Below are 144,179 nucleotides of genomic sequence, written 5' to 3' on the forward strand. Positions count from 1 at the left end.
AGCAAAAGAGCAGTTAGATCTCTTGATGCCGATGTACTGAAGAAATACTGGAGAGTTTTTTCTTATTATTAACAAGTTGAAATGCCTGTTTTGAGGCTTGGTTACTTGTTGCAAAAGATTTAAGATAAACATGGTGCTAGTCTAGATTAAACCTTTGGCCTCACCCACCACTGCCATGAAGTGGACTGAAACTTAATTCAGCTCTCAACCTGGAAGACGATCTTCACCCTTGATTCTTAGACCCTGCCCTTTTTCCCTCCCAGTTCCCTGTTGGCCGAATTCATAGGCATCTGAAATCTAGGACCACCAGTCATGGGCGTGTTGGAGCTACGGCTGCTGTGTATAGTGCTGCCATTTTGGAGTATCTCACAGCTGAGGTAAGAGCCTGGGAAGGGAAAGAAGTAACTCTAGTGTTTCAATTGTGGCACATCAGATTTATTTTTATTATTTATTTATTTATTTATGGTCTTTATGCCCCGCCCTTCAGCCTTAAAGATGAAATATGAGTTTTCCTTTCATGAATCCAATGAACTGTCCATAAATTTATACTACTTGCTGTGTGCTTTAAGTTGTTTCCAACTTAAGGTGATCCTAAGCAAACCTATCATGGGGTTTCCTTAGCAAGATTTGTTCAGAGAGGGTTTGTCTTGGTCTTCCTCTCAGGTTGAGCGTGTATGACTTCCCCAAGGTCATCCAGTGGGTTTCCATGGCTGAGCGGGGATTCAAATCCTGGTCTCCAGAGTAATAGTCCAGTGCTCAAACCATTACACCACAGTGGTTCACTTTAGGACTACTAGGCTATTAAATCTAAAAAATATGCAAAATCCCCAGAGATGATTGATCCTGATCAGTAAAGCCAGTCAAAATGGTCTTACGTGTTTCTAGGAAACAGACTCATATCTATCATAGTTGTACCTCCCCCCCCCCCCCTTAAACTTCAGTGAATTCACACAATACAAAAACATCAGTTAGCACAGTTCTGCTTGAATATTTGAAATCAAGTGTTTATTTAGAGACGGAGCATATGCTTTATACATACATGGTCCTAGTATCAATCGACAGTATTTTTAGGTAGGTGTAGAATTGTTTCTGTCCGAAACTCAGACGTCCTTTCTGCATAGATAATTGTGAGCTAAATGGACCAGTGGTCTGCTCTGTAAGCTCCCTCTTTTCTTATATCATTTCCAACCCCTGCATTAACAGGGAGCAGGTGATGGACTACAACTGCCATCCTGCCACTGGTCATGCTGGCTAGGGCTGTCCACTGACTTTTGCAGACCCCAGTTTTGCCACCCAGGTTGTTAAGTGCATATAATTTAAAAAAAAAAGCATGTACAGCAAAAACACAGCCTCTGTAGTGAAATAGCAGAATGTCCTAGGTATGCAGAAATACAGTGTCCAAAAACCATCTTTACAATTTCAGTTCTAAATACAATTGAAATTATAATTTCCACACACCCTGTAAACGTTTGTGAATCCTAGTGAGGGGATGAAGGAGGTATTTAAGTAATCTAAAACTAGAATTATGGATTGAAGTGGGAGAAACGTAGTTTAAAAACTCAGCTATCTGCCAGTCTCCTTTGGATTTGTGGTGGTGGTGATGATAGTGGAAGCTAGAGATGGGAAATTCTAAATAAACCAAAATTGGTGACAGCCATAACCTTTGTTGGCAGTGAACAACTTGAGATCCAGTGTGGTTTGAAAACGCCTTCTTCCCTGTCAGGGAATGGAGTGCAGAGAAGAACATTTCAAGCCTGCAACACCTTACAGAAAGTAGGAGGGTGGGGTTCCAAAACTGCATGCTGCTTTCCACTATCTCTTCCCCAAGGCCCAGACATCAGTTGGAAAAGAGAACTTGGCCAAGGAAGATTGGCTTGTCTGTGTTCTAAAGTTTATATAACCTAGAGGAGGGCAGGGCTTGCTAGCAACAGAATCTATATTGCAAAAATATTCTTCAGCATCTGATAGTTTGGTTTACTCACTTTACTGTTTGAAAAAATTGCAGGTTCTCGAACTAGCAGGAAATGCATCCAAAGACTTGAAAGTGAAGCGTATCACTCCCCGCCACTTGCAGCTTGCAATAAGAGGTGATGAAGAACTGGATTCCCTAATCAAAGCGACAATTGCTGGTGGAGGTATGTACCTACTTGAGCAATATAGTCTGTCAAAATCATACTTACTGGCAATAAATTATTTTTGAGTCTCTTATTTGAGCAGACTAATAAAATCCTTTTCTTCTTTCCTCAGGTGTAATTCCACACATCCATAAATCTCTCATTGGAAAGAAAGGGCAACAGAAAGTTTAAAAGTGTTCTTGTTAACTTAGGACTCTTTAAGTGCTCAGTTGTCTGGTGTTGGTGGATTTCCAGTGGACTGCATCTGTGAAACACAATTTTTGCCTTTCTGTAACCTTGAAGATGGAGCCCATTGAGATATATAACAAACCAAAATTCTACATTGAAGTCTTAACCTTATTTAAGTGTTACATGGCTTCAGAGAAGCTGTTGTCTGTAGTGGTTCTTGACTGTTTTTAGATTTGTTGGATTTTAATGAAATTCTTGACATTGTTGCTAATGTATAATTTTTTATGCTTCAAATTTTCTTTATTCAATTATACACTATACCATTTAACTACAAAAGTTCTGGACATTTTTTATTTTTAAGAAATTTTAAAAAAGCTTGAAGTGTGAGACTAATGTCAGTCTCTTGTAGTTAAATAAAAAATGTTTTAAGAAAAGCAAACAACTTTGGGGCTTTTGTACAGACCTTATTGCAAGTCTGAGGAATTCAATAAATGTTATAACGTGAACTGTCTGTTCTGGTTAAGCAGTAATCTTGTTGCTTCAGCCATGATGACCTTGCTGGCCAGATGAATAACTAGATGTGCTGTGTTCTTGGGTCAGAGTAAACAGGATATGAACTAATTATATTGGAAATATTTGGACCTAAATCAATTTGTGACTCAACTAAAGCAGACCTGTTGGATCAATGGGATTTACATAAGCATTGGCTTACCATCCAGTAATTAATTTAATGGGTCTACTTTAATTGGCAGTAACTACTGCATTTAGGCCTCTGACATTGGTTGTTGCTTTTTTGTTGTAGACTCAGCTATGTTGATGCTTCAAGATAGAACTGTTTTTAATGTAAAGAAATTAGCTCAACATAGGACAACACGGTTGAAAATACATTTGGATGATCACAGGGTCTCTGTGGGTTTCTCTACTATACCTTCCAAAGCATGCTTAATCTATTATTGCTTGGACTTTACTGTCTCAGAAGCTATTTTACTTTTTTGTCAGCTGCCTTGCCTGGAGATCCTAGGTGAAGTTAGCCATATTAGGAAGTGGGATTAAAGGGAATGAAGGCATACTGGGAAGCCTTCATCACCCTATGTGTATCATATCAGGAAAGAAGAGTCCAAATTGATACCAACAGGAAAAAAAAAACAAATCCTTAGCATGTTAATTTAAAACAAATTAGAATTCTTAAACATTCTTATTTGGTGGAAAAACATATTTGAGTAACTAACTTGCTCTAGGAAAAAAGGTACACATAGTACAGAAACTCAGTATGCTTGTTGTTAGAATGCCAGTTCTAAAAGAAGTCACTTGATTAAATGAAAGTTTATTGTATGAGTTAAGGATGTTGAAAGTAAACTTTGGAAGAAGAAAAATCATCTAAGTGATGTGTTGATTCCCAAAGATAGCTTTTTGAACCTTTTGCTATTGCAGCTTCTCATTAGCAACTGTGGTTAAAAAACTCAGTATTTTTTGAATGGCTGAAGATGAATATCTTTTTAGGTGATAACAGGATAACAGTTAAAAGGCCAGATGAAGTTGGCAGTGGCTGTGAAATACTTTCTGTTGTACAGTGCTCCCTCGGGTTACAAAATTAATTCGTTCCGCGGCTAATTTCGTAACCCGAAAAACCTTCGTAACCCGAATTGCCATAGGCGCTAATGGGAAAAAAGCCCATTTAAAACAGCGCCGGCGTTTTTTCGTAACCCGAAAAAACGTTCGTAACCCGAAACAATAAATCCCTATGGGATTTATTCGTATCCCGAAAAATTCGTAAGCTGGGTAATTCGTATCCCGAGGTACCACTGTATAAGGTATGGGAATGGGGTCACATTCATTCCTTGCCACTTACTGCTAGTTACATGTTCACATGCAAAATCACAGCATTGCTTAATTGGACCCGTCAGACTGTTTCTTGCCATCACCACAGAGTCATATTACGGCTGTACTGCAGATTTAAAAAGTTTTAAAGACAAATAAATTGCCATAAGTTTTTCCAGTTATGATTACTTCATGAGCAGCAAGATCTTAAGTTGCCACAGAAGGCTCAGAAGTTCAAGGTTAAGAGGGCTTTTTGGCAGTCGCATCACAATACCTGTTGGGCCATCCACACTTAACACCAATAAAAGCGAGCAAAGGATGATGGGTTGTGTGTGCATTTGGGTGGCTTGGAGCTTCTGTTGCAGAGGTAAGTAGCTTGAAACTTGCCACTAAGCAGCTAGCCATTTAGTTCACTTGGTTCACTTGGTATTGCTGAGCGTAATTCTGCTCTGGCATAGAGGTAATCGGAGAGGTTAGGTGCTTACTGAGAAGTACTTGCAAGCTAATGCTCATTCAGTTCCAGCAGGGATAGTGTTGAGCTATCAATTTTGCTGATACTTTCATCATGTATTTTGTATAATACGGTATAAAGTTAGAATAGCTTTTAAAACATTTCATTCATTTGCATCTTGGCATTTTAAGATTTTTCTTTTTAGCCTATTACTGTATTTTGAATAAACACAATTTCTACCTTTACCACTTCTATCATACTTTTTGCTATAAAAGTACTCGTTCCTCTTCCTAAGTCATCTTTTTGTTCTTGTTTCCTCTCAATTTTCTAATTTTGTTTATTTGTAATCTTCTTCACCTTGGTGCCCCTTGTTTTGTGGTACACATTGTAGTGTGCTATAATGGTTTGCACATTGGGCTGTGGAGGCCTGGGTTTGAATCCCCACTCGGCCACATAAACTCACTGGATGACCTTGGGCAAGTCACACTCTCTCAGCCTCGGGATGGCCATGGCAACTCCTCTCTGAAGGAACTTGCCAGGGCAACCCTATGATCAGTTTGCCTTTGGGTCGCCCTAAGTCAGAAATAGCCTGACAAGAAGCAACATCAAAAATCCAGGAACTGATACCTTGATGGGGCCAACCAAAATGTACAAAACATGTCACAAGCTTTCAAAGCTCTCCAGAAAAATGGTTTCTACAAGCAAGGCATTAAAAATAATACAGGAGGAAAAAATAAAGGGATGTTAGTTGCAAGCCTGCATTGCATGAAGATGCAACTGTTCTCATGAGGCAGCATGGCATAGTGGTTTGAGGTTGGACTAGGACTCTGAAGACCAGGGTTTAGTTCCCCGCTTGACCAGGAAACCCACTGGATGGCCTTGGGCAGGTCCTATTCACAGCCTCAGGGGAAGGCCATGGCCAACCTCCTCTGGGCAACCCTTGCCAAGAAACCCCCATGATAGTCTCCCTGGGGTCCCTGTAAGTCAGAATGTTCCCAGTCCAGATGGTATGAAAGGGCCATTGATGCAGGCGGGCTCCTCCTGGGTGCTCCATTAGCAAGACATGCACTTTGCTGGTTTGGGTCTGTAAGTATTGTGAGCCGTTGTGAAGTAGAGGCATCCCTTTCCTCCTGGTCTTCGGAGTCAAACGTGCCTGTCCAGGATACGATCACTGGCCCAAAGACAAAGGCAGGGCTCTCCCTGGAAGCCAAGAGGGCCCAGTGGGGAAGACGGTCACGCCGGGCAAGGGGGCGAGGGGAAGGCCGCCCGATGGAGCTCATGGGGATGAATTCACAAGGCTTGAACGGAGCAGTGGCAAAGGGAGCCTCTTCTCAGCTCTGGGCCCACAACAAACTCCAACTCCCAGAATTCCGTAGCCTCGGCCCAGGGAGCCCCCGCGCATGCGCAGTGAGAGCGCGGCGTCTGCCTATAGAACCCGGTCTTCTTCCTTCCTCCTCCTCCTCCTCCTCCGTCGCCAGGAATCATGAGGCAGCCCAGGGGCGCCGCCAGCAGCGGGCGGGAGGGCGCCGAGTGAGCCCCCCTCAGGCCCCGGACCCTTCTCTCAAGGAAGGAAGGAAGGAGAGCCCCCTCCCTCCCTCCCATGGAAGGGAACCGCGACGAGGCGGAGAAATGCGTCCAGATCGCGCGCCAGGCCCTGGAGGCCGGCAACCGGGAGAGGGCCCTGCGCTTCCTCCACAAGGCCCAGAAGCTCTACCCGACCCAGGCAGCCAAAGGTGGGAGAAGAGGGCCCAGGGAACCCCTGCTCCCCCTCCGTCCTCATTCTCTTTCCTCCTCCTCCTCCTCTTCTCCTTAACCCCTTTTCTCCCCTCAGAATTAGCTCATGCATAATCACCTCTCGCCCTGTAACTCCCCCTCGCAGACCTCTCAGGACGTTGTTGTTGTTAGCTGCCCCAAAATTGACCCCAGTTGATGGCGACCCCCTGCCCTCCACTGCTCTGCTCGTTCTTCTTCTTGTCGATGTGTGCCTTCAATAATAATAATAATAATAATAATAATAATAATAATAATAGTTTCATGTACTTATAGAATCCTAGAGTTGGAAGAGACCGCAAGGGCCATCCAGTCCAGCCCCATTCGCCATGCAGGAACTCTCAATCAAAGCATCCAGCCTCTGCTTAAAGACCTCCAAAGGAGGAGATTCCAGCACACTCTGTGTCAGTGTATTCCACTGTTAAACAGCCCTCAATGTCAGGAAGTTCCTCCTAATGTTGAGGTGGAATATCTTCTCCTGCAACTTGCATCCATTGCTCCATTGGGTCCTGTTCTCTGGAGCAGCAGAAAACAAGCTTGCTCCAGCCTCAATATGACACCCCTTCAAGTATTTAAACAAGGCTATCATATCACCTCTTAACCATCTCTTCGCCAGGCTAAACATATCCAGCTCGCTAAGTCTCTCCTCATAGGGCTTCATGGTTTCCAGGCCCTTCACCATTTTAGTCGCCCTCCTTTAAACACACTCCAGTTTCTCAACATCCTTTTTAAATGCACTATGTTTCTATTGATGCAGCAACAGAATTGCACCCCATCTTTCTCCAAATAGGGGGACTCAAGGCGGCGGACAACAAGTTCAAAACAATATAGTTTAAAAACAGTAGAAAGGCGTTAAAAGTTAAACAGTTACATTTTAAAGTTTAAAATGCATTTTAAAACAATATACAAACCTTTAAAACTTTATTGTTGTCGCCGTGTGCCTTCAGGTTGTTTCCGACTCATAGCAACCCTAAGGCAAACCCATCATGGGGTTTTCTTGGCAAGTTTCTTCAGAGGGGATTTGCCATTGCCATCCTCTGAGGCTGAGAGAGTGTGACATGCCCAAGGTCTCCAGAGTCATAGTTCAATGCTTAAAACCACTACACTATGCTGGCTCTGCTCTGGTCCTGTAAATGTAGGCCCATGGCCTCCCTGATTAACAGCCAAAACAGACCAGCTCAAAATGCCAGCTTCCCAGCGGCTTGGGGGTTTGGCATATGCACGATGCAAGCCCTGACGATGCCCCAAAGCTGCCAGGCTGCCCACACATGGGCAGGCTTCCTGGTGCTCCGGGTAAGCGGCATTTACGCATCACAAGCCACAGGAGCGCCATAAAGCTGCGATGGGGAGGGGAAAGCCGAATTTTTACCGGTTCAAAAAGTAGTATCATTTTGCCACTTCTTTTTGGGCTGGCAAAAAGCCGGATTAGGGCTGCAGCGTATGGTTGCCGCAGCCCAAGCCCAGCTCTCTTCAAACTGCCCCTTCCTGGCGGTCTGTTTCATCCCTAAGTCTATCCATCTGGTCTTCCTCTCCTACTGCCTTCCACCTTTCCTAGCATTGTTGTCTTTTCTAATTTGAAGATGTAGTAGTGCTAGTCTGGAAAATCAGTCTGCAGAGGACATCGTATGCATCTGAGGAAGTAGGCTAAAGTCTACAAAAGTTCATGCTCCCAGCTTCTTTTTCTCAATTAGTCTCAAAGGTGTTACAAGATCCCTTTGCAATACTGTCTTGTCTAGTGTTTCATTTTTTCTCATGATATGGCCAGTTTAGTCATCCTAGGTTTCAAGGGATGTTCAAGCTTGATCTGCTCCATTGATTTGTCTCCTTGGCCACAGTATTATTCTGCAAGGGAGAGTGGCAGGGTGCTTGTGCCTTGGAGGACTGGGCCCCGTGGCACTGCCCAGAGGAAGAAGAAAAGCACGAAGAGGAAGGAGGCAGTGGCTGCAACTGGCACAAGCTCATAGTATCTTCACAGGACCCAGTCCTCTCACAGTGCCCCCTTCCCCTGCTGCCTAGAGAAAGGAGAGCGTGTGTGTGCATAACATGGCTCCCCTCTCTGCTGACTTGTCCTCTCCTTTCACATACTGTATTTGTGAAACAAGTATTATTTATTTTTACTTGTTTTTTATGCCACCTTACTCCCAACATGGGATCCAAGGTGGCCCACAGAAGGAAATCAATTAAAATACAGTGCAATTATAAAAACAATTAAAACAATCAGAATATTATTTTAAAACATCCGAAAGTAATAAAACAAAACATGTGCCCTAATTTTTAACACACACACACACCTCTGCATGGTTAAATATTTAAAGCCTGCTGAAACATGAAGAGTTTTGTCCACTAATGAAAGGAAAGGGAGGGGGCAGCCTAGGCCCAAAACACACTGCAGAAATAGTCTAGTTTGAGACTGCTTTAACTGCCCTGGCTCTGTACTAGGGAATCCTGGGACTAGCAATTTATTGTGGCCCCAGAGCTCTCTAACAGAGAGAGCTAAATGTCTCACAAAACTACAAATATCTGAATTCTCTAGATTTGAGCCAGGACAGTTAAAGCAGTCTCAAACTAGACTATTTCTGCAGTGTATTTTGGACCCTAACCTCCCATGGAAGGGAATTCCAGAGGATGGGAGCAGCCACCTGATAAGGCTCTCTCTTGTGTCCTCACCAAGTGAGCCTATGTTGGTGAAGCATTCCCAGGAGGTCCATATGGAAATGCAGTCTTTGAGAGTGTTGGACCTAAGCCGTGTAGGGCTTTGTACATCATGATCATTGCTTTCAGTTGTGCCTAGAAATGAACTGGTAGCCAGTGAAGTTGTTTTAACAAGGGAATTATATGCTCCCTTTAACTGGTCCCAGTCAATATTCTGGCTGCAGCATTTTAGACCTGCCAAAGTCAGCCCCACATAGAGGAGAATGTGCATGTGGGAGAAGCAACACATTCTCCTGAAGAACTGGCTCTGCTACCTAGTATTGATGCAGATAGGCCCGAATTCTGTTGCTGGTTCCAAGTAGAGTAGACCCAGTCAGTGAATGGGAACTTCACAATATGTTGATTCACCATTCAACAACTGAGTCTGTGGATCTACTCTATTTTGGGCTAACTAATAAGATTCAAGCCAAAGGTTATGTTAGTACTTAGTGTTGCTGTAGAGTTGGAGGAAGGAATTTTGTGGCCCTCCAGATGATACTGGACTGTAGCTTCCTTCATGGCTCAAATGGTGAGGAATGCAGGGGCTTGTTCAGCAACATACAGAGAGCTGCATGATTCCTTCCTCTGATAGAGAAGATGTTGAAGACGTATCAATACTTTAGCATTGGGTAAAACATCTGTGTAAGCAGTGTCATCATTTCTCTGTAGTAAAAGAGACTTAGGCTCAAAATGGCTTGCCTTATACAGTAGTTCAATCCTCTTAGGTTCAGTGGGGAGTTATTCCTCAGCGTGACGTAGTAGTTTGAGTGTTGGACTACAACTCTGGAGGCCAGGGTTCAATTCCTGGCTTGTCCATGAAACCCACTGGGTGACCTTGGGCAAGTCACATGCTCTCAGCCTCAGGGGAAGGCAATGGCAAACCTCCTCTGAACAAATCTTGCCAAGAAAACCATAAGTAGGAAATGACTGGAAATCACACAACACACACTTGTGTATAAAGTTGGAGCCTAACACTACACAGTGAGTAGTTTTCAAAGAAGTAGCCATGTTAGTGTCTTGCAGCACAAAAAAGAAGTAAGTAAGGGGTATTTGAAATGGGTTTATGTCCATGCATGCTAATACTAAAATAAAAACCAGTTACTCTTAAAGGTACTGCTGCCACATTTTCTCCCACTCCCTTCCTCCTCCTTGTCTTACCCATTGCGTGGATGATAGAGGCAACATTTGAATTGGGTGCTCCCAGTTCAAGAGGTTTTGCCGTCATCTTGTTACCTAACATGTGGGATGATTAGAGAAAGTTCAGCCCAAAGTACTTACTGAACTTGGTAAGTCTTGCTTAATCATAAGCATGCTTAAAATGACTAGACTTCACAGTGAGTTTGTAGAGTGCCTGAGTAGGCTGACAGTTTTATCTCCCTGTAGTCCTGTTGTAGATGATACTGAACTGACTGAAGAATTTTCTCTTTTCAAAGCCCCCAACCCATATAATGTTGTAGGGAAAACATTTGGAAATCTGTGAGAAGTCTGTTTACATTTTAGAAATATGATCATATCTATACAACAAACAAACTGATTTTATACAGTGGAATCCCACACTGCAAGAAAGGTCAGCGGGACGTACTCCTAGGTGGGTACAGGTACAGTTCAATATAATAGCACTATGGGAGGTTGCTTTCATCGACAGCACTGATAAAATGTCATGAAAGCTTGAGTCTTCTCATGAGTCTGTAATTTTCTAAGAGAAGCAGTTTAGGTGTGATTGGCAAGTTTAAATTTCCAATATATCTATTCAGTTAAAGTGTATACTACTATAATTTGGGAGATGCAGGTCTTTAAAAATATACAGTAGAATAGCTTAAATGGGCATAGATTTTTCCCAAATCACCTATCTATATATTTTATATTATTATTTTTTTTAAAATCAACACTAGAAGGAAGGAGAAACAGGCAAGGACCACTGGGAATTCTGCTCATCTTCTATTTTAGCCCTTGACCATGTGCTTTAAACATATCATTTTATCCTTATGACTTACAAGCTTGCCTCTTTTAAAATGACAGCCTAAATTCTGAGCCTGGCAAATCTGACTAATATCTGAATCTTCCACATGATTGTAGAATGCCCTCCCAATTGCTATGCTAATTCCCTTTCCCAATTTCAGTTCACTTGCTTTGTCATATATCAATTTGTAATCCATATGTTATTTCCACTCAGCAAACAGTACTCACTTGTTTCCCTTTTTGTTTTAAGCTTCTTCTTAAAATGAACTCAAAATTTAGTTGGGCAGAATGTTTGAAATGCAGAAGTATGTGTGTATGTATGTATGGTCAGCTTTAGTGTCTCCACTCACAGGTTGCACTGCATCCAGATATAATTGAGTAGTGTATAATTATATTTACATTTCTTTCTGAAAGCATCTCTTCGAAGTCAACCAAAAGGCCTTATACTACAATTACTTTAGTCCACAGGGAATTTTTCTTGTTCAAACTGCCATAACAGCAATAACACAAGTTGCAATATGTAATATGCAGTGGAACTGGGTCTTTGCAATACACAGAGCATGGTTGTAGCACTGCTTCAGATTAATATCCAAAAGTCGACCAAGATTCTTTTAAGGCCTTTCCATTTTGTTACAAGATGATATAATGAATAGTTTGAGGTTAATGGGTTAGAATGTTATTTTAGCTTTGCAAGTAAAATGCCCAGAACACACTAATACCCAGAACACACTAATGTCAAACATTTAGTGTCCCCATATGTTTACCTTATCCAGTTGTGGTACACAGTTGTACGATTTGGCTGGAAATAGAGGAAAGAATCTACTGTAGTCTCTCCCCTTTTCCAAAAAGTTCTTGTTTCTAGTAAACTAGAAGTAAGTCTTAACTGTCACAAATGACCAGATTTACAGTTCATTGATCTGATAATGTAACCATGCTCACTGAGATTAAAATAATATATTTCCTGCATGATATGTTTTAATGTTTCTTCTTTAACAAAACAATTTTAACGAAGTTAAGAGATAGGACAGGAATCTGTGTGAATTCTCTCTAAGCATCTCACAATAAGATCCTTTTCATTCCTTCCTAGCAAAGAAATATGTCATCTGTGGGAATTGTACAGCCTTCTGGATTTTGTTGGATAGTTCCCAGCATTCTTCATCATTGAGTATACTGGACAGGGCTGCTGGGAGTTGCAGTTCAGCAACATCTGGAGGGCTGCACAGTTTCCACCCCTGAAGACAGAATTTTCAAGAAGGTCTGTTCTAAAGAGCATGGCCTACTTCTATCCATCTGTAATCTGAAATGTGTGACTCTCTCATCTTGCTTATTGGGTTGTTCTATATATAACATATTTAAAACTGGTTTTTTTTAAATAATAAAAAAGGGAATTTGCCTTCTTCTGAGTTTGCAAATTTTTAAAATTGAAAAAAATAATAATACTTGCAGTTGTAAATTTTTAGAAAGGACTCAAATTGGTCAAAATCTACAAGAATAAAGGGAAAATAAATGTACTTTATTAAATCTACAACCATCTTCCTGCACAGTATTAAGAATGTTTACAGTCGGCCCTTCTTTTACACGGACTTTTTATACACAGATTCAAGCATACATGGTTTGAAAATGTTCAAAAAAAGTATAAATTTCAAATATCAAACCTTGATTTTCCATTTTTTAAAAGGGACACCATTTTGCTATGTCATATTTAATGGGACTTGAGCATACATGGATTTTGTTATACTCGGGGGATCTTGGAACCAAAACCCAGAGTTTAACAAGGGTCCACTATATTTGGATTGCTGTATTAATTTGGACTTAGACAGTTGGCCCTCCGTATCCACGGATTCCTTACAGGCGGATTCAACTATCCATGGTTTGGAATATATATATATATATATAGAGAGAGAGAGAGAGGGGCAGACCTTGATTTTGCCATTTTATATAAGAGACACCATTTCACTGTGCCGTTGTATTTAATGGAACTTGAGCATCCACAAGTTTCGGTATCCATGGGGAATCCTGGAACTAAACCCAGGCAGATACCAAGGATCATGACCAGTGTTCTGTTATGGGATAGTTCCTTTCTCTTTTTGTTTAAAACACTGTATGTAGAGCCAGGAAAACAATTTTTTCTCAACAAATGAGGCTATTGCATCCACCTTTCTTTAGAAATGGTACATAACTATAGTGTAAAGGCCCTTTTATGGGTGACATCCCTGACATCATTACATAAATCCCTAATTGTCAATTTGAATTAACTCTTTCCATTCTTAAAAGAATGTTAACTCCTCTTTAGTTTCTTTAAAACACATTTGAATCTCTATGATTCATCTCTTTATATATTTTGAAAAAAACAGGCAATCTCCTATGCATCCTGGCAGTGAGATCTCATTCTGTTACATGAAGGATAGAGATATTGCTTGCTCTAGTTAGCAAGAAGAAGGTGTCAGTCCTATATATATGCTCCTCAGGAAGTTCTATTGATCTGAGCAGGACTTGCCTCTAAGTAGAGCTGTATAGGATTGCAGACTAAGTGGACATTTTGGTATGTCCTTATATTATTGAATGTGTGTACTTTGAAGGAAGGTATGCTTCCTTTTAGTCAAAAGATACTCGTTATCAGATTCTCTCTCTCTCTCTCTCTCTCTCTCTCACACACACACACACACACACACATTTGTCTTTTGGTTTCAGTAGTTTATTGATCAACTGGAAGGATAACATTCCCAATGACTGGGAGCAAGAGCTGCTTCACATCCTTTAAACTGAGTTGTGATCTCTCACTCTGTCTCTGGGAGAGGGGACAATTTTCCTCTTCTGTTTGCAGAAACAGTCCCCCCCCCCCTCCTTTAGACATAGGGAAATTGTTATGAGCAAAGTTGTCCTGTGAAATTTTATGCCAACAACTTAAGATACTTTTGTCGGAGCCTATATTTAATATATCTCTTCTGTCACAAATATCTATCTTTATATATTTTAATCACTTTTTTTTTCCTGTAGTGTTACTGGAAGCAATTATGAAGAATGGGAGTGCTGCTGGAAGTGGCACGTACTTTCGAAAGCCAGCAAATAGCAATGATCAAAGTAAACCTAACAATATGAAGGACAGAAGTGCATCTGCTGCAGGTGAAAGTGGGAAGGCATACACCAAAGATCAAGTTGAAGGAGTACAAAGGTATTGTTCTATAAACTGATCGTTTCTGTACCAACAGAGTTGGGCTTTATGTATCAGTACTAAGAGGTGTCTGTTCAGATTTGAATACGTAGTGTATTTGATTCTATACTTGAGAACATTGTGTTTGTCGAGGACCTAATGTGCTCCTTGTAGAGGTTTTAAGTAGATCATGTGGAATGGTATTGTTGCATACAGTTTGAATGTTCTCATGCATTTGTGGTTAACACATGAGTCACGTGTTTGTTTTTGCCATCTCTACCACCAGTGGCAGCAATAGCTAAATGGCTTCAGCTTTAGGATGGTCTCATGGACTGAGTGCACAGATACTATGTTAACAGAATCATGCTGCTTTCTGCTGAAGTCTGATGTGATTTGGAATAGTTTGAAACACAGTCATTGTGATGGCTAAGAAAATTCTGCATGTAAAGGCACTAGTTGTGTCAAGTTGTTGAATTCTTCTCTACATAGAAGATGTTTAACTTAATGAGACTACATATCCTGCTATAAAGTTATGGGTAAATATTTTCTGTTCAAGCTCTTCTGATTTCATGTACAGTGCACCCTTCTCTTACACAGGAATCTGTTCCGTGCGCCCCTGCCCCCCCCTCCGCCCCCGGTAAGGGGAAAAACACGTAAAGTCAAGCCCCATTAGAAGTAATGGGGCTTATGCCTGTGGGTGCGTGCCCTATTATCTCTTCCTGGTGCACCGAGGCTTTTTCCTGCGCAGGCTTCCAGTGTATGCTGGAAGCCACGTAAGCTGCACCTGCGTATAATGCGGGTGCACTGTATACATTAGTGACTTTTTGACCTTGCATCTGTTTACATCCAGCTCAGTAAATATTTATTTACAATTAGATTATGACATTATAATAATTTTTATAAGATAGGAAAATACTTAACTATGGATTGCCTTTGTCTTGTTCATTCCATGTATCCCTTTGGAGTCGATTATCACTATAGAATGTAAGAGGAAGAATATCTATTGTAAAGAGCATGTAATGAAAGTCCTGAAGATCAGGATAAGCATGAGTGGGGGACCCAAGGGCAAATGTTTGCCCTATGTCAGGCTGTGCTGAAAAGCACAATTGAAAGCCATTTTTGTTGAAAACTTCCTAGTGTGCCCTGGGTTGGTGTGTGAATGGGACATTGCTCTTGCAGGTCTCCTAGAAAAAAGCCTTCATATTTAATGGGAGCAGGGTTTTCTAGGGGCTCTGGCCAAGGCATGGAGTCCTGCATAAAAGTCCCCGAGGGCCACACACAGTTTACAGGCCACTTAATTCTCACCTCCACTAAGTGTTTATAGAGATAGGATTTCTGAAAATTAGTGAACATGGCTTAGTGACACATTTGGCTAGAGGTTTTTTATTCTATTGTTTTTATCCTGCCCTTAGGTATAAGTTCTGTGTGGATAAAAGTATTCCTGATTGCTGCCCACACGTAACAAAACAGCTCTCTGTGACTGAATTTGCTGTTATTTTGCTGCTATTATAAGTCTAATAATATGTCTTAATAGACAGAAATATAAACAAGTCCTTAAATATTTTGTATCTTTTGATATATTATACTCAGGAGAATATACACACAAACAATCTGTTGTAGCCCTTCAACAGTGTGTTGCTCAGTAACAGTTTTGCTCAACTGGGAACAGTGTAAGATGCAATAGTCCTTTACTGATTGCATAAGTACTGAGTGATCATGCAAATACATTAATTGCTGAGCAGAAGGTTTCTCATTTGGTTGCACAATTAAAGTCTGGTGAGATGAATTTCTTCTCAAAATGTTAATGAATATAGTTTTGTAATAAAGAGCAATTAGCAATGGCTGCATAGAAGCGAAATGGAGAACCATTTTGTTATAATGCTGGCATCCCTGGTGTACAGTGGGACCTCATAATCCATGGGGAATCTATTCCAGAACACACACACACATATACAGATAACAAAATCCGTGGGACTTCAAGTCCCATTGTCCCTAATGGTGGCAGGGCCACGTGCACATGCTTCCATTGGGGACAATGCGGGCTTGTCATACACGGATGCTTAAATCTGTGGATGGCAAGTTCATGGATAACGAGGCCCTGCTATATCTTTTATTGTTAGCCACTTTGATCTATCTGGAGAAGTGGGATAAAAATATTTTTATTATTATTAGTAGTAGTAGTAGTAGTAGTAGTAGTAGTAATTAAATTCCAATTGTGGAAGCCAACTAGTTCTGTCTGCCAATGGAAGGCTTCTTTCAATACAATGGGGCATGATACGATTTTTATTCATCCCCAACACAGACCCTCTTCTCAGATCTGTTCTGTGGGTCCTTCATCTCTGGCACAGATTGTGTGTGTGCTGTGCGCAGGGAGGTGCACACACATGTGCATGCACAAACAGAAGTGGTAGATGGGTGTAATTCATAACTGCCTATTGTGATGATGGAAGTCTTCTGTTGGTAGAGGGGATGAGTGAGATTCTTCTTCACCTTACATTGAAAAGGCATGGTGCCTTGCTGGTTTGTTGCTCTTGATGCAAGGAAGAGATTCAGTACTGCCTGTCCATCGCATACATGGATTTTGACCCTTCATAGAACCCCCCACTCCACAACATTTTAGAGCTTAAGAGTTTCAGCAGAATCATGCTCAAATGAGCTATTGCTCACTTCTGCTTCACACAGCCCAACAGTGGCATGTGAGTAGGACCTCTAACTTGAGCATATCCTGCCACTTGCAGCTTGTTCTTTTCTCTCTTCTCCACTTGGTCTATGTGTATGTCTTTTAATAGTTTATGTTGCCTTCTGCATTCTTCAGAGAGGGAGCCAAGGTGGGAAAGTTATTTTTTTGGTTTACAGTTCCCAGAATCCCTTGGATTGTCCAAGTTGTTGGCCAAAAAATCTCTTTATCAAGTTTTGGGTAGGAATCCACTTTCCTTTATGAAGAAGAATGTGCTATGAATCTTCCAGCCTTTCAGGTGCCATAGGGCTTCTTTCTGATTTGGTTATAAAATATTCAGATTTTCTTTCAGATGTTTATGTATTGTTTTTATATATGTTGCAAGCTGCCCTGAGTCCCATTATTGGAAGAAGGGCAGGATATAAATGAGTAAAATAATGTTAGGAAGTTATCGTAAAAATTTTAGCCTTTCAAATTGTCCAATAGAATTGTTTTAAATATTATAAAAGTGTAATGATGGTATATCCATCACGTGATAGTCATTCATATAGATATTCATTAAAATCATTTACATCTTAATACATATTTCAAAGTTGTTGTAGATGTTTTTGTTTGTTTTGTTAGTTTGTTTTTTGTTGTATTTTTTATTGGAGAATCCTACAATTTAATTTTTTGGTAATAGGAAATATATCCATTTCTAGGTTAAATGTGGTCAGCAAACTGAATTCCTGTAAAAGATATGACAGACTCACAGAAGATAATGCTACAGATAGCTGCTAGTCATAATGGCTATATATCTCCAATGCCAGAAAACTATGCCTTTGAATTCCAGTTTTTGGTGTCCCTGTCGAGTACTGCTGTATTCAAGTCTAGTTTAGATGATTCCAGTATGCATTTCATTGCCCACTGTGGGATTGAATGCTGGAGAAGACTGGCCTTTTATCTTATTAAAAATGTCTCTTTTCAATGAATATCTCAATAAATTCTAAATAATCAATAATTTAGTAGCACAGAGTTTTTGTAAGAGTTCTGCTGAAATCAGAAAGTTACTTCATGTATAAATGCAGGCACACATACAAACAGAGAGAGAGAGAGAGAGAGAGTTTTATATGCAGTTGTATGATGGGTAAAGTAACATGAAGACTGAAGCAAACATCTTATTCTTTGGTATAGAAGCATTATAAGATGAAACTAATTTTTAATCATGAATATCATAAAAATGAACTTTAATTCATGTTTGAGGCTTGGTTGTTTTGTTCTTGTATCTAAAGTTTTGTATTTGAACAATGAACTCTTGCTCTCCTACAGTATAAAGAAATGTAAAAATTATTATGAAGTCCTTGGAGTGTCCAAAGATGCTGGTGAGGAGGACCTGAAGAAAGCTTATCGAAAGCTTGCTCTGAAGTTCCATCCAGACAAAAATCATGCACCAGGAGCCACCGAAGCTTTTAAAAGTAATACTTCGTAATTTATTTTTATAGCTTGGAGAAAATACAGGGCAGAAATCACTCAACTTTTACCCTAGTCATTCATTTAATGCATTGTCCTTAGTGATCCATAAGGACCTTTCTGCATCTTGGTGGTGCCTTCTGCTTTCAAAGAGCTGTATTGTACCTTGTGCTAATTGCAGCTCTTCAGAGGTTGTTGCCAATGGGAGTTGTAGTCCTACAACATCTGGAGGGCTGCAGTTTGTCCTCCGTTGTACTAGAACATTGTGTGAAAAAATAAATAAAACTAAGTCCAACTATGTTCTACCAGTTGTGCTGAGAGAAGCATGAGGATTCCTAAAACTTGTCTATTCTAGCATACATAACCTTCTCCAGAAGCACTTACATAATAATTCTGGTAGCTATTTTGTTTCTGTTCTTCATTATTTGGTTGCAGTCCAGTGCATTCAGAGCCTTGCAACTGATGTGGCAAACTGAAACAATAATGCAGGCTAATTAACCCTTATTCGAAATACTTGAAACCAGAAGTGTTTTGAAGTTTGGATTTTTGGGGATTTTGGAATATTTGCATATACATAATGAGATGCCTCAGAGATGGGATCCGAATCTAAACACAAAATTCATTTGCTTAATATACACCATATAAACATAGCCTCAAGATAATGTTATATAACATTTTTAATTTTGTGCATGAAACAAAATTTATGTACATTGAAACACCAGAAAGCAAAAGTGTCAGTATCTCAGCCACCCATGAAAAATGTTTTGGCTTTTGGAGCATTTTGGATGTGTGATATTCAAGCTATAGACTGAAGGTGGTGTGGGGGGATTCAATTCTGAAATAAAGAAACCATATTATTGTTTGTGTGATAATATCAATATTTTGATACCTTTTAGAAATACAGGCTGGATTGTTATTTATTGATTTCATTTGAATTGAATCAGTTCAATTCTATTGATATCCCATCATTTTCCCAAAGAGGGACTCCAAACAGCAATTCTGCAGTTAGTTTATATGTCCAAAATATGTTATATTTTGTTGGTTTGGAAGCCAAAAATTACTCCTTCTATCCAGCAAGAATATGGAAGTGCTTGTGAATGAAGGTAGAGTGCGTTTTCACCAAGTGGATACAGCATGCTGTCACCTGCACTGAAAGTAGAAAGAATGGCAAAGGGCTGATACCGTATATTATTTTTTTCTCTTCTGAAGCAGCACCCCTTGTCATATTATTGTTTTTTGTTTGTTGCTTAAACAGTCTTTGTGAACAAAACAAATGAAGTTGGTGCAGAGGTTCTTGGCTGTTTCCCTCCAGTGTGGAATGTGGGATTGAGAGAGACTAGTGGCAAGAGGGACTGTAGAGGGACTGCAAAGGTGAAGAACAAGAGGGAAGGAAACAAGGACTTAAGTAACAGAAAGTAAGAGAGATTTTGAAATTGCCTGCTCTGTCAGTCAATTTGTGGGGTGAAAAACAACTTCCTTGTTCCTAAAATAAATCTACTTGTAGTTGGAATGAAGTGACACAGGAGCTTCTGGACTGGGAGGTATTTGCAAGGAATGTATTCTCAGTGTGAAGGGTGTGGCTTCAGTGGCTTCTGCTGAGTTTTAGGAAGAGGAGAGCAAAAGAGTCTGATCGTGGAAGCTGCTTTCCCTGTTCATGGAAATGGAAAAATGTAGAAATAGTGCACACCTCTCTCCTTAGCCCTCCAGTTTGACCTGTAGTCTTCCCTGAAAGGGAGTGATGGTGGGAAGTCTTCTCTGATGCCATTCAGAAATTGAGAACACAGACTTTCTCCCTAAAATCTACCAGCTTTTCAGTCAGTCAAATTTAGCTGTCTTTCTTCTTTTTTGAGCAAATTTGGTGCCAAAATCACAGATGAAGATAGATTTGTAAGTTTGTTCAAGGTTGAACATGCTTTCAGAGACAATGGACATATTAATCAGTATCTTTTGCAGCACAGTGCCTTTTGATCTTGTTACCATGGGGATATATTTATTTACATTTCCAGGTGTTTTCAAAGGGAAGAAATGGGGAACAAGATGTGATGGTTTTTAAATCATGTTGTGCATAGTAGCTTCCATACATTTTAATACTGTTCTTATGTCTGTGTGTAGTGTGGGAGTGTGCAGTGCAATTGAAGCATTCTGGTTGAGCACCTCACTTATGAGCAAATGCAACTGCTACTTAGCATTCATTTACTGCTTGTATAATTTATACAATATAAATTGTTACTGTTTTTTTAAACGTCTTCTCCTGCCCTCTGGTATTTTGCTTTTCAGAGATTGGAAATGCATATGCTGTGTTAAGCAATCCAGAAAAAAGAAAGCAGTATGACCTCACAGGTGGTGAAGAGCCATGCAGTCATCCTGGCAATGGTAGATTTAACTTCCACAGGGGCTGTGAAGCAGATATCACTCCTGAGGACCTTTTCAACATGTTCTTTGGAGGAGCATTCCCAACAGGTACTTTATCAACTGAAACAAGTGTATCATGTAGTGTCACTTTACCACTGCCATTTAATCCCAAATTTCTCCCCACCTTCTGCAGTAAAATTCCTTTTAGCATCTAGTCTGCTTGACATTCAGTAAACACTGTAGTTATAATTGCTTGCTACCATTGGATGATAATAGGGAGGTTCCCGTAGGATAGAACATAACTCCTATGAGTTACTTCATGTGGTCTGATAATGTTGCTTGGAACTTAGTTGGCCTTTCTCAGATCTGAGGAAGAGATTTGTGAAACCTGAAAGCTTATGTCACCTACCAAAAGCTAAATTTCAATAAAATATACACCCCCAAAAGGTATGTGCTTTTCTCGAAAGGGCAAAAGGATGCTTGCCCTGTTTTGTATTGCACTTTACATTGTAATGTCTTTCTATAGGATTATAGCAAAATCTCTTTCATTGTGTTCATGTTTTTTCAGTGTGGTATATTGCTTCCTTTGTAGGTAGTGTACATTCCTTTTCCAATGGACGGTCTGGATACAGTCATCATAATCAGCATCGTCACAGTGGACATGAAAGAGAAGAGGAGCGGGGTGATGTATGTTTGTCTTTAGTGAGCTTATCTTTTCTGGGATACTCTTTCTTAGGGTAAAATTAAAAAGCAGTATGCCAGCAGCTTGATAACTTAGGGCCTGAACAGACAGGCCAAAATAAAGCTGCTTCGGGTCACTTTGGAGGTATACTGTTTAAATGATGCATGTATCCTAAGAGGCTGTTAAAGCACAGCTTTGGCGCAGCTTCTGTCTTCTTAAGATCCATGTGTCATTTAAACAGCGTACCTCCAAAGTGACCTGAAGCAGCTTTATTTTGACCTGTCTGTTCAGGCTCGTAGTCAATATCTTCATATTAATCAGATACAAAAAGTTAAACACTTAATACTACTCATAGCTTATATTTTAAATAATATAATATAATAATAGAATCATATGCATACTGACTTATATCTAACTCCACTGTTTTCCTTGTCACTTACTCCCAGAAAAGTGTGAACTATTTTTAAGGAGGTGTTTTACATGAGAACTAGGAAACCTCCAGCCCATGGAGGATTTGACAAGCCCTCTCCCGGTGAGGAAGAGAGGGGAATTGTCAGTTGTGTCCATCTCTGATCAGAAATAATAACAGGGTTCAGCTGGTGCTTCAGCCAAGGACCCAATGTTGTCAAGTACAATCATGCCTCTGGCATCATTTTGCCTGCAAAAGGTTGGATCTAGCAACCTGCCCCCGGTGTTGGCTTAGGCGAATGAGGAACTGAGCAAACCTACTGAAATGCCTTCTTCTATTCAGCTCTTAATGGGAAAGAAGTCTTTGTCATCTTCCATTTCTGGTCTGCCTAATAGTACTGCAATGTCTTATGTACCAAAATAGTGGAATACTTGCCTACTTTTAAATACGAAGTTTACAGATCTTGCCACATTTGTAGTGTTGACATTTTAGAGTAGACTTAGCTGATCTTGAAAAAAATACTCTAAATTGTATGCCTTTTCAAAGCTACCGCTGCCAACGATGGATAATGGTAGGATCAGTTGCTTTTCACATCAGTTGTTATACAAGCTTTGTGATCCAGAAATAATGGAAGATATATAAATAGCTGTCAGGCAGTAGCAGAATACAGGGGCAAAGACAAAAGGTCTTAAATAAACAAGAAAACAAAAAGAGCCCAGTATATATTTCTAAGTATATTATACTCAAAATTGTGTTCAAACATGTGGAATGATAGTATTGTTTATTTCAGTTCATGAATCTTTATTAAGCCCATTTAATATAAATCTCAATACCTTGCAAGAATATCTTTTCTATTTAGCTACAAAATGAATGGAGTTCAGAGTTCAGAAAATGACCCTGGTCAATAGTAGTTTTGGAGCAGCTACTGAAACTTGAAAATGTATTGTCATCTCTAGATCAGTGGCTTATACTTTGTAATATTTTCAGATCATTTTCTTTTGTTAGTTGCTTGACAGGATAATTAAATACTTCAGGGCATCCACTGAAGAGACAACAAATCTGATGCATTTAATGACAGGAAGGGAGGTGAAGTATACAGATAAGGAACCAATCTTGCATTGCAAAAAAACAACAACAGATCATCAGTGAAACAAACTTAGTTAGCTTGCACAGCTACTTTCATAAGCTTTCATGTTATGTGGGACTTTGGTTTCAAATAGTTCTTGCCTAAGGACACAGAAGGGTGACAGCAGAATTATTTTCCTTTCAACGAAAAAAAACCAGCCCCACAGTGAATAATATTTTGTCCAACTTTTTCATTTTCCAGGGTGGCTTCTCTATGTTCATTCAGCTAATGCCAGTTATTGTGCTGATCCTTGTCTCTTTGCTGAGCCAGCTGATGGTTTCTAATCCTCCTTATTCCTTATATCCAAGATCGTAAGTAGAGATAATTGTATACTAAATATGGTCATTTTAAAATAGAGGGTTTTTTCCCCAATGGCTGAATAATGGAAATTGTGTCTTTCACATTTGCACTAAGTCAGAGTTAATATAATTGATAATTAACCCTGTTGTCCAGGTTTGTGAACATTAAAGGATTCAAAAGAGATAAATTCTATGTTTTCTGCTGTGTTGCTATTCTCTTCTAAACATCGGTTGGAATAGAAGCTCAGTATTGATGAATGATAAGCTTATTATGGGCCTGTGCTGCCTTTGTAATAGTTGACTTAGGGTTTGCTGAATCTTGCCTTCTCATCCCTTCCTATTGGTATAGTCCAGCTCTCCCACCCTACCCCCACCAAAAACATTGCTGTTACAGGAGATTGTTGCTGTGAAAAGTTCCTTTCAAGGTTTGCCCTTTACTTTGGAAACGGTTGCACTGTTTGAATCAGACTGTCTTCAGCAAAGTAGATTACTTAGGAGGTAAAGCAGAGCTTTTGGTGAAACTAATTACTTTAGTTGTGGTTCACTTCTTAACGTTAAGTTTTAGAGAAAACTGGCATTGCAACTTCATAAATAAAACAAAATCTAACAGAATGAAATGGGGTCCAGGACATCCCTAGTGATGCCCCTTATTGGGTGTTTAAGTCTTTTTAAAAATATATCTTAGGTTTTCGCATTTCACTTTGAGGTGCTTCAGGGGAATATTTTTGCCCAGTACTAGCTACATTAACATTTTGGATATGTCCACTGGTTTCTTTGACCAGCTTTCACTTGCATCTCTGGAACATTTTTGGAAATCTCAGTAGTTACGAAGAAATTACACTTGATTATCAGCTTTTTTTGGGTGGTCAGCTGAATGAAATCTGCTCCATGCCACTTGAGTCTTAATGTATGATCTAGGAGTCTCCTTTAAGACTCTCCCCCCCCCCCCCCCCCGGTTATTTTATGTATATGTAAACCTTATAGTTACCTTGAGTCTGTTGATAGTTCCCTCTTGTGTATGTGCAGTAGTGCATTGGCAAAATTGTTTGAATTTGGCAAGAACTGACTCACTAATTCAGGCAATAATTTAAATGCATGGCTGTGTTTGATTTTTAGAAATTCAAATGTGAGTGGCAGTTGTGGGGAAAGAATGATTTTATTTAAACTTCCTGTTTAGATTGTTTAAAACATATTACTACACTTTCCATTACATACGTCTATCAGATCTTCCAAGTAAAGTCTATTACTATAGTGGTGTTAGTGGCCAGCTAATTTCCAGTTGCATGAAACAGTAGTTTTTCAGAACTCAGTGACTGCTAGCTTGTCCTGAAGGCATGGAATAAGTTCACACTGCAGTTGTGGATTATTGGATTTCTAAGAGTGATGAATCAGCTTGGCTGTTTCCATTATCAAAAGGTTTGCTACCACCAAAGCTTTGTTCAGAAGATTAAACTGCAAAGATTAACCACTACTATGATCTGTACCTATCCCTTATTTCTTTGAATAGGAATGAATTTTCCCTGTTGTTTTACAGGTTATTTAATATATGCTGTCCTAATGAACAGGAGCAGTAAAACTTAGAAAATTGCTTGATTCATTGTCACAAGCTTCAAACAAATTTTGGCAAACCAGCCATGTAGAAGAGAAAAGGGATTGCGGAATATCAAACACCAAGGCAACAACGAGGAGTCCATTAGCTTTTGAAGTGGTTTCAGAAGCAGTTCATTGTACAGTGTGCCCTTGTTTTACGCAGGGATCTGTTCTGGACCCCCCGCATAAAACAAAATGTACATATACTCGAGCACCATTACAAGTAATGGGGCTCGTGGGCGGGGCGGGGCGCGTGTGCCATGGGCATGCACGCCATTGTTTCTTCCGGCTTTCAGTGTATGTTTCACTGTAGTTCTGTCTTGGTTGTTAATATTGATGATGCTTGCTAGCATTTCCTCCTCAAGCTTACCTATCTGTCCCAAAACTGGTGTTGGATTCCAACTTCTATAGCCCTCCATATAGCATGAAAGTTGTAATGTGATGCATATGAAGGATACTAAGCTAGGACAGCTGGTTCAGAGTTAGGTCCAAAACATACTGCAGAAATAATCCAGTTTGAGATTGTTTTGACTGTCCTGGCTCAATGCTAGGGAATTCTGGGGACTGTAGTTTTGTGAGACATGTAGCCTTCTGTGTGAGAGAGCTCTGGTGCCACAATAAACTACAGTTCCCAGAATGGAAAAATGACCAAGGCAGTTGACATGACACTCCTAAGCATTCAGTCTCACGGAGTGGTGCTAAAGCAGCCCTTTGGTTCTCTAAGGATCTGACAGCAACGAAGCAAACAAGACAGAGTTTAGAGTGCCAGTGGCAGAAAATTCAGATGAATTTGACCAAAAAACAGGCTAAAATTTACCTGAAGACATATGGTGATGCAATAAAGGCAGCAAAAAAAAAAAAAAAAGGCTTTTGGGGGGGCTGCACAAAATCGTTCAGCTGAGCTGTTTTGAGTGTTGAGGGATCAGTTACAATCTGGTCCTGAGGAAAATATGTGCCACTCATTAGTTCGCTGTGAAGAATTTGCTCACCATTTTGTTGATAAAATCGCTCAGATTCACTCTGACTTAGACACCAGAGCTGATACAGTTTCACTGGATGCAACCTTGGCTCCTGCTTGTCCAGTATTGATGGATACATTTTAATTTGTGCAGCCTGATGATGTGGACAGGATCCTTGGAGAGGTGAAAGCCACTACACGTATACTAGACCCTTACCCTTCCTGGCTTATTAAACAGGCCAGAGGAGGACTGGTGGAGTGGGTAAGGGAAGTGGTTAATGCTTCTTTACAGCAAGGCAGGGTCCCAACATGCCTGAAGGAGCCTGTGATAAAACCTCTTTTGGAAAAAAAAATTCTCTGGATCCTACTGTACTAAATAATTACAGACCAGTCTCCAATCTTCCATTTGTGGGCAAGGTGCTGGAGCATATGATGGCTTCCCAACTTCAGGGGTTCCTGGATGAAACAGATTATCTAGAGCTATGTCAGTCTGGTTTCAGACCTGGCTATGGGACAGAAACTGCTTTGGTCGCCTTGATGGATGACCTACACAGGGAACTGGGCAGGGGGAGTGTGTCCCTGTTGATTTTACTGGGCCTCCCAGTGGTTTTCAATACCATCGACCATGGTATCCTTCTGAATCACCTCTCTGGGATGGAACTTTGAGGCACTGTTCTACAGTGGCTCCATTCTTTTTTGGAGGGGCATTCTCAGAAGGTGGTGCTAGGCGATTCCTGTTCGACTCTTTGGCCATTGGCCTGTGGGGTCCCTCAGGGCTCAGTCCTGTCCCCTATGCTTTTAAACATCTACAGTATATGAAACTGCTGGGAAAGGTCATCTGGAGTTTTGGAGTAAGGTGTCACCTGTATGCAGATGATACCCAGCTCTATCACTCCTTTCCACCTAATTCCAAGGAAGCTGTAGTTTGAGGGTACTTCTGGATTCAGCGCTGAGCCTGGAAGCCCAGGTAGTGCTTTTGCACAGCTAAAACTTGTGCGCCAACTGTGCCCATTCCTGGAAAAGTCAGATCTGACCACGGTTGTAAATGCCTTGGTTACATCCCGTCTGGATTACTGTAATGCGTTCAATATGGGGCTGCCTTTGAAAAGTGCTCAGAAACTTCAGCTGGTCTAAAGAGCTGCAGCCAGGTTGTTAACTGGAGCTGGTTACAGGGAACATACAACTCCCTTGTTGTAACAGCTCCATTGGCTGCCAGTCCGTTTCCGGGCACAATTCAGAGTACAGTACTGGGTTTTTACCTATATAGCCTTATACAGCTTGGGTCCAGGCTATTTGAAGGAACATATCCCCTGTATAAGCCTACCATAGTATTGAAATCATCAGGAAAGGCCCTTCTCTCTGTCCACCACCCTCTCAGGCACATTTGGTGGGAACTAAAGAGAGGGCCTTCTCAGTGGTTGCTTCCAAGCTTTGGAACTCCCTAGAGAGGCCAGGATGGCACCATCCCTACTATCCTTCCAATGCCAGGCCTTTTAAACTGATGACTGTGTTTTAATGCTGTGCTATACAACTTTAATAATAAAATAATAATAATAATACAGACTAACAATCAGTATGGGGTCTCTTTACAGAGGATCAGGGCAGACCATTGAGATGAAGACAGAAAACTTGCGCATTCCTTATTATGTCAACAAAGACTTTAAAAATGAATATAAGGGTACAAATTTGCAGAAGATAGAAAAGAGTGTGGAAGAGGACTATGTGTCAAATATCCGAAATAATTGTTGGAAAGAGAGACAACAAAGTAAGTTGAACTGTCAGCTGGCATGTAATATTTTTCAAACAGAAGCATAATGTTAAAATGTTGTATTACTCCAGATATTAGGAGGTAACGGGCTTGAATTCTAAGAGAAATTAACTTAAGAGAGTTTCAGCCACCTGTATCCTGTGGAAGGTCTGTCAAGTTAGGGTTATTCTCACATCCCCACCAGTTTCACACTTACTTTTATATTGAGATCTGCAAAGGTGGAAGACATTAAAATGGTCCACTTGAACTTGTGAGAACAAATACCTGCCACATTAAGACTCAACACACACACACACACACACACACACACACACACACACAGCCAAGCCCCATGCGGGCGCACTATACACAGCTTCAAGCTTACACTGAAGCTGTGCAATGAATAAATAAATGGCACGCATACCCATGGCACATACACTGCATCGTGAGCACACACCCAGTTATTTACAATGGGGCGCACGCATATGCAGAATTTCCCTTACGTGGGGGGGATCTGGAGCTCAAGGGAAGGCCCCACTGTACCAATACACCCTGCTCCTGTCAGTTTATTTAATTTATGCAATTAGCTATCAATCACCCAAATCAGGTAAATTCAACCTAACATGTTTGCATCAGATCCAGATACTGCTCACAGATCTGCTTTCTCAGTTGCAGACCACTTTATCAGAAGGTACTGTTCCAGACACTAAGGTTACTTGATTTAGATTAAATTAGTACAGGTGTACAGATCATTATGTGGTTCTGTTTGTTAGATGACTGAGTTTTTACAGTTCAAGAATGTTTGGCCAAGTCCAGCCAACTACAAGTCATTCTTGGCTTACTATATCTATCAGGTAAAAGACAACCAGTTGGGTTCAGGATGTCATAAATTCCTTGCTAAGTTAGGCAGGATTGCAGCTTCTTTAATGGAGGTGGTAGCAGTTCTAGTGGCCAGTGACTAACATGCCCTTCCTGAGCAAGATGTTTGGTTGCTGAAACAACTTGATTGAAACTGATTTTCTAAATGCCTGTTTTGGTCCCAGAATTGACTTGTTCAGTCTCTGGGAATGATCTTTGCTGGTAGATAGACGAGGAGACTGCTGGTCTGTTGGATTATCCTAGGTCTTTCAGAGGCTTTCATTACCATCAAGCATGTTATCCTTCTGAAGAGATTGTGTGAATTGAATAGCAGCTCTTGCTATTTAGTGGTTTCACTCATACCAGGACAGTCTTTAGAAGATAGGACATGGTCTAAATTATTTTAATTTAATGTTGGTATAATACAGAAGAATTATGTAACAGTGCACAGCTGTTGTCTTTCTTACATTTGATTCTTGCTTGTATAGAAACAGATTTACTGTATGCAGCAAAAGTGTACCGGGATGAACGACTCCGAAGGAAAGCAGAAGCCATCTCTATGGATAACTGCAAAGAACTAGAACGATTGACCAGTATCTATCGAGGAGGATGAGTTTTGGCCCATACTGCACTGAAGTACACAATCTCTATATGATTAAAAAGAAAAAAAAATCTGTAAACTGAGAAAATACTGTTCTGTCATGACAGCTAAAAAGCGGGATGTAAAACTACTGTGTAGCTGTTTCCAAAAACCTTATCCTGAAGTTCCAATATCATTTAATAGCCTTTTAGTTTGAAATATATGACACAGTTTGTTTACATCATTGAATTGTCCTTTAAATTTTACTTCCCATGCTTCTGTGAACTCTTCTACAAGGAAGAAGTAGCTCAGATTGGCTGGCTACACTTGTAGAAATGTAGACATAGTGATTTTCCTTCTAAAATACTTGCCATGTAAATACATGTGGGAAAAGAACACTAGAGTGTATATAAATATGTTAAAGAAATATCAGAAAGCATATTTAGAGTCATTAAAACTTTTAATCTCATGGATGGAATAAATGATATGACTACATCATTCTTTACTGAGATAGCAAGTGCGTGGAATTGAAAGAAAAAAACAACTTTTTGCATAAAATTCTAGCTTGAAGAAATTTAGTATCTTTTTCTTAATAAGCCATTTTGATTTGTAATTAAAATGGTTGATTAAAGTAGTTTTCTACCAGAGTATCAGCATTCCTGTTGCAGATTTAACACTTCATATCTAAGCAGTGACAGTGTTAATAAATGTACCAGGCTATTTCTTGCTGAATGAAACATAATCGCCCTAAAAGATAAATGTACAAAAATGTCATTTAGTACTGAGTGCATTTAGCATTCTGTTCTTTGGTACTCTAAATAGTGTAATAAAGCCAGTACTGCTGCTGCATTCCTCCACTACCCTTTTTAAAATGTGAGTCACAGACAAATTCTTCCAACATGGGAGGCATGGAATGTCCTAGGTTGTGCTGTGATTCCAGAAGCAAGCTTGATATACATTGGTGTTTAAAAATAACAATTTGGCAGCCTGGCATTTTTGTTAACATACAGCACTGATTTTCCTGGACATTAGACTGATCAAGAAAGTTGTTCGTGAAGTTCAGCCGTGTGCCTTTGAACCATTTTGCTGATTCTCAGGTTGTCTTGAATTGCTGCTATCAGTTGTACCTGGAACTTCACATTTGCCCAGTGATGCCAACTAAGAAGACATATAGCAGGTGTTTCAGTCCAGATGTATGGAAGATATATTTTTATAAAGAGCATTGAGTAGCACTAAATAATGGAAGTGATCAGATTTTGAGGAAGCATATAGAAAACATGCATGTAATCACTTGCTAATCTAAATGCAGTTTTGGAGAACATGAACACTGCAGACCTGGTGCCTGTGAAATGAGGATTTTAGCTAATGTTTGTAAGCTATTGCACATCAAATTCTGCCACAAAAAATATTTAGTTTGTTTTTTTAACTTTCCATGATTTGTTGTACGGGCAGCAACTGTGGGTTGTCTTAGAAAATAGTAGGAATCTGCAAAATTATTTCAACTTATATCACCAAAAGATGTAGCGTACCATTTCCCCCCATAGTAAAGGAATTCAGTGAGATCTAATTCATATAAGTAAGTATTTAAAAAAAAATAGATTAAATGTTTCTAAAGAGGTTTGTAAATCCATTACCTTTGATTTAGAGGACTATTCGAACACAAAGTTTGGTTATTCATTTTGGAGCAAAAGTTCTACAAACACATGAGAGCCTTTCAATGGCTAACTATCTGGATGCATCAATCATGATTTCATAGCTGCTGTTCCAAATTATGGCTGTTTTTGTATAAACTTTTTGTAGCATGTATCTGAAATGCGTTACAGATGAAGAAGAATACCAGAACAGAATGGCTGTGAGTTGCGGAAGTAACAGCAATTGGGGAAAAATGTTTAAAAATAAGAGCTTCAATAACTGAGCAGAATAATTGTTCTTCCTTTCAATTTGTTTCACTTCCATATTCAAGGTGTGGGTCCAATATACAATAATGCTTGAGAATATGTATATAAGAGATTCTGTTTAGTTCTTGCCCCCTTCTTCACCAAAGTAGGTTTCCTTCTTCATCATCCATCTAATATATTTAAACTCCATTTGTTTAGTTTATTTTGTAGAATATACAGTATGTGTAAATTTGCAAAATTTGCTTAAATGTTATGTGCAATATCATATATAAGAGTCCCCCCTTTCATAATTTGCTTCTTTTAATTTACAGTAAGCTGTTGTAGTCCTGTGAGCCTTATGGGACATCCAGGGCCTTTTTTTCAATCTGCCCATAACTGATACACCTCCACCCCATGGTAGAATATGCCAGTATTTTCACTCCTGTAAGCATCCAGGAGCTATAGCTTTGCTTGTTCCCCACCCCAACCCCAAATGGAGGTTTTCAAAACTGAAAGTGGGACTTCCAGCTTTGTTTGTAGAATTCTTTGTATTTTGTGTGTGTTATCTGGTGCAATGCAACCTACAATGGATTTAAGGGCTGAAATTTGGCTGCTAGACTTCTTGCATTCCTATTTTATAAGGGCAATATGGCAGAGACAGAAGTCTTAAGTGGTTTCTTTCAGAATGGTTGGATTTGCGTGGATCGTAAATATGCCATTATGGGCAACTTCCGACCAAATATATATGAAAAGAGTAAGCAAGTTTGTTTTCCAGGGACCTGCCCCAGATCACACACTCTTTTGTGTGTTGTGTGTGTGTGGTATTCCCCCCCCCCCCCAACTGTAATGACTAAGTTCACTTCTATTATTTTTTTAACACTATCTCACCTCCTCCCAATAATGTAAAATTACTGTTCCTGGAGGCAAATCTATTATTATTATTATTATTATTATTATTATTATTATTATTTGCCAAAAAAATAAATAAATTGAGGTGTCCAAGAGGGATCTGGGGGCCATCCTTTCCATATTTCTGATGTATATAGCTGCATCACCAAATGGTTTTGAAGGAGGCCACAACTAAAGGACCTTATGTACAATGGGGTGAGATTCTTTGAATCTATAATTACTTCATTGTTTTACTGGGCCTACCTATACACCTGGGCATTTATTGACTGAAGTTTGAATTTCTCAAAGTGGCTTTTCATGAGCCAACAAAGCCATCTTCTAGCAATTGATAAACAAAGGCTAAATAATCCATTGGTAACCGACAGTTAAAATACTTTCAAGATCATTGCCGTGGTTTTGTGGAAACAGAATGGATTCACCTCAGAGAATTTAGTTGGTAGAAAAGCTAATCTGCTAACACTGTTCTCCCAAACTACAAGTAACAGCAATGATGATACTGGGGAACCTGTGGCTGAACTCATATTCATGGAGCATATGTTTAAAAGTTTATGATAGTAATACATGGAACTTATGTCACTTACAATGAAGGGGATCATGGAGTCTTATAGTGTTGGACTCCCAAGTCTCAGCAGCCTTAACTGATACAGAATAGTAGGAATGCAGTCAACAACATTGGGAGAGCTGCATGATTCCCACCCATTACTTGGAAGTTCATCTTAAATGGTGAACATTGCCATTGTAAACCTATGCCAGGGGTAGGGAAAAAACAGCAAATTTTTTCGCATGTCCTCCATTTTTTAAAAAAAGTGTCTTCCATTTGAAAATTTTGTCCTACATTTGTCCTGGTTTATTTATATATTTAATTTTTTTTAAAAAAAATAGTTAATTATTTATTTTTTGGCTTCGGCCCCCCAGTTGTCTGAGGGACAGCAACCCGGCCCCCGGCTCAAAAAGGTTGCCTACCCCTGACCTATGCTCTTCCCATAGAAGGCAATTCTCCTCTTACAGGTTGTCTTTCCTTCCCATCATTTCCTTTCTTTTGTTGCAGCTCACCATGTGACATCATGCACTGTCTGTAGTGGTCCCTCAACCCTTTCTGTAGGTGGAGGGCTGTATGGATAGGAGTGGTGAGGAAAGCCTTGTGCAAATAAGAGCCTGCCTGTTTGTCTTTCAGTCCAAATCATACAGTTGAAATAACACCTGTTGAAACTAGTGGAACTTGTTTCCAAATAATACATAAAGTTAAGCTACTTAAACACTTTTCCCTCCACATTTGATGGTGTTAGGAGCACAGGACCCCCATGAATGTGGGGGAAATGCAAATAACAAAAACACTGCTTTTACCTGAGAGAACACCTCTCTAGGAATTGCTAGGTCCTCCAGTGCCAGACATCTGCCAGACACTGACCATAGAATTGTGCTTTTATTCTTACTTGAAAGTAGCTGTAAGATTTTGATTACAGTTATGTTGTTGGGGAAGTGGATGGCAAACTCTTTCCATGAAAGCTATTTCCCCCTGTCTAAACCTGTTAGCAGTCAAATGTGGAACTAAAATCAGGATGGCCAACTGGTGTCCCTTATCGATAACAGGACTGCAACAACATCTAGATGGCTACATGTTGTCTATTCATGTTTCAGGAAAAAGGCAAAAATGCTTGCTAAGCCAGTCACAGATAGTTTACATGTAATTCAGCCCTTCCATACTCATTGTCCAGTTTACACCTAGTTAAGAGTGCAGCTTTTGGTGAAGCCCATTTTGGTGAAGCTGCATAAGGTTAAAAGTGTTTCTGTTCTGTTTAAATCAGGGGTGGGAAAAGTACAATCACAGGGGACCATTTTTGTAGCCTCCAAGGCTACACAATGTCCTTTAGGAGATGGGGAGGGCATTTTCACCAAGTTTGGAAGCCTTCTGGATCTCTCATAGGTAAAAAAAAATACTAACCAAGAAGTAAAAAATAATGTCAAAAATAATTAACCTTCAGATGAGTTTTGTTGTTGTTGTTGTTGAAAAAACAAATTAAACCATGACCCAGAGTGATGCCTGGAAATTATAGACAAAACGTATTTTGTTTGTTGTCATGTTTTGTTTGTATAATGCTGAATAAAATAATTTTTTAAAAGAAGTTAAAAATGCAAAATCTTCCAAAAAAAGTTTTTAATGAAGTTACTCTCTGGAGTGTGAAAAACTTTCCCAGCGAGGCTTTTTTTAAAAAAACAAAGTGATTTCTGTTCACTTTCTATTATTAAAATGCCCACTGCCGAGCCTAAAATAGCTGAGGAAGGCCCCAAAAGTAGGACCATGTCCCTTTGAGGGTGCTTGGAGGGAGGATTTTTTTAATGGGAGTAAGGTGGCCCACCAAAGTCTCCTTGGGAGCAATTGCAGCCCTCTAGCCTTCCATAGTTGCTCACCCCTGCTTTACATGGCTTATGGTCTGAACTAGCACTTACTTAATTCGCCTTCCAGATTACCATGATTTATAAAAGATCCCCTTGAAGCATGGGATTTGGGTTTGTTTTGGGGGGGGGGGGGTTAAGAATAGTCACCATTTTTGACATCTTTGTAAATACAGTGCACCTGCATCATATGCAGGCATGCTTTATGCAGCTTTCTGCATATGCTGAAAGCCGCACGGGGAGAAGGGGCAGCACGTCCCAGAGGGAACAATGGGGCACACGCTCATGGTGCATGCGCACCACCATGTGTATGAGCCCCATTCATTTAAATGGGACTCGAGTTAGGCAGAATTTGCTTTATGCGGGGGAATCCAGAACGGATCCCTCGCGTAAAGTAAAGGCACACTGTAAGCCAAATATGTATCCTGATAGTCTCGACTTAACTAATGTGCTACAAGCATAAGCCTAGTGACAAGGCTTGATGCCTTTTGCTGAGTTTACATGTTGCTGTTGCTGTGTTCCCAATCCTCTCCTTTTGGCACTGTGCCTATTTTTATCTTTTAAATCTGTGGTTAGTTATCAAATAATCACCAGCTTACAAAATACAAGAAAGATCTAATTATGAATCCATCAGTCATTCAATAAGTGGTAATATTCTCGTATCTGTCAGCATCTTAATTTCCCTGTTTTTTAAAGCCAAGTAGACCCAGTGTGATATAGTAGTTTGAAGACTGTACTATGACTCTAGAGACCAGGGCCTGAATCCCCCACTCAGCCATAGAAAGCCACCGGGTGACCTTGGGCAAGTCACACACTCTCAACCTCAAAGAAAGGTGAAAGCAAACCCCCTCTGAAAAATCTTGCCAAGAAAACCCCATTATTGGTTCGTCTTAGGGTAGCCATAGGATAGAAATGACTTAAATGTACAAGCATATCTCTAAATGACTAATCAGTTTGGGGACAATCTTATTTTTCAAATGTTCACTTTACTAAGGATTAGTTCAGTGTTTAATTGTTACTTTGACAAGCTGCTTAGTATGTGTATTTTGTCCCTCACTTCTTTGCACCAAATTCTTACTCCCAAGCTTTTACAGTACTGTGTGCACTGATGTATATATTTTCCAGCTTCATTTCAGCATCTGATTGTGTAATATTTTCCCACACTGTTTTCATATGGTCTGCATTTCTCCATTCCCTTTTTCACCAATTTATGGCCCAGTGCAAGTATAACAGTTAATTGCAAGTAACATTAACCATGGTTTATTGCAGAAACTTGGTTGAGATCCTACATACAATGAAATTCATGGCTTATCTTGCTAAACTATGCTTTGTTCACAGGACGTTTCTACAGGCAGTAGTTGCTTATCACTTTGAATTGGAGAGAAGAAGTAAATATCCTTAAAGCCTATCTACCCCCAGTGTAGAAGTAATACTTAACCATAGATTTGCAAACAAGATTGTAGTGGCTGATGCAGTCTGGGTTCACGTCCTCATGTTTAGCTAATTTTTAACCATAGTATATATTCTGAATAAAATGCGTTCCATCAAGGCAAGTGTGTGAGAGAAGACATTCTAGTTTTTACAGGAAAGGAAAGGAGACTCCATGTATGATGGGTATTCTCCAGCGACGTGAAGCTACACTGTGAAAAATAACCAATGTCCTACAGACAAATGATGTTTTCAGACCAGTTGCTGCCCATGGATTATGATCTGATAGTGACTATTGATTTGTTGGATTGGATTTCCTAAAACACGTCAGATTCTACAAGCTTAACGTGACAATGAGCTATACTGGCAACAAGAAGTGTTATTTTTAAGTAAAGGTGTTCAGGACTGAATGGTCAGACATCTACTGACAGCTTTAAAAACTTGAAGGGGCTTCAGTGTTACTTTTGGAAGTGCTGATAAAATGAGAGCTCTGTTTGTGAATCATGCTTTGGCAGCCTATAATGGAAGCCTTACAAATGAAAATCTGTGCAATTGAGGGTGGCATCTAAACAAAGGAGATGTTTATTTAACTGTAGATGTAATGGTTAGGTTTAAAAAAATAAAATTAATTTGTAATTTAACTAATGTAACATCAAACTTGTATCAAAATAAAATTATTTTCAGTGTGAATAAAACATTTCTATCTGATTATATAGCTCCATCTTATCCAGGTACTGGCATAGTAAAAGAAATAACTTATTCATATACCGATTATTCTTTTTCAACTACACTAAGTCTATATGAATATTAACCATTTTAATTACAGTCTTTAGGAGTCTGATCCATTCTTGTTCTACTGCTAATTGAAGTTTTTTACTACTCATAGAAAGAATTTGGATTCAGTGGAAGGAAGGGAGGGAGGGAGATGAATTTCCCCTTCCCTTGTAGTCATTTGCTAGCATTATAGAAGGTTCTCCAGTCTTCTAGAGACGTTGGGGAAGGAGATGTTAATGAAATTCACCTCCACTTTGGACAGGATTTAGTTAACAGAGTCCAGGATAGGCAAATCTGGAAACAGTTCTGATAATTCCTCTCTTAATAAATGGGTTCAACATAGTCACTAAGTGACACAAAGGACACATCCACACTTGGAGTATAAGGATGAAAATGGCTCCGGGGAAGGGGAGCACTGAGGTGAAATACAAAATAACCTCTTAAAATGTAATAAAATGTTTATATATGTGTGTGTGTGTGTGATATGTATTGTATATTTTCAGAATATTAATTAAAAGTTTTTTTTAAAGGATGCATCCTCACTACAGAAATAATCCAGTTTGACACCGCTTTAATTTGCATTGCTCAGTGCTACGGAATTGTGGATATGAAGTTTGTTGTGGCACCAGAACTCTCTGACAGAGAAGGCTAAAAGTTTCACAAAACTACAATTCCCAGAAATCCGTAGCATTGAGCCATGGCAGTTAAAGCAGTGTCAAACTGGATTGTTTCTGTAGTGTGGATGCAGCCTAAGTGAGGACCAGTATGATACAGTGGTTTGAGCAGTGGGCTAGAACTCTGGAGCTCATGGTTAAATGCCCCACTCAGCCATGGAAACTCACTGGGTGACCTTGGGCGAGTCACACATTCTCAACCCCAGAAAACCTCGTGATAGAGTCACATACCATACATTGGAAAAGACATGAAGGCACACAACAATAGTCACTAAAGCAGAATTTACAGATAACAGGACAGAGAAGGAAAAAGTCACAGGTAGAGGTGAGCATGGCAAAATGGCTGAAGCTTTCATGGCAGGTAGATCAGGAGGCTACCTGTGATGCCTTCTAGGATACCAAATATCAGGCTGCAGTATTGTAGGGAAATGAACTGATGCTCATCCACTGTTATCCAAAATATGAAATATCCAAAGAGTCTCCAAATCCAAGCTATTTTCTTGTACATACTCGTAAGCATTTGGAACTGTAGCTATTAAAACAGCTGTGTTAGTAGAATCTATGTAGAGAGATTTTGTAGCACTTTTGAAACCTGAAAGAAAGAAGTTGGCAGCATGAGCTTTCATAGACTTAAGTCAACTTCCTCAGATGCATTTGATCAAATGCATCTGAGGAAGTAGACTCAAGTCTACAAAACTCATGCTGCCAACTTCTTTCTTTCAGTTAGTCTCAAAAAGATGCCACAAGACCTCGCTCTACATACTATTAAAAACAGGTTCCACTAAAGGAGGATAGGCAGTCATAGCAGATAAGACTTGCTTCTGTAAATGAGAATATTTTTGGCTTGGCTCCCAAAACACTGGGATTCAATGAAAGAGAACATCTGGGCATATATGGAGTGCTTCTCAATCAGTGGCAGTTTCCATACATTTTTAAGGTTTGAAAGGCTTATCAAATCAAAACAGAGCTTGGAAAAATCCCTTCTTGAAGATCAATTCCCAGAATCCAACCAGGATGTTTACTGAGACTGACCATACTGACCAAGGGACTTTGAGAAGTAGCATGCCAAAAAGGAGCCCCCTCCAAGCTCTAGACAAGAGACCATCATTCATGGAGCATCCTGCCCAAGCCCTACAATATTTTTTTGGAATTAAGGCATTCACAAGCTGCCTGGGCCTTAGCTGAAAAGCAGAAGAAGCCCCAGCCTTGGATGTTCTTCGGTTTACTGTACCCTGGAGGAGAGGCATGAATGTAGTCCATTCTACTGCTTGGTGTGGAGAAGCTATGACCAAGCTACAAAAGACATTTATTGTGCAAACATGCAGAAGGTGGTTCTTGAGATCTGCACCCTGGAGGGAAGCTTTCTAGGCTGCATCCGCATTGCAGAAATAATCCCGGTTGACACCACTTGAACAGCCATGGCTCAATGCTGTGGAAGTCTGGGAATTGTTTGTTGTATCACCACAGCTCTCTGATAGAGAAGGTGAAATGCCTCCCAAAACTAAAATCCCCAGAACATGTCCTCTATTTCAACCTTCTGTCCAAGAGAAATTTCAAAATGTCCTCTAGTGTCTAGATTGAGGGAAATAATAGTGCTACTCTATTCTGCTTTGGTCAGGCTCACCTAGAATACTGCATCCAGTTCTGGGCATCACAATTCAAAAAGGATGCTAAGCTGGAGTGTGTCCAGATGAGGGTGACCAAACCATGCCCTATGAGGAATGACTTAGGGAGCTGGGGATGTTTAGCCTGAAGAAGAGACGATTAAGAGGTGATATGATACTAGCCTTGTTTAAATATTTTAAGGGGTGTCATATTCAGGCTGGAGGAAACTTGTTTTCTGCTTTGCAGAGACTGGGACACAGAGCAATGGATACAAGCTATAGGAAAAGAGATTCCACCTAAACATGAGGAAGAAGTACTTGACAAGAAGGGTTGTTTGACAGTGGAACTAGGGGGCTAAACAGGCCACCCCTTTCAGCTTCAGACTGGGGCCGCAGCAACTACATGCTGCGCCCCTGATCTAGGGTTGCCATAAGTCAGGACCTCCAAACCGGGACAAATGTAGGACAAATTTTTAAATGTAGGACACTTTTTTAACATGGAGGACATGCAAGAAATTTGATGATTTTTAAAAAAATGTTAATATAAATGCATGTTTCTTAGGCATGATCAAAATGGAGGATATTTTGCCATTACTCCTAGACAGATGGCAGAAATGTACTTCCCTTTCTGGCCAAGCCACCCCCCCCTCCATTCCAAAACACACACAAAGCACATTTGGGCATTTCAATGGGTCCTCATATGTTGGAAAGGAGCTGAAGGTACACAACAAAAACAACAACAACAGAGGAGGAAGAAGGGGGAGGAGAAAAATGAATGAGAACAAGAAAGAAGAAAAGGAGGAGAAAGAAGAAAAGTAAGAAAAAGATAAAAATAGGAGGAGGGGAAGAAAAAGAGGAGGAAGAGGGGAAGAGGAGGAGGGAAAGGGGAAGAACAAGAGGAAGGGGGAAGAAGAAGAGGGGGGGAAGAAGAAGAGGAAGAAGAAGAGGAGGAAGAAGGAGGAAGAGGGGAAGAAGAAGAGGAGGAGGAAGAAGAGGGGAAGAAGAGGAGGAGGAAGAGGAGGGAAGAAGGAGGAAAAGAAGAAGAAGAAGAGCCCCCCCACACACAACTGCCATCTGCTGGCCTGAGAGGGAGTTCGCCAGGCAAGTCCAGCTCCATCAGGACTAGCCTGGAAGAGCCCTCCCTCCAATCCATCTGCCTTGGTCCAGGCCCTAGAGGGAGAGAAGAACCACTGGACCTCATCCCCTTTCCCTCCATCATTCCCTTCTCCTTTGTTTCGTGTCTTTTAGATTGTAAGCCTGAGGGCAGGGAACTGTCTGATTAAAAATAATTAAAATAATATTGTAAGCCGCCCTGAGAGCCATTAGGGCTGAAGGGCGGGATATAAATACCTAAATAAATAAATAAATAAAGGAGGCAAAACCAGCAGCAGAGAGTCCAAAAAGGCTGGCCAAAGACAGTCCTACTATTGTTATTGTATAATAAAAAATGGTTATATCAAATAGTAATTTCTGTGTTCATGCACTTTCCTGTGATTTTTATTCAAACCTTCTGACTTCCCAATTTCTCAGCTGGGGGGAAAATGTACCAGTTTCTATTTCCCCCCTTTGTCCTCAGCTTCTTTCCATTGCAAATGATCCCAGTTATCAATCCTTTCCCTTCCCACTTTTTGGAATTATCTGTATTCCTGCACGGCCGAAGAGGGTTGGTCTATATGACCCTTGGTAATAACTTCCAGTTCTAGGATGCTATGTATTCCTGCACGGCCAATGAAGGTAGGCCTATATGGCCCTAAGTAGTAACCTCCAGCTCTAAGACCCTATGTATTCTTGCACGGCTGAAGAGGGTAGGCCTATATGGCCCTTAGTAGTAACTTCCAGCTCTAAGACCCTATGTATTCTTGCACGGCTGAAGAGGGTAGGCCTATATGACCCTTAGTAGTAACTTCCAGCTCTAAGACCCTTTGTATTCTTGCATGTCTGAAGAGGGTAGGCCTATATGGCCCTTAGTAGTAACTTCCAGCTCTAAGACCCTATGTATTCTTGCACGGCTGAAGAGGGTAGGCCTATATGGCCCTTAGTAGTAACTTCCAGCTCTAAGACCCTATGTATTCTTGCATGGCTGAAGAGGGTAGGCCTATATGACCCTTAGTAGTAACTTCCAGCTCTAAGACCCTTTGTATTCTTGCATGTCTGAAGAGGGTAGGCCTATATGACCCTTAGTAGTAACCTCCAGCTCTAAGACCCTATGTATTCTTGCACGGCCAAAGAGGGTAAGCCTATATGGCCCTTAGTAGTAACTTCCAGCTCTAAGACCCTATGTATTCTTGCTCTTGGATCCCTAAATTAAAGTGTTGTTTTAACGTGTGTGTGTATATCTGTTGAAAGCCCCCTTGGGTCCCAATCTGGGAGAAAGGTGGGAATCAATGCAGTCTGACACCGCTTTAACTGCCAGGGCTCCATCCTATGGAAATCCTGGGATGCCCAGTTTGCTGTGGCACCAAAGCCGTCTCACAAAAACTACGCATCTCAGGCTTTCTGTAGCGCTGAGCCACGGCGCTTGAAGCAGCGTCAAACTGCATTCATTTCCGCAGTGTAGATACAGCCCACGTTTCCAGTGTGGGTTTAACTTTGGGTGCATCTGCACTGTAGAAATCATGCAGCTTGACACTGGTTTAGGTGCCATGGCTCCATCTTTCCCTCCTCCCTTCCCTCTTTCCCCTTCCCTCCTTTCTTCCCCTTCCCCCTTCCCCCTTCCTTCTCTCCTTTCCCTCCTTCCTTTCCCTCCTTCCCCTTCCCCTTCCCCTCCTCCCTTCCCTTCTTCCCCTCCTCCTTTCCCTTTCCCCCCTTCTTCCCTTCCCCTCTCCCTCCCTCCCTTCCCATGAAAGAGGAGGGCTCCCAATAATCCAGGACTAGACTCCTGGAGCCAGAGGCAGAGGATGAGGATGGATCTCTGATGCTGCCTGAGACTGGCATGGCCCTGCTGCTGTTGCCACCCTCCTCTCTGCCCAATACTACTATTGTTATTGTATAATAAAAATGGTTGTGTTAAATAGTAATTTCTGTGTTCATGCACTTTGCTGTGTTTTTCCTTCAAACCTTCTGACTTCCCAATTTCTCACCTGCTTTTAATAATGTACCAGTTTCTCTTTCTTTTTTGCCCTTTGTCCTCAGCTTCTTTCCATTGCAAATTATCCCAATTATCCCAGTTAATCCTTTCCCTTCCCACTTTCTGGAATTATCTGTATTCCTGAAAGGCCAAAGAGGGTTGGTTTATATGCCCCTTAGTAGTAATTTCCAGTTCTAGGATCCTCCTATGTATTCCTGCACAGCCGAAGAGGGTTGGTCTATATGACCCTTAGTAGTAACTTCCAGCTCTCGGATCTTATGTATTTCTGTATGGCCGAAGACAGTCGGCCTATATGGCCCTGAGTAGTAACTTCCACCTCTAGGATCCTATGTATTCCTGCACGGCCGAAGAGGGTTGGTCTATATGACCCTTAGTAGTTACTGATCTGGCATTTCTGTGGCGCAAAAAGGAGCCACAAAAAGCAAAGGGAGCCTTTTGCCACCGCTGCCACAGCACTTTCTGGCACTTCTTTTGGTGCTGCGTCATCTGGACGCTGTGCCGAAGGAGCACCATGACACCGCCCATCATGTGGTCAGGCACACAGCTTAATGGCGGCATCAGAGCATCATCATGCCGTGAGGCTGGCTTTAACACCAGCCTGTGGAGGCTGACACTCCCTCAGAGTGCGGTGCAGTCTCCTCCTTTGGAGGCTTTTAAACAGAGGCTGGATGGCTGTCTCTGGTGTGTGTGTGTGTGTATGCTTTGACTCTGATTTCCTGCATGGCAGAATAAGGTTGGATTGGAGGGCCCTTGTAGTCTCTTCCAACTCTGTAATTCTATGATTTTGACCATGCCTAAGTTAAGTAGCATGAATTTATATTTATACATGAGTGTTTTTGGCTTTTATTCAGGAATGTCTTCCCGATGCATGACCTACAATTTGTGGTGCCTTGTCCTTCTTAGCAGTTGGGACATCTGGGCACCCTGACCGCTTAGTCCAACACAAACCACTATGCAGTCCAGCAGGTGACCGCAAAGGAGGACGAGGTGCTGCAAAATGTAGGATGTGCAAGAAAAATGGGAGGCCACAATCAAACAAAAGCACGACACAGTCATATCAATATGAATTCATGCTTCTTAGCCACGCTCAAGATGGAGGACATTTTGGAATTCCTCCTGGAAAGAAGGTTGAAATGGAGGACGTGTCCTGGAAAAGGAGGATGACTGGTCACCCTGACTGTGCCACGTTATAGGGATATAAAAAACTCCATGCCTTACTTAGCCTGATTTATCTTCTATTAATGATAATAATAATATTTATTTATATCCAATGAGATCGAGGCGACTTTCAACATTAAAATATAAATGCAATACAATAAAATCTCCCACAAACCCACCCTCCCAAATCCACCATAGACCCCAGATTAATAACAATAACCATAATAATACAAGATTAAGGGTTGAGTTTCTGCTTTTCAAGAACCCAAAGACACAGCTCTGTGTTAAGTCTGGGGGGAAAATCAGTTTATTTCAGCTTTATTTGGGGGGGTGGGGGATGAATGTAGTTGTGTCTGGTACTTTTTGCTAGTCTCCAAGGTGCTTCTGTTGTTGTTTTGTGTTGTGTGTTTTTGAATGCACTTTGGTTAGTCTCAGACTGTATTTCCAGAAGTAACTTTTCCAAAGCCACATTTTTAAAAAAGAAAAAAAAAGCCTTATTAAATGGGCTGCAAAGAGGAACCCACCAAACCCTCTCTCTCTCCTATGGTTCCCACACTTTAGTCCTCCAGGTGTTTTGGACTCCAACTCCCAGAAGCCTCAGTCATCTTGGCCAAAGGCCAGGAATTCTGGGAGCTGTGGTCCAAAACAAAACCTCTGGAGGACCAACGTTTGGCAATCCCTGTCCCTTCTTTCCCTCCTCTCGCTCTCCGGAAGTCCCAGGACTCCAGACCGGAAGTGAGGGAGAAGAAGAAGGGAGGCTCTCTTATCACGTGACAGCAGTGGCTTTTTGCCTGTCACATGATGCCAGAGGTTTAAAGGGGACGCTGCTGGCAGGTCTAATAAGACGTGGAGCCCGGAAAAAGAGAAGGTTGGTAATATATATCTACATACATATATATGTGTGTGTGTTTAGGAGGGTCTGTTGGGTTTATACAGTGGTTTCCTTTGCAGCCAAAGTACTGTCACACCCATAATCCACCCAACAGGGATCCCTTTATTGAGGAAGGTGGCTAGGAGGGTCTTTTGGGGTGGAGATGTTGGGTTGATGCCCTTTCAGTCATTGCTTGGTTCATATAGTGGCTTCCATTGTAGCCAAAGTATGTAACACCCATAATCCACTCAGGAGGGGTTTCTTTCTTGGGGCAGGTGTTCAGGAGGGTCTTTTGGGGTGGAGATATAGGGCTGGTGGCCCTCCTCCAGGCAATGTTGGCTTCATGCAGTGGTTTCCTTTGCAGCCAAAGTACTGTCACACCCATAATCCACCCAACAGGGATCCCTTTATTGGGGAAGGTGGCCAGGAGGATCTTTTGGGGTGATGCCCCTTCAGGCGTTGTTGCTTTCATACAGTGGGTGCCTTTGCAGCCAAAGTACTGTAACGCCCATAATCCTTCTTGCTCCTTACCTTCCACTCTCTTTATCTAGTCTCTCTCCTACAGCATCCAAAACTTTCTGAGCTACGTATCTGCACTGTATTCGTAAGACTAGAGAGACGCAAGAGGATTGGCGAAACGGCGGGATTTATACACTTGGGTTCCCACCATTTCATAGATCCACAGGTCCAAAACACACTGCAGAAATAATCCAGTTTGAGGCCACTTTAACTGCTCTGGTTCAGTGCTGCAGAATCCTGGGAATTGTAGCTTATTGTGGCCCCAGAGCTCTCTGACAGAGAAGGCTAAATGTCTCACAAAACTACAGTTCCCAGGATTCCCTAGCATCTCAAACTGGATTATTTCTGCAGTGTGTTTTGGACCACAGTCCCTCTCCAGACTCATTATGGCTCATTATGTATATGCAAATAAGGGTATTCCAAAATCTGAAAAAACCCAAATACAGAAGACCTCTTGTACCAAGATTACAGCAAAAATTGTTATGCAGTTATTTCAGTGCTGAACCAAATTGCAGATTATTAGCTACATGTTTTTTCAGTTTACGTTGTAATGAAATGCTGGTTTTTCTAAGGTTCCAAATAAGTCATAGGCGAAACTGGCTCCTGGAGCTGAACCCTTGCTTTTTGAAAATACAGTATCCCTGTCTTAAGCGTGCGGCCTATTAGCCAGTCCAATATGGAAGCAGAAACTGATGAGTTTTGCATGGGAAAATCAGTCAAGCAGTATGCTTTCTATATGTTACTTGAACACGCAACAGAAGCCAGAACAACCTGTATTGGTTGCCTCATCTACTTCTGAACTGGTTATAATTTCTGGTATTGTTGCCCATGTTCAGCCTGTTACAACAGTCTAATGGCAACACTGCATAATTGGTTTAAATATCATTCGAGGATATGACAATGTGGAGTTAGGTTGAAGTATTACTGATAAATGACAGTTTTTGATTTCATAATAAATGTTACCAAATGTCAGCAGCAAAAAAATACATAGTAGCTAGTGTTACTTCCCCATCCATTGTTTTTGTGTGCTTCAAAAGCAGTAAACCTGCCTTCACATTTACCCAATATGTGGGCAGCTTTGGGTCTCTACTTTTATCTAAATCAGTGGTTCTCAACCTTTGGCCCTCCAGATATTTTGGACTTCATTTCCCATAATTCCTGACTATTGGTCAAGTTGGCTGAGGCTTCTGGGATCTGAAGTTCAAAACAAATGGAGGACCAAAGGTTGAGAACCGCTGCTCTAAATGGACTTTCCACCATCCCTTCTCCTTAGCTGTGCTATCCAGGACTGATGGGAATGGTGGTCCAACAATATATGGAGGGGCACATGATCTCCAGCCTAGCTCTATGGCCTGTTTTGCAAATTCAGGACTATCAAAACAGGTACAATAGGGATAGTCAATGTGTGACTCTCTAGTTGTTATTGGACTGCATTTCCCATCAGCCCTCGCCAGTACAGCCAGTGGTGCAAGACAGCAGTGTGCAATTCTCTCCAGATGTTCAGCCCTATCCAGCACAGGCACAATTTGCAATTCCCTTTAGTGGGGCTGCCATTCAGAACATAGATTTCCATCCTAAAATTTCAAGATATCTGTTGTATAACATAGGGATTGCTATTAGACACATCAGAGCAGCAGAATCTGAAGTCTTATTTTCATTACTATTTGACACTGTGTAGCCACAAGAAAGAGTTGGATCTTAGGTAGCTGTGTGACGTCACTGACTCTGGTTTCTCATATTTGACATGGCCCTGTGATAAGGGGGGTTAGGAGTGGTTTAATAAATGAAAATAAATAAATGTACTATAATTGCAGTTTGGGAAGTTTCAGGGCATGTAATCCCATGTTTGGGATTTGGGCTTCACATGTTCAACTGCTTCCAAACTGAACTTGCTAAGGTTTGAAGAGTTGCCCTCATGCAGAGTGCCTACAATAGTAGGCTTTGAGTTCCTAAATAAGGCCCTATGATTGTGATTCTCACCCAATAAATATGGGTAGAGTTTTGAAAGTTGAATTGAAAATTTTCTCTGCTTTATTGCCTTGTCACAAAGTGTGTAATTTGATTTGATTTGTTTATTTGTTTTCCTAGTGATCTGGACAGTTTATATGATCATTATTTTTGATAACATGGCAGATGTAAGTATAACTATCACTGTTACTCATGTTTGCAGCAACTAGCCGGACAGTGCCTTGACAGGATTCTGACTTTTCTACCATCATACTGTTTTTAAAGAGTAGACATCAAAATGTCCACTCTCAGTGCAGTTTATGGAGCACTCAGATTCCTGGAAACAGAAGGAGTAGCTTATTCTGGATCAGGCTTGGGTAACCTGATTGCAGAAGCCCTCTACAAGTGATCAGTTAAGCTTTCTGGCAACAGCAAAACTTTGAAAAGTTGTTTTTGGGGACTACAGTTACCACAATCCCCCAAGGATTCTGGAAACTGTAATCTCAAAAAGTAACTTTGCTAGAGATCTACACCAGACTATCAGTCCTTTCTTCTGCCAGTCATTTGGGTGGTGAAGGAGGAAGAAAAAAGGAGCTCTTAAAGAGAGGGGAGGTGAGAGAACAGACTAGTCCAGACCAGTTGTGGCTCAGGCCTTACTAATTGTGAGTAGCGGATGACCTCTAACAGGTTCTGAGGGAATGCAGCCATTGACAGAAGAAAAAGTTTCCTCATTCCTGTGCCCTAATTAATTTAGGTTCCAAAAGAGAGGTGGGGGACCCTTGTTTAAATTAATATACATGAAATAGAGATACTCTTATGTGTGACATCAGTAGCTTAAAAATATGCTGTCTTTGCTTTTTCTGTTTCTAGGAACTAAAAAGGTTCCTGTACAAAAAGCTGCCAAGGTAAAGTACTTACTGAGATCTATTTTCTGCATTTCCAAGTTACACCTGTCAGTAAATGTGTATTCAGATTTCTGACCCCATAATCAGTAATGATTATGAAGGCAGCAATTAGTAGGATTTAATGTTCTTCAGTGATATTTTGCAAAATTCTTGCCTCTACAGACATCTAAACAACAGACTAAGGAACATCAACATGAAATGCTAGAAATTCCTAGTACATTTCCATCTGCCTGCCCTGCTTCTTCTGGTGTTGTGGACTAACTACCATAGGCTTTTGACCATAGTTCAGAAATGGAATTCATGCAGCCCTCCAGATATTGCTGAACTGTCTCACAAGCACTAGCCAATCTATTGTTAGTCCTAACCAGCGTAGAGCCATTGAAACCACGGAGTTTACCTAATTTGATTAAGTGGGTCTGCTCCAGTTGGGACAAACCAATAGAATTCCAATGTACATTGTAAGCAGTAAATAGCCAAGACTTAGAACAACTACTGATGGAAGTTACAGAAGAAAATGCAAAATCAGAGGGAAAGCTGAATATTAAGAAAACAAAAATAATAAATTGAAGGAAATTTGGAATTGTTAAAGGTTTTCTATACTTTGGCTTAGTCATGAATCAAAATGGAGATTGTAGTCAAGAAATCAAAAGGAAACTTTTAGATTTGGAAGGGGAGACAGGAAGAAAATACATAAAGGGGCTGTACAGATGGGCGGCATGTAGCCACCCCTTTACTGGCCAAATCGTGGCCGTGGCAATTGCACACTGTGGCCCCAATCTAGCCTCCAGAGAGTGCAAAAGGGAGCCGCAAAAAGTGGCTCCTTTTTGCGGCCTCTAAAGGGTGCCATAGGCGTGGCGGCATGGCTTTGTGATGCCCCTTCGATGCTGCATCATGCTGATGCTGCACTCTAACCCCATCCACAGGCCGGCACAAAGAGCTGGTCTGTACAGGCCCTTCATCCCATGTGTAAAGATAATTGACGATCAAAGGCAGGATCATTCATGGCATAATACTCTTCATTGCTATGTGTGATAAAGAAAGCAGACAGGGGAAAAAATCAACCCATTTGAAATGTGGTACTAGAGGAAAGCTCTGTGGATGACAAACAACCCAAATAAATGTTCTGAGAGCAAATAAAGCTGGGATTCTCACTAGAAGCCAAAATGAGTATTGTATTGTAATGTAAGCACATCATGACAACATAACTCCTTAGACAGTATGAAAATGCTTGGTAAAGTGGAAGACAAGAAAAGAGGAAGGCTACATTGTGGATGGATGAACTCAATAAAAGAAGCTATGGACAAAGTTTTACAAATCTTGAACAGAGCTGTGAATGACTGTAGCACTTGGAGATCTGTTATTTATAGCATCACCATCAATTGAAGCCTGGCTTGATGGCACTTAACAATAGCAACAGGAAATGTGTTTAAGTTGGTGGAGTTTCAAATAATGAATAAGCAGCCTCTGGGGCTCTTTGCTAGAAAAAGAGAACAGAAAACCAGCACTGACTGCATCTGTGGTTTTGGTTATTTCAGTAGTCAGAAAAACCCAAGTTTCAACTCACTACTGCTTTTCTCTCCTTCCCCTCCTGGCTGTATCCCAAATCTACAAGTTTTACCTAGAATGTTTAGGAAGATCCTCTGAAATATGTGATGTAAATTGGAAGTACACTGTCAAGGGCTGGGAAAGAATCTGTAGTACTTGAACATAAGACAGTCATGTGAATATGGGAATGCTTTCTGTCTATTACCATAGCACAAAATTCTTTGGAGCACAACAGCCATTTAGTGACCCAGCATGCTAATGTTAGGCAGCATTAAAGGCATTGGCATTCAAAGCTGAGCATGAAGCTATTACACTTCTTTCTGCATGAAACGCTGAGTAGAATATATGGCAGCCACTTCAGCATTCTGCACCAGACAGAGAGAGGGGAGTGAGAAGCAGGGCTATGCTACCAGTCCTACTGAAAGGATATTTGCACACTCTTTACCATTTCCCCCTCTTCCTATCCTTTTAAATTGCAAGCCTGCAGGCAGGGACTGTCTTCTGTTGCTTATACATAATCCACCCTTGGACACTTTAAGTCTGAGAAGCAAAATAAAAACACATTAAATAAATAAACAGTACAAACAAGTGGGTTTCCCAAAAAATTCAGTAGGCCATCTTTTCTGAGTTGAGAGTCTTTGTGGCTGAACAGCAGGGTATAAATTCTCTAAATAAATAAAAATATTGTCCCCACATCAAGCTATTTTCTGGAACTATTTCCAGGAACCTGGATGAGACTTCAAGATGTCTTGATTGAAGTGAGGTCTTTATAATGACTTTTAAAATAATAAATTCTTGTCCCATCCTGCAGTGTATTGACTATCTTTAAAATATTGTCTTAGGTTATAATTGATTGATGGAGTAAAAAGAAGATACTAGCATCAATGTCAAATAGTCTTTTTAGACAGGTTGCTGAGCAATTGGTTTATTTTGTTTTTCCAGTGTTGAAGGTCTTCATGCCATTGTAGTGTCTGACAGAGACGGTGTGCCTGTTATCAAAGGTAAGGAATAATTATGGTCTGCCAGGACAAATGGATCCCAATATCTTATCACAAATTGAGTGTTTGCTGAGAAGCAACATTTCCACCAAAATTTAAATAGACAAAAAGAAGGAATGATGTCACTTCTCATAGCTGTAAGCTGGAATCTTTTCTAGTGAGTGCCAATTCTTGGGGTCTGTTTTCAGTATAATTCAGTATGTGTGGACACACTCATGAGTTTGAATACTCATAAGTTTGAACTGTGGGCTTCCACTGTGAGCATAGGTCATAAGGAATTACAAACATGCACTCATCAACCATGACACATTTTTCTGACTAGTATGAGTGAAAAAGAAGACTCAGTTTGAGGAAGCTATGTGTAAAATTCCCTTTGCGTTTTGAACTGACATAATGATATGAACTGATACCCCTTTGTGGTACACCAGCAACACTTGAAAGCAACTCACACTGAATGCCAAACTGTATATAATGCAATAGTTCTTAGAACCTGCCTAAGAACAGGTCTTGGTTTATGAAATCAGAATGTGCCAGAAGACATTTTAACTGCTAGAATTCAAGTTAAAAGTTCATCATGCTAGACTGACATGAACCCAACTTTGTAATAATGAGAGCTTGGAAAAGTTCAAAAACAGTAACTCTTCCAAACTCTAGCATGTCTTAATGCAAACATAGTGATGTTCCTTGCCTTCCCTTATCCTATCTTGTTGTGCCATCTTGTTGCAAGATCATAGCATATAGGGTACACTTTACTGCTTTCAAATGCCACAATACAGCATTGTTCTTCTAATTTTAAAGAGTTAGAGGCCAGATAAAAAGTGTTTTTCTTGTTCTAGTTGCCAATGATAATGCTCCAGAGCATGCTCTTCGACCTGGTTTCTTATCAACCTTTGCACTTGCAACCGACCAGGGCAGCAAACTGGGGCTTTCCAAAAACAAGAGTATCATCTGTTATTACAATACTTACCAGGTAAGCTGTTAGCTCAAGCTTTGCCTAAGGAGTAGATTTCAAAGTGACAGGATGAAGTTTTCTATTGGGAGTGTTTTTGTTTTTTGGCAGACACATCTGTTTGGGCTCTATTTATTTCAGAAGCTTTTGCCCAAGATTCAGAATATTCTTAGATGTTTCTTCACCATTGATCAGTTTAAATGACTGTTGATGCACTGTGTTTTTTGTGAAACATAGAGGTTTTTGTTTCATGGGTATCCGTTTTCTCATTGTTATCTTATTCAGTACTGTATGGGTGACTTTCTAAGTATGTTTTGCATCTGTCTGCACCACAGAAAGAAGCAAGCTGGGAGAGGTTGACTTGATGATATACAGCAGGTTATGTCCAGTTTGTGTATTTAATATAGTGATGGGTATATGCTAGGCAGTGAGGAAAGTGGATAGGAGGAAAATCAATTCATTTGAAATGTGCTGGAGAAGAGTGCTAAGAATACCATGGACAGCCAAAAAGACAAACAGATGGGTACTAGAGCAGATCAGGCCTGAAGCCTCCCTGGAAACCAAGATGATAAAGTTGAGATTGTGATACTTTGCTCACATCATGAGAAGGAATGTCTCACTAGAAAAAAACAATAATGCTAGGAAAGGTGGAGGGATGTAGAAAGAGAGGGAGACCACATACTAGATAGATGGACTCTATTATGGAGCTCACGGGTATGAATTTACAGGACCAAAGCAGAGCAGTAGAAGATAGGGAGTCTTGGAGATGTCTCATCCACAGGATCGTGGGTCAGAATTGACTCCAAGGCGGTTCACAATAACAAAAATATGTTGGGGGTTGGAGGCCCAGTTGTAGGACTTGCTGATTTTGTGTGAGCCATACCACCACTTGACTCCATTCCCCTTGCCACTGCTGTCCTCCTTCTGTCCTTGCTACCATCATCCCCTCCCTGCTGAAGATGGAGGAGACAAAAAAATGTCCTTATTGCTGCCACCAGTGCCAACATTCTGCTTATGAGTTTTCAGAGCCCCAGCAGGACTAGGGAAATGTTTGTACCACAGGCTGAAACCCCACAGGTAGGAAGTAGATAAGTCTGCAGTGAACTAGCTGGTGGTGGTGGCGGCAGCGGCAGCAACAACAAGGATTTTTTTTTTTTTGCATCTCCCTTTCTTCTTTCATCTTCTGAGGAAGGAAGTAGGAAAAAGAACAAGGCAATGGGGAAAGGAAATGAAAATAGCAACAACAGAAAGAGGAAAGGATAGAGTACCGAGGCACCAGTAGAATAGGGGACAAGAGAATTAAAGGTGGGTTGTTTGTTTGTTGGTTTGTTTTTGTTTTTTGAAGACCAAGTTGTGCTGCTGCAAGTGCACCTTATTGTTAGGTCTGCAGTTTTGACACCAAGATTCAGCTGCAAACTTTGATATTAGAAAATCTGATTGACATGGGTATATCTTTGTTACATACCAAGAATGCTGAGATAATAAAGGACTGCAGTTTGGAGACTTAGGGATGCAGGCAGCCCAAATGCTGTATGATTCCCAGCCCAGGTTGAATAGGACATATTCAGAACAATTCATTTGAGTGGAAGATCAACTGAAAATAGCTAGTTGTATCCAATCTAATTTTGCTCTGGATCTGATTATCATTAATGTAATATTTCCATGAACTCCATGTGCCACAATTTTTGCTGCATGTTGGATGTTTAAATCATTTCCCCCTTTCTTTTAGGTGGTTCAATTCAATAGGTTACCTCTGGTGGTGAGCTTTATTGCTAGCAGCAGTGCCAATACAGGTATGTTTTACACATCAAAGAAACACTTGCTGTCTTTAATATCCAATTTACCAGATTTGAAGTGTGAGGCATGCAGACTTCTTTTGAAAAACTAGAAATATCTGTTTTAAAAATCTATTAAAACAGCAATAGAAAAAGCTGTAAAAATAGGTTGTATGAAATTGGCAGGTATTTTCTCTCCCATGCAGATGCATTTAACAAAGTAACCATACCTGTATCCTGTGGCAAAGTTAAGGGACAGAGAAGGACAAATCACACCAACAGTCAGAACAGAAAGCTCATTGTTGTAACTCCTGCTGACAAAGCTGGCAAAACAAATCTGTGTATAAGGAGATTGGGCCAGTAGCCCTTCATATGACGTGCAAGGTCTACCTCCTTTCCATCCCCTTCTTAGTGCTTCCTCCACCTTGAAAAAGAAGAAGCAGTGGAGATTCCCCTAAAGCACAGTAGAGGGCAGATACCACTGCTTTGGTGTTCGGAGCAATCTGATCCCAACTGTGCAGGAAGGGAAACAAAGGCTGTTCTTTGGCTAGTGTTGAATCGTACAGTACCTCTGCATAGCATTTAGCCTGTTCTCAGCTGTGAAAATGCCCTCACCTCTTGTGTTTCCTTCTGTAACAAAAAGTTGAAGTAACATTTTAGTTGTTTTAGTTCTCTTAGTGGAAATGTGTATTTGTGAGAGAATGAGAGAGAGCAGTTTATGTTTACAAATGGCTCTAGCCAATATGATCAGATCTTGTTCTTCCATCTCTCATTCCATTCCTTTTCTTGTGTAGGATTGATTGTAAGCTTGGAAAAGGAACTGGCTCCCTTGTTTGAAGAACTGTCTCAAGTTGTGGAGGTGTCTTAACTTGATGTCCTGCTCCCACCTACCCAAGTATAACATCTCTTCCAGACCAAACAGAAGAGTATTTTCAACAGTCCACCATGTAATGAGTGTCTGGGAGAATATGCCACCTTCTCCTACTATTCTAAAATTTAAAACTGTACATAGTGCTAAATCTGTAGTGAAATACCAGTGTGACAGGGGAAGGAGGCTATAGCTGCAGCTACTTTTGTTAAATGACTCCCATGGAGTTAATCTCAGGCACACAGATCTTGTCTGGTCAAAACATGCCACCCACAGCCCCTGTGAAACAGTGGACTACTTCTGTCACAGTGTCCCGGAGGAAAATCTCCCTTGAAAAGTTTTGCTAATGTTGATACACAATCAGTGACTCATGTCAATGTTTGAATAATGAAATTGGATATGCTGGCCAGGGGGTTCTTGGAACCATAGTCTAAATGAACAATTTGGCCAAGGTTTTGAGTCTGTTAACCATCTTTTAAAGAAAAAATCACCTTAGTTTGGTTTAGTACTGCTTCACCTCTTACACAGAGATCAGATCAGTCAGTATGCTTTCTCTTCATACTAGTTTGTAAACTATTTAGTTGAACTCTTCATCCTATTTCAATTTGATGTTGGAATACATATAATTGAGGTGTTTTGCTGGCGTATTTATCTTTGGTTGGGTTGCTTAAACAAATCCAAATAAAAGAGAGTGGATAAGATGTGTAGCTTAATCATTGCAAGAAAGGGATCAGTCTTGTAAATGAGTATAACTCACACTGTGCTTTAAAAATATAGATTCGGGTAAGGTTAATGTGTTGGGGAGACAAACACGGTAATTGTGAAAATATGTTAATAGAATGCCATTGGCAATAAGAAGTAAAATTATGGTTTGAGTCTGAACATGATTTCCTTAAACTGGAAAGAAACAAATTTGATAGAATGAAGCAGTTGTCTTGTACTTCCTCATGAATTAATTCAATATTATTTTAAGGTCACTACAGGGAGAGTTCTTGATGAATGTGGATCATGATAAATGAGTTTCAGTATAAGGGCAATTGCCTAAGAACAGATATCTGCCCATGAAATTCATACTTCTATAAAAATTAGTATAAAGTAACATATAACTAGATCTGTGAGCTTGAACCTGTTGCATCTGTCTGGGAAATGACTAGAAGTTTTAAGTCATTAGTGTGTGCATTGTGGAAAAATATGCATTTAGCCATATCAAATTAACTATATATGTTTTATATATACATCTCTACAATGCTATTTTACATATACATCGGCACAAAAATTCTAAAATACTGCAGGTGACTTACGTGGGTGTAAATCCAAATCAAGCCTACATATTGAATTGATTTATTTGATTTATATACTGCTTTTCTCTCCAAATGGGACTGAAAAGCAGCTTACATTGGCCTGTTACAGGTTGCCAAAATAAAGCTGCTTCGGGTCTCTTTGGAGGTATGCTGTTTAAATGATGCATGCATCCTAAGAATCCGGAAGCTGCACCAAAGCTGCACTCCAGTGCTTAGGAATGGAGTGTGGCTTTGGCGCGACCTCAGGACTCTTAGGACCCATGCATAATTTAAACAGCATACTTCCAAAGAGACCCGAAGCAGCTTTATTTTGGCAGTCTGTAACAGGCCATAGTACTGCCAGTGCAGACAGCAGAATTCAGCTCTGTTATGAACACTGACACCCCCCTGCCCCCTTACATTACTGTCCTGGTGCTAGGAATGGGACAGTGGTGGGTATGGAAACCAGAGAGTAATTAGCTGTCAAGCCCAGATTAAGGTGGCTGGGGCCCTGGAGCTACTCTAGGTTCCATCCTGAAATGAAAAGCAGAGTCATTTTGATTGTTGAAGGGGAAATGGGACCTTGAAGGCCAGAAGTCTGTGTTTTATGTTGAGAAAGTTCCCTTTCTTAACACAGTTTAAAGCTTCTGCCTGTCATGGGGATGCATGCAATAAAGCCTTGGGTCCCAGTTTGTGAGAAAGGAAAGCAGAAGTTAAATACATAAATGAATACATTGAAACATCTGTTGCCCCCACCCAAGTTTCAGTCTTCCATGGAGACTGAGCCACAATAGTTAAGATTAAGATTGCCAACTTTTTGTTATTGACCTTGTTCCTATGATATTAACAGCAACATGAAACAGCCTTTGTTTCCCATTCTAAGGAAAGCTTTTTCTTATATCCCTGTGTAAGAAATCATTATGAAAAGTTTCCCTAACAAAGCCACACATGTCCGTTTGCTGTTAAAGTCACAGAATCAGCCTATGTAAGAAGTGGGCAGCCTTAAGGCTTAGTTTTGCCGAAATCAAAATGTGCCATGTACCTTGTCAAAGGGTTCTCTTCTTGCTCTGTGCACTCTGCCATTTTGTTTTCCTTTCTCTCTTCCCTCCTTCTGTAATTTCCCACACACATACTCTTGTACTCTTCTTCCATTCCCAATAACCCTTAGCTAGATGCAAAATGATAACTTGAAGCCCCAGAGGCAGTCTTCATTGTTGTGAGTCTAGCTGTAGGGACATATCCAGATGCTCCGCACTCTCCAGTGGCCGCTAAACAGCTATTTCATTGGAAGGGAGCATGTGACAAGTTGGTGTTAAGGGCAGTGGGGTTCCTTGTGTAATGGGGGTGTTCAATTGCTCCCTCCACAATGGCCTAAAAAGGACAGGATTAGCACAAAGCCAGTCTTAATGTTTATGAAGCTGTCCAACACATGCCTGAAACTTCTGTCACCAGACTACAGTAGATGAGAAATTACCTTGTGTGGTTTGTGTCATACTTAAAAGAGTATGAAATCCATGAAGTTTAGTCATACCTAATTTCATGGACTCCTCCTGAAGAATGAAAATATCTGGATAAAGCACATTTTACTTAATTACAGCTCCAGGAATATGGTTTTTGATGTGTTGGTATTTTTTAAAAAACGGAAAGAGAAAGTCAGATGTGTAAGGCATGACAAAAATGTGATTTAGGAAATGATACCGATTTGTTTTCAGATGATGAACTGCATACGTTTTAAATTTCAATAAAATATTATTTGGAATAAAGAAAACACTGCATGGTTGTATGTAAGTTTGTGTAGCTTAGTGCAGGTCCCCAACTAACTATGAGTGGTGTGAACAGCTTAAACTAGAATTCTGTACCTGATTATCTGGGAGAAAGCCACATGGAACTTAGCAAATAGACATGCATATAGTCACACTGCTGCTCCAGGGGTTTTAAGTGTTCCACCCAAAAGTCACTCCTAGTTTATAAGAGGCAGCGAGACTAGCTCAATGCTTTTGGGAAATTCTAGAAATGTAAAGAAATTCTACTAAGCATTTGAGAACTAAGTTTTTAAGACATCAACCCCATCTCCATGGACAAGATTCTAATATGTATCAGGAGCCACCTTCAGCCTCTTCCCGCCCCCCCCCCCCCATTGTAAAGCCTGAAAATGCTTGTATTACACCATCCTATCAAAGAAAAAATCTATTTTAATTGTTTTCTATTTATTAGAAAGTATACAGTAAAAGTACAAAATGCATAACACAGTTCTTTCCAAAACATCTGCAAATTCCTTCCATTAAGTGGTCCTATTGTATATACACACTTCAGCTCACTGTACTTAGATTTTGAAATGTTCTTCTACAAAGACAGAGCCATGTTAAATACTAAACACAATAAAATATTGTCTTCACAAGGGTTTTAAAAAATACAAAATAAACTCTTAACTACTATGATAGAGCATCTAACAGTTGTCTTGTTGCATGGGGCAATTAGATGAGTGTTCTTAATACTCCTAGTAATCATACCCACTCAACTACAGATGGAGGATATTTGCTGAGTGCATACTGGCAACTGTATTTGCTGTCAGGTGCTTTCATAATATTTCAAACTCAAGAGTTGTGACTTTCTATACCTTAACACTGCCCTATAAAGCTGTGTGAGAAAGATTTGGAGTTACTGGCACATAATAGTATGCCCCACATGTACAGTAACACAAACCCATACTTTATTTTGGATCTCTCATAAGCATCTGTTTGGCCACCATGAGGAACAAGAGGCTAAACTAAATAAGACTTTGGTCTGATCCAGCAGGGCTCCTCTTAAGATCCAGCAAGGGAGGTACCTGACATTTTTTCTATGTTTATGCTTGCTTACAATTTTGAAAATGGCTGGAAGCATGCACACAAGTTGCCAAGTCTGTAATATCTTCATTGAGTGGCTCCTGCTATAAAAATATCCAAGCTCCTTAAGCCAACCATGGGATTTGGAATTCATTCAGTTCTGCAGATGCATTAAAATGGCTTATACAGTAGGATCTGGTGTGTCACTGTAAAACTGGAATATACAAGAACTGCTGCTTGTGGTCACTGTGAACAAACATTGTCACATTGAGATATACAGATGACCCATGGCTAGAATAAGTATAAAATAGGGTTAAATAAATGAACAGGGCACAGGATTTCTTGAGTGTCTATTAGCTAAAAATGGAAAATCCATCTTCAAAGCTGGTTATCTCCAGATTAACAGATAATGAGAAGGAACAAGAATGCCACCTCCACCTTGCTCATGAGTTTTGCAGTAGGATGCATATGGGCTATGTTGGTGGGTGTGCTGGAGAAAGATTGCTGGACTGCATGCATTTCTCATTTGAACTGGCACAGGAATTCTTTTGTCCTCCATGATGGGTTTCATCACGCATTGGTATGAATCAACATAGACCTCTGTGTGGTCTGAATTGATACAGAAATAGCTACAGACTGAGAGTAGCATCACGCTGGCGTGCTTTTCTCCTTATCTGTGACTAGACAAAGAATAAGGTGGGAGAAATATATTGTTTAATTAACAGAAAGGTGAAGAAAAAGGAAAAGGCACTATGTTGGTAAAAGCAACACTATGTTACTGCTTTTTTTATTTAGCTGGAGTAGCTTCCATCTGCCAGAGAAGGAAGTATAAGGAACATAAGGTATGGAAGGGTAAGGTACAGAAATACTTTTAATTAATTAATTAAGGTTGTGTGCAGTAAAAAACCAGCTTCTGCAAACCAGGACTGGAATACACTAAGGCAGTTACAAATGGTTTTTTTTGTTGTTTTTTATTTATATACCGCTATTCCAAGGATCATAGCGGTGAACAGCAAGTAAGCTAATTAGCAAGTAAGCTAATTTGCCCCCAACAGTCTGGGTACTCATTTTAGCGACCTCGGAAGGATGCAAGCCTGAGTCGAGCTTGGGCCCTTTTGCTGGTCTTGAACTCGCACTGTAGTTCTGTAGTGTTGTAGTATCTCCTGGCCTGACCCCCCAATCCCCACTTAATGGCTACCAGCCGCTGGGAGCAATAGGAATCTGCCCTGTCGATCAAGCATCCCATCCTCTGAGCGATCTCCACTGCATCAAGCAGAAGCAGGATTCCTATTGCAATTCCCCCTTGCACTGCAGATTGCTTAGAGGAGGAGGATGGAAATGCCAGTCAAATATTTCCCAATTGATGAGAACAACACTCACATACACAGACCCTCACAGTGGCTGCTTCCAGGTTAGTAAGGAATGTGGGACTTTCATAATCTCCATGTATCCCCTAAATCAATGTGATCCTACATATAAAAAAGTCACAAATGTATAACTCTATGTTACATATTTGTAACTGCCTTAGTAGGAAGACTTTTTTTTTTCCAAGCAGGACCGATCAGATGCTTTAGTGCTTCTTGCACTTTTGCTGTGTCATGCAACAGTCATCCGAAACTATTTGTTATTTGACATTTTACTCTCATGATCTGGCAGAGATTTCTCCAAACTAACAGCCCTCCAAATATTTTGACTACAAGGCTCCCATCATCTCTAACCATTGCCCACATTGCTTGCGATAATGAGAGTTATGCACTTCCCACAGGTATGTGGCTGGCTGTGGCAGGAACAGTGTGTGGGACTAGATTGGCTTTGAAACTGATCTAACATGGATCTTCACAGGCAGTGAACACCTCTGGAGGGTACTCCAACTAAGCCACATGCTCTTTACCAAATGAATTTATCCAAAGGCAGGGACACTCAGACTTGCCACAGTTGAGCTGCCATGCCCTTCGTTCTCCTACTGAGTCACCCCCCCACCTTTTCCACCCACCTCAGTTGGTATGGACCCCCTTTCTTTCTACAATTTCAGTGTAGTGGCATTCCCTCTGACACCTCAATAGAACAGTAACAGATTATGGCTGCAACACCAATAGCAGGTTGGGGAACAAAAATTCAGAGTTCTGTCCTCCCAATTCTAACTCCTTGACACTGCAGAAACAGTTACAAATGGATAAGGAAACCAGAGGTGTCCTGCTGTGTGCACAGGGGCACTAATCCAAGGAAGAAAATGTGCTGGCCTTCAAAAGCTGCCACACTAAAGAATTAATGCAGTTTGACACCACTTTCACTGTCATGGCTCCATCCTATGAAATTCTGGGATTTGTAGTTTATTGTGGCACCAGAGCTCCCTGACAGAGAAGGATAGATATCTCACAAAACTACTAATCCCAAAATTCCATAGCATTGAGCCATGGCAGTTAAAGCAGTATCAAACTTAATTCTGCCTTGTAGATGCAGCCTGGTTTATAATCTCACAACTATTGAGCAAGATGTCAGCCTTTTTGAAGTACTTTTAAAGGCTAGCATGAAACTAAAAAGGAAATTCAGTCCTGCCCATTGTCACCATAACTTTGCCTGTTATCATAAAAATACCTAATGATAACTCCTCTGTGGAATATACGTTGCCTTACCAGCTTCCATTGTAATATCTTGATCCATTCATCTGCCTCTACTCCAGTCTTTGCATACACATAGTATGTCCTCAGTGGGAATACTAAGCTGCGAAAAAGCATAAATATATAAAGACTAGGAACAACATACATCAGCAGAAATAATTGTTGCCAGCACAAGTGTTTATGTTACCAAAGATAAATTGAACAAAGAAAGAATTAGCTTTTCAGGAAGGGGAAAGGTATTTGATAAGCATGCATTTTTCTCTATCATCATTCTGTTCCATCTTCCAAGTCATTTATAAATACTGTATGATGAACAATGCTGGGTCCAGGACAGATCCCTCAGGTGCTCTTCTCTCTCCTGGATCAAGAAGAACCATTGGTGGGAACTCTCTGGATTTGGTCTCTCAACCAATTACAAATCTATCTAATAGTAGTGCTGCCAACCCCACAGTTTACCAAGGGCTCATTCAAACTAAAGAATTGTAGCGATGGTAGACCATCAATGAATGCTTGGTGCTGTAAGCTATATTTTAAAGGAAGGAACTGGCAGAACCACCTCTGAGTATTCCTTGCCTAAGAAAATCCTATGAAATTCATGTGGTTGCCATAGGTCAACAGGAGACTTGAAGGCAGAATACGGAATGGGATAAATATAATTAAGATCTAGCAAGACACTTTCAAGATCCATCAACAGGAATTTTATAATTTGATAAAATTCTATGTGTTAAAGACAAAACAAACATGTAACTCAAAATGTATGAATTGGAAAAAACAGCCTTCTCCAAATTGGTGTCCTCCAAATTTTTGTTGTTATTGTGTATGTTCAAGTATGGCAATCCTAAGGTGACCCTGTCATGTGGGTTTTCATGGCAAAATCTGTACTGAGGGTTTTTTGCCTTTGCCTTCCTCTGATTCAGGGTTCAGAGTGTGTGACTTGCCCAAGGTCACCTACTAGGTTTCCATACCTGAGTAAGGATTCAAACCCTGGTCTCCAGAGTCATAGTCCAACATTCAAACCATTATGCTACACTGGCTCAGATTCCTCCAAATATGCTGGACTACAAACCACAACGTTTGCAGCCAGCAGGCCTTTGCTGTTAAGAGTTTGAAGTCTAACAGATCTGAAGAGAAACAAGTTTGAGAAGGCTTACCCTTCAAGAAAGATAGAACAAAGTCAGGGAGGAGATGAAGAAATAACTGGGTCTTCCTGTTGGGAAACAGGAGAAGGTATCTCTCTGGACTTTGTAAAAGTAGTTCATTTATGTTGTTGGGGTAGTGCCATAGGCAGAACTTGGAAAGGTTGTATTGGACTTTCACTGGGATGCTTTTGGAAGAGGCAAAAAAGTGGTTTTATACATGATGGTTCAGGAATATTCAGACACTTCAGAAAGAAGAAGAAGAAGAAGAAGAAAAACCAAGGTTTTATTTAAGCTTAAACTTACCAAAAACAATTAACTTTATCTTGTGAATAGTCAAACTGTACGGCCGAGCATTCTGTTAAGTCGAGTGCTCTGATTGGCTCTGTGGACTTGAAAATAAGTTTATTTTTTAAACAATTATTCTGGGTTTATTTAAATGAGAAAGAATGCCCCCCCAAAAAAAAAACATTCCAGATAATGAACAAGTTTGGGCTACAGCTCTCAGAATTCTCTGACTAGCAGGGGTTGGGGAATTGTAGAAGGTATAGTCCAAAAATGTATTTGTTCCAGGCTCTGAGCAGGAGCACTCAGAGGAGAGCTTCCCATTATTGCTCTAATGTATAGAATGCCTGGAGACCCTTTGGTCTTCCAGATGGTTTGGGCTACATTCCCACAATGGGAATGGCTCCCTACCCCTGCATCTGGACAAGCAGATGTGGAGAAGGTGGTCCTGGCATGGTCCAGTTCCATGAAGAGTTTAAAACTACTTTCAAGAATGCCCAGAAACAGGTTGGAAGAAGGAGTTGTCCCAAGGTTCTGAGTGTAAGAACCTTTTGAGAGATGTGCTTCTAAAGAAATGAATAATTGTCTGGAGCCCAAGAAGGCTCTCTACTAGAGAGTTTGACAGTGGAAGACCATCTTCTCTCTTTCTTTTGCTGCTCCCAGTGTAAGAGTGTATGCAGGTCTGGTCTACCCATATAATAAATGGAATGGGAATAAGTTGATAATGTCCTGAAGTGGTAGAATGGAGTGTCCTACTTCACAGTGCAAGTGGACAGAGATGTCATATTTTAGAATGTTCTCCAATGTAAAAAAAAAGTTTTGCAAGTACAAAACTGTAATAGCAATGAGAGGTTCACTGATGAACAATTTGCTTTACTTTTATCCACTCCAGCTGAAATGGAATATCCCATTCTAGCACCTAATTCTTCAGCATGCATATAATCCATACTTCTAACTTGGGCTGTTATAAAAGAATGTGGTGAAGATGAAAAGAGATGAGTAAGAAATACTGTCAGGGAGAAAACCCCACACCAGCCATCTTTCTTGTCCCATAATAATAAACTGTTCTCCTTTCATGGCTTTAAATTAGTTCTCTCTTGAACATACTCCAGCATATAATAGAGAAGTCATGCCTACATCTCCAACATATTACCAATATCAACTGAAGTGACAAACCATGGAAATACATTACAGTTACTTCCATAAGAATAATGACAGACTGACTGGGAACCAGGACTGAACTGGGAGCAGGGAAAAAATGTATTAACACAACCCAGTGGCTTTCCTTTGTGCCAATAGGTTTTGGAGGATCTCACTGATCAGGTTAACATACAGCAGAGTCAAATAATTAAAAACACATGTCCAAGTCCAGCTTGCTGGCTCACCGTCTGGTCTTTATAGTATTTCAGTTCATTCCTGTGAAGTGTAAACCACCTAGTTTTCCAGTTCTGAAAGATGAAAGGGAAAGAAATGTAATACAAAGATAAAATTAGATATGGAAAAGGGCATTGATCAACAGTTCTTTTCTCTTCCTCATTCTTAGAAGCACAGAATCATAGATTTGGAAGAGGTCTCAAGGGCCATTATGCCCATTCCCCTGCCATGCAGAAACACACAATCAAAGCATCCCTGACAGATGGCCATCCAACTTCTGTTTAAAAACCTCCAAAGAAGGAGACTCCGCCACTCTCTAAGAGTGTGTTCTACTGTCAAACCACTCTTACTGTCAGGGAGTTCCTCCTAATGTTGAGATGGAATCTCCTTTCCTGTATTCTTGTTCTCTTGCCTTCAATAAGGGTATATCCATATTCATGCAAGGTTCATATACCACAGTAGATAATTTTTGATCACCCAGATTTTGATGAACCCCTACTCACATGATCCCTAACAATTGGTCAGGCTAGGGGTAGCAGAAAATGGAATTCATTGACATCTGGAGGACTATGGATTTCCCCCATCCCAAAGTGTACAAGAGTAAGTATTTCAATAGATAGAGAAACTGTTCAGTGTCTCATATAGTCCTGCTGAAGTACTAGTTTCTATATGTCCAGGCAAATTTCTGAAATTTTAAACTGAAGACAAGGAAATCAGGAAATGGGAGAAAGGAGTGACAGTAGTTGTGGTATGCTGGGTGCATATTTTATGAAGGAGAATAAAAAAGAGGCAGGTTTCAAAATGATACACATTTCAATGGAAGCCTTTCTCAGGAAAGAAAGAATTCAGTTGAGAAATTTCTACTAAGGCAATTTTTCACAGTGAGAATCACATCATATTGGCACATGAGCAGAAAATCCACCTGAAGCTGTTCCTGCTCCTATTAAATGCTTATACACTTGTTTGCCATTGGGCACACCCAGAATCAGCAGCCTCATAATACTGCATCACACTGCCTAATGAAAGGGTCTCCCCAGTACCTCTTGCATACAAAGGCCTAAATCCTCTTGTTGCTACTGCCTAGAGTAGACCCATGGAATCAATTAGATTTATCTATGTATTGATTCACTGTTCAACAATTGAGTCATTTGATCTATTTCAGCTGGGACTAAGCAACAGGAATCTAGCAAAGGTATACATCAGTATCTTAGACCAGAAACTGTCTAGGGACCAATTTTTCCCTTGAGGATCTACTGTGAGCTCCAGCAGCCCCACGTCAAAATGGAGTGGGGTGGGGAGAGAATAAACACTGGAATTAGCTTTTGGTTCTATTTTTCACCTTTTGGTGGGTTTGGAGGACTTGTGACTGTCCCAGGAGTGGCTGTTATGCATTTAATCATGGTACAAATTCTTCAAACCACACCAAAAGTTAAAACACACACACACACACACACACACACACACACACACACACACTCTGTGATATTCTGGAATCCTCCCAGGAGAGAGTGAATGCTGTTTCTGCCTAAATAAATTCAGCCCAGTGGAAGAACACAAGCAGCTTGTTTGCCATACATTGCTCATCCCTGTTAAAGACCTATTTTCCCACATAGATTCTATCTTTCTATTTGCCTATCTGTCTGTCTATCAATCTGTTAAAATGTATGCTTCTGCCTGTTAAAATGTATGCCTTTAGACAGGTCTATGTATAAATACTCTCCTCCTTTAGGGGTTTTAAAGTAGAGGTTGGATGCCCATCCCACAGGAAAGCTTTAGTCATTCGGGTCTCGTTCAGGAAATATATAAATATTTCTAGACCTGTCCAGAAACATGTGTTTTAACAGTATGACTTTACAATTTTTTTTAAAAAAAAGGAGGCAAAAAAGGCAAGCATTTCTTACCTTGACTATTCTGCCTTGTTTTGTTAGGTAGCCTTCTTTTGTGCCTAACTGTAAGGAAAGAGATTAAAAATTATTCACTAGTGTTAGGAGAAGATGGGGGAGTTGAAAGACAAGCAAATCTTCCTTTTGATAATGAGTCATTCCACCTCAATATTGCTAACAAAACAAAACATACTTGGAAGTGATTTTGCAGCTCATGAAGGACATTGATTTTGTCCTTATCTCTAGGTCACTGAATTCCCTGCCAAGAACATGGGCCCTGCTTTCACCTGAGATAAACATGCAAAGTAATTCCATTGGTAAAATGGAAATCTTCCTGCACCATTTATTAAAGGGAGTGCTTGTTATATTCTGGGAAGAAATGATGTCTAAAGACATAATGGGTCAAACTGAGCACCACATGACTTGCAACAGTGTGCTCTTTGTCCATTATGCATGTGCAGCAATGAAGCACTAACTGCTGAAATAGGCTTTGCTGTTCAACCTCACTAGGCATGTAAGATTGGCACAAACTACGGAAGGAAGAGACACGCAAGCTGGCTTATTTCAAAGGTTCTTGGGGGAACTCTTGTTCTGCCACCTCAAGAAAAAACAACTGTATTTATGTTTGTCTGTTACCTGCCCACAAAAGGCTCCTCTAGTCACCAGGAGGAGACTTTGATTCGAGTGGATAGGAAGATAATATTTGTTGACTCCACCAGCTCTCTGCAGTCCACTATTAACCTCCAAAGGTGAACCTGAATCTGCTCTGGATTATTCTGAGGTTTCATATTAAGAGGCTGAAATGCTATGCAGTTGAGTGGAGCATAAGGGTTTCGCATGCGGGACTCTATACCCTCCTACCATCCTGATTTGGAAGGGGCAGTCCCAATTAAACCTCTGTCTTTTTCAGATTCTTTTTAAAATGGTCCAGTTTCTCTCTCCTCCCACTTCCCTCCTTATTCCTCAGTTTACTTCAATTGCTGCAAGCTGAGTTCAAAGTGCAAAAGTAGTTTGCACTTAATTAACTCAGCAAAAGGGAGAGGAGAGAAGGAGAAATCTTGCCCTTCCCAATAGAGTAAGTCAAAGGCAAATTGCTGCAGTCTCTCCTAGTTTTTCTGTTTGTCCTCATCAATAACTTTTGCTGTCTTGACTACACTCTAATGTTGCTTTGCCACACATGTCCCATTTTTCATCTTTAAAATGTTGGAGGCTATTGACTTCTAGTACCAGCCCCAGGACCAATTGATGCATTGTAACAGACCCAACCACTTTCCATTTCATTGCTGGAGAAGGTGAGAAGGGGAATCAAACTGAGGATACAGAATAATAGTTTCATACAGCTGGAAGGAGCCACAATGACCATCTAGTTCAACCCCTTGCCATGCAGGAATGCACAGCTAAAGCATTTCTGAGAGATGGCAATCCGATCTCTGCTTAAAAACTTCCAAAGAAGGGGAGTTCACCAACCTCCAATGCAGTCTATTCCAAGGATTCTTACAATATAACTCTTCTTCATAATGGTTTACATTTTCATCTTGGGACATCTTCCATCAAGATCCACTGGGGCCCTCTGGAGGTCTCAGAAGATGATGTCACTGATCCACACGTTATTGTGTGTATCACTAACAAGGTGGTGGCCATAGTGTGATACAAAAAAATAGCAAAGAAGAAACTAACAGTATGTTAACACTCTATTACAATAATGTCACAAAGGAATGAAACCACAACTCAACCATTATCAACAATGACCATAATATTACCGTATATACTCAACTATAAGTCGACCTCATGTTTAAGTTGCAAGCAGGTTTTGGGGCCAAAATAATGGATTTTGATATGACCTGTGGTTAAGTCAAGGGTAAAATTTAGGAGCATGTAATAAAGGATCTAAAGAATGAAGCAAAGGAAGAAGTTACAGAATTCCAGCAGGCATATCTGTTTGTGTTCACACTAAAAGCTGAATGGATAATAGAGTAAAGGGGGATCAGTGCTTCCAGGACAGATTATACTCATGCCTTTCATCAAGGGGTGGTTGCTTTTTTTTATAAGACTTAAAGTACAGTACTTACATTGATCTGTGGATAAGTCAACTCAGGTTTTTGGGGTCAATTTTTTGACTAAAATTTCTAGACTTATACATGAGTATATACAGTATGTAATACTACAGAATACTGTACAGGATATGTAATACAAAGTACAGTTTTCCATGTTTCCATGTTTTCCAATTAACTATATTGATGGAATAGAGCTGTGATGGCGAACCTGTTGCACGCGTGCCACGGGTGGCACACGGGGGGCGAGGGAGAAGGCGGAACGGGTGCGTGTCCCTTCCGCCTCCTCTCTACCATTTTCAGGCCAGCGAAGCCCGAGGAGGAGGCGGCTGGGACGCGTGCCCAGCCTCCTCCTCCTCCTCCTCCTGGCTTGCCTTCGCTGGCCGGGAAAAGGCTCCGTGGAGCCCTTTCACAGCGAGTGAAGGAAGGGTGAGGGCCCGTTTGCCGGCCTCTGACAGCCCCAGAATGGACCCTCAGGGGCTGGCAAAGGCTGGAGGACAGCGCGCCGTCCTCCACGGCCGTTTTGCCGGCCTCTGACGGCCCCTGGAGGGACCCTCAGGGGGGGCAGAAGCCCCGCCCCTGGAGGGCGGAAGCCCCGCCTCGGCACCCAGCCCCCATCCTGGGGGTAGAAGCCCCGCCCCCGGCACGCAACCTTTAAAAGGTTCGCCATCACTGGAATAGAGCATACGAACAACAATTGATATGAGATGGCTGGATGGACATCTGTTGGGGATGCTTTGACTGTGAGTTCCTTCATGGCAGGGGTTGGACTAGATGGCCCTTGCGGTCTCCTCCAACTCTATGATTCTATGGTTCAACAACACTGAAGGTCAGAAAAAACCTATACCATTATTGTGAGCCTTATATTCTAGAAATAAGCAACTGTTCCTGTAGTAAATAATCCAGTGAAATCAGATCCTGCGGAAACTATGTCCACAGTGCTTCCTCTGGTCTTCACAACCTCTGTTCCAGCAACATGATTTCCACAAGGTCTAATATCCATCTACTACCTTCAGTTTCCATGAACTGTATTGCTGCACTATTACAACCACCATGGAATTGACTATTGTTTATTAGAATATATAGTTCTCTACTGTACTTTGTATTATGTATCCTGTGTTCTGTAGTATTACTACAATGTGGTTATATACATAATAATATGGTAATTGTTGATAATGGTTGAGTTGTGGTTTCATTCCTTCAGGACACTGTTGTAATAAAGTGTTATTAGTTTCTCCCTAGCTATTTTTTGTGTTTTCTGTGAAACCCTCCTGTTGTGTGTTTTCTGGACATAGTATGAGTCCAGATTTAAGAGTTTATTTTTAACCACAGTTATGAAATTTCTGTGATACTTCTCCTCTTAAGATTTCATGCCAGCCCTAATTAAATCCTATTTCCACAATAAGATATGAAAAGGTTCATCAACTCCAACCAGTGCTCAACCCAACTAACAAAAGAGCAGACAACTCACCGAGGGTGCATTGGGGATGAGGTCAGTTTCTGTTTTTCCTGTTTGCATTGCTGTGTGAACTCGCACAGATTCGTAAATGGAAGGTTCTTCCACTTTTCTGGGATACGGGTGCTTCAGTACAATCAGAGTGCCTATATGAAGAGAAATGGTAAGCGATTCACAGAGAAGTACATTTAGCCCTTCCATGCAAAGAGTAAGCACCCAAAAGAATATGGAAAGCAAATGGCAAATGAACCAAAAAGTTCCAACTATAGTTCATGCAAACCACATCTTCTCGCCCTTGAAAAGGAATATTTATTAAAATACCAGCACATCACATGGAGTAAAAAACCTGCCTATTTTTTATAAAATCGTTGTTAGTTCAAAATGTTATCAAAAAATAAACAATTACAAACAATAAACATTCAGTGTTATATTTCTATCCTGCCTGTTTCCCAGTTCAGAATGCAAGGTGGCTGGCAAGAATTAAAACAAACATACTTAAAAATTCAATTACTACAAAAGTTTAAAAAGTATTTAAACAACTGTATCAATCAAAATTATAACCAATTAAAAATCGTTTTAAAGAAAACAGCAAATAAACAATAAAGCACATGATGCAAAGCCGAGTCCCCTTAAGCAATCAGCCTTCAAAGGCCTTTGTTGTTGTGTGTCTTTAGGTTGTTTCCAATTTATGGTGATCATAAAGTCAATGTATCATGGGGTTTTCATAGTAAGATTTGTTCACTGGGGTAGTTGCCTCTGTTTCTTAGGCTGAGAGAGTGTGACTTGCCCAAGGTCACCCAATGGGCTTCGACAGCCAAACATGGATTTGAACCCTGTTCTCCTGGAATCCTAGTCCAACACACAAAACCAGTGGGGTTTGAATGGGGCCCACAAATTCAAATTTTAGCTCAAAATGCTTGAGATTAAACCTGTGGCCATGTGCATGTACTTTACCACTGAATTATGGTCCCTCTCTTAATGGCTCAATGGGAAGTTGAATCTTAATGTTCTGCCCTATCTAGTACTTTACTTGCACACTGGATGGACAGGCCACAAATAAGATACCCATCTTTAACTGCTTATTATTCTGGTTACTTGTGATCAGGTGATTGCATCATGTACAATTCAGCATGATTTAGTGCTATTGCATCAATAAGTAAACCTTTTCAGCTTTCCATTTCTTTCTCTCTTTGCTAGACTCTCCTGTACTTATTTTATTTTATTGTTGATACTTAGGTGGTTGAACAAATGATCTTAAATCTATATACATGCTTAACACAGATTGTCTGCTTTTTCTCTGGCACCTCTTAAAATATTGCCATCTCAAGCTAGTTGGGTTAGTTGAGCAGTTAGTCTGGTCCAGTCAGTGACCTATAAATGTGGTGCAGTCTTGAGTCAGCCATGTTCACTACTTTGTGTTAATCATAGTTGTTTGCAAATGCATTTTATTATTTCTCATTGTGTTCCTATTTATGATTAAACAAAGGCTGGCAACAAGCCACTCTCTTAGCAGGAGTATGGCCTGCAAAGGGGGTGTATGTGTGACCTTCTGGTAGTCAATAAGAGAGCTTTGGGGATTCTAGCAGGACAAAGGGAGGATTACATTACATCCATTAAGCCAGTTTTTAATCTCCCAGGCTTTGTAGTGTTTTGGCCACTTGTGTACAAAACCAGCAATTATTTATCTCCAGTGTCAATGTTCATTTCCTGTGCATTGCTTCATATAGAAAAGCAACATGGAAGTGCATAAGTTCATAGGTATTGTGAGGTTTAACACCTCTTTTCTAGCTAGTGGCACTGTCCGTTTTAGCACATGAAAGGAGTTTCACAGAGCTAGCAGAATCTGATTTGGGAGTTGGAAAGCCAGTGGGTGACCCTATCATTCAACACTACAGATCAGATTCACTGGTATCATATAGCATCAGCCCCCTTAACTGTTAACGGATGTAACAGATGGCAGGAAAGGTGGTGGTGGAAAGGAAGGGAAGGGAAGGAACTACAATAGCATGGAAAGCTCATCATATATAATAAAAATAAACAATAAACTGTAAGGTTCCAAAATAATGTATGCTTAGGAGGCAAAACATGGAGAAAAACCTCTGTGCTTTCCACTAGAACAAAGAGGTGTTGCGCAAGACCAAGGCAATCTCTGTAAAACTGTGACAGAAGATTGTTCAGATGGATTATGCCTGTAGTTCTGAGGAGTAGAGGGAATTATTTGACTTTGTTATCTTCAATATCATCCACGAAGCTCAAGGTAATATCCATAAGGTGTCTTTAATTTGAAAATGTCAATTCTAGTTTAAAATGAATTATAACTAAAATCCACTCAAACAGTTCCACACAATTACAGATTCAATCAAAGAAACAAAGCAAGGACTTGGTGGTCAATTTGTCTTCCTATACATTAACTCAAGAAGAACACTCATTAATGAATAAAGGCCTTTCCTTTGTACCCACCCCTAGTTATAATTCATTTCAAACTAGAATTGACATTTTCAAATTAATCAGACAACGAAAACTATGGTTCTTTTTTGGAGAACCTCCTAATGATAAAATATCCATAAGGTGGACAGTTGGCATCTCATCCAGAAAGTGACGAGGCTTGCTAACTCTCCCAACATCTGGTCTTATATTTCTGCCCTATTAATGTAATTGTTGCATAATTAGTTGATAATGGAAGCCTTTTCTTTCTTTTTTCCCTGGATTAATACCAAGTGGTGGTTGTCTATCAAAAAACTCTGGGGCACTTCTTGTGTGCAATAACAAACCTTTTTAGGAACTGCTTAACAACAGAGCTCAGGTTTCAGAGTAGTGAGTCAGTTGGGGCCACTGCAATGTTGCCTTAACACTCATGTCAGGAAATAGATATGACAGTTCAAAGAGATTAAACCATTTCTGGCCTAGAGAGCAGTCATTTAAAAAACAAACAAAACAAAACCCTTGGCAAAAGCCTGTTGCCTTTCTTTGCAGTCCCTTTCTTTTCTAATCCATAATATACTAGTTATATTTACATATTTCTTCATCCTTTAAAAGTAACAATGTTAAAACTTAACTTCTTTACTGTAAGGACTGTTCTAGCAATGGAACAGACTGCCTGGGAGAACGGTGGACTCTCCTTTGGAGGTCTTTAAGCAAAAATTGAAAGGGCATCTTTTAGGAGTGCTGAAATTAGACAGTCTTGCATGGCAGGTTGTGGGACTAGAATGGATTTTGCAAATTCTTCCAACTCTAAGATTCTATAATGCTATGATTCTATAATTATTTATTGAAAATGCACCACATGCAATAATGTTACTAATAGCAAATCATACCATGATGTTTCATTCCATTCATGACTCTCATTTTTAAAAAAATCCCTGAGAGTCGCACCAAAAGGTTCCAACGAAAGCACTCCTTCAGTGGCAAAAGGAAACATCTAATTCCTTTAAATAGTTACATGTATATTTTGTTTTTGTTCCTATAAGTTTAAGGTAATTTCCCACTTTATCTTCACAAAACTCTGTAGAGTACATTAGACTGGAGAGAGAGAGAGAGAGAGAGAGAATGACTGGCCAAAAGTCATCCAATGAATTTCATGGATCAGAAGGGACTTAAATTTGGATCTCCACCAAATACTAGGCCAGCACCCTAACCACTATAAGATTTATAAAAGCATTTATTCCAGATGGGCTGGAGCTATTAATAGAGCCAAACTTGGGCTGCTGCCACACTGCAAAAATAAAGCAGTTTGACAGCAATTTAATTTCATGCAATCTAGGATTTGTAATTTGGGGGGGGGGCAGCAGAGCTGTCTGACAGGGAATGCTAAACATCTCACAAAACTACAAACCCCAGAATTCCATAGCATTGGGTCATGGCAGTTAAAGTGGTGTCAAACTGCTTTATTTATGCATTGTGGATACATGCAAAATTTTTCACAAGAAGTCATTGATTTGGATCTCCTTACTTTCAATGTTTGATTCCAAAATTTATACAGTCGGCCCTTCGTTTTCATGGGGGATCCGTTCCAGACACACACACACCCTGCAAAAATGGAGACTCATCTATATTCAAGCACCATAGGCTTGAATGGGGTGCATGTGCGCAAGTGTGCACAGCGCCCGCCCGCAGGGGCACACCCCATTGAAAATAATGGAGGTTGCCCCTCTGTGAATATTCAAGACTGCTGACCTCAAGTCCGTGAGAATGGAGGGGCAACTGTACTTCATTAAAAAATATGTATTCTAAAAGGGAAGTACAGTATGTCCAGCTGTTGTGTTGTTGTCGTGTGCCTTCAAGTAATTTCTGATTGATGGCGATCCTAAGGCAAACCTATCATGGGGTTTTCTTTGCAAGATTTGTTCAGAGGATGTTTTCCATGGCCTTCCCCCGAGGCTGAGAGCCTGTGACTTGCCCAAAGTCATCCAGTGGTTTTCATGGCTGAGTTGGGAATTGAACCCTGGTCTCCAGAGCTATGCTTTGCAAGTATGTCCTGATCTACTTCCAAATGCACCACACCTATTTTTAAATGAGAATGAAAGTACACAGAGAGATCCATTCATTAATTTTCAAGATTACATGGAATTTGCCTGTATACAGGTTATTAAGGGTCTTGAAAGGAGTAAATGCTCTCAAAGAGTGAGGTGGGAAGGAGCCCCATTATTTTAAAACTTTTGCTTGTATTGTTTTCCTCAGCTCTGCTTAGTTATTCTGAGCAGAGCTAAAATTGTTTTATCACTTGAAGTGGGCACATGTCTTACTTCAAAAACTCTTTTATTTGACCTCCTTTTAATGGGAAGTGCCCTGCTCTCTGAAGTTCAAAAATTTTAAACATTTATACTTAATTTAGATGTTAAAATGTAATATATTGTGTAAGTCTATGGCAATTTATTCTCTATTTCCCATCTATGAGTTTCTGGAATGCAAAATGTCTAGTCTGACATAATATTTAATATATTACATTTAATACCAATGTACAGTAATATACCTAGCTAGGAAAGTGTGGCCTAATATAAAATAAAAGGAACTGCTATAGCCATATTCTAGAATAGGGAGAAAGAATAAGAGTAGCATAATGGAGATACATGAGTGTGTAAAAATATTCACAGGTACAAAAGCAAAACTTGATAACTGTTTTAAAATGTCTGTGTGTGAATATAAATATATATAAAAACAAATTCTAGGTACCTGTCTCACTGCCAATCAAAGGCTGATTTGCAAAATGTTTGATCAGTTCTTTCAGGGTGGCAAATTCATTGAAGCCAAATTTGTATGATGACCCAGTGTACTCCACATGAAAATGTTTTACGGAATCTTTTGCTCTGAAACAAAAGAAAGAAAACTGTTAGTGTATAAGATGATACACGTTCTACTTATTGTAGCACATTTTATAATGATGTCAATAGGCCTGGTAAACCATCAGAGAATTCTAATGTATTCATACTACAAGGTTATAGCAATTTGATAGCACTTGACATAGTTTCCCAGCAGGCACAGGCAAAAGCAAACTGCTTTAGCCTCTCCTACCTTGTATTTCCTTCCTCATTAGTAATTTTTGCCGTCTTGATTACACTCCAATGTGTCCCACTATTCATCTGAAAAATGTTGGAGAGTATGCTACAGTTCTGTCATTATCAGTCAGTAACTATGATCTCCCTCTCCATCCTCCCACCAACTGCAAAAGCTTGTTACTGGTCCATATGTATCACTCTTGGCAGATAAATTTTCATTTTCTATTTTTTCCCATTCCTTCCATTCCCATGTTATAGAGCATTTGGGATAGATAATCTTGGGTGCACTGCAGTCAGCGTGCCAAGATATATTGTTGAGAGACTGAGGATTTGGATAAAAAAATAATTTAATAATGCCAGAAGTACTCCTATAAATGCACAACTTTATTAGGAAAACTATAGGTGATACATCTTCATGGGAACCAATGACTTCTTGATATAACTAAATGGCCCAAGAAAATCAAGAAGACAAATCTGTATACCCTTCCACTCGATCAAGGGTTGTGATAAGCTAGCTGTGAGTGACAAGGAAACAGGTTTTGAGTGGGATAGTCTAAAAGAGGAAGAGGCAAAGGCAGCTTGCCAGGGAACTACACTGGCATAGACAGTGACAACTGGAAGAAAAAGGTTGCCTGTAGTGGTTGCCTGATGAAAAGTACAGCACTGGAGAAACAGAATGTTTAAAGCAGGTAGACTTTCTCTGCCTTTCCTCACAACTGCTGTACACCTCCAGAAAAAGTGCAAGGCCATATTGTTAGCATAGTGCACCAACAAGATTCCAGCACAGAGAGTTCAGTTTTTGTACTTTTTAAGCTGACAGCATTATAAACAGGCTTAGAAATCTTATGAGGCATGGTGACTCTGGCCATTTGTTAGAATGTTTAACATATGCCCCTATTTATGTACACATTCTCTGTTTGTAAATAGACCTAGGATGCATCTGCACTGCAGAAATAAAGCACTTTGACACCATTTTAACTGCTGTGACTCTATACCACAGAATCCTGTGATTTGTAGTTTGGGGAAACACCAGAGCTAACTGACAGACCTGGCTGAATCCTTCACCAAACTACATATCTCAGGATTCCACAGCATGGAGCCATACAGTTAAAGTGGTGTCAAACTGCTTCATTTCCTCTAGTGTGGAAGAGGTGTTATATATTACAGAATACTTATACATTCCCCAATGACCCCCTTTTAAACAGGGATAGGGAACTTAGGCCCTGTGACCAAATCTAGCTGTGTAGGTTTCCCCAGAAGTTTATAATCTCTTCTGGACAACACCACTGTCTGGTGTTTCCCCAGCTTTTGTACACTTTTTATTCCTAACCCAAAAATTTAAAACACCTCTCCTAGGGAATATTTTACTTGCACGAAGAACTTTAAACAAAAATGTGCAGGTATTTTAGTCCCCCTTTTCATTTTCAACCCAGTCCACCATCTAGGTGTAGACCCTGTGAACTCCTCTGAAACCTGGATGAAAGACATTGTCACCCTTTTCCCGAAGGAAAGCCAACTCAGGCTACACCCATGGAATATACTGTCACTCAGACTCCATCCACGCTGCAGAAATAATCCAGTTTGACACCACTTTAATTGCCACGGTTTGATGCTATGCAATTCTGGGAACTGTAGTTTTGTGAGATATTTAGTTCTCTGTCAGAGAGCTCTGGTGTCACAAATAATTACAGTTCCCAGAACTGAATATGATCATTCTAAATAACCCAGAGCAGATTCATGTTTACCTGTGGAAGTTAACAGCAGACTGTAGAGGGATGGCAGGGTCAACAAATATTGCCTTTCCATGTACTGATTCAATGCCCCCTGATGACTAGAGAAGCCTTTTGTGGGCAGGTAGCAGACAGACATAAATATAATATTTTTTCTTTAAGTGGTTATTTTCTTGGTAGGACAACAGATTCCTCAAAAACCTTTGAAACAAACCAGTTTGCTTGCCACTTTCTTCAGTAGTCTGTCCCCATCTTACATTCCTTATGAGGTTGAACAACCAGGCCTATTTCAGCAGTTAGTCCCACATTGCTGCACGTGCATAATGAACAAAGAGCACACTGTTTCAAGTCACATGGTGCTCAGTTTGACCCATTATGTCATTAGACATCAATTATTCCCAGAATATAACAAGCAGCCCCTTAACCTATGATGAAGGGAGATTTCCATTTTACCAAAATCAATAGGATTACTTTGCATGCTTATCTCAGGTGCAGGCAGGGCCCATGTTCTTGGCAGGGAATTCAGTGACCTAGAGATAAGGACAAAATAAATGTCCTTCATGAGGTGGAAAAGCACCTCCAAGTGTGTTTTGTCAGCAATACCGAGGTGGAATGACTCATTGTCAAAAGGAAGAGTTCCTTGTCTCTCAAAATCAGGACAGTTGGAGAGTGTACTCTACTTACAAAAGCAGCTACTAAATCTTACTTCAGCACTGGTAACAAGAGAGTGTCTTTCACCACCCTTCAGGGTAGCAGATTAATTTATGGGCTGCAGGTCAGGGCATTTGGCACACACAGGTATGTCCTCCAAGAGAAGGAAAGAGCCAAGAGAGTTAGGAGAAATGATGAGGTGGCACTGCTGATCCCCCAGGATCTGTTACCTAAAGTGGCTGAAGGCCTTATGATAGCGATGGTCCCACTTGCCAGATATAAAGCAAGAGAATATTCATATACTTTCTAATCTCCTCATATGATGAGGGATAAGACAGTTGCAGCTTCTTCAACCTGTCTTCTCCCTGGATCTGTGATCCACAAAGGTATCATGTGTATCACACACATACACTTTCTCTGCTTGCTGCCTGATGTATCCTGAGTCCTTATCTGTTACAGTAGTTTAGGGGAAAGAATGGTTGAAACAAGTTGCAACTGCATGACTTCCTCTACCCATGGGCGTTTACAGATATTTCATTGTTCTCTGGCTTTGAACCTGGCAATACTAATTAAGCATCTGCTTAACATTCTTTGGTTTAAATTAATAGTATCTAAACATGCTGGCATTGGACTGTGCTATGTTGCAACGTATTTGAAAAAGCATTTCCTACTTGCAGCTGAAAGGGAGTATGATATTATTGCACAAAAACATGTGTTTTCATTTAAAAGGGGGTTTCTACTCTAATATATTTCAGAATATATCACCATGTGTGAACATCTCAAAGCTCAGGAAGGTTCACAGGGAATCATGTAAGGGATACTTATAACACTGTACCTTACTGACAGAGAAAAAAGTGCAGTTTTGTCATTGCTCTTCCTTAAGAGGTAGCTTCCATCACTGCCATTGGAAAGAAGAAGGGCCTCTGCTGCATGACGAGTGAGACCATCATGGTACCACCTAACAAGACATTGAAGATCAAGATCCATTAAGTGTCATATTGGTTACAATGAGCTATAGAGCAAAAAGTTGTTCTCACAGGCAAAGAATACTGTACATCACATTGCAATAATGGACAGTGGCAATAAATGTCATCCATCAGTATCAGATTTAAGGGAAAACAGTCCAGTGAACCCTTGTGATGACGCATAAGGTCAATCAACTATGCAAGAGCAACAAATGCTACAAACACTTCACATGAAAAACTGACAATACTGCACTGACATTCAATGGCTGATCAATAGGAAAAATTAGAACATCAGTATGCCCATCAACCCAAAGGTGCATAAAACAGATTGACTGTGATTAGATCCATACAGACATACATGATCTCACAACACAGAGACAAACCATTCATGTAAATTGTGTATCAACATTGGCTCACAAATGCCATTATAAAAAACTACTCCTAAATTAAACAAGTGAAAAGGAAGTCTAAGTCACATAGGTAGATATACAGACTCACAGAAATAGAAGAGACTAAAAGGGTCATCCAGTCCAGCTACTGTCATGCATAATGTATATTGTAACTCAATAGAAGCATAATGAAACAGAGTACACAATAATGGGGTAATGTAGACTTTAGCTTGACAGGAATCTCTACTTCCTAAAGATAGAAAGATTTCCTGCTCTGATTATGGAAGTAAAGATCATTTTGATATCTCCCAGAATCACAGAAGCCAGCAAGGTAACTGAATATTCAGTCTGGATCATTTAAATTAGGCTGATATCTGGTTTTCATCAGTGGTATCACTAGGCTTGGTGTCACCTGGAAGTCATAGTGTCACACCCCCCCTTGACCTTCTCCCATTTCACATCATACAGAATCCTTAGTCATGCTTTTTTGCACTAAAATTACTAGTAAACCGTAATTCCCATATGCTAGGATTGAGCCAGGGCAGTTAAAGTGGTCTCAAACCAGATTATTTCTGCAGTGTGGTTTGGACCACTGCCAACCTGAGGTGGCCATCCCATTCTTCCTAATGGTAAAGCAGGCCCATCTGTTCAACCAAATGTTTCAACTGCAGAAAATATTTTCAAATCATCTTAGCAGCTTTCTAAATCTGCATTTCCTGAAGCCTTTTCTTCATGACGTCTTCTTACTGGTAGACTTCCTCTTTTGAACACAAGCCCTGTGCATTCAAATTCCTGAATTCATACATACAAAAAATAAAAAGAAGCAGGAACCAAGCCTGTTGTACTGATATTCACAATGAAACAATTGTCAATAGTGCTTGCAGTAACACAGTATCCCTGCCGTCTTTTCCCCCCACTCACCAGGTCAGTTAAATTAAGTCTTAAACCTCTGGACTAATTTGCTAGGATATAGCTGATTTTTTGTGCTACTAACATTCTTGTGTCAAATCTGAATGGAAGGGAGCAATATGTGTGCACTCGTCTGCTGCTTATAACACATGGGTGAGGGGTATGTTTTGTCATACAAAATGCACATCATTGTTCAGTGAACGAATTAAATACATGAATTCCTTACCCATATCTATTCATGCCTTACTTTAAATTACCCACCTTGCTTTATAAGGTAATTTGCAGAACCTGTACGCTTAAAGCCATCATGTCTCGTCGAACCTTCAGAGATACTTGGCACAGCTTTACATTTTAAACTTTCTTAGAATCACAGGAGGCCTAGTTGTACATCAAGTCTGATGCACAATTTGCATGTCAGGAATGGATGTAACTGTAGCATCCCGATCCCATGCAGGAAATCCAGGACAAAACTGGTCCCAAAGGATGGCTGATCCATCCTCTGATTGAAGGTTTCCAGCAAAGAAGAGCTCTCCACTATTCTAGGGTCTAATCTGCACAGCAGAAATAATACAGTTGCTCAATGCAATGGGATCCTGGGATTGGTAGTTTGTTGTGGTACCAGAGCTCTTTAACAGGAAAAGCTAAATATTTTTTGCCAGAATTGTATAATACTGAGCCATGGCAGTTAAATCAGTTTCAAACTGCATTATTTCTGCAATGCAGATTAAACCCCAGTTAAAGTCATCCTATTTGTTCAACTTTTATGTAGAAAGTATCACATGCAGAGCAGGCTTAGACTCAGAGGAAGGAGGAGTGAGGATCAAAGGAAGGAATAGCAAAGTAAATTACATCAACAATATTCCGACAATCCACTAACAGATAATACACTTTAAAGAGAGGGGACATATAATAAAGCCTTTTGTTGTGTGAATTTAAGACATTTTAACAACGTAAGGACCATAGTTTTTAAAAAGCATATTCCTAGGTCTCAAGGGTACTTTTTTTAAACAACAAAAAGTAAATTTGCAAACATTGTTCTACAGCATCTCAAAAACTGGTGCTGCATATGCAATATAAAAGACAACAGCAAGGCCCATCCTCTTTCTTGGGTTCCTACCCTCTCTTCCCACACATCTTCAGTATCCCCAGACCTAGGGCCCTTTCACACTCCAAAATTACAACACTATGATTCCCCTTCAACTACCATGGCTGCATCCTATGGATCCCTGGGATTTTAGGACATTATCACCCAAGCCTTCTTCTTACCGCAAATCATGCGAACAAATGTTTGCTTTTTAAAATCAAAACGCAAACATGCCATTTTGTGAGCAGCCATTATCTCGCATCTTCACAACTGCACCACTGGGGCTGCTGTTGTCATTGCACTCTCTTCCTAACTCCCCTTAACCTTGTCATATGCCCTATCCAGAACCTCTTCCATTTTATTTTATTTTTTACTTTTTAAAAACAGCTCTGTAGTCTTTGAAATGTGATTTAAGATTTTCAGAAAGAAAGAAAAGCTATATTACAAAAAACAAAACAAATCAGGCTGCCTGGGAAGATATACAGTCGCCCCTCCTAACTCGTGGATCTGGGATCCATGCCTCAAATATCCGCAGAGGGGTAACCTCTGCTATTTCCAATGGCATGCACACCCTGGTCACACGCACAGTGACATGGCCCATTCAAGCCTATGAGGTTTGAATATGTGCGAGCTTCCGTTTTCACTGAGGGTCAGGAACAGATCCTCCACGAAAACAGAGGACCAACTAGTTTTAAAATAAAAACAAACCAGGCTGCTGGGAATAGCAAAAGGAAAAGGGGACAGGAGGAGAGTGTGACACCACATGACTGCCAAATTGCAACTGCCCAGGCAGTCTGTGTAGGGACACTAAAATACAACAGGTGACATGGTGGGGATTATAATTGATCATCTGTTTGTTTGTTTGTTTGTTTGCTGCACTTTGGAAGTAAAAAGAATCAGATGATCGCTTAAAATCACAGTGCAAACGGTATGCTGTCAACATGGGCTACTGGAAAGACCCTTACATTGAATACTTTGTGAGGCAGCCCAAAGAAGGGAAGGCGCCCGACATCAGTCACGATATTATTATGATCCGTCTGGTTAATATATATCACAGGAACACAGCACTCTAATCCCCACTGTGCCATCTCTAGTGTATTTTACTGCCCATGCACAGACTTTTTTATTCCTTTCCATGATGTGGACCTCTTATGCTCAGTAATGACCAAATGTATAAACAATTTAAATTAAAAGACTCCCTGGAACATAAAAAATAATCCTTAATTAATTTTCTGATTATTTCTCATCTACCGTCAGGTGAAAAAGTAAGTAAGTGGCAACATGTGGAGCCTCACAATGAAATGACTGCTCATAACATCTCTAGGCCTGCCTATTTACCCTACAGCTCCCTAGCCCTCCATACAACTTCCTTCTCTCAGCACATAATAGTGAGAGATAACTAAGCCTTCACATTTTTACTGCTAGCAGTAAAATGCTGCTTGCTCTAAAATGTTCATAGCAGTTGTTTCAATTGATCTTTTCTCTTGCATGCATAGTTTGCTGTTTCGTTAGAAAATGTTGGTTTACTGGATTTTTGACCACCAACAACTGAAGATGGTTGAACTGACTGATTCTGAGGGATGCTTTCCACAATTCTTGCAAGGAATGCCAACCTGTTAATCTCTGTACTACAGCCTTTGAATATCACTACTGAAAAACTAAAGATGGAAGAAGAAATTTATTTTGAAACTGAGGGATGTTTTGAGGAGAAAAAAGATTACTGTAATTTGAAAATTCATTAACAACATAATAAAATTAAACAATCAAACAACATAACAAATGAGATGCAATCACATGTACCATTTCATCAATAAAAGATTGAGCAAATAATAACTTTTGTCATATTTCATAGCCCACGATTAAGTACCAAGTCCTTCTAAAAGGCAAGTTGATGAGGAGGTGAGTGTGCAAACAGGCTCAACTGTTATAGACATAGAGAAACCAGTCCTGAACAAATTATTCATTGGGAACAAATCTTTTAGCTGCTCTTATATTATGTGACAATTCCTCTATGAGGAATGAAGATTTTTGCCCACCAATCAGCCATGGATAAATTACCTTCCTTCCAATGTTTAGCTATTATTGTATGAGCATTCAGAATGTGATAACCTCTTTGTGCTTTAAAGATTTATTATTGTCGATAAACAGGGAGAGTTGTAAAAGGCTCCTACAATAGTTCACTTTTTGCTTTGTGACTCAATCCAGAATTTGAGACCAAAAGTTATGAATGGTCAGACATTCTAGCCATATCTGCAAATAGGTGACTAATGAATTACAGCCTTGCCAACGTGTTGGTGCAACATTTTTAACCATTCTAGCTATCTTAAGAGAAATGTGATATACCGGTAGTTAACTTTAAGGACATTTTCCCAAGTAAGAGTAGATCTAAATCTAAAAGTGGGGGTAAGACCAGATGAGAAATCAGTCACTATCCAAGGTTTTAATCTTGTGGTCTGCTTCCCATCCCCATTTAACACTACCATCTCCATATACTGAACTTGTCAACCAACTATAATCTTTTACTGCATATCCTTTAAATGAGTTACAGGTTTCTAAATTTGTGTTTCAAAGAGCATCAGAGAAGAAGAAGTATAATCCTTCTGTATAATATTTTTTTAAAGCAAAAGTAGCAACTTAATTCATTAGAAGCCAATTTATACTTATCCCTTCAAACTGCCTGAGCAAATAATCTTTACTTCTAGGTCTACCTCTTGAGAACAAATCTCTTATTCCAAATATACCTCTTCCTTCTCATTTTGCATATTGATCTGTTTTGTCAGGGAAATAGAAATTAGGGTGAGACAGAAAAGGGGCAATAGGTGATGGCCAAGGAGCCAATATAGCTACCCACTGTTTCCAAACAATTGCTCAAAATGGGATTTGAAATTCCATCTAGTGTTTTTCTTAAAATACTATTGAAAGGTAACTACCTCTCCAAGGGGGATTTTTGCTGGAGTTCCATAGAAACCTATTACAGTAATTTGTAGAATCATATCTGATTATTTGAATAAGCTGACTCAACTGAAAGGGAGAAAATATAATTCAGTACCAGGAACTATAGCAGAGTAGCCAGTTTCTGATATAAAATTTAATGAGGCTTATCTCAACAGACAATTTCAATGTCTACCATGTTTGGTGGTGGCCACACACATATACATTTTGAAACTCAGTTATTATGCTCTGAAAGGCATCAGCCTTTTATTGAAGAAATTAATATAATCTTAGTAACATTTGTAAAAATATCGCTAGCACAAATCCTTAGTATGATATCCTTAAAAATGATCACCTTTGTCTTGCTGTCTTCCCAGCCCATGAAAGGGAAAGCAGTAGTGCCATTAATAATATGGAAGAGACATTGCAAACTTAATTGTCACTGTTTTTGAGCATATTATTAAGATTACTTGTGACTCATGCTTAATGTTTACTTTTCTTAGATGTGCTGTTGAAACTGAGTTATGAAACATGTGTTTGTGGTTGTTCCTTGCATGTTTTTGTATTGCATGAATTACCTCCTAGGATTGGTCAACATCCCTCCCCACCACCATCCCTGCAACTTCATACTTCACAAAGTACAGTATGTGAGGATTTGGGCTTTGCATTCAGCATTGGAGCTTTATTCGCTATTAATGTCTGCCTTGGTTGTGCCTGCCTTACAAAGTACAGCTATGTGCTTCTTCTGACCTGGAAATCCCAGTTTTGCAACTATAAACAGCTTTCCAATATTGGATGCTTGTATTTTGTGAACCCGATTTACTCATGACCTTCAGAGATAACCAATGTATAGGTTTAACCAGATAAATGGCCAAAGTTTACTGCTATTCTGGCTTTCGAAGCCCAATTTCACATGAAGCAAGACACAGCACAATATCTAGCCCACAAATTACGAGTGAATGTGTGTGGCCTTGATGTGTGAAGATAGAAATGCTGCAAGGGAACTGTAAGTGATTTTACAGTATTAATTCCATGGATGCTCAAGTTCCATTGTTTAAAGTGGGTAGCTAAATTGTGTCCCTTATATAAAATGGCAAAATCAAAGGTTTGCTTTTGGGAATTTATATATATATATTGAATATATTCAAACCATTCCCTTGTTGTTTCATCACTGTTTTATTATTTGTTCATATTATATTTTGTGGGTTGAAACCTTCCCATATCATAAAGTGCTTTGGAGTTTTTGAAATGAAGAGCACTCCACAATGTCTAAATAAATAAATAAATAATGGAGAAAACCTATCCTTCAAAAAAGAGCACAAGGAGAACCAAGACACCCCTCACTCCTCTTCTGATATTTCAGGATGCAGAAATATCTATGCATAGCAGGGACTTATATCTTGAGCCAACTTAGGCCAAATAAAATGTTCTCCTCCTGTTCTCTCAGGGGAGAGTCCAGACACTGCAGGGTGTGAACAGTCCAGAGATATCTGGCCAATTCAGCACTGGATCCAGGGTATAGAAGTATTAAAATGAAGTAAAAAAATTACATGGTTCCTCTAAGTTCACAGACTTTTTTTAAAGAGTACTTGTCAAAGTTTCAGAAAATTGAAGGCCATTGCTGCTCAGTCAGGAAGGTCATACTGCTCTTGTTCAGAATGAACTATGGACCAATCAAAAGGCTTTTATATGCCTGTCTTGCCTGGGAAGATTTACACAAGGATTTACTCATGCACTATCTTTGAGTGGGGTAAAGTCTGGGGACTGCAAAGGCCCATGGATGTTCAAGCCACATCCATGGGACCCCCCCACCAACAAATGATTCTGTATATTCTTAGACCGCTGGTTAAAATATTTCTGTTTGCCCATGCTTTTTGTGTTCTCTAAACTAGAACAATATACTCAATAGCTTTATTGATTCTCTTTTTTCAGCTGTTTGACCTAATAAATGGTGCTATGTTGTTCAGGAAGATATCATTTTTTGGTTAATGCAAAGCTTTGTATTAACTTTTTAGTATCAGTCTGGTAAATGCTTTGAGCACATTTTGCCATAGATATTACAGTCTAAGTAAAATCACATCCAAAATCCATTTTGTGCATTTTGGTTGTCCCCATAAAGGTATCACTGTTTTGTGGCTTTTGGATGTTATTGTACTTTGCTATATGGCAAACACAGGCAGGATACAGACTGCCAGAAAGAGGTGGCCAGGAGCCGCCTCTCTATTCCACGTAACCGTGCCGCAGCAACCAAATTGCGCGGCGCAGCCACACGGAAAGAAAAGGAGTGATGTGGTTGCGGCAGCGCAACCACATCACTGCCATATGCACCCATTTGGACAGTACACAACAGTGACATCACAGGTGTGCGCACCATGTATACGGCACCACACAGCTATGACGTCCTAGTGGCATCCTAGGGTTTTGGGGCGTCTGGAAACGGCGCCCCTAGGCAACCCTAGCACGTTACTAGGATGTGCTAAAGGGCTCGTTTGTACAGGGCCACAGATACCTTTGAATATTTTTGTTTTGTTGTTGTTGTGTGCCTTCAAGTCATTTCTGACTTACGGCAACATTAAGACGTACCTTTCATGGGGTTTTCTCATCAAGACCCTGAATATACTACAGTCTAAAAATCTGATGAACAAATTAATGGTTATGGGCTGCAAAGCTAACCTTTGACTTGACAGTTATAGCCCCAGTTGTTGATTCAGCATACCACGCTGAGCAGTGTTTTGAAAAGCCAACATCTTTGTGTGTTATAATGGCTGTTTTGTTATAATTTCTACTGTTAGAGCCCTTTTGCACTGCACAATTATAGCACTTTGATTCCACTTCAACTGTCACCATTCAATCCTGTGAAATTCTGGGATTTACAGATTTGGGAAGGCCAGTATTGAGAATTCTCAACCAGAGAAACTCTCATCAAACGCCTCATCAAACTACAACACCCAGAAGTCTACACACTTGATCTTAGCCAAAAGACCAAGAAGCGATAGAAGTCTACAGGATGTAGCCATGACAGCCAAAGTGGAATTGTAATGCTATAATTGCAAAGTGTGAAATGGCTCTCAATGTTCCTAGCAAGAAAAAGAAATCACAACATATGGATAATTCATTCCAAAAGTAGTTGAGTAATGAGCTTTCTCAGTCATATTATGGCTGGGAGATTCTTGCTGTTCTACAGAAAAGTCATTGAGGTCAAGAAAATTATGTCACTCAGAGTTTCTAAGAAGATTTTAAAGATTTCCCCATTTAGGAAAATGGACTGGTTACTTTCAATTTAGCTACTGTAAGTCCCTCAAACCACAACAGATCAGAAATTAAGTCCTAGATCAACAACAGGGATAGACAAAAATATTCTCACATGGTCCAGTCTATTCATGGTGTATTGATGAGAAAGAGCGTCATTACAAAAATACTATATTAATATTATGTGTCATCTGATCTGAATGATTTGCATATATGGGGAATATGAAGATAAGTGCTGGGAGTTTTAGAATAATAAAGATAACTTTGTGATATTGGTGAAAATAGTTTTGAAAACTTTTCAAGGTTACTAAAATGGCAATGTTAAAAGAATATGCATTTTCTGACGATGTTTAGACAAAATGCTTTTTTTCCTCATATCCGGCAACTCTTATTGACTTCATGACGGCTAGATACAACTTTAGTATTAACACATATGAGGTTTTATTGCTATAGTTTAATTAAGTTGTTAAAATTATCTGCGTTTTTGGTATTTGTTTCTACACTTATGATGCTTGTTTGCTTTTCTTTAACACTGTGATACTAGCCATGTGTTTTCTGTTCAGTTTTGCAGAACTAAGTTTTACATACACAAAATTTGTCCAAAAGCTATGTACACTTGGATAAAGATAAATTACAAGCAATGGGACCCAAAGTCCATGAAATGCATAAGATGCAGCTTGTGTCATTTCTATGCAAAGCTCCGGTATATACAAGATATGTACAGTGACTATTCTCAACAGCAGTAATTGAAGGTGCCCAATTCTCCTAGTTTTTATGTACTAACAATGCTAGTACTGTGGGGGGAAAAACCTGGTCTCAATTAAGCCCTAATCCTTAACTTGGAATTCTTTGTAATGGAAATCCAAAAGCCACAATATGTTGGTGATAATTTGTGACATCGCTTCCATTGTCCAGTTAGGTTGATATTAGAAGAAGTGCGCATCCCAAGGAGACAAATGTATGACAGGTAACTATGATGCACACCATCACAGCTAATTCACAGTGCAACTTGAATTAAAGAATTCTGAACCCAGACATTTGTTTTGTAGTACCAGATGAACCCCGGGGCAAGTGGGGGAGCAACCTTTTCTTGATGATGTTGCTCAAAAAATTAAAATTCCAAATCCTTGACAGTTCAGTGCAAATCACTCAGAGATCTGTGAATACACCTGATGTGTTATGTTCCTGACATATGTCCATTCATTTAGGGAGGACCTATTAAGCTTTGTTTTATGAGAAGAGATTGGATAGTGTTTGCTATGCTTTCTCAAAATGACTTGTATTTTCTGGTATAACTCAAATGTTTACTGGCTCTTTTAAAAAGGCAAAGATAAAGGTATTCCCTGTTGACAAGGTTGTCAAGTCGTGTCCAACTGTAGGGAGCGGTGCTCATCTCCATTATTAAGCCGAAGAGTAGCATTGTCAGAGACATGATTGCACAGAATGCTATTTACTTTCCCACCAGAGTGGTACCTATTTTTCTGCTTGCATTTGCATACTTTCAAAGTGCTAGGTTGGCAGAAGCTGGGACTAGTGATGAGAGCTCAACCCATCATGCAGCACCTGGGCCTGGAGCTGCCAACCTGCTGATCTTGCAATCAGCAGAGTCAGCGTCTTAACCACTTGAGCCACCTAAATTAAAATTATTTATAATTATTATAACTATGGATTTTTACTATATGGAAAAACAATATCTCAAACTCATAAATATTTCCTTTTTTTTTTAAAAAAACCCCACCAAATAAATAAATAAACCAACAACCACCCAAGGTTGAGGTCCTATTGAGCACCGATAGTGTGGAATGCTCTGCTGGTCACCACCTCTTGCCATTGTGAACACAACTTATCCCCATTCAGAAGATGCAACTTCTACCCATGCAGTCATATCCAAGATGCTCTACTGCATGCACAACAAAAGTTGCACATTTTTGCTGCTATGGCCCATTGCATGAACGGTTTGACTCAATAAGATCCTAGTTCAAGGATGCTGTGAAAAACTGCCAAATTTTAACACTCTCTTTGTCTTGGTGTTGCCTTAATCACATGGTAGTTACTTATAGACACGGATTTTTGCTGTATGGCAAAAGATACAATTGTGAGCCCCCATTTGCATTTGGGAAGTTTTCTTCTGGGTCAACATGGCTTTCTTAAAGATGTAATGTGGCTCCTGTCCATAATGATTTTCTAGCTGCCTACATGGCACAAGTGGATCACTTACAGTAGGGAACTAATTCAGACATCTCCATGGTCTAGAAATCAGGTATACACAGTGCTTTGGAAATTGAGGGACTCAAGACAAAGCAGTCCAAGAGGGTCATCAAATACTGTAACTGTTACTAAGTTCTGGCAGAGGATCCAATAGCTTATCCTTTCACCTAACAGAAATTTAATTCTCCTAGTGAAAAAAATGACAAGTTTTTGCCTCTGGGAAAAAGGAGTTGTGGGTTGTCATGATGAGTTCTGTGGTCAAATGAGTTGCATGGGCTCAGATCATAATATGATGTCACTGGGGTGACAAGTGACGCATGATTCTAATCTCTATCACCTCTGACCTACAACTTTTCAAAAAAGTTTTCCCTTTTTCTCTTTTACATGGAGACTTCTTTAAAAACTGAAAACAGTACCTTGCAAAACAAGGTTAATGAAGGTTCTTCAACTATGGCTGCATCCACATTGCAGAAATAATCCAGTTTGACACCACTTTAATTGCCATGGCTGCATGCTATGGAATTCTGGGAACTGTAGTTTGTTGTGCCACCAGAGCTCTGGTGCCATAACAAACTACAGTTCCCAGAATTCCATACCATGGAGCCATGGCAGTTACAGTATTGTCAAACCAGATTATTTCTGAAGTATGGATGTAGCCTAAATAAAGATGCATGTACAGCGCTGTGTAAATTTACAGCGCTTCATAAATAAAGGTTAATAATAATAATAATAATAATAATAACAACACCAGCGAAGCTGACCCTCTCCTTCCAGTAATTTCTTGTGTTCATAAAATGCCACCATCTTCTTTGCCATTCCTAAGTGTAAGGGCCAGCGCTTCTGCTTCCAGCATGATAACATACATTTGCTCTGTTTCATTATAAATGGGTGGATGGGAAGGAGAGTAGCAGGCTGGCTCTCTGCTAAGTATGAATACAACTGCTCTTACTCTCCCTGGGTACAGAAAGACATAATCTATTGGTGGATCTCAGCTAAATTATCATTCTCATGATTAGTGTTGCCAGGTTTGCAAAACACTGATAAGCGATAGTCAAAATTCATGACATGCAGGGCTGACAGTCAGGAAGCAGTTGTTAATGAGTTTGTGTTCTGCCTAAATACCAAATGAAATTATTGATTTCTATCAACTATCCCATGTCTTTTTCTGTAAAATTATCCTATTGTCCACATTAATACATTACATGATGAATACTTTTCGACCGGTACACAGGGCCCTTAACCCAAAATATTTTAGTTGCTGTCATTGCATCTTGTTCGGTCTACACTACATCTTGTTCTACAGTGCATCTTGTTATGCATCCGAGGAAGTACACTTTAGTCTACAAAAGCTCATGCTGCCAACTTCTTTATTTCAGTTAGTCTCAAAGGAGCTACAAGAGCTCTCTGCATCTCTAATTCTACAGACTAACATGGCTATATTGAATTCTGTGTCTGGTTCTGTCTACAAAGAGATCAAATAAGGGGAGGCTCATCAGGGGAGGCCCTTCTGGTGTCAGGCAGACTTCAGCTGGATAAGGTCAGCCAGCTTTTCATAAGCCACCTAAAGCTCTCCTGAGAACAGAGGGCCCCTCAGTCTACTGTAACTGTAGCGACTCCACTTACGCCACAGTCTGGAGCTCCTCTTCTGGATCCCCTTGGCCCAAGTGATGGTCCTGATCCTCCTGCTGGAAGCTCATCCGCCTTTCCTCTTCCATCTCGGCTGTGCCCATCAGCAAGACCTGCTCTGCTTCTGCTCCTCTTCAGGGTACCACTGGCCACAGAGAGAAGGAGCAAAGAGATGAGAAAGAGGCTTGCATCCTTCAGATTCTGTCAACAGCAAGGGAACTTCATCCTCCCAGCAAGTAGCTTCTGTTGCTGTACAAGGAGAATGAGGAAGTGAAAATGAGAGTCCCTCCCTGCCTGCACCCAAGTGCCCTCCCTTGCCTCTCCAGTTCAGGCTGACAGAAGGGGATGACGCCTGGAGAATGCAGCCAGGGCTGTTCCACGCCTCTCTTGCTCTTCTGTTCATGTAAGGCACTGGCCTTGGCTGAGAAAGTGTTTGTCAGCATACGCACAAGTGTACACACGAGTGTTAATCAGAACACCATCCATCCCTTTGCACACCCTTTTGTGGACACACATTTATGGAGACACGTTTGTGCTTTCCCTACATTAATGATTTTGTTACAGAGAAACCGAGGGAAGAGAAAATGTCAGGCGAAGTTGGTGTTTATTTTTTTAAAAAATCAGGATATGGGCACAGAATGAAGTAAGTGCATTGTTCTGTCTTCTCTGCTTCTAGCATGGCTTGAACTAGAGAGCTCAGTCTAGGGCTAATAATTAGAGGATCTTAAAAGTTGAGCTTCTTTACAGTTATCATGAGGAAGTGGCTAAAATGTCATGCCTGGATGCAAGCATACCTAAATTTAACTCCCCACAAAGCCATGAACACAGCTTGGAATTTTTTTCTTTTTTAGACTTCGTTGTTGTTTATTTTCAAGTAGTTTCTGCCTATTATAAAATCTCTATTATGAGGTTTTCTTGACAAGATTTGTTTGGGGTGTCACCCAGTGTGGGCTGCACCACCATAAACACCTTTGTAATACACTTTGATTCCTTTGAGAATAAGTGGAATATAAACAAATACTACTACTATTATTATTATTATCATTATTATTATTATCCCTAGTAATGCCACGGCCAGGACCTGATTTTTGATTGCAGTTTCCAGTGTAATTAATGACTGAACCAAGGTATAACATTTTTGAACTATTTCAAAAAATGCTTTAAAGGTTTGTAAATCACCTGCTTTTGCACTTTCTGCCTTGACCTTTTTCAATAACTATTCCAAGTCTTTGCTCCTTTCTGCTAGTATTATGATGTCATCTGCATATTTTACATTGTTGGTGTTCCTTGCTTCAGTTTTCACAACTCCTTCCTCAAAATCTAATCTGCTTTACATATGATATGTTCAGCATACAAGTTAAGCAGACAGAAAGATGATTCAGCCTTGTCCGACAACCTTGCCTATTGGAAGCTATTCCGTTACTCCATATTCTGTTTTAACAGTAGTCTCTTGTCTTGAGTACAGATTATACATCAGGATTATCAAATGTTGTCGCACATCCATTTCTTTAAGAGCACACCATAGCTTTTCATGATCTATTACAATCAAAGGCTTTGCTGTAGTATATAAAGTACAGGCTGATTTTCTTTTGAAATTCTTTAGTGCAATTCATTGTTCAGCATATGTTTGCAATATGATCCTTAGTGCCTCTTCCTTTCCTACATCTGGCATTTCTTGTGCCATATATGGTAAAAATCTTTGTTGTAGAAATTTGAGCATCACTTTGCTTGTGGACTACAGCTCTCCAAATCCCCAGCCTTGGGCATCTTGCAATCTTCCTGCACAATCTACTTACCAATATTGTTGTAAGGATAAAGAGTTAACCCCCATCTATGTCATCCAGAACAATGTGCAAGAATGAACAATATGATGGAAATTTGTAAAGTAAACCAAACAAATTATTTTGTTAGAATCTAGTGAAGTAATCCTTTGCAAAACCAAGCAAATGCTTTCTTCAACAGTGAGACTTTTGGGACAGGAGGATGTCAAACACACAGATTATGCCTGAATCTTGTCAAACCAAACAGAAAACTAAAGAGGGGAACTAGAATTAGAAAAGACTGAGTCTAGGAATCGAAAGAGCCATAAACCTTCCACCCTAGTTGGTTAGTATTATTCTCTTTGAGGTACCTTCCTCCTTCACTTCTATTTCAGAATTCTGGTTTTCTTAAAGCAAATGCGGAACAAGTCATAATACTACTTTCTGTGAATACAAGTCTCATTACTTCCTTTTAAGAGAAGCTGATCAGACTTTCTCCTTACTCTTTAAACCAGTCCATGCCACAGTGTTGTATAAGCAACCCATCTTGTTGTTTTGCTCTCTCACTTCACCTCCTGGCTTCTTGTTCTCTTTAGATTTTGCCCTCAAATTATAATCATGTAGTTCTAGTTTACCTTTTATTCCCAGCCTAGGAACTTTGGCTCACACAAGGGCCCATCCCTCTTGCGAAAGCCCACCACACCAACCTTCCTCATATACAGTGTCAAACAAAGCCCCGTATTGTCTACTCATGATCCAGACTTTCCTAGGCTGCATCTGGGAATACCATAGCATTGAGCCGTAGCAGTTAAAGTGGTGTCAAACTAGATTATTTCTGCAGTACAGATGCAGCCCTAGTCCTGTTATCAGGACTTTCATTACAGATGTAATGGATATAACCTGGGCCCTTGTACCTTACATGTGTGATTCTATGATTCTATAACACTACACATTCTTGTCTACAGGCTTCTGAAGAGGAGGAGGAATTTAAAAGAGAAAACCGAAAATACAGTCATCATCAAAGACCATGCTCTTCTCTAATTTTTGAGCTTCAGGCACTTTTAGACAGCATACTAAAACACTCCTGTTTCACTCATTGTTTAATTTGTGAGCCTTTAACTATTAATTTTAGTGGAAGTGGAAACAAATAATATGCACTTACTCCATCAAAGAAACAAAGGGTGGGTGTATGAAAGAAGCTTTTGTACCTTGAATAGTTGGGTGTAAGTGAAAATATCAATAGATGAAATTTGTTATGCAAACTTTAACTGCTGAATTTTCCTCTTCCACTCAACTATTCAAGACACAGAAGACCTGTCCCTATTTTAATCTGGCCACCTAAAGAAATATTTGGAAGTGAATGTTTGGGCCTAACTACCCTAAGGGCACGTGTTCCTGTCTGATCTGGGAAGCTAAGCAGGGCCAGCCCTAGTTAGCACTTGGATGGGAGACCACCAATGAATACCAGATGCTGCAGGATATATTTCAGAGGAAGGAAGGAACAGGCAAAACCACCTCTGAGGATTTAATGGGGTCACAGGTGACTTGAAGGCACATAATTAGGAGTTTATCGCATTTTAAAAAGCGGCTTACCCCTTCCATTTTACAGTCATTTACAGGATGCAGCCAGGAATTATTGCACATAAAATGCTGCCGATGCCACCACTGGATGGCATCCTGCCTAAACCCTGGCTCCCAGCCATGCTCAGCTGGCTGATTTGCAAAGTCGGGAATCTGAGCACGGCTGGGAGCCAGGTTTTAAGCAGGATGCCAACAGGCGGCGGCATTGGCAGCATTTTCCATGCGATAATTCCCGGCTGCATCCCGTAAACAACTGTAAAACAGAAGGGGTACCTTACTTTTTTTTTTAATGTGATAAACGCAACATATAGACATGAAATAATTATACAGAGCAGAGGCTCAGGACTATAGCAATCTGATAAACCATGGACACGTAATAAAGTTGTTAGTTTTAAACATTCTTTGTTGTTTTTCTTTTTAGTGAAACAGATTCAGTCAGTTGCTCCTTTATAAACCTGAATAAAATATAATCTTTAGTAAGATGAAATCAAAGATAAAATGTTCACCAGCTCAGCTTGTGGCCCAGTCAATTAAGAACACTCATGCCTCAAATGCCAGCTGCAATACACTCATGCAGCTTTCCAGCAGCAGGAGATTTGTTGGCTTCCATTCCAAAACCACAGTTTAACTGGAGGATTATTGCTTGGAAAGAAAAAAAATCCCCAAGACTAGCAACTGCATCTATTATAACAATCAGTACTACTAGAGAGCGAGTTACAATTAATTATAGGAGTACAGTTGGTCCTCCATATCCATGGATTCTGCATCCACTGATTCCACCACCCATGGCTTGAAAATATTTCCCCCCCCCCCAACAAATTCCAAACAGCAAACCTTGATTTTGCCATGTGATAGAGGCACCATTTTACTGTGCCATTGTATATAATGGGATTTGAGTATCCACAGATTTTGGTATCCATGGAGTATCCTGGAACTGAACTACAGTGGATACCAAGGGTCACTATACTGTATATACTCTTGGAGGTATAAGCAGTCTTAGAAATCCCCTATTCTAATCTACTCTTCAGTGCAACTGTGAATTTCTGACAGATAACCAACCAGCCTCTGTTTAAATTTAACCACTAATAGAGATCCCACTGTTTCTTGCCCTGAAGCAATCTCTTCCACTGTCAAATAGGTCTTAACATTCGAAAATTTCTCCTGACATTTAGCTGAAAAATGGCTTCTCAGCATGAGAGATTGCTGGGAGGATTACAGTCCTGCCCTTTGGATCATCAGGAAACTCTGCTTTAATTTCTGCCTGACTGCTTTTCAAGGAGCTATTTGAAGACCTTTAATAATCTTCTACTAAAACCTACCTTCTCTAAATGCAAATAACCAGCTTTCAGTGGCATCACTATGGATGTGCAATGGATGCAGACCATAGCAGGTGCCCCTGAAAAGGAAAGTGACAAGAATGACGTGGGCAAACCGCTCTTGTTGGCCACTGAGCAGCACCCATCCCTGCTGTATCCAGGTAGCAATGGAATCATTCAGAGGCATTCCCATACTGGATGTCACCCGCTGTGGGGGGCAGGACTTCTGGGGGGTGAGACTTCTGGGGCAGAACTTCCAGTGTGTTTTCCGGGGACGTGGGCCGTGTGGGACAGAGTGCATGTGTACTGGCTGGAGCAGTGCACTTATATGTGCAGGCCAAACAGCACATGGGCAAGCAGGCCAGAAATAGGGTTGCCATTAGTCAGGACCTCCAAACCGGGACAAATGTAGGACAAAATTTTCAAATGTAGGACTTTTTTTTTTGTCCTACATTTGAAAAAGAGCCTCGCTGAGGGGAGGATTCCTTCTCCGCCTGGGCTCCGTTGGATGCAGCCCAGGCGGAGAAGGAATCCGCCCCCAGGGAGGCTTTCTTTTCCCCCTGGGCTCCGTTTTTGCCAACGGAGCCCAGGGGGAAAAGAATCCTCACTGAGGGGAGGATTCCTTCTCCGCCCCCAGGGAGGCTTTCTTTTCCCCACCTGGGCTCCGTTTTTGCCGGCAGAGCTCAGGCGGGGAAAGAAGTCTGGCCTCGGCAGGCGAGGCTTCTTTCCCTCCCTCGGCTCCAGCGGAGCCAAAGAGGGGAGGGAAGCCCCCCCGCCAAAGGAGAGAGGCCTACAGAGGCCTCTCTCTTTCCCCTGCCACCGCTGTTGCACACTGCAACAAAGCCCGCGGGTGGGGGAAATCCCGGGGGCGAGGCCAACCTGGGGCGGGACCATGCGGACGTGCCCAAAACCAGGAAAGTCCTGCCCACAGGCGGGATATGGCAAGCCTAGCCAGAAAGGGGCACGCGTGGGTGGGCTAGAGCGGCACAGGGGTGTGTGGAGTGGGGTGCCTCCAGAGTCCCAGTCCAATACTCCAACCACTACACCACAATGGCTCCTCCAAAAAAATGGCTCTCCCTCTCCTTCCCTGAAAGTCACACTGATGTCCTAATGGAGGCAGGAGTGACTATGGCTGCATCTGCACTGCAGAAATAATCCAGTTTGACACTACTTTAACTGCCATGGTTTAATGCTATGGAATTCTGAGAACTGTAGTTTCTTGTGGCACCAGAGCTCTCTGAACAGGAAGGGACCACAAGGGCCATCAAGTTCAACCCCCATCATGCAGAAACACATAACTAAAGCAGTCTTTAAAAATGGCCATATGACCTGTGATTTTGTTGTTGTTAAATGCCCTCGAGTCGATCTTGACTCATGGAGACCTTGTGGATGAGACATCTCCAAGACTCCGTAACTTCCACTGGACTGCTTGGGTCCTACAAATTCATACCCATGGCCTCCTTAATGGTATACGTCCATGCAAGACCTGAGCAGGGTAGCTGAGGATCTGAAAGGTCTATCATTCACAGGTCAATGGCAATTTGACAGCAAATAACAACAATAATGATTTAGAATTCTAAGCCAGAGTGCTCCTCTATTACCTCTCCAAACTACAAACCCCAGGATTCCTTAGGATGATGCAGTTAAAGTAGGGTCATCCATGCTACAATTGTTTAGTTTGAAAGGGCTCCTGGTGTGTTTACTTTGGAAGATGAGAGTCTTCATTTGCACACACTCAGAACACTGTACATTCTCCTTTCTGCCTTGATTACTATCCAAGAACAGGCCGAGCTTACCTGGCAAAACATGTGATGGGACCTACAAAGGGGATAGGAGTTTTGTTTCAGAGCGTGGTTTGTTTGTCTGTGTGAGAAAGTGATACTAAGACTACATATTATTATTATTATTACACCATTCATTTGCCTTTCAAAACTGTATTTGTGTACTAGAGGTTTAGAATAACCCCTGGTGCATTTGTTTATTGTGTTTGTGTGAGTTATGGGTCAGGAGTAATGTCAACATTAAACAATCCTTCCTCTTTCCCCTCCCCACACAAAGCTTTCTTGCATTGCTCTGTGAGAACAGCACAAAATCCAAAGTCCACAGGGGGGTGGTGTAACTTTATTAGGACCATTGTAAATGTATGTACATTTACATTTAGGCTGTGTGTATGATATTGCAATTTAAATGTGTAATTTTAACTTTGCTAGTTGTTTATGTCACTGCAATTGCCATTACATTCAGTGATACATGGGAATTATGGTTTACGAGTAACGTTAGTACAAAAAACATTACTGTATTAAGGATTCTGTGTGCTCTAGTATAGGAGCAGGTCCATGGTCCAAATGTATACAGGATATACCCCTGGTATACAGGATATAGTGACCATTCGCCGATAACGCTACTTCCCCTGCTTTGTATTCTGTTTTATCAACTGTAATAGGTAAGAATATTCTGGTCTCAACTGAATCCTAAATGAATAAATGCAAATTTTCTGATAATTTTTAGTTCTATTCTTTTCATTCTGGAATTTGCCTCTGAAATCATTTTGATAGGGAATGATGATTTTCATGTCATTGGCAAAATATTTTTACTTATTACTTATTTTACTTATTTTTGTCCAATTTTTGCTTACTGAAATATAGCTGTGTAAGAAAGCTGTACCCAAGAGCAAACACTTATAATCTGCCTATAAACTTTGTGCTTTTTCCTACAAGGAGGTACTTTCCAGGTATGAAAGGCATAATATTTGTTATGTGTCTTTATGTATATACATATCAGACTATTATGTGAATGTAAACTCTTTGCATCTTTGAGTTTATAAAAGCAACTAACAAAATGATGTAAAAGTATACAATTTCTGCACCATATGATCGGGTACCTTTCCTCTCTTTTTCTCACTGTAAATTCATATAAATATTTTCCACAACATACTGGTTTCAATGGGAAAGTGAACCTGTACACTTGCCAGAGATTCCAATAACATTGCTTATGTACAATGTTCAGAGTTTGGCAGTAATTAGTTATACATAACTAGATAATTGCAGCAGATCCTTTCCCCCCTGTAACAAAGTTAAAATTGTAGTGCAATTTAGTTATATGTTAACAAGAAATAAAGTCACTGTTTTTGCAATATAATTGTGATTTCAAAATTATTTTTATGAGTACAGGGACAAGACTTCACTAAATGGAAAAAGAAACATGATTCAGGACAAGGTTATGCTGTGTCTTGTGTTCTACTGTGGCTATAGAGGCAACAACATGTTGGATGGGAAGCTCTAGGCAGCTTCTTTAAGGGGGTGCCATTATGGCACTTGTGCACTATGATGATGCCCCTTCTGCAGAGCGCTGTTTGGGCACTCTGATGCCTGTGCATCATCATGGTGTTCCCAATATGAATGGGTGCATGCCAAGATGGCACATGGGCGGCGAAGACAGGGCTGGGTGCATGTGGATGCCCAGCCCTATCTAGCCCTACTTTCGGCCCCAGGCCAGCACAAAGTGCCAATCTGTTTAGGGGTTATTTCAGAGGAAGGAATGGGAAAAACCATCTCTGAGTATTCCTTGCCTTAGAAAACCCTATTAAATTAATCAACAGGCAACTTTAAAGCACATACACACAAACATTTTAAATAAACCAAGCAAGCACGGCAGGGAGAAAACGTCTAGTATTCCATTTACTGTCAAAACTATCAGGTTTTCTACACAATAGGAATTGTTCAGGGAAGGGACTCTGCAACTTCATTATCTCCTTAACTGAAGCATGTATAGCCCAGACCTTGCTGACAGGTAGGTGAGTAGCTTTGGAGGCAAGGAGGCAAAATGAAGGCATTGCCCCCCCGCCAAATCAGAATTCCCCCCTTTTCCTTCAGTCCCCAAATGTCTAGCACTGCAGTAAATTAAAACTTCAGTTGAGCATTTAGAAATCTAGTTTAGGCATCTAAAATAAAGAGGCAGGTAAAATTAGAGACGGGGCTAAGCTAAGTTTGGCTTAAGTCACATTCTTGAACCTCAGAGGAAGCCAACTGCAAACCTCCTCTAAATAAAACTTGCCAAGAAAATCCCATGATAGGGTCCCCATACTTCAGAGTCAGCTTGAAGGCATACAACAATGAAAACACACATACTTTACAGACTAAATTAAAAGCATATGGAAACGATCTCAGTGTCACCCTACAATAATCGCTGCTGCCAATTCAGGATATATAACTGTCAATACTTATATAGGTTGTGCAGAAAATTACTTAGGATTTGTATTAACTGTGTGTGTGCACATGTTGTTACAATATGTGCACAAAAGAATGTTGCATGAGTTTTAAAATAAAATACTAGCATCCACTTTCAGAACTATTATTATTATTAATGTGCATCCTTCTATGTTGTTTTTGCAAAGCATTGCAAACCCCTGTATGTTTCCAGATGCCAGTACTCCTCTCTCCCACCTCTACACCCATCATCTTAATTTGGTGGTGGTGGGGAAAGTCTCATGTACACATGCTTATTCTCTGCTGTCATCCAAGTTTCACTCCTGATTACAATAAGAGAATGGCTTAACCTCCTTTTACATGTGTAACCAGAAACCATGGAGGTAACAAATGGGGAATTGGAGATGCTGGTGGCATTTTCAAGCCATTGACAGCTTGGTTTGCTGCCAAATGCTTATTTAAAGTCCCAAATGCCACCCCTGCTCATTGCACTTCTTCTAAGAAGAAAAGAGCCCCCATTCTTCATTCCACAAAGGCATTTAAAAGCGGTGTCAAACTTTAAAGTCCCGTTGAATGGTGTCCAATGAATCACATGCTGTATATTCAGACTCACCCACCCTCGCTCTCCCCAGTGGCTGACATGAATAACGAATCTAAGCTCGGCTGTCTTCCATTTTGGGTTGAGGCATGCCGGCCTTGGTAAAAACCAATACTTTGTCACATTAACACCTGTCCCCAACTGCCTATCAGAATGCCAGTTATAAATAGAGATCCTCTCAAGAGGCATAGTCTTACCTGGGACATCCATCTGGGAGTATTAAAAGCTGTGATTCGTGCCTGTCTATTACTTGGCACTTCTTACTGGTTTTCTTTGCCCCAGAGGATGAGAAGGAAGAGGAAAAGGAAAAGGAGGCAGGAATATTTCTTTCAGTACAGTGCAGAATATATTTTGTAGAGAAATTTAAGAGAGTTTTCATAAGGCGGTATGCTCTTTAGTTCCAGAAGAAAAAAATGTTGGTTTCTTTTTGTAATTGCTTGAATCTCCATATTCTACAGTTTAGGCAATATTCTCCAGATTCTAGGTTTCCCCTTGTGATTTTTTTTATTTCTGTTAATATTTATATCTGCCCTTCTGCAAATTTCTGCTTGTGACCAGTCTTTGTACCTGAGGCCATATGAATTTGGAATGGGAAGGAATGTGTTGTCTCCATTGCTTTATGCCAGCAGCTGGGAGCCCTAGTGGCGCAGTGGTTAAATGCCAGAACTGCAGCCATTCACAGCCACAAGGTTGTGAGTTCAATCCCAGGAAGGGCTCCAGGGTCGACTCAGCCTTGCATCCTTCCGTAGGTTGCTAAAATCAGCACCCAGCTGGTTGGGGACAATTAGCTTACAGAATATAAACGGTTTAGGAAGTGTTTTAGTGCACAGATAAGCAATATAGAAATGTACTTGCTATTGCTATCAATCCCACACAGAGATTTTTCACAAGTTTGCTAGATGTTGTTGACAAATCCTTCAACAGAACCACATGGAAACTGTCTCCCTTCTGGGACATTAAGGTATTAAGATGTTCCTATAGGGGTGTATCCACACTGCAGAATGAAAGCAGTTTGACATCACTTTAACTGCCATGGCAATATCCTACAGAATCCTGCGATTTGTAGTGTGGTGAGGAACCAGAGCTGTCTGACAGACCAGGTTGAATCCCTCACCAAACTAAAGAAAAACAGGGCTCCACAGGATGGAGCCATGGCAGTTAAAGTGATGTCAAACTGCTTTAATTATGCAGTGCAAATATGTCCTAGGTTTTCATCTCTTTTTAAACAATACGTTTAAATTGTGCTGCTGTGCAGCATCTATGACAAAGCTAGAGATAAAGAAAGCACATCCAGGTCATCTCAGCCCCTCTAAGAGCCTCTAGGACTGAAGGGCAGGGTATAAATAGCGTAAATAATAAATAAGAATGGGTACAGTTAAGTGGCAGAGAAGTTCCATTTTCCATAAAAAGTCCCAGGATCAATGCTGGCATCTCTGTCTCAAGCAAACAAAAGATCTGAAAGACAGTGATGCAGTCAATAGCATTGCATGGTGGGAAGAATTGCAGATTCAAACTCCTACTTAGCCATGATGCTTGCCAGGAAGACAACACCAGGATCAGCCATTATCTCTCAACTTTATCTATCTAACATTGTTGTGGAATGTAGAAGAAGGAATGGCAATAGCATTTACATTTCTATACTACTTCATACTGCACTAGAATCATAGTATCATTGAATTGGAAGAGATCACAAGGGCCATCCAGTCCAACCCCCTGCCATGCAGGAACTCTCAATCAAAGCAAACCCGACAGATGGCCATCCAGCCTCTGCTTAAAGACCAAGAAGGGAGACTCCACCACTCTCCAAGGAAGGGTGTTCCACTGCTGAACAACCCTTACTGTCAGGAAGTTCCTCCTAATGTTTAGGTGGAATCTCTTTTCTTATAGCATGTATCCATTCGTCTGGGTCCTGTTCTTTGGAACAGCAGAAAACAAGCTTGCTCCTTCCTCAACATGACATCCCTTCAAATATTTAAACAAGGCTATTATATCACTAAACAATCTCTAAGCAGTTTACAATGTGTAGATTTACATTGTACAATGTGGTTTACAATGTGAGGAGCAATGTGTTAGAATGTGAAGAAAAGTGTACAATGTGGTTTACAATGTGAAGAAAAATGTATTTCATCCTGAGCTCCTCGGGAGAAGGATGAAGTAAAATAATAATAATAATAATAATAATAATAATACAATTTGATGTTGTTGTGTGCCTTCAAATAATTTCTTATCAATGACGCTCCTAAAGCAAACCTATCAGACAGTTTTACTCAGGGGAGATTTGTTATTGATTTCCTGTAAAGCTGAGAGAGTGTGACTTGCCCAAGGTCACTCAGTGGGTTTCCATGGTTGAGCAAGGATTCAGACTCTGGCCTAGTCAACACTCAAATCACTATACCATGCTGGTCCTTTAATAAAACAAGATTATGTAATTTTAAATAAAGGGTGACCTTTTTTTTGGTGAAAGCACACTTTTATAGGGGAGCTGGGTATTAAGCCATGCTATATTCCCTCGCCCTTGGCCCCCACCCTCAGTCCAGTGGGATCCAGTCTTTTTCCTTTGGTTATTTATTATCACACAGGCGATAACAGCTGCTCATGGTCCCCACGTGGCCAACTATGTTCGCTTTCTGCCAACAGGTCAGCCAGTCCATCAAGCCTTCCTTTAAAAAAAATTAATAGTATCTATTCATAGCAGATCTTTCGACCCACTTCAGAAGAGCTATAATTAGTTCACATTAAACCCCATTCAGATAAACAAAACACAGATGGTGCATAAGTGACTGAGTCCCAGACTAACTCATATGGGCAAATAAGGCAGGGAGGCTTTTACCATCTGTGTGTGTGTGTGTTTGTACGTGTCTTCAAGCTGACTTCTCGTGATCCCATGAATTTCATAGGGTTTTCTTAGGCAAGGGATACTCAGAAGTGATTTTGCCAGTTCTTTTTTCTGAAATATCAAGGCTGCATTCTAACACTCTGTTCAACTTGTATACAGAAAATATCATAAGAAGAGCATGGTTAGATTCAGAAGGAGGAGGAGTGAAGATAGGAGGAAGGAACATCAACGGTCTAAGATATACGGATGACCCCATACTACTATCAGAAAATATCATACACTTGAAACAATTACTAAGGAAGTTCAAAGTAGAAGAGCAAAAGCAGGATTACTGCAGACATAAAGAAAAAAAAAAGCAATGGCAATGGTGAATCTACATAAATTCAACCTAAACAATGAGGAAATCAAAAAAAGTTAAAGATTTCCTATACCTTGGATCAAACATTGATCAGAACAGAGATTGCAGTCAAGAAATAAGAAGAAGATTAGAAATGGGAAGGGCAGCTATGAAAGAACTAAAAATCCTAAAGTGTAAAGATAAATATCTAAGCACTAAAGAGAAAATTGCCCAAGCCATCGTATTCCCCATCCCCATCTATGGATGTGAATGCTGGATAATGAAGAAAGATGATAAGAAGAAAATAAGTTCATATGAGATGTGGTGCTGAAGAAGAGTGCTTAGGATGGCCAATAAGACAAACAGATGGGTCCTTGAACTGATCAAGCCTGAAGCCAAGATGATGGAACTGAGGCTGTCATACTTTGGCCACTTCATGAGAAAGGATGACTCACTAGAAAAGACAATAATGCTATGATAGGTAAAAGGCAGTGGAAAGAGAGGAAGACTTCATGCCAGATGGATAGTCGCAATCAGGGAGGTCATGGGCCTGAATTTGCAGGACCTGAGCAGAGCAATTGAGGATAGGGATTCTTGGTGATGTCTCCTTCACAGGATTTCCATGACTTGGGGTCAACTTGACAGTTATTTATTTAACAATAAACCTAGAATTCGCTGGTGGTCTCCCATCCAGATAATCTCTCTTTCTCTCACTCACACACACACACACACACACTCACTCACAGTCACTTCATTAGGAGAAGTGTTTTCTTTCATTATATTTGCAGCACTGCATGTGGCTGTGGCAACATACAACAGATCAGGTTTCAGTTCCTGGTCCAGCTGCCTATTTAAAGTATGCCAGGCCCATTCCTTGTTACTGAAGGAGATGCTTGAAGCCACTGCTGAATAGCCATTCATGCCAGTTTCCTCCAATCTGAGGACTGGGGGCAACAACAACCTGTAATACTATTATTGCTATTATCCTTTTCGCTATTCGCCTTTTACTCTAAAGAAGGAGGAAGGGAAAATATTTGACCACACCTTTCTTTTGAAATGAAAGCAAGGCTAATAACAACAAAAATCAAATCGAAGAAATATACAGTACCAAAACAAAGAAATAAAATGCCTTAAAAGTGCGCAAAGAGACAAACCTAGACTAGCTGACCCTCCAGAGGTGGCTTTATGGTAACTAGGAGGTCTTGTAAAATGAGGCTAAGGAGCAAATATTTATGGAGGCATGTTTTAATCAAGCCCATGTATATATTAAAGCTCCTTATTGGGTATGCATGTTATGCAATTGTGCATTTCTAATTCCTGCAGAAGATGTAAGTCCTCAATGGGATTCTGTCCAAATCTCATTGACTCTTTCATGAATTGATTGATCTGGCATAGGTTTATGTTTAATAGTTGTGGCTAATGTTTAATGCTTTAATGTTTAATGGTTATTAATATAATGTAGAAGGGTATATATGTATATCTGAATGATGGGAGGTAAAGTGGTGGAAAACCCAATCACTGGCTAGCATTTTGTGTTAAAGATAATTGCACAGTTAAGGGATACACAGATGTGTGGTGGGTGGTGTTTCCCCTGGGCGAGCAACGTAGAGTGTAAAACAAAAGTAGTAAAGGGGGGTTGGGTGATAGGGTGAAGAAGGGTAGTACACAGAGGTGTATTGATTTACAGACAAATTGTAAAAATCTTATGGAGTAAAGAGATTATTGGGCTGGTGCACGGAAATTATATCAGTTCTGTCTGCAGCCATCTTCCTAATAATAGCTATGGTTACTGGAATAAAGACTGGCTCACTGAAATGTGGAGTAAACCTTCATGCACTATATTGTACTCATTTTCACTACAGCTATGTTGTAGAATTCTTTTTCTCCAATCCATTTTATATGTCTAAAGTGATGATCTTACAAAGCAGAGGAAGGTTTTGAGACAGAAGGCCTTATTGGGCAGCATTTACTGTCTGCTGTAGCTCATTCTTTTGGGGAAGTATGAGAAAACCCTTCTCCAACAGAGTCTTGGCACATGGGAAATGTTGCAAGAGTTCACAGCTATCTGGAGTGCATTGCTCACATGGCAGGGTGAAAGACCAATGTCAAAATGACAGACCATTGAAGGAAGCATGGCCAGCCCTACCATTAGGCAGAGTAAGAAAACCTATCCAGACTTCAGATTTTGGCTGGCATCCCGTTAGTGGCATACACAGGCCTGTTGTGCTATGCATCTCAACACAGAGAGGACACTGCTATTTGCTTGTCTGCTGCAAGCAGCAAAATGTCTTAAAGTCCTGTGGCCCTTGAGGTCACCTGGGAAGTGCAGTTTGGAGGAATAAGAGAAATTCAGATTCAGAAGGGAAAGCCTGGCCCTAGGCTTGAGAATGCCCAGAGCAAAGGTTTCCTTTTCTCATCAACTACTGCCTTGGCAAAATATCCTCTCCACCTCTCCACCATGGTAGTCTTTTCTTCTGCAAACCTCCATGGCTGCCCACAGTATCTTCAACACTTTTTCCAGCACCACATCTCAGATGAGTTGGTTTTCTTTTTATCTGCTTTTTTTACTGTCCATCTCTCACATCCGTACATAGTGATGGGAAATATGATGGCCTGGATGATTCTAACTTCAGTGCTCAATTGTGTATCTTTGCTCTTTAATATCTATTCTAGTTCTTTCATGACTGCCCTTCTCATTCCTCGTCTTCTTCTTATCTCTTAACTGCAGTCTCCATTCTGATAAATGTTTGTTCCAAGGTATGAGAAATCTTTAACTATTTTGATTTCCTCATTGTCTAGGTTGAATTTATATAGGCCCTCTCTCATCATGATTTTTGTTTTCTTTATGTTAAGTACCAAGGAAAAGCTGAAGGTAGTATAAAGAGAGGAAGACTGCACTTCAGATGGATTGACTTAGTTGGGGAGGTCACAGGCAAGAATCTACAAGACTTAAGCAAAGTAGTGGAGGACAGGGAATTTTGGAGATGGGTCATCCACAGGGTTGCCATGAGTTGAGCTCAGCTTGAGGGCAGTTAACAGCAATAATAATTGCTCTTCTGCCCAACTCACAAGTTTTCATGATGATTATTTGCTTGGCCCTTTCCTGAAACATCAAGAAAAATTCACATATGGAGAGACCATTATGGAGCTGCCTGAATCAATACCTTTCCTTTGAGTGTCAGTTTCTGGGAGTCAGGGGGAGGATCATGACAACCCAAGTGGGATCCTGGACCAGAACCACCTTTCAAGCAGGGATCAGTACTGGGAGAGACATTAGTATGATCATCCTCACACTTACCAACATTTCATAGATGAAAACGGGGACATGTGTGGCCAATCAACATCAGAATATGGTCAAGATGATAAAAATTATTAATAAGACCATGCAAGCTAGGAGAGGTTACAGCAGTTTGCTTTTGCTTGAGCCAATAGGGAAGGGCAAGATTTGGCCCCTTCTTCTCCTGTCCTCTCCCTCACTACTGAGTTAATTGAGTGCAAACTACTTTTTCACTTTGAACTCAGCTTGCAGCAATTGAAGTAAACTGGGGATAAAGGGGGGAAAATGGGAGGAAGAGAGAGCTATTGGATCATTTTAAAAGCAGCTGAGAAAGTGGCATGAAAGAGGATTAACTGTGATTGTTGCTGCCAGATCGGGAACAGTTGGAGGGTATGGATCTTCGCAGGGGCTGCCATCATCATCTTCCAAAACAGGCCTAGTTTGCAACAAAACATCATCAAATTGTTGGTGGGCAGTAGTGAGAGATATTTCATCAACTGAAGCTGCCCATACTGATGTTGAGCTTGAAATGGGGAGGGGGGGGGATGAAACATTAAAACAATTTTAAAATCCTGCTATCCAAATGTACCAGGTACCACCTTTCTCCCATACTGGAATTCACAGAAGGAAAGAAACAAAAATGTAAGCTTGAAAGCAACAAAAATATCACAATGAGTTTTATATACTGTATTCACAAGGATTCCTTGTGAATGGGTGGGCGATAGATAGATAGATAGATAGATAGATAGATAGATAGATAGATAGATAGATAGATAGATAATTATTATTATTAGGCATACTGGCCCATCACTTTCAAAATACTCCAGAAAAATGGATTACTGTTTTGTCTGAATGCATCGATTAATCCATGTAAATTGAGACTCCAGCTTTCCTGACCCAAATTTGGAGTGTCTAGATTAGATTAGATTAGAACAGAGTGTCATCTGGTCACACAAGAGCAAAGGATACATTGTCAACCAACTGCAACTTGTGTAACCGAGTTTCTGGCAGGCCTTCATGCAAAGACTTTACAGAAATGCAATCTGGATGTATGAGAGAGAGAGAGCGATCTCCTTAGAAGACTTCATGCTAGCATTTAATCTGTGTCATATTTTGCAGGCGATAAATTTATTTTATTGGTTGTTCTCCCCACAACACATTGATCAAGAGCAAGTTTCAAATGCAAATTAGCTGGGAGAAGGCTCAAGGTGTAAAAATAAAGATAGCCTACAAAGGCAAATGTGTGAATTTGGAGATATGTTTTATTTGGTGTCAAGAATGGAAATGTTACACTAGCTTGGTCTCCTGGGGTAGAAAAGTACCATAAAAGAAACAAATAGGGACCAAGCCTAAAATCTTAGGTAGAAACCAGCAACTGGTGCATTACAGTGCACCCGCACCATAAGCGGTGTGCTGAAGGCTACACACTGGAAAAGGCAACGGTGCATGTGCCTCTGGTGCATGCACCACTCCTCACCACATACACAAGCCCCATTGTTTTCAATGGGGCTCTAGCATTCATGGAATTTCCCTTAAGTGGGGGGCGTTCAGAATGGATCCCCGTGTAAGGGAAGGGTGCACTCTAGTCGCTGGGCTGAGTGTGCATAGAGAAATCTATTGTTAAGAAGAAGCTAGAAAAAGTAGAAAGGAAAGAGATAATCCTTCTTCTTCACCTGCACTCTGCATATGCAAATATTTTAATACACTCTTTCTTGCACCCCAGACTCAGGGTTGTGGCTTCCTTGACTGAATCAATCCATTTGTAGTGCAGTCTCCCTCTTTTCCTACTGCCTTCCTCAAGCATAATAGTCTTTTTCAAGACGTCATCTCATGCTTGTCCTAGGTATCAAGGCCTCAGATGAGTAATCTTTGCTTCTAGTGCAAGTTTAGGCTTGATTTACCGTAAAAAAAGACTCATTTGTCTTTTTGGCAGTCCATGGTATCTGTGGAAGTCTTCTTCAGCACCACATTGGAAATGAGTTTATTCTCTTTTTATCGTCTTTCTTTACTGTCCAGCTTTCACAGCCATACATAGATTTTCAACACAACCACAATAAGTTAGCCACAGTAAAGAGCTCCATGGCAGCACTGGGCAAATACAGGAGTGTTATTAGGTGGGGTGAGGGGTTCAGACCACACCAGGTGATACCCTAAAGGGGGGGGGGCGTTTAAGACTATTGCTCCCTAAACATCTGTCTTTTGGCAGAAATGGTCTGTGCTGTTTTCCTAAGACCCTTTAAAAGACTGAAGAGATGGGGTGAGTAGGGTGAGGCTCCGTGAGAGGAGGAAGGAGGGGCCTCGGGGTGGGTTTTTTTGTCCAAATTAAATTAAAATATGTTTTAAAATAATTCTTTAAATTCTTTTTAAATTTTCACATCTTAACAAATTTTCACTTTAACCACATGAAAGTATGTACATGTAAATACGTTTAGGCTGTGCATATGTTATTGTAATTTGAAGGTATAATTTTAATGCTGTTAATTGTTTACGTCACAACTATAACCATTACATTCAGTAATATATGAGAATTACAATTTATGAGTAACAGTCGTACAAAAAAATTGCTAAGGGTGCTGTATGGTGTGGTATGGGAGGAGGTCAATGGGTGTATGTGTGACACCATGAGTTAATGGACCGTGGGTGACACCAATCTAGTGGCACCACAGTTATGGAATAACATTTCATCAGGGCCCAAATGGAGCCAATACTGCTGTCATCAGGTCCCAAGCAGGGACGTAGCCGGGGGGGGGGGGGGTGGGGGGGGCCCGCCCCCCCCCCCCTTAGAAAAAAAAAGGGGGGGTGCTGCTGCACCACCGCACTCAAGCCCCATTATAATGGTGGCACTTAGTCTGGACCCCCCCCTTCCTAAAATCCTAGCTACGTCCCTGTCCCAAGTGAAAACATGGCTGTTTACCAACTCTGTCTAGTTTTCACACCCATACCTCCACGTGCGTAGCCAAGGAGGGGTCCGTGGGGTCCGGACCTCCCCTTCTATTAGATACAGTGAGTGGTGCATGCTGCAGGGACGTAGCCAGGATTTTGGGAAGGGGGGGGTCCAGACTAAGTGCCACCATTATAATGGGGCTTGGGCGCGGTGGCATGGCAGTGCTCACCATTCATTGTATCTAATGGAAGGGGGGGTCCAGACTACTGGACCCCCCCTTGGCTATGTCCCTGCGTGCCACTGTGCCCCCCACACCCAAGCCCCATTATAATGGTGGCACTTAGTCTGGACCCCCCCTTCCCAAAATCCTGGCTAAGTCCCTGATATGTGTGAATACTATGGCCTGGATGATTCTGAAAAGACTCAATTAAGGAAGCCAAAGCCCTGATCTTCCAAGACCTAAGTAGGTCTATTAATAATGGGATATCTTGGAAGTATGTAATTCATAGGGTCAGCATAAATTGAAGTCAACTTGATGGTGGTTAACATCAGTGTGAAAACTGAACTCATCCCATTCTAATTTTTGGACAGACCTTTCATACTAGATTCTTAAAAGCAAGGCATGGTTCCAAATCACCAGTGGCAAAAGGTTTGTTCAGTACTCAAGTTCAGACATCAATAAGTAACACAGGCAACATACATTGCAGAGTTGTTAATAACAAGGTCTCCATGTCAAAGCTTGGTCTTTTTTAAGGGGGGGGGGGATTGTATATATTGTATCTTTTAAAGGTTGTATGCCACTTTGATTGTGGTAACAAAAAGCGAGATATAGATTTAAGTTTTATTATTTATTATTATTATTATTATAAAGCTGACTTGATGGTAATTCACAACAACAACAACAACAAAATGTTGCAGTGTGTTTACTTAGAAAAGCACCATCATATTATCGAGGTGTTGTAATGCAGCCATTTAAGTCCCTGGGTTTCTACAGTACTGAAAGTTTTCAGATCTCTTTAGACGCAGACGTGTCCAGACATGTGCCTGATTCCAAGCAACAAACTAAAATTAGCCTGTTTGTAGCATGGATAGTTTGAATCTACACTTCTTTTGAGTGCAAAATAAACCCCACAAAAAAACATTTTGCTTACAGTTGCATTGCAGGACAAGAAGAGACAACAGCCCCCCTTCCAAAATGACTAAGGCATAGGACATACAATCAGGAAGGAAGAAGAAGGAAACTTTCTATTGCAAAACTGATTTTCATGCTAGGCCACCAGGTTTCTCCTTTGATGGAAAGCAGAATCCACATAGGGCACCTCTGGGTGCATCTAGAAATAATGTAGCTTGACACCACTTTAACTGCCATGGCTTCATCCTACAGAATCCTGGGATTTGTAGTTTTGTGAGACACCAGCACTCTTTGGCAGAGAAGGCCAAAGAACTTGTGAAACTAGAATTCCATAGGCTGGAGCTACAGAACTTAAAATGATGTCAGTTTGCATTATTCCTACAATGTAGATGCATTCTATCTCTCATTAACATCAGAAGTCTCTCCTGGAAACAAGGTATACAGTGGGCCCTTGGTATCCACTGTGGTTTGTTTCCAGTCTATCCTTCCATGAATAACAAAATCCATGGATGCTCAAGTCCCATTAATTACAATGGCATAGTAAAATGGTGTCATGCATGTGTGTGTGTGTGTGTGTGTGTATGTAAAATCAAGGTTTGGAATTTATATATTTTTATATAAAATTTGTGGCTATGGAGGGCTGACGGTACTCCAAGACTGACAAATCAGGTCTCTCTCTGGCTTTGCTTCACGAACAAAGATTCAGAAAGGACTCATCCCATGCTTTCTACAAGCGCGTTGATGACTAAAAAGGCCAATCCGGGATAAACAGGTCCAGTTGCAGAAAGCACAGTGGAAAGTCTCCTTGGGTGATGTTTCCGGATTGCAGATTGCGGTTCTTTCTGCGTTGTCGTTTCTCTTCTAGACTCGTTCGGCGTGAGCTTTTGAAAAAGGCTGCAGCATCATGGATAGTATGTCTCCATGCCTCCTGATGTGAGGCCAGGGTAGACCGTTGTTGGTGATCAATTTGGCCAAACCTGAGATGTTGTTTCAGGGAGTCCTTGTATCTCTTCTTTGGAGCGCCCCTCTTATGCTGACCCATGGTGAGTTCACCATAGAATACTATTTTTGGGAGGCGATGGTCCTTCATCCTAGAAACATGTCCTGCCCAGCGCAGCTGCATCCTCAATAGCATGGCCTCAGTGCTGGTGATCCCTGCTTGCTCAAGGGCAGCAACATTTGTCACATAGTCAGTCCAGTGTATATTTAGAATTGTGCGTAAACAGTGCTGATGAAAGTGTTCGAGGAGTCGTAGGTGTTGGCGATAGGTGACCCATGTTTCAGACCCATAAAGGAGAATAGACAGTACAATGGCTCTATACACACTGATTTTTATGCTTCGCCTGAAGTGTTTCTTACTCCAGACTCTTTTGTGAAGCCTTCCGAATGCACTATATGCCTTTGCCAGTCTGTGATTGATCTCTTTATCAATCTTGGCATCTGAGGAGATGATGCTTCCCAGGTAGGTGAACTGCTGGATGGACTTAAGCACAGATGTGCCTACAGTGATGTGGGGATGGTAGTGTTCTTCCTGTGGCGCAGGCTGGTAGAAAAGTTCTATTTTCTTCAGACTGACTTCTAGTCCAAAGAGTTCTGCAGCTGTAGCAAAGCAAGATGTTAGGCGCTGCAGAGCTGCTTCTGTATGGGCAACGAGGGCAGCATCATCAGCAAAAAGTGTTACAAAAATAATAATAATAATAATAAAATTTTATTTATATACCGCCCTTCTAAAAATCAGGGCGGTGAACAACAAGAAAAACAATACATTACACAAAATCAAATAAAATACATTAAAAGCAGTTCAATAAAAATAATAAAAATAACATGTCGGCAAAACAATTCTGACAAGGCTGACAGGGGGGGGGGGAGAGTTACTGGTCAGGGTAAGCTTGTTCAAATAAATGGGTTTTTAACCCCTTCCTGAATTGGGCTAGGGAGGTGGCTGAGCGGAGCTCGAAGGGCAGCACGTTCCAGAGGTTGGGGGCTGAGATGGAAAAAGCCCTCCTAGAGGTGGAATTATATTTCGCCTCTGGAACACTTAATAATAGCTGCCCTGAAGATCGAAGTGCGCGGGGCGGATTGTACGGAGAGAGGCGGTCCTCCAGGTACCCTGGGCCCAAGCCATTTAGGGCTTTATAGGTAATTACCAACACCTTGTATTGCGCCCGGAAGCGAATAGGCAGCCAATGTAAGTCTTTAAGGACTGGTGTTATATGACTGGCCCTGGCAGTGCCAGTGACCAGACGGGCTGCCATATTCTGCACAAGTTGCAGCTTCCGGGTATGGTACAAGGGTTGCCCCATGTAGAGCGCGTTGCAGAAATCCAAACGAGAGGTTACCAGGGCGTGTACAACCGTTTCAAGGTCTCCCCGGTCGAGGTAGGGACGCAACTGGCGTATCAGCCGAAGCTGATAGCAGGTGCTCCTGACCGTCGCATCCACCTGAGATGTAAGGTGGAGCGACGAGTCCAGGAGCACCCCCAAGCTCACAGCTCACAGACTAGATAGTTTAGAGTCTTAGTGCATGCCCTCAGGCGGCTTAAGTTAAACAGGCTACCATCTGTACGGTAGTGTATATAAATGCCATCTTCTTCTTTGAGATCTGCCGTAGCCCTTTGGAGCATCAGACAAATCAGGTATGTGGCAGACTAAAGCTCAAGTAGGAATTGTGTGATACTTCAGATATTATTGAACTGCAATTCCAGCACAGCCAGTGGCGAGAAGTGCTGGAAGTTGCAGTTCAACAACACATGGAAAGCTACATGGTTACAACCTTTGGATTAGAGAGGGGGTGGGTGACTGTCAGAGGTTGGGGCGGGGTTACACTAGCCTTCCAGGAGATCTTGGAGGACTGCATACATACAAACATCAGTTTTCCCACAAATGCCTCTAAACACCATGTAGGGAGCATGGGAGGCAATTATGCCACATTTTGCCTCCCTCTTCAGTGTTTTAGGTCTAGGAGGGGCCATTTGCACAGCAGAAAGTGACTTTAGTAACCCAAGGTGCCTCAGGGGGCATATTTTGACCACTTTTTCATTAGAACCGAATCACCAGATGACTCCCTAAATAGATTAGGAAAGAGATAGCCAATGTATTTGGCCATGAAAGTCACCTGTAGCAATGAGTAGTGGCCCAGGGGTTACACACACCCTCTCAACATGCAGGAATCAGGAGCTTTAAAGATAAAGTCTAAGGCTGCATCTACACAGCAGAATTAATGCCGTCTGACATTGCTTTAACTACCATGGCTCAATGCTATGGAATTCTAAGACTTGTAGTTTTGTGAGGTATTCAGATTTCTCTGTGAGACAGCTCTGGTGCCACAACAAACTACAAATCCTAGGATTCCATAAGACCAAGCTGTGACAGTTAAAGCAATGTCAAACTGCATTAATTCTGCAATGTGGCAGCAGCCTATACCGTATCTTCATATATGTTGAAATCACTCTGCAAACTATTAGGAAACTAATAGTTGCCAGTGAGATGGGAGTGGGGGTGGGGGGAGAGAAGAAGTACAATTTACATGAAAAAGATTGCATTCAGGGACAACCATATTCCCTATTTTAAATTATGCTCTGGACAGCCTGCCAAATGGCTCTTTGGCAGGCTGTCTAGAGTGCAATTCAGGGGAACCATGCCCACGGATAATGCTCTTTAGCCCAACTGCACCTCTAGCAACTTAGCAACAGGCATTTGATGGACTGTCAGGAGCCCAATTCTGCAGAAGAAACACACAGCAGCTGGTGAGGTTTAGGATAGTCAACAGCTGTATGGAACACCCATGGCAGGCCTCACAGGTGGCCACCAGGGATGTAGGTAGGATTTTAGGAAGGGGGGGGGGGCAGACTAAATGCCACCATTATAATGGGGCTTGGGTGCGGCGGCGCAGCAGCACACACCATTCATTTTTCTAATGGAAGGGGGGTCTGGACCCCAAGAACCCCCCTTTAGCTACGTCCCTGTGGCCACTAAGGACTTCATACAGGCCATAGGTTACCCATGTCAGGTTAGTGAGATGTTGAATAAAGATTGTTCCATGGAAATGTGTTTTGCATCATAGACTTATGTAAATGCAAAGAAAATTAATGCAGACTTTCAGTCACCCAGAGTACACTCAGGACAATGCAATGTTATGCATCTGAATGTGTAGTGAGTATACTAATGGCACTACAATATTGCATGCTGATGTTTACACATTGCAATATGTATTTATAGTACACTAATGTTTGATCTTGGAAACTAAGCAGGGTCAGTCCTGGTTTGGACTTGGATGGGAGACTGTCAACAAATAGCAGGCGTCTTGGCTATATTTCAGAGGAAGGAACTTGCAAAACCACTTCTGATGAGTCCTTGCCTCAGAAAACCATATGAAATTCTTGCAGTTGTCATAAGACAACAGGCAACTTGAAGGCACACACGCACACAATGTACTGCATACTCTCCAACTATCCTGATTTGGTAGGGACAATTCTGATTAATCCTCTGTCATCCCACTGTTTCAGCAGTTTTCAAAATGTCCCAATTTCCTTCATTGTCCTCAACCTATTTCAGTTGGTGCAAACTGAATTCCAAGCGCAAAAATACTTTGCATTCAATTAACTTAGTGGTGAGAGAAGAAAGGAGTGGGTGGAATCTTGCCCTTTCCAGTCAGCTCAGGAAAAAGCAAGCTGCTACAAGCACTCCTAGCTTGTATGTTTTTCCTCATTAAACTTTTGCCATCTTGATCACACTCTGAAATGAGCCTTTTGGCCCATGCAGATAAAGTCATGAATATAAAGAGCAGGTGCATTAGTGAAGCTGAAGAGGAGAGTACAGTGAGAAGATAAGATATGAGCAGCTGCTCAACCATGCTGCTTGATGACAGCAGGTCTGAATTAGTATACATTTGTGGAAAAATATTTGTAAAGATACCAGTTGTATGTAAAAACCTGTTGAAGTCCAGCCTGGATTTAACAGCCAGTTTGTTGGATTGTGGTTATGGAGCTGAGATTCACGTAACAGCTCAGCTGCACAACACCATGGATGACTGCCTTCTTCTTAATTTATCTCACAGAGGTGTTGTGAGGATAAAAGAATGAGCCCTGTGTGTTATCCTGAACTTTGTAGAGAAATCATCTGACAAAAATGTAATAAATAAAAATGAAAATAACTCATTCCCAACAGAAGCTACTGGTGTTTAAGGGACTATTAAATCCTTCACTTCAATGGGCACATAATTCTGCCTGAATCACTCAGCTTTGTAGCTCCATGAAGGGACACCAATCCCTTTGCTGTCTTCTTGAACAACTTAATTTTAAAAGGGAAGTTGCTTAATAACCAAGAGACACATGAATGGGGGTTTTGAGTTCAAAGCAAACGCAACACAGATTTAAGACAGAAACATAGTTGTGTAGGTAATCATGGCTAGCCTTCCTGAACCTGGTGCCCTCCTTATACGTAGGACCACAACTTCCATTATCCCTAACCAGTTTGGGTAGTATGGTCAAACCTAATGGAAGTTTTCTTGGGGACCATCTTGGGAGAAAAGCAGGGTATAAATTCAATGAATTATTATTAAAATAATTTTTAAAAGCATGGTGCAGTGATTTCAATGTTGGCCTGGGATTCTGGGAAACCAGGGCTCAAATCTTCACTCAGATATAGAAATTTACTGGGCAATCTTGGACAAGTAAAATGATATCCCATATATAAAACAGCAAATCAAGGTGTGTGTATATATATATATATATATATATATATATATATATATATATATATTCAAACAGTGGATGCTTGAATCCATGGATAAAGAAACCATGGATAAGGAGGGCCTACTGTACTTGGTAGGGAGGCAGAGTCTGGGAACTTTACCTTTTGGCCTGTTACAGACTGCCAAAATAAAGCTGCTTCGGGTCTCTTTGGAGGTATGCTGTTTAAATGATGCGTGGGTCCTAAGAGTCTGGAGGTCGCGCCAAAGCCACACTCCATTCCTAAGCACTGGAGTGCAGCTTTGGTGCAGCTTCCGGATTCTTAGGGTGCATGCATCATTTAAACAGCATACCTCCAAAGAGACCCGAAGCAGCTTTATTTTGGCAGTCTGTAACAGGCCTTGGGGACTATAAATCCAGAATCCTCCAGCCAATATGACCTCTCGCGGGAGGAGTCTGCAGGCTGCAGTCCAAAACACTAAGGCCGCCCCTCTTTGCTATGGATCATTGCCACAGCAATCAAACCATGTGGCAATGATACACCAGCAGGAAGAAGCTGCCTAGAGCGGGTTCTTCTTTAGGATGTCATAAGGGCTGCTATGACAGCCCTTCCTGGCACTGACGTTTGGGCGCTCAGATGCCCATATGTCATGGATACGCCCCCTGTGTGGGTGGTGCCACCCGCATGTATTAAAGCTTGGGACCATGTAGTTGCTGCGCTCTCCCGAGCCCTAGTTTTGGGCCCATGACAGCACTTCCTGCCTGTCTGTACTAGGCCTAAGTTTCCCAAGCTTTGCTCTGAGATATTATCATCAACTATGCCAAGTGCCAGAGGGCCCCTGCACTTCAATGGAGCCCCAGGAGCAATTCTGCATTTAAGTGCCTGGAGTAAAGCAACCTACATTTGGGTACAGGAGAGAACACAGTGTCTCTGGCACAGACAGAGCACATCTGTTCTCACTTTCACTTAATTAGAAAGCACAACCAACTTCTGGAGAATTTGTTTCAGTAATAGCAACTGAGATTTCACGCCTTTACCTCCACCCTGTAATTTCTATTCATAGCAAATGAAAAACCCATGGGACTTGGGGTGGAGTTACTGTTTCTTTCTTGAACATTTTGCAAGAACTTGGCTCTCACGTGCAGACTTCTACAAGCAATCTGGAAATTATAAAACGATGTGGAATTGAGACTTATAAATCTGTGTCTGGTTTGCATAAAGTGGGAAAAGATCCAAAACACACTGCAGAAACAATCCAGTCTGAGACTGGCTTAATCCCCTGGCTCAGTGCTAGGGAATCCTGGGAATTGTAATTTATTGTGGCCCCAGAGCTCTCTGATAGAGAAGGCTAAATGTCTCACAAAACTACAGTTCTAGAACTCCCTAGCATTGAGCCAGGGCAGTTAAAGCAGTCCCAAACTGGATTATTTCTGCAGTGTGTTCTGGACCTAAAGTTACCCTTTTCTGTTCTTATATAAAACTGAAAAATGTGCTTAATTTCCCCCCACCGAGATTGACACTAAAGGCTGTGGATGATGGATGTTGTAGTCTAACATTTCAAGAAGGCACCAGATTGACAAATGCTGAACTACATTAACTTTCTTGGCTCTGTTTATAAATGGAGTAATAGTTCAATTATATATATAATGATAAAGCCCATGATAATCTAGATCATTTTTTGTTAATTTCAATCTACAAAATTCAGTATTATAAAGTTTGGCTTCTATTATCAAAATCATCATTTTGTTTTATGTCATTAGAGCACGGGATAGACCCTGCTCTACAAAAAGTTTATGTTACACACACACACACTCATTAGTATTTAAAATACCACAAGACTTGTATTTTTGCTGCAGCATACTAACAGGACTACAGCAATATTTTGTAATTCCTGATGCATGCATTTCAAGAATATTTCATTATAAAGGGAGATTATATCATCCAAAACATTCAAATGACTGCTTAGAATGTATAACTTCTTACTTGATCAAGGTAGACCATCTGTTTAGAGCCTTACACTCAGCAGCTGTGTCCATGTTTCCTTGGGAATTAATCTCATCTCATGCACTGTGAAGAAAGTTTGAAAGCAACTGAACCTAAGAGCCTGATTTAGAAACAACAGAATGAAAGTTCATTAGCAAACCAATTGTACCTTCCCTTACGAAGTCTTGCTGGACTTGAATTTGCAGTGTATTTATCTTCCATTGATTCCTATCACCTAAGTGCATATACCTAGAGCAAAGCAAATGGAAAAACTGCTAAGAGCAGTACCGTTCCATCTTATCTCATTTCTCTATGAAACATTAAAAAAAATTCTCCAAAAGCCATTAATTATTTTTCCTAGAAATCATGAAAGGAAGAAACATCAAAGAACTTTTGATGGTACTTTTTGGAAGGTGGCACGTTTTGTAGGTCATCTGAATCAGACCTATGCCTTAGTTATCCTTTCTGTTGCACAAACATGGTTGTAACTGTAAAGTTGAAGGCTTTCATGGCCGGCATCCAAAGTTTTTTGTGGGTTTTTCAGGCTATGTGGCCATGTTCCAGAAAAGTTTCTTCCTGACGTTTCACCAGCATCGGGGGCTGGCCAGCCCCCGATGCTGGCGAAACGTCAGGAAGAAACTTTTCTGGAACATGGCCACATAGCCCAAAAAACCCACAAAAAACTATGGTTGTAACTGTCTAGGTTTAAATGAATGCTCCTTCTCACCACAATCAAAATTTCCAGTACTTTGGTTCTCATACTATGCTGAGTAATTTAGTAATCTTTGGAAAGAAATCTTAAGACAGCCTGCCTCTAATGTGGTGCATTGCAGACAGACATATAATCTCTATCAATTTTAATCAGCATGACCATATGCTATCCAGGGATGATAAGAGTTGTGGTCCAGAATATTTGGAGGGCATCAGGTCAAGGAAGGTTGATCTACTTAAAATAAAACTTGTATTCTCAATAAAGTTGTTAGTATAGTTTCCACCAATCTGATACCCTCTATGTCAGGCCCTATCATATGGAAACCAGCCGTTATTTTTCCCCATAATGCCAGAGACTGTCATCATTTAATTACACTGCTTTTTTTTTTCTTTTTAGGAAACTTGCCAGGGTCCAGAAGCCAATGGTCCAGGGATTACCCCTTTGAGTAGCACCACTCTAGATGTTTTAGACTGTCTCCCATCATCTCCAGCTATCATGGTTAATGATGGGGGATCCTGAAAGATGACATTTAAAACATCTGGAGGGCACTCCTTTGGGGAAGTGGGCAGTTAGTGGTTACTTTCAAATGTCAATGGTATTTATATGTCACTTCCCCTCAAGTTGCTGAACAGCATAACCTATTTTGGGGGAACTAAATAAAACTTAATATAATTTTTTTTGATCTATCACCTTTCCATATACAAAATATAATTTTCACAAGTCTGATAAACATACCTCATAGCTGCAGTTTAGGAGTAGGGAGGCCTTGCTACTTATATGAAGGACAGTATGTGTTACATAGAGTATATCTATTAACTGGCAAAACACCCTAACTTGATCATCAGTAGAGTCTGTTTTCTGTGTTTTCTAAAAGGGATGCTTGACATCCCAGCCCCAAAGTATTTTTAGTCATCCATCTTCTAGGGCATCTGTTGATAAGATGCAGCACTTTTATTGCAGCAGCTGGTAGAAGAGATTTCTCCATTTTGTCTTGGTTGACTGGTCTGTTGCTGTTCAAAAATAGCAAGTGGCACAGAAGGACAGATATTATCAAGAGATCAATGAAGGCCTAGCAACGACAGCTCTCAGTGTCAATATTAGTGAAGAGTAAGGGGATCTTATGGAGCTGGAAAGGGAATGAATATGGGAGTCAGCTGGAGATTAGCTTGTTGCTGAATCATAGATCTGGACCAGCTCTGTGGCAGGACATTTGCTTTGCATGCACAAACCTATACACTCAATCCACCAACTAATTCAGTTCAGACAATTCGGAAAGCATGATCTATGCCCTTGGAGTGCTTTCTTATGGCAGAAGAAGGAGTGCTGCACTAGATAAACCATGTAGTTCACTCAATATAAGGTACATTATGAGATGATCTCATATGACTGAGGGATTAGGGTGGGGTGGCCACTTATTTGACATTATTATTGGCTTTGCTGGAAATGACTGATGGGAGATGCATTTCAGCAACCTCTGGAGAGCCACATGTTTTCCCTTCCTGAAAGCAAAGATGACTTAAAATAGAGGAGTGCTCCCTGTACAGGAAACATTGCCACCTTGGATCCTTAGCTGTGTATTCTTGCACTGGCAAAGACTTGGATTGCAATCTTTGATATCCTTCACAACTCTACTATTCTACCATTCTATGAATGGTGAAGAGCAACCTTAGTACTGTTAGAGGAAAGGTAGCCCAAGGTCCCATAGGTCTGAGAATTGCTGTCATTATTTGTCATCCTTACATTCAGAGAATGTGTGAGAAGCAGACTAGCGGCTTGGCAAGTATGACAGAAACCTCCAAAAAACTGAATGGGCTACTCTCCACCAAAACTAATGCCAAATAAAATAAAAAGGCACAAAGCAATGAAGTTATACCTTGAAGACTAAGGTTAGTTCTAGCATAGAATGTTCTAGTATGCCACAATAAAATCAGTTGGTCTCAAAGGTGCTACTGAATTCCTTTATGCCTTTTTATGCTAAAATACTAAGAGGGTCTGCTCTTCAAATACTGGCAAATAAATAGTCTTTAAGGTACCACCACTAGCCTTTTTGTTGTTTTTCAGCAACAGACTAACATGGTTGCTGCTCTGGAGGTTCCTGAAATGAAGGAGAATTGAAAGAAATACCTGTGGCACCTTAAACACTCAGCAATGACAGTGAAAAGAGATAAACAGTCATATTTTGCCAACTAAGTAAATTGATAACAGTATTTGCACCATCCAATTTATCTGCCCTCCCCTTTTGCTTTGTTTTGTACTCCCCAGTTTTGCTTGCTCTTGTAGAAAGTTCTCTCTTTTGTTGAAAGAATAGTTTAAGGCACATGTGTTAGTCCTCAAGATTACTGGACACAGGACTGCCTTTTCTCCACTTAGCGCAGTTCAAGTGGACTTGTGGGAGGGTGGCAGTAGTGGAGCTGGCCTTTGACATTAATGGTTTGGCTCTTCCCACTATCTTTTCCTGCTTCCCTTTTAAAAATTCAGTGTAACCCAAGCCCAGTCACATGACCCCTGAAGTACCATGATGTGGGTGGACAGCTTGTGAGGAGGTATTTTTATCCACAGCTCATCAAAAGCTGATGGTCCACCTGGCCATGTGGCAGAGCAATCAGTCAGTCACTTCATCATGTGCCCACCAGAATACAGCAGGGATCAGACTCAGCTCCATGTCAAGAAGTGCAAAGGGTTAAGTGAACCGGATCTCAGATAATGCCAATGGGAAATGAAGAATTTGCAGCAGTGCATCAAATTTAGTGTCTATAATCAGTGTCCAGTGAAAGAAGCAAGGGGTATTTTTGGTTGTTTAACATTGACTCCTCAATCCTGGTTAAATTAACATGGTGGCATGTTATGGCACATATGAGCTTTCCTGATAGCAATAATATGTAGCTTTAATAAAAGCCAGAGTAGAGATTGCCAGTTCCTGTAAAGCCAACTCTGGAAGTTCCTGTTGAGAATGGAAGATTTTTCCTCTTCATTTGTCATGCTTGGTAACTCAGGGAGGGAAGTATTAAGTACAAAGGGCAGTTGGACTTAAAGAGTTGACTACACCTTCATGAACCACTCTTCAGTTTAGAAATGCTTGCAACAATTAAAATATTTCGAGGTTGCATTGTGAAAATAATTCACAAATGCCAGAGGTTGGGGGTGGCATGTTGGCCTCTGAAGGACTTCAGGCAGATGTCTCCCCACAGCATCCCGTTTTGGAATTTTGTTCACTTTTTAAAAAACTGAAACATGCCCACCCATTAGGGACAATGAGGGCAAATTCTGCTGCATTTCAGGACCCCAAGGGGCTGTAATCTATTCACTAGAGGCCTTTATTTCACAAGGAAACAAAATAGGGAATGTAAGAAGGAAATTTAGTTTTTGAAAGATTAAGGAATGGAAGGGGCACTCAGTGTTTAAAAAATTACCCCAAAATAGGGAGTGGAGGGCCCTTAGAGTCTTAAGACAACCTTGTGGGCCTTATGTATTGCACCAGTCATACCCCTCCCAGAGTGTACCTACACTGCACAAATAATGCAGATTGACACCACTTTAACTGTCATAGTCCCATCCTACAGAATCCTGGGATTTGTAGTTTTGTGAGACACCGGCACTCTTTGGCAGAGAAGGCTAAAGACTTTGTAAAACTACAGTTCCCAGGATTTCATAGGATGGAACTACAGCATCAAAAGTGGTGTCAGACAGCATTATTTCTATAATGCAGATTCACCCCGGTCTATATGCATTTTATTTCCCTATGGCCTGACTGTTGATGATCCATGGTTTTCATGTGTGATAACATTTCATTAATCAGATGAAGTAGATTGTAATTCCCAAAAGCTTATGCCATAATAAATCTGATATCTTTAAGATGTGGCAAGACTCTCTTGTTGCTATTGCTGTAATAGACTAAGGGCCTGAACAGACAGGTCAAATTAAAGCTGCTTTGGGTCTCTTTGGAGGTATGCTGTTTAAATGACACACACATCTTAAGAATCCAGAAACTGCAGCAAAGCTGCACTCCAGTCCTTAGGCCTAGAGTGTGGCTTTGGCATGGCTTCCAGCCTCTTAGGACACATGCATCATTTCAACAGCACACTTCCACAGAGACCTGAAGCAGCTTTATTTTGGCCTGTCTGTTCAGGCCCTGAGACACCATTCCCTCTTTGGAGAACTGTTTATTGTGATGCAACAAGTACCTTGGTAATCTTCTCTGTCTACTAGCTTCCTGAGAAAGCTTCCATCACCCATTGTCTGATGAATAAATCTAACCACCCAGGAAATGGCACTTCCTAAGTATGAGTTGCTTTTCAGATTCAGGTGAAGGGTCAACACTAGATACCAAAATAGTTATATAGATATGGAGGCAAGGGCAGTTTCTGAATTACTTTGGACAATTTATTTTTGTTGTTGTTTCTGGAAGTAGTACTCATTTGCAAACCTCCCTGAATCTTAAGGAAGAAATTTTAAATTTCTTCCAGTGGCTTTCATCAGGTATGAAATTAGAATGTTGTAATTTAAGATAGATCTCAATGTACCATTTCCACTGGGTAGGGTACAAACACTAAATAAATAAAATAAATAAATGTATAATTGGTCAACTTGCGCAATGGCAATGCTGCACAGCTTTCCCAAGAAAGATGTGTATCTTTTTAAAAATTAATAAAAACAACTGTTGAACTTCCTGTAAGAGTTTACATGTACTGTATACATTGTTTAAAATTACTATGTGTTCTTATCCATGGAAGAAAGTCATATCTTGCTCACACGCCAGTTTTTCCTCTCACTTTGGAGTTTATCACACAACTGAAATTGGAAGTATAATCCAGTGTCATCCTGAACACAATCATGCATTTTCATGTTATTGCGCGAAAGTTTACCACACGCGATCGCTGGCAGTCCGAACACACTTTGAATGTAATCACGCATCAATCCACAGTTAAGTAAATTTGATGAACTAGCAAAGTCACAAACACTATTCCTAGGCAACTTTGCACTCAGTGCACTGTTGTTTGGTGTGATTGTGCCTGTCTCCTTTGGTCCTGATTCCGCCCCCCAATCCCGAAGGGAAGGTTTCCCATGAAGCCATGCTGCAATTCCACTTCAATTTTGCTTCCGCTTGTCCTTCAGCATAGCTGGGGGTGGCTGCTGCCTGCTAATTAAGAGACATGGACCGGGAGCTATTGGATAACCATTCTATTTACGTTTTAATGTGACAAGAGTGAATATATGCTCGTTTTGAAATGAATAGAGCATGTTCTTTCAACCATTCTCTCCCCCCCCCCTCCAACCTCTTTTGTAAATTGTGGGGTTCCTTGGCTCCTCTCTCTCACTCACCTAAATATGCTATGCTCCAGTCATCTGGAGTCTCACTGAGCATGCGCAAGGGTGCCAATTCACAATTAATGTGCGTCCAGGGAGGCCATTACAGCGAATTTAAGGTGTGATAAGTAATCACACAATTGTGTGAATTTTTGAATTGACCTCGCTATCTTCTCTTTTGAAATTGAGAGCCTCCCATCCCGTGTGATATCCTCCTTTGTCTACATAGATCACATCAGTTTTTCTACTGGGATTAGGAAAGAGCTATCTGTGGTACTGAAACCCCTCCTGACCATTTGAAATCTTGCTCTGCTCTCCACACTCACCTATTTTGAGGTTTCACCAACCTTTATGTACTTGCATACTTTCAGACTTGTATTTGTTGCTCACCAAATAGATTAGATCATCAAGGCCTTCTTATGCATTCTATCAATGCTGGTAGTCCATTTATCTGCAACGAGGAATCTGGATGCTCCCCTGAGGAAGGTTCACCTTGTCCTCTCTCATAACCTTCCAGTATTGTAAGTATTTTTCTTTGAATGATAGGAATCGTGTGGCCCTTCAAATTCTGTGGGACTGCAGCTCCCAATAGCCCTAACCAGCAGGCCAATTGTGAGGGATGCTGGGACTTGCAGTCCAACAATACCTGAAGTGCTACATGATTCCCACCATTGGAGAAGGCCTTCAAAAAACTATGTTCTAATCCTCTGTCAGTACTAATGTCTTCCTCATATGTTGCACTAATATGGAAGCAGGGTTTTGGATTATTCTGTATATGATGTTCTTCTTGTTTTGCTTTTGTGTTTTCTAAGTTTTGCTTATTTTTTTAAATGAACTTTTAAATTTGAATTGGATGATTGGCTGCCTTGAATTTTTAAAGAAAGACAGGTTTTATATACATTTGTATTATTAATGTCTGACTTTTGGTGTTTGTATGTGTAAGTGTATGTCTCTGTAAACATGCACACACCCCTATAATGTCTCCCCCCTCTCTCCATGCACACATACTGTATGCACATATTTCTTTCCACATATGTATATACAATACTTTAAAATAAATTAACAGCAGTACCAGATCAAATTCTGAGACTCTTAAACTGTGTATCTGAAAAGTATTCTGAACTTTCAGAGGCCACTGAACAACTGCAAATAAATGAATCTCTTCTCTGGCTGCCTTTTAGGCTGGACTAATCCATCTGGTCTGGATTAGAAAGCATGACTAACAGACAAAAGCAGCTGTCCTACAACTTTTTGCTGCTTCACTTACCCCTTTCACCATAACCTTGAATGACCACCTTTGTATGTGAGGGAAGAGAATTCAGTTTGCTCTCCTTCTATGATTAAGGCCCCAGATATCTTTAGCGTAGGGATTGCTGGTTGTATTAAAAATGCAGAATAATGGGATGGTATTAGCTAGTTCATGTCTTCATTTTATTATGGTTCTCAGTTATATGTGGGGCTCCATTCTGCATCTGCTACTATCACTACCACTATTAATATCACTAAACGTACTAAGAGTAATATTAAATCCATTAGTTGTCCAACTCTTTGTTATCTGGATTATGATTATGATAGGGCTTAAAATATCCAGTTAAATTATACAGTTCTAAATATTTGAAAATAAATGATACAGGGGTAGCAGGGGTAGCAACTGTGGAGCATTTAAGACTTCCACCAGCCTACAAAATGACTTGGAACCACCAAAAATTGTAGGCTTTATTGCTTTTAAAACAGACTTACATACTTTAAAAGGCCTTAAAATAATGTTTTGGGTCACCACCACAAAACAAGAACCGCTCCAAAAAGCTTCAAAAGAAACTGTAATGACATGTTTTCACTTCCAGACATCCAAAATGGTGGCCTTGGTGGGATAGTATGGACCCCATGAACTTTAGAAGAGACTCCAGATTATGCTCACTCTGGTTTAATAAGACATCCAAGTAAACATAGGAGAAATAGTAGTAAAATATGTTTACTATTAAGGATATCCCACCCAGTTATATGAGACTTCATCCCAGCCTGGGGATGGGGAATCCATGACCCTATGGCCATTGGTAGATAAGACTGTTTTTATTTATTTCTTTTATAAAAATATTCATATCCCACTCTAGATCCAAGCATCTCAGGGTGGGATACAATAGTACCAATTAGAACAATTTAAAAGAATAACAACAATTTTAGAAGATTTTAAAAAATGAGCATTTATTACTTAAAACAATTTGAAACTGGTTAAAACAATTTAAAATAATGTACACCACAACTAAGTAAAGTCAATTCAGGCCCAAAAGCTTTACTTAAGAGCCAGGATGTTTTGACTTGGTGCTGATGCCAGTTGTGGCCATTTCGGGGAGGGTATTCCATAACTGGGATGCCACAAAAGATAAAATTGCAGTGGGTCCTCCACACTCACTGGTGTTAAGGGCAGAAGACCCCCATGAAAGTGGAAGAATGTCATTTAAAAAAACAACACTTTAAAAAAAAAATCTGAGAGAACACCTTTCTAGGAATCTCTAGGTCTTCCAGCATAATTCTGTGGTCAACATCCTCCAGAAACTGGAACCATGCTGGAAGATCTACAAATTCCCAGAGAAGTGTTTTCTCTAGGAATCTCTAGACCTAGAAAGAACATATTAATCAAATCCATGAATAATCAAATCCACAAAAATCAAGGCTGCAAATGTGGAGTATTCACTGTATAGCTTTATTAGTAAGAAGCTACTGAGTATAGAGGGATTTAAAGCCTTATTCTAAGCATATTGACACAAACGTAAATGTGGAATAATCTTTACATACAAGCAGGTGTACATAAGACTGCAAACAAAGTAATGTCTAATCATTGAGTTCACTTGGACTTATTCCTCAGCTTCAGCAGAAGGCCATGCTGACCCAGAATTAAGAGATGGAACAGTATCCCATATTTGCCTCGTGTTTTTTCTCTGGCCTGTTTTGTGAACTCAGTCCAGGAGAACAGGCATTCAACCAACTGTGGAATGAGCATCTTGCCCAAGCCCTCCCCTCCAAATCTGGAGTTGCCACTGCTTATGGTCCCAAATAAGTGTTCAGAGGACTGCAGACTTAAACATGTTTGGTGTTAAGACTTTATCCTCTTAGAGGATTAATCATAAATGCCAAAAGAGTCACATCGATTGCCTGACCCATGTGGTATGAACGTTACGAGCACATTGTGAGATCCAGACATAAGTCAGTGCTCCTCTAGCAGGATATAAATCAGTCCCAAGTTCAGGGACAAGGATCCTCAAAGCTCTAAGAGATATCTACACTGCAGACTGGAAGTATTTTAAGAATCATTCCCTCTTCCCTGGAAATCTGGGAACCTATTTCATGGGTCCAGGGGAGCCAAGGCCCCTCTGGGAATTGTTATCACCTTATTGAACTATACGTTCTAGATTTTTTTGGTTGAAACCATGATGAAAATTAACTTGCAAAAACAACAGATACCAGTTTGTAACTTACATATAGGAACAGAGTCTACAGGTTGGGTAGCTGGAGGAAGAGCTAGATGGAAGGACTGGTGTGGCAATAAGTTTTCAGCCATGTGAGAAATAGAGAAAACCAGGGCTCTGTGCCATCAATATCTTTCTGTCCAAACTGTAGATCTTATACACTGTCAGGTTCATTAGCAATTGCCTTTTTGAGAGGAGGACGGAAGAGCTGGTGTCCTGTACTGCTGTCAAAATGTGGATGAGATTAAAAGAGGGCACACCTGTTGTGGTTGGAAAGTACCCGGGTGTCTATAACACAAATGCATAAGGACCAGGCATCTGGCAAACCCATCAGAAGCCTGGCCTCACATTTGATTTTCAGCCTGCCAATGGGATGCTAAAGCAGCTTAGGCAAAGGAAAAATCGCTGTGAGAGAAAACTGATTACAAAGTTCTTCATCTCTAGGAAGAGAGAAAAAATTCTGCAGGTTTCTGAAAGGCATGAGTCACGCCAGTGCATGCTCATATGGGGGAAATGTAGCAGGCTGTGGCCAGTCTTGTGAAATTCACAACGTTATCTGTATTTCATGAAACAAGATTTGCCAGATAGCTTTATCAGCTTGTGTATTAAACCTTTCCTGTGCATGTGTTGCGTTCACCACAACAACTATCATGTTTCTGGCAAAACTGAGTGCCTGAAAGCACAGTTGTTAATACAGAGCTGCATATGTGTTGATTTATGCTATATTTTTAAATTGTTATTTTTAATTAATTTATTTTGCATGTTATTTTTAAAATCATGGCTGCATCTACACTGTAGAATTAAAGCAGTTTGATTCTACTTTTACTGCCATGGCTCAGTGCTATGCAGTTCTGGGATTTTAGTTTTGTGAGATATTGTAAACATGAGACAAAAGGCCTTTCCCCCCTTCCCAGCTTGGCATTGTCCTGTTTAAATGATGCAGGCCAACAGCCCTGGGCCAGGATCGGACAGACCAGATGCTGAGCTGGTAGATCTGGCCCAACTCCAGCCTGGTCTAAAAAACACAGCTGTTTGCAACCAAGTTTCCCAGAAGCTCCATCTGGATGGGATGGGCCAAGCACATCTTACCTGTCATCATTGCTTCCATTCTCTGTAAAGACCTCAAGTCATGGCTTGTGATGTTGGAGAGCTCTTGTGCCACAAGAAACTACACAGGATTCAATACCACTGAGCCATGGCAGTCAAAGCAGTGTCATACTGCATTAATTCTGCAGTACTGTATAACAGCAGCTTGTGAAGTAGTTTTGCAGCTTGATTATTTCTTCTTTTTCCACAGAATAGTAGGCTATTAACTGAATAAATAATAAAATCCAGAGTGAAAGACTAAACTTAAAATACACACAACTGGTAATCAAAAGCTTTCTACAGTCTGCCCCAGCTATTGGGAATAGAATTCATTAATTACTAGGAGCAAATATCTACACTTATCCTGTGGAGTTGACAGCAGCTGGCCATGTTGAAACAATGTACCCAAGGCCTTACAAATTATCTTGGATGGCTATATCCTTATTCATTGTTGGAACTAAATGAAGCAGTATTCCCTTATTGTACTAGAATTGCTAATTGGTGTATATGTGTACAAACCAGTAACAGCTCTGTGGCGGTTCATAAGCGATCCCTTGAACAGATTTGACCATAAGTTAACACTTTCAGAGGGACAAAGGTGCCATATTCTATTTAAAATAATTTCTTGAGAGTCACTTATCAGCTGTGGACAGAGTACAAGAATGGGACGAAACGTATCAATATATATTAACAGCCACTAACAAAGTCTTAGGAGAAATATTCAACCAAATTCCTCACTTCTGAGATAAATGAAAACTAGTTAAATGTTAAGTCTGACTGATTGAATACTGACCATGTGGCTACATTACAAAGAAGCACAGGGTGCATTTGACCGCTGGTTAATTTGAAACTTCCACACAAATAACGTGTGAATATTAGTGGGAAAATCCAATTCAAAATTATTTAGAGAAAATAGACAGAAGTGATCTAGTATTTGTTTGCAATGCCACTAATTCAACAAATAATACTGAATTTTTTGAAACCTTTTAACAACATTCCATGTTTCTAAGATAGGCTGGGACCACAAAGCTATCTCTGCATGGACACACACAGTTTCCCATAGACTACCCTTTTGACTGAAAGAAAAATGAATTTCTTCTTCTTGGAGCCTCCAGGTGAGGTGATTCAGGTTTCAGATAGATCACACAGCCCCTCTTCATTGCATATATATATGTGTGTGTGTGTGTGTGTTTTTCTCACACCAGAAATAGACTTCTAGGCACCACCATGCTTGTTATTCTCTCAGGACTTCCCCATGAATAGTTTGTTGCTGGAGCCTTCCTGGATTTTCATGGGATAAGTCATGGATGAGTGTGACATGTCTGAAAACATTCATTGCAATCATGCCGGGAGTATGCCTTTTATTCCTGCCTCCCCCCCCCCATCTGATAATCTCCGTACATTGACAGAGTGATGCCTGGAAAAGGTCACGAGGCAGACAATTAACTCTGGACCTACCAGTTAGTCACCTCTGTGATACAGTAGAAGGTGCTCACACTTTTCTACATCAGCTGTAATCTATTGGGCACTAGTGCTTGCTTAAATTCCCTATCTGTCTCTGAAACTCCTTTACCTTAAAAACTGAGTACGGTAGTTTGGTTCAATGGGGAACAAGGAAACTGGACACTTAATCATCTGTAAAAGTTAAAACTAAAGGCAGCCCCTTGACATAAATGTCTAGTTGTAACCGACTGGAGAGGGCAGTGCTCATCTCCATTACTAACCCGAAGAGCCAACATTGTCCAAAGATGACTCCAGTGGTCATGTGGCCAGCATGAATGCACCGAATGCTTTCCCACCAAAGTGGTACCTATTTATCTACTTGAATTTGCATTTCGAACTGCTAGGTTGACAGAAGCTGGGACTATTGCTACAAGATCCTTTTGCATACTGATTTTCCAGACTAACACTGCTATGTCTTTGAAGTAGAATAATAATATTGCAAATCTGTGTGTAACTGTGTACATTAAAATATCATGGATTTCTTATACAATAATAATGTAAAAAATAAATAAATTTAAGAAATAATTGAAGTGCGAAGCCCACAGTCTACTGTGTATGATTTATATTCTGCCACAATTTCAAAGACCCCCCCCCCAACTTATAAAGTATCAGTTCACTAGAGGTCTGCCATGGCCTGTTCTTAAACTTGACCATTACTGTGTTTTACAGCTAGACAGAAATTCAATTTTAAACTTTGCTTCAGAAAGTCTTTAACGTGAAAGTGTATTCTTTGCTCCTATATATTACTGCCAACGTGAAATGTGGAATGTATTTTCACTCATTCACTCTTGTTAAATGACAAAATCAATACATAAAACTGACCTGTTTGCCTTTGAAATGTTTTCCTCTATTACTTATAATTTATAGCGTTGGGACCCAAATTTATATGCACGTATACCTCAGTTAACAAATCTATGGCCCGTTACAGACGGGCTTTAAAGTGCGCGCTCTGCACGTGCTAGGGTTAGAAAGGGGCGTCCTTTCTGGACGCCCCCAACCCTAGCACGCGCGGAGCACGCACAAAATGGCGGCGGCTGTTCCACATGGCCGCTGCCATTACAACGTCACGACCGCGCTGCCTCTATACGGGGCGGCGCGGACGTGACATCGTCACGCCGCGCCAGGGCACATAGTACGCCCCTTCCCTGGCCACAAAAGGAGCTCCGAAACGGAGCTCCTTTTGCAGCTTGCGTTGCTGGGCTCAGCCTTCAGACGGCTGCGCCCAGCGACGCAGAGGAGAAAGGGGTCAAGCAGCCCCTTTCTCCTCCTCCCCACCGCCGCAGGGTGTCCTTGGGGCTTGAAGCCCCAAGGACACCCCTTTCCAGGCTGCGGGGAAGGGGCCTTTTGCTGCTTCCCCGCAGCCTGGAAAGCGGCGGATCGGGGCCTCAGCGGCTGCCGTCTGGCCACTGAGACCCCGATCCAGCTGGGAAAGGGGCGGGTGCAGGCCGCCACTTTTCAGCGGTCTGTAACCCGCCTATGTGTTCCTGGGCATTATGTCTTTAAGAGGCAGAAATAGCATGGAGAGAGAGCAGCTCCACATATTTCATTTTATTTTCATTCAAAGCTATCAATATGTACTGTATATGTGAAATGAAACTTCCAGGTCAGATCAAGTGTTTCATAAGTTAACAAAGCTTTTTGATCCATCTAGAACCATGTTAATCCTTCTAAAGTGTGTGTGTGTGTATATATATATATATATATATACACACACATACATATGTGCTCATTCACCTACTCTTAAGCAGCACATTCCATACCACTCACAATGGTGTTTATTGCATTCATCTATTTATAGTAAATCCTGTCTCATAGAGCCTTTGATCTGTCTTTTCATTGCCATGAGATGGAAAGGACTTTCTTTGCCTTAAATGGTAAGTCAAGGAAGAAATATCATTCAGATTTGCAGCACATAAGCTTCAGATACTAAGACCAAGAATAGATAGCAAAGTAGTTAACCTGATGGTGGAAATTTTGGTTGCTCCTTAATATAGAGTGATCTAGTGTTTTTAATGGTGAACTAACAGGAAAAAAGATGAGTAAATCTATTACTTTTAATTGTTAAAAAAATCTGTTGGGATTTAGGCAAGAACCTATGTAGCATGCCGAATTATTTTTTGTTTCTTTAAAAGTGGTGAGCAAAAAAATGTACATTTTGGTGATACATGGAAATGTAAGATGTGACCAGCAGAGAGGGAGAAAGCAAGCATCCATTCTGGAATCCAAAAGTTTAATATTTATTTATTTCAAAAAGAGCTGCTTTTTGACCTAACAATATTAAGGGCTCCATCAGGGCAATGCCATCTGCATTACAGCATGATCAAATGTCTATAATATATATCCTTATTCATAGTATTATTATGAACAGGGTCTGCATGGAATATATCATGTTAAAATGCATATTGCAATATTCCAAATTGCATATTCAGTTACCTAACCAGCAAGGAACCTGAAGCTCCTTCCATGCTGAATCTGTGCTGCTTCTACATCTCTGCTTCAATATGCAGCTAAACCCAAGTAAGTTTGCACATATGTTCACTGCAAAATTCTAATTCCAACTTCAAGTATTGTAATATGAAGCAAATCCATTTTTGTTTCTAGTATGGATTAACTAGCCAGCTTGTTGTAGTGATTTGAGCACTGGAGACCAAGTTTTGAATCCCTGCTTTTCCATGGAAACAAACTGGATGACCTTGTGCAAGTCACACTCTCTCAGCCTCAGAGGAAGGTGAAGGCAAACCCCTCTGAACAAATCTTGTCAAAACAAACCCTGTGATCAGATCTCTTTGTTCTGTGTTCATGGACTACATGTAGGGTTATAAATCTGTGTAGATTCAAACAGAATTACCTCTATTCAAAACCGGTTCTCATGGCACACACTGCCTATGCATGAAATGTTATCTCCTTGGATTTCAGTAAAGCCAGCTATTCCTATAAATATTCTTTCACACCAAAGGAACTGTAAATTCTAGATGGGGCAGTAAAGATTATTTGAATATCAAACTGGCAGGTGTTTACTTCTTAATTTGTTCGGTGGAAAGGCATTTATATGACTGGGTCAAGGAATAATTCTGCTTTCTTTTCTTTTTAAAAAACGTTTAAACTAAATGTGCAATGACAGGGAGAAACATAAAAGATAAACCATTTCATAACTTCATTGTGGCTTGGTCAGCATATTTCCAAAGAGCATCTGGCATGATGGTGTGACTTGATTAAGAGGAAAGGCAGAGCTTTTTCATATGTGTTATTTCACAAGTACTTCTTCCCCTGACACTAACAGAGCTTCGGTTACATGGCGGCACATTGCACAGTGTAATACAACATGCCAGAATTTGATCTGATCTCATCCTGGAGAGGAAATGCAGTCTCCCATTCTAAGGGGCAATGTAAGGCCTTTAAATCCTTTTAATCTCACTCAGGTTAAAGTCTTGAAACCTGTCCAGGCTTACAGTTCCATTCCTTGGAAGAAGGTATCCCTTGCGAGAAAAGACAAATTTGAGAACCTCCCCAGGAGTAAGACATTAAGTGTTTCATCTATATAAAATAAATTATTATACTTTAAAAATCTTAATATCACAAAGAGACTGTCAAAGAGGGATGTATTTATTTATATTTTTTTAGAGACTTGATCTCCCTCTCATACAAGTGTTGATTTTGAGATGTGGATGTTCAGGAAACTTTAAATGTAAGCATGATCCTACAGATGTTATTCACAACAAAGGTGAAATTATATCACAAACTAGGAATGTAGAATCTCATTGTAGCAAAATGATTGTCCCACTCCAAAAAATCAGGTGGAAGGATTTACAATTTTTGTTTACATTTTAAAAATAAACTAATCATTGTTATAGAACCCATTTCTTGCTACATTCTTTAAAAAATGCTTCCCTTGTTCAAGTTATCTTAATACTCCAAAAGCCAGCATGGTAGTAGTTTGAATGCTGCACTACAACTCTGGAGACTAAGATCTGAGTCCCTGCTGGGCCATGGAAACCCTCATGGCGACCCTGGGCAAATCACACTCTCTCAGCCTCAGAGGAAGATGAAGGAAAACTCACTGCGAACAAATATTGACAAGAAAACCCTGTGATAAAGTTGCCTTAGAATCACCATAGGTTGAGAAGGAGAAGCTATAACAACACTCCAGTGTAATAGGTTATTTTGACTTGATTCCCTTCATGTGATAAGGGAAAAAAGTCAATTTGTGTTGAAAAATAGTAGATATTTCAAAACAAGAATGTGGTTATTGTGGCTCTCCAGCTGTAGTTGGATTGCAACTACAATTTCCCTTACTATTCACAATGCTGCCTAAAGCTGATGGGAGTGCAGTCCAACATCTGGAAAGTCAAAAATTTTGCACTTCTACTTTAACAACTCACTATAGTCTTCTGATGGATTCTCAAGCATCTGGAAATCACTAAAGACTATAACTTAAGGAGAACCATTTAAAGAACCTTCTGCACCTCTCTGAGAGAACATGGACACTTCTAGTTGCCAGATCAAATACAAAGAGTGTCTGAAGGTCAATGTCAAATGGCCTCTACGAAGTTTATCACATGGGAGGAATTTCTCTTAATTTCAGTGAAAAGAAAGTGGGGCCAGAGCGCATTCACATGAATTCATTAGTTCAGCGAATTTACGTGAATTCCAATTGTGTTCAAACTGACTTCCCATTGCCCGAAAATAGCTTGCCATTGCCCAAAATTGCATGTGATCACCTCTCACTCCATAACATGAAACCCCATGATTGCATTCGGACTGACTTCTCATTGCCCGTAATTGGGGGCGTAGTGTATCATGCAATAACGTTAAACCCCATTATTGCGTTCGGATTGCCATTGGATTATATTTCCAATTTCCCTTTTCTGATAAACTCCTACAGCTACATGACAAATTTTCACTATATTTTACAAAGCTGACCTTGTCAAACTCACTTGATTTTCATCAATCAAAGACTTATACAAATGTGTTGGGTTGTCTGAAATCAGCCTTTCTGATTGTTTCTGTCTAACACTTATTATGGTAGCTCTATATGAAATATAACTGTATTGTTAGCCTACCCTAGAAATAACGATATTAATCAATGAACACTGGAAACACGTTTTAAAAAATCAGTTTCGTGTTTTTGAAGATAGGGAATAGTCATCCAAAAAACCATGACCAAGAAACTAGTATAATATTTCAACACTAGAGGGCTGTTTTGTACAAGCTAACAGAATTCTTTTTGCTATCAGTCATCAGTGAGTATGTGGCTTATATACTTTAATAAGAAAATGACACTCAGAGCTTCTTACAGGTTGAGAAAATATTAAATGTGTTGTGTTTTAATATGAGAAGGTGAGATATACAAAATTGTAATTTGGGAGCTTTTTATGCCATATCATTTATGTTACACTTGTCCTTTCAAATCAATGGTTGCCCTTAATAATCAGTATTCATCCCTAGAAAATATCTTTCTCCTACCAGTCCTTTCCTGGAACACTCGAAATAGCCCTTTATAAACAGATGCTAATGTGTGAATTTGTGATGCTTTTCCTTTCTCCTCCCCAAGGACTGAAATCCCTCCCAGCTGATCTTAAACACAGATGGCTTGATATATGATTCATGACTCAAACTGATTCCCAAATTTGGGTATCCTGTATAGCAGGTTGTTACATTATGAAATCTGTATCATTGGCTTGGTGCCTTATTCTGATTAAATGTCCAGCCCGTAAGACAATCTGGGTATTCCTTTTTCCTAGAAATGCTGTCTTCATTCTAATCAGACATCAAATTGTGTCTTATTTTGTGGCCCAAGGGTTTTATAACCAGCCATTACTTTTAAATTTCAGGTACCAACAGTATATAACAGCTAACAAATAAAAAATCCTGGTTATTTTATGACTCTTGGGTGTATTCTGAATATTCTGCCACTGATGACTCTAATTTCAGTACTTTTCAGCACTCCTGAAGGAAGAATGATTAGAAATTGGCTCACACCCTAACTCTTTTTGTGCTGCCCATTTGGATGTACTGTACTTTAATTCTTTTTCAGTATTAACTACTAATTATCTTTCTGCGTCAGGATAGATAAGGATACACCTTATATGTCATAACAACAGCTTCAGCTTTGTAAGATTTTGTCAAACTTGACCAAGACTGAATCGCCATGGCTCAATGCTATGGAATTCTAGGATTTGAAGCTTTGTTACATATTTAGACTTCTCAGTGAGGGAGCTCTGGTGCCACAACAAACTATAAATCTAAAGATTGTATAGCACAGAGATCTATGGCAATTAAAGCAATGTCAAACTTCCTTATCTCTGCATCGCCGATGCAGCCCAAGTCTCACAACCGAGTTTCCGGAATTTAATCAGAAATCTGTCCAATCTTCCATAGATATCCTAAAGTGGTGTGGGAATCATCCTCCTCTCCAGTTGTTGGACTGCAAGACCCAGCAGTCCTAGCTACCAGTGCCAAAGGTGAGAGACACTAATAACTGCAGTCCAATGACGCCTAGAAGAATTCACAATTTTATCTCCCATCTCAAATAAAAACGCAGTTGATAAAATTTAAGACCTTGCAAATAACAGGAAACATTCCCTCTGACTCACTTAGCTCCATTTCATTGCTTCTACAGTCAGCCCTCCATATCCATGGATTTTTAATCCACAGATTCAACCATCCACGGCTTTAAAAGTACATAAATTCCAAATAGCAAACCTTGATCTTGCCATTTTATATAAGCACTAGCATTTCACTGTGCCAATGTATTTAGAATCATAGAATATTTAATGGGACTTGAGCACCCATAGGGTCCACTGTACTATTTCCAATTGGAAAAGATGTGTTTGTTAAAAAAAACTTTTCAAGACAAAACCCCTGTTACTTAACAGTAAATAGGACAAGTAAACAGTTACCTGAAAAACCTCCCTTTACGGACAATAATTGTATTTTAATGTTAAACCTTTTGTATCTTTTGATTATATTGAATCTATTTTAATTTGTAAGCCATTTTTACTCCCAGTTTAGGAGGAGAAAGGAGGTCATCCTGAGACTCAAGATCAGCTTCAGAAGCCCGTGTATTTTGACAGATTCTGATGGAAACAGTGGATGCCATTCTAACTTTGATTCATCTTTTTACTTTTGAAGAGATGTTGTATGCAAGAAGGCAGGGTCTTCTTAGTGATGGTAGCATGGTTGCTCTCACCTAGAAAGTTGGCAGGCTCTACCACATCTGGCTTGCAGGCAATCTATGATCCCTTTTTGGTAACATTCAGCCAGATGTTTAATGTCTTTCCCTCCCAGTTTTTGTTTTTTACAGTTTTATGTTCCATGCTGCTTTCGGTGCTTGTTGATAGCTGATAATAATTTTAATATTTATTTTAACATTCCTTTACATACACTGGGAGAATTTTATACCTTTAAAATATATAAAAAAGAATAGAAATAAAACATGTAAGTTGATGGGTGGGGTTTTCATACTGACAAATGTTGCCTTACATAATTTATTTTGCAAAACAAAATTCTACTCCAGAAGAGGGTATCCAATCTGAACATTATTTTTCTGAAAACATATCACCTAAGTGAATAATTTTTTTCAAACTATATTTCCTGTACATGTATATGCTTTCATGTCAGCTGTAACTTTTTAACATCTCACATATTTTCGGCTGTTCGTATTTTCTGTATAATCTTCTTTTTTAAACAACAGCCTCCCATCTTAAATATCTGAGGTCAGATAGATAGGCAACAGCATTTGATTAGGATTCTTGTTACAAGTGATGGCTGAACACATTTATTTTTGCTACGTACAAATGTGATAGTTTAAAATAGTACTTTATTCAATCGGCTGAAATGACACACAGTCTATGTATAGTTAATGGTTCTGACCTAGCAAGCTACACTGATCTTACAAAAATGCTCCACAGTTTTATTTCTCTGACCAAGTGGCCATGAAAATCCAAACCTGTTTGACATTTCCACAGTGCTCTTCAACTCCATTCCATCCCCTAAAGATATCTGAAGATGTGAAATTTTCTTCTTCTTCTGAATTACAGAGTTGCGTGTCATCAATGGATCTACTCAACAAGAGTCAGAGAGAAGGTAATGATTTGTTACCCTAGATTATCATTTGTCTTCTGTGTTGAAATGTGATTAGATCTCATTGAAACAGGTGGTCACTGTCCAAAAGAGTTAGAAAAACTCAGTCCCTTTGACTTTTGTGAAACTTAAATGCAATTAATTCTGGCTGACATGCTTTAAAGCAAAACTCTTGCTTTATGAGTTTGACAGCTTTATTAAAAGAGAAAATGCAATTGAAAATTAGTTAAAAGTATATTTTTTCAGACACATTTTGAATAATAAGGCATACAGTTACCACCACTTTCCCACAAAACCATGTTTTAAGGAAAATAAGAATATTGACAGGGACTATATTGTAACAAAATTTAGGATAGGATAGAGGACATTTTAAAACTTTCTGCATAAAATTAAAACAAATAGTGGGCATATTATTTTTTCTGAATAGAGCACGGATTGAAAACATAACATTTTTAGAAAACTTATCATAAAAAGTGGCAGGTTCTTCAACAGGGTCAATGGCAAGACTTAATTCAACATAATGCTCTTGCCCTCACAAACATTATCAGGGAGCTGTAATGTTATTAAAAGTACTACTATTATTTATACTATACATTGTCTTACATTTTCTGTCTTACGTTCCCTACTATCTATTGCATATCACCATCCAAAATACTAATATTCTTTTTAAATGACTATATGATAAATAAGATTCTTCTCTCCCTCCACCCAACACACACTCTTTTAATAACTGTAAGAATTTCCATATGCTTTCTCTTCATTTCGGGATGTCTGGAGAAGCTGAGCTGCAGATGCTGCTTGTGCTGCTACTTCTGTTACCAATGGCATTCAGACTGACAGCTCTTCGTGCCAGACCAACAACTGTACTTCATAGCTGTGGAATAAGAGACTGGCAGAAGCAGCAGCAGCTTCCCCCCATCTCCGCAGAGACAACAGCAGCCAGCCGCTCTACTGCTACCCCAGGACCTTCGGGCGTCTCTCCAGGGTCTACCACTCAACTTCAGGGAGTGCAGTTGGAAACCACACCACTGGAGACACGTGCGTGTCTCCCAGCTTTCTGCCTTTGGGTCCAAAACTTTTTGTTCCCTTCAGTCAGCTTGCAAAGTGATCGGCATGGAAGTCCTTACAAAATCGCCTGCTGAGCAGATCATTATTCAGAAAGGGAATGCTGGAGAAAGCAGCAGCCGAAGGATGAAGCATCTTTCTCAACAGCCATCAACATCCTCATCCAAGGAATCAAAATATGTGGAGATTTATGATTTCCCAGGAGGGAGGGGTGAGAGTCCTCAGACTGTAAAACTGACTTTGGCAGGGAATGGAAGTAAAGTGGCCTTTATCAGACCTAAAAATGGATCTTGTGGGATCAGTGAGGTTAACAGACTGGCTAACAATATGCTGGCAGACAAATCTGAAAATCAAGAGTCCCAGGATTATAAATCTAAAATGGAAGGCTCTCCTTCTCCCATGGGGATGAAAGCTGATGAGGTGGGGGGAAGCATTACTGGCACCAGCTCAGAAGGGTCTGAGAACACTTTGTCCCCTAGTATCTCCAATATTCAGCTTTACACAAATGGCTGCCCAGAATCATCTTCATCCTCTAGTCCTTCACCAGTCCAAAATACAGGGTGCTTTCCAAAAATGGATGATGTGGGAACAGGGGGGAAAAACCTCCTCTTCTTCATTTGGATATGACAGTGATGAAGACGATGATGCAGAGTGTAAAGAAATCTGTCTGAGTAACCAGAGGGGAGAATGTCGGCGTGCTTCACAACTGCTGCAGTCACAACACAGCTATAGCAGTGAAAACAACAGTAATAATGATGAAGCACATTATATTACAACCCATGAAATCCAGCTTAGTGAAGTGGACCATGACATGGATTTTGACTATGGATTAGCCTCCCGGTGGGACTTTGAGGACAACAATGTGATCTATTCCTTTGTGGATTATGCTTCTTTTGGGAGTGAAGAGACTCTTGCAGACACACAGACAGAAGAAGACAATAGTTGTTATCTCAGTACAACCACTAGCGATCCCAATAATCAGACAGACAGTATCGATAATACCAGCAGTACAGAGATAGTCAGCATTAATTCTGAAAACGATACCCCCATCACAGACAAATGCACCAGCTCGGAAGAAAGTCAGTCCAAGAACCTCAGCAACATGAGTGAGAATTCTGCAGGCCAGATACTCCTATCAATCAAACCAACTTCCAGGGCTATAAATGAGCCTAGCAACCAGCCCAAAAAGCAAAACATTATTTATGCTGCCAAGCATGAAGGCGACATGAGTGTCTGTGTCTCTACAGCTCATGAACAAAATTCAAGTTTAAAACAAGATGTGTTTCATGACTATGCAAAAAAATTTATTGCAGTACCTGCACGCTTGCAAACAAAGTGTGGAGCCATAAGAGGAAGAGAATTGGGAGGATATTCAAGTGGTGCTTCCAGCGTGGTAAGTGAGCTGGATGATGCAGATAAAGAAGTAAGAAGCCTAACAGCAAGGGCATTCCGGAGCTTAGCTTATCCCTATTTTGATACTCTGAACTTGAGCTCCAGAGAATCCTCCACATCTCTTTCAGACCATAATTTAGGAATCAACCGGTGGTCAACTTACTTGGATTTAAAGTGTGGCAGCCTTGGGCAGAAAGCAGAGCAGAATCTTTTCAAAAGCAACACTACATCTGCTGGATGGAATAGAAGTACTGGGACTAAAACCTCCACTGACCAGTTCTATATTCACTCTAATAAGTCACAGACTAAAGCATTGGAGTTTGTTGTCAGCAAACTTGATGGGGAAATAACACATGTTGAAACACCACCTTGCTTTGAAAAACGGATCCAGTCAGGATCCCGGGTTGTTACTTTGTTGGAGACTTTGAATTTCAGCAGCAACATTAATGCGGGAGTCCACAGACTTGCTAAACCTTCTGAAAATACTACTGTTGGATCAAGTTGCACAGATGAAGTTACAGACACACTGTCTAAGGAGCTGGGCAATGAAGCCTGCAAACAATCTGAGTCAGCTGCAGAAACCATGGACGGCACACAGAAGAAATCAAAATTTGCATCTAGTCTCCTCAAAAATGTCATCTCAAAGAAAATGCAACTGGAGCATGAATTCAAAATGGAAAGGGGAGAGATCACAGACACCACATATTCTGGTATGTCCAATTCCTTATCTTCTAAAGAGGTAGATGGTAACTCCAAAGAGAAATTAAGGGATACAGGTTTGCAAAGACAGAATTCTAGATATTCAGAAGGCAGCTCTGATTACACTATTGTAACAGGAGATGATCTGGGGGAGTTTTTTGATAGCAAATCACCTACTTCCAAGGCGTCTACTCCCCGGGAGGGAAATATTAGCCTGGATCGATCCTTTTCTGAAACATTCTTAGAAGAGGCATGCAAAATAAAAGAGAGTGCTTCTGAAACACTCAAGGCAACCTTTCTCCGTAGTCAAAACAGTGCATTTAGAACGTGGAAAGAAAAAGAAGCAGAGAAAAAGGAGGAAAAAACACCTGTGGGAAAACTGAAAATTTCATCCAAAGGTGACTGGAAAGCTGATTTGGGAGAAATCTCAGCCAGCAAATCAACCAAAATGTCTCGTCTCTTTGTCCCAAATATTCAACAAACATCCAAAGAAAAGCAATCCAGCACACAGGTGACAAAATACTCCACAGCAACCAGTGCAACAGCTCAGACAGCTATTGCCACCACAATGGTAAAGCACAAACCGCCTGAGATCAAGATCAGCTTGGGCAGCGTGCAGCAGAATAAAGATAATCCTTTCAATATTGCCAAGCTTCTCACACCCAAGATCACTGGAAGTGTACCAAACTTTTTAAAGACAGTTGATGATACCAGATGTCAGCAGCAAAAACAATTCAAAGGGGAAACTATGGATAAAGTGCCTCAGTTTCAAGTACGTGATGTCAGAGAAAATAAGGCTAAGGTCCAAGGGCCTATCCATCAGGTAAGAGATGTCAGGAAACTAATCAAAAGTAACTATGGCCATGAGTCAGGGGATAACAGTGATAGGGGCAGCGTCAACTCTGATCAGGGAACCTCTGAACAGAAACCAAAGCAGCTGGTGACAGCAGGCATTCCCAGGTCTCTTTCTCCTATGGTGATAACTTGTCAAGCAGTAAGCAATATCAAGGAGGACAAGAAGGTCAGCAAGACTTCTGACATGGAGGCCAAAGCAAGCAGTGGAGGCAAGATGCTGTCTTCAAACCAAGAGGGGACAATCCTGGTGCACAGAACCTCAGGGAGGCTACCTGTGGCAACTATTGCTCCTAACAAAAGTGACCCTCATCAGCCTGCTGTGCTGAAGATAGTCTCCAAAACCTCTGTGCCTTGGAGGCAGCAAGCACAGCCAGCACCACAGCCTCAACCATCAACACCAGAGAAGAGCAGCAAGGTAGGGCCATTGATGGCTACTGGAGAAGAAGAAACTTCACGAGATGAAGCAGCCAAGGCATCTGTCACAGTAAACCACCAAGCACTGGAGAAACTTACGGCAGCAGTTCGGAGTATGGAGGAACTCTACAGCTTCCACAAAAATGAGTGGAAGCGCAAGAGTGATCCACTGCCCATAACTGACAGCCATGTTCTTTCTCTCATCGCAAGTGAGGAACGGAACATGGGAGCCATGCCTTGTGCCAGGGAAGAGTCAATGGCAGGTGCCAAGGCTGACGACCAGATGACAGGTCAGACAACATCCCCCAGCAGCATCACCAACAGCAGAAGTGCCCCAGAGCGCCAACCCAACAGCAGAGCCACCAACCCCACCAAGAATGCAGAGAAGGTCTCAGCCAAGATGGCTGCCTTTGAGAATATGGCACTGTCTCAGGAGCGACCACGTGGCCCCGGCTTCCGTAGGGAGACAATGACCACTGCCACCACAGCAGCTCAGGAGAGAGGCAGAGCCCCAGTGGTCCCTCGAAGCACTTTCACCTTCAATGCTCAGGGCCAGAAGGCCAAACAGAAGCAGCCAAAAGAGTCTTCTCCTTCCCCCCCACCAAGAGGCCTCAAAGGCCAGGGCAGGCCTCGTTCAATCAAACTGTTTGGGGACAGGCAGGGGAGCCTTGTGGAGGCTGAAAAGGGCTCCAAGCTGGCAGCTCCGGACTGTGGGAATTACTTGGCCATCCCTCTCAAGGCATCCTCTGTGGAACAAACAGGAACAGCTCCCTCAGGAGATGGGGGTAGTCACTCAGGCATAGTCTCTGCAACCTCAGCTGCAGCCGCACTATGCAGCCAACAGTCCTACAACTCAGGGAGAAACCAGGTCAGCAGCAACCAGGCTAAGGTGCAACAGCAGCCTGAAGAAAGCACAAGTGGCCTTGCGACAGGTAATCATCAGGCTCCTTCTTTGCAACAGCAGCAACAGCCACTGCCTCAGGCAACAGCTGCTGCACCTCAACTTGAAGTGCCTCCTGCACAATTTTTCCCCCAGGCTTTATCTCTTGCAGCTGCTGCAGCCGCCTTGACAGGGGCAGCCCAGCCAGCACCCCTGCTCTGCTTCTCACCTCCCATGCCCACAGCGTCTGCTGAAACCTCTACTTTTTCACCACCTCAGACGCAGCGCAAAGTACTCCTGGACCTGAGCACAGGCCAGTGTTATGTGGTAGACACACCAGTGCAGCCTCCACCACCTCAGAAGCGACGCCTCTTTGACCCAGAAACAGGACAGTATGTGGAAGTGCCCTTGCCTGTCACCCAGCCACCTCCTGCACCAGCAGCCATGGCTCCCATGACCCTCCCCATGACACTAGGCCCAGCAGCAGCAGCAGGAACCTATGGCACTCCAGCGGCTGCCTATATGATCTACCCGGGCTTCCTACCAGCTGTTTTGCCTGCCAGCACCTTGCAGGGCCAGCTGGTCCAGCATTCTAGTGGTGACCTCAGTGCCATTGCCTCATCCAGCCCTGGAGCTGACAGCCCTTACTACATGCCTACGGGCAAAGGTACACAACAGCAGCAGCAGCAGCATCATCAACAACAAACAGCTCAAGGAGAGGGGAAGGCACCACTCATCAGCATTACCTCGCAACCACTGGGCCCCAGGATCATTGCCCCACCATCTTTTGATGGCACCACTATGCGCTTTGTTGTGGAGCATCGGTGATGGAGAGACAGCTGAGGACTGCTTCTGCGAGTGCTGCTGCCATGGGTGAGTTGGTAGCATGCAGTTCAATAAGCCAATTGCATGTTCATTTTCACAGATATCCATGGGTATGCATGAATATTTTGTTCCAAGAAAGTAAAGAAGGAAGGTGTGCATGTGTGGACACTGTGAACATTGCCATTTGATAAGATAGTGCAAGTGTCTATTTGGTGTGGTGTATTTATTTGAAGCATCATCAGTCAATGGCAGATGATGCTACACATCTGACAATGCTAATTTGAGTGTTCTTCACTTATCCATGGAAGTGCATGACTGTTTCTGCCAAATATTTGCATGCCTTTTCATGGTAAATATATGTGGAAAGGCAGGAACCAGTGGTGGAAAACAGGCATGTGTGCACTTTCACATGGCAGTGTACTGTATAAACAGACCACATGTAAAAACAATTGTGCTGCTCCAAACCAAGGACCTCTGTAATCCAGCATTTCCTTCCCACCACATTGGTCAACAGGCAGGACCTGAGTGCAAAATAAGACTCCCTTGCTCTTGTTCTCCATCAGCTGGAATACTGAGGAAGACACATACCATGTCACACAGAGAGGCAGACATACAAAGCCATCATAATTAGTAGCCTTTGGGTGCTTTTTCTTGCACAGTTTGATTGTGTACTATGGGAAGAAACATGTATTTCTACACAAAAGTAATCTTCATAAAAATAATGGTCACATGCATGAAGTAGCCCCATGATTAAGAAGGGAGAATCAGTTCCAAGAAGACATAAGAGTGTATGCAGTAGAAGGTATTATTGGTAGTTCAGATGCACCTGTTCTGTCATCCTTTTCTATAAGTGCAAAACAGGATGCATTCAAGCATATTGTTATGCTCAGGAAGTCGTGTGTGTGTATCAGTATGAGTACTCTGCCATATCACAGAAGTGGTAAGATTTCAAATCAGCACCTGGCTCACACTACACTTCAAAGAAATACCGACAACCACTGAGC

The 144,179-nt window shown here is 40.7% G+C and overlaps 5 protein-coding genes across 7 annotated transcripts in view; 4 read left to right on the top strand and 1 right to left on the bottom strand.

The window, feature by feature from the left end:
• Positions 1-2,814, top strand: part of LOC121931799 (histone H2A.Z) — a 5,608-nt gene extending 2,794 nt beyond the window's left edge. The window contains exons 3-5 of the mRNA XM_042469828.1: positions 264-377; positions 2,006-2,135; positions 2,248-2,814. Of these exons, the coding sequence (XP_042325762.1) occupies positions 264-377; positions 2,006-2,135; positions 2,248-2,306 (303 nt within the window). The 3' untranslated portion in view covers positions 2,307-2,814. The remainder of the gene's footprint in view (positions 1-263; positions 378-2,005; positions 2,136-2,247) is intronic.
• Positions 2,815-6,052: 3,238 nt separating this feature from the next.
• DNAJB14 (DnaJ heat shock protein family (Hsp40) member B14) lies at positions 6,053-36,173 on the top strand. Its single transcript, XM_042468360.1, has 9 exons — positions 6,053-6,132; positions 6,168-6,305; positions 13,990-14,164; positions 18,129-18,274; positions 20,547-20,729; positions 21,214-21,308; positions 23,040-23,149; positions 27,278-27,450; positions 28,779-36,173. Exons 2-9 carry the CDS (start codon positions 6,173-6,175, stop codon positions 28,901-28,903), a joined length of 1,140 nt encoding a protein of 379 aa, XP_042324294.1. The 5' UTR covers positions 6,053-6,132; positions 6,168-6,172; the 3' UTR covers positions 28,904-36,173.
• A 7,338-nt stretch (positions 36,174-43,511) lies between these two features.
• Positions 43,512-53,854, top strand: LAMTOR3 (late endosomal/lysosomal adaptor, MAPK and MTOR activator 3). The gene is made up of 7 exons (XM_042468545.1): positions 43,512-43,644; positions 46,255-46,301; positions 46,984-47,018; positions 49,506-49,564; positions 50,398-50,531; positions 52,240-52,303; positions 53,080-53,854. Exons 2-7 carry the CDS (start codon positions 46,272-46,274, stop codon positions 53,151-53,153), a joined length of 396 nt encoding a protein of 131 aa, XP_042324479.1. The 5' UTR covers positions 43,512-43,644; positions 46,255-46,271; the 3' UTR covers positions 53,154-53,854.
• A 2,769-nt stretch (positions 53,855-56,623) lies between these two features.
• DAPP1 (dual adaptor of phosphotyrosine and 3-phosphoinositides 1) lies at positions 56,624-89,547 on the bottom strand. 3 transcript variants are annotated; one of them, XM_042468547.1, is made up of 9 exons: positions 89,293-89,547; positions 76,770-76,892; positions 73,231-73,364; positions 68,077-68,207; positions 64,573-64,620; positions 62,683-62,745; positions 61,319-61,404; positions 59,892-59,974; positions 56,624-57,938 (listed from the first exon to the last, which is right to left on the bottom strand). In XM_042468547.1, exons 1-8 carry the CDS (start codon positions 89,397-89,399, stop codon positions 59,920-59,922), a joined length of 747 nt encoding a protein of 248 aa, XP_042324481.1. In that variant the 5' UTR covers positions 89,400-89,547; the 3' UTR covers positions 56,624-57,938; positions 59,892-59,919. The 3 variants fall into 3 exon arrangements, with proteins under 3 accessions (XP_042324481.1, XP_042324480.1, XP_042324482.1); XM_042468546.1 differs by having other exon boundaries at positions 59,892-59,979; XM_042468548.1 differs by lacking the exon at positions 61,319-61,404 and having other exon boundaries at positions 59,892-59,979.
• Positions 89,548-137,812: 48,265 nt separating this feature from the next.
• Positions 137,813-144,179, top strand: part of C5H4orf54 (chromosome 5 C4orf54 homolog) — a 9,556-nt gene continuing 3,189 nt past the window's right edge. The window contains exons 1-3 of the mRNA XM_042469702.1: positions 137,813-138,052; positions 138,138-138,530; positions 138,628-143,223. Coding sequence (XP_042325636.1) covers positions 137,813-138,052; positions 138,138-138,530; positions 138,628-143,178 — 5,184 coding nt within the window. The 3' untranslated portion in view covers positions 143,179-143,223. The remainder of the gene's footprint in view (positions 138,053-138,137; positions 138,531-138,627; positions 143,224-144,179) is intronic.

The sequence above is a fragment of the Sceloporus undulatus genome, chromosome 5 (assembly GCF_019175285.1).
Source record: "Sceloporus undulatus isolate JIND9_A2432 ecotype Alabama chromosome 5, SceUnd_v1.1, whole genome shotgun sequence".
Taxonomy (NCBI): Eukaryota; Metazoa; Chordata; class Lepidosauria; order Squamata; family Phrynosomatidae; genus Sceloporus; species Sceloporus undulatus.

Excerpts from the sequence above, each read along its gene's own strand:
- DNAJB14 (XM_042468360.1), top strand. The coding sequence starts at position 6,173 with ATGGAAGGGAACCGCGACGAGGCGGAGAAATGCGTCCAGATCGCGCGC. Across the intron at positions 21,309-23,039 it reads GAGAAGAGGAGCGGGGTGAT|GGTGGCTTCTCTATGTTCAT; the intron begins GTATGTTTGTCT and ends TTCATTTTCCAG. Across the intron at positions 23,150-27,277 it reads TATTCCTTATATCCAAGATC|AGGATCAGGGCAGACCATTG; the intron begins GTAAGTAGAGAT and ends GTCTCTTTACAG.
- LAMTOR3 (XM_042468545.1), top strand. The coding sequence starts at position 46,272 with ATGATCATTATTTTTGATAACATGGCAGAT. Across the intron at positions 46,302-46,983 it reads TTTTTGATAACATGGCAGAT|GAACTAAAAAGGTTCCTGTA; the intron begins GTAAGTATAACT and ends TTCTGTTTCTAG. Across the intron at positions 50,532-52,239 it reads GTTATTACAATACTTACCAG|GTGGTTCAATTCAATAGGTT; the intron begins GTAAGCTGTTAG and ends CCTTTCTTTTAG.
- DAPP1 (XM_042468546.1), bottom strand. The coding sequence starts at position 89,399 with ATGGGCACAGCCGAGATGGAAGAGGAAAGGCGGATGAGCTTCCAGCAG. Across the intron at positions 62,746-64,572 it reads AACAAGGCAGAATAGTCAAG|AACTGGAAAACTAGGTGGTT; the intron begins GTAAGAAATGCT and ends TTCATCTTTCAG. Across the intron at positions 59,980-61,318 it reads GATAAAGTTAATTGTTTTTG|CTTAGTATTCCCACTGAGGA; the intron begins GTAAGTTTAAGC and ends GCTTTTTCGCAG.